Consider the following 144,179-nt stretch of genomic DNA (forward strand, 5'->3'; position numbering starts at 1 on the left):
GGCGCCGGAGAATTCGGCAGCCGGCAGGGGCGGGATTCACACCGCCCCCCGGCAATTCTCCGACCCAGCGGGGGGTCGGGGAATCCCGCCTGATGTACTCCACGACTCTCTGCTCGGCAGTTTGAATTGGTGATTTATCCCATTGACTTTCCATGTGGGCAAGTCCCTGCTTTGCCCTGATCAAGGGCAATGGGCAACACATCACAAAGATAGCTTAGTTTGAATTTGCTGAAGTTTCAGCTTGAATCAGGTGAATTGAAAATGAGCTGTTTACATCATTTCTACCCCATCTCACCACTTCAGGGAAGCAGTGGGATGTCCGTGCAGATGGGACAACTGCGGAAACATTCCAAACAGCACATGACAGTGAATATGAAAGAGTTGGGCCTTATTCGTGAATTCTCAGGAAGAAATGTCCATCCAGCTGCATTACAGTGATCTTCAATTTTTAAATAAACGCGTCCTTTCACTTGGAGACCCTCAAACATTGAACTCTTCTGTACAAATTGTTGTAGATGGACCCTCTGGCAAAAGCTGCTGTCAGAAGAAAACACTACTGAATTTAGGATCGCAGTGGGACTAGTTGTATTTGCTATTTTGGGAGCTGCTGTACACCAGTATCTCTGGTGTAATGACCTTGTATGCAGAGCACATGATGTTCCGCGCATGTTACGTTATAAGTATGCAGATATCAGACACCAGCTAAACAATCTGGTGTGGTTGAGGTAAGCTGTTACAAAGGCAGAAAGGAAGTGAAACCAGTGCTTAGGCAGCATCAGGGCGGGTGGGGGGTGCGGGGCGGGGGAGAAGACTGGCTGATAGAAAAGTCCATGAGATTCTGAAATGGGCCGAATGTGGGTTTTACAGTGTTGTACGGTCCCTTGGCGAAGCAGCTAACACTGAAATCTGAAAGGGAAATTTTGCTCAGGGATTTCCAGAAAATGAATAATCCATTTGTGAAACACTTGAAAGTATCTCAGATTTTGTGTCATGTAGAGTGACTGTGGGTGACGATCCAATCAGCTTGCTGAGCTCGACACGGGGAAATTTGAAGGGGAATCTGTGGAGTGTGTGTTCTCCTTGGTTTGCAATCAGAAGACATGTGATTTATTAACAAGAAAAGCATAAAGTGCTGGAAATATTCAGCAGGTCTGGCAGCATCTATGGAGGGAGTAACAGGGGCCAGAATTTTATGTTTTCCCTGTGGACAGATTAGCAGGGTAGGGCTGGGATAGCGGAGTGGTCATGAAACTGGGATAAGACCATAAGTCACAGGAGCAGAATTCGGCCACTCGGCCCATCGAGTCTGCTCCGCCATTCAATCACGGCTGATATTTTCTCATCCCCATTCTCCTGCCTTCCCCCCATAACCCATCACCCCTAATTAATCAAGAACCTATCCATCTCTGTCTTAAAGACACTCAATGATTTGGCCTCCACAGCCTTCTGCGGCAAAGAGTTCCACAGGTTCACCACCCTCTGGCTGAAGAAATTCCTCCTCATCTCTGTTTTAAAGGATCGTCCCTTCAGTCTGAGATTGTGTCTCTGGTTCTAGTTTTTCCAACAAGTGAAAACATCCTCTCCACGTCCAATCTATCCAGGCCTCGCAGTATCCTGTAAGTTTCAATAAGATTCCCCACTCATCCTTCTAAACTCCAACGAGTACAGACCCAGAGTCCTCAACCGTTCCTCATATGACAAGCTCTTCATTCCAGGGACCATTCTTGTGAGCCTCCTCAGGACCCTTTCCAAGGCCAGCCCCTCCTTAGATACGGGGCCCTAAACTGCTCACAATACTCCAAATGGGGTCTGACCAGAGCTGTATACAGCCTGACCAGAACCACATACAGTCAAAGGCAGTGTCATCTACCTGTCATCCATCTGGTCTCCACCTACCGCATCGATGTTTTATCCACTGCGGGGTTGGCCCACATTCTAACTGAGGACCTTATGTGGTCAATTAATGGCCACTTTAAGGTCTCCTCTCACTGCCGCTGGGAATTTTCCTGCAGATGGGGGAAGGCCAGCAGCAACTGTGGACAGGCAAAGGGGGAATGCCTCTGGCTTGGGTACTATTTTCCCATTGGAGGTAACTGTCCACTGGCCCCCACCCAAGGTATTCTTTTTTTTTTAACAAACAATTTTAGTGAGGTATTTTAGGCATATAGAAAAAGTGACATTGTACAGTACAGAAAAAAAAGAAGTTAAGACACAAATTACAAATTTAAAATAGTGCAAACCACGGCTCTGTTCACGCACGGACCTGCCTCAATATCCCCCTATTCTACTCTACTCTACCCTTGCCCCGAACCCGAACCGTCCTAGTACCTCCCACAGATAATCCCACTCGACCCGGTCAAAAGCCTTTTCAGCATCCATGGCTACCACTATCTCTACCTCCCTACTCTCCGGGGGCATCATAATCACGTTGATCAGCCTTCTTAGGTTGGCCACCAGCTGCCTCCTCTTTACAAACCCGGTTTGGTCCTCCACAATTACATCCGGTACACAGTCCTCAATTCTGGTTGCCAAAATCTGGCCAGTAACTTGCGTTGATCAAAGAGATCGGCCTGTATGACCCACAGGCCTCTGGGTCCTTATCCCATTTCAGAATGAGCGAGATGGTGGCCTGCGACATCGTCGGGGGTAAACTCCCTCTGTCACTTGCCTCGTTAAAGACCCTGACCAGCTCCGGCCCCACTATCCCGGCAAATTTTTTGTAAAACTCCACCGGGTACCCGTCCGGCCCCAGGGCTTTACCCGACTGCACGACCTTCAGGCCCCCCAAAACCTCTTCGATCCTGACCAGGGCCCCCAGTCCGTCCACCAATCCCCTCCCCACTCTTGGGAAGGTCAGTCCGTCCAGGAATCGCCTCATTCCCCCCGGTCCCCCGGGTGGTTCCGAAGTGTACAGCTTCTTATAAAAGTCCCTAAAGACCTTGTTCAGCCCTGCTGGATCACCCACTAGATTACCTTCCCCATCCACTACCCTCCCTATTTCCCTGGCCGCTTCCCTCTTCCTCAGTTCATGCGCAAGCATTCTACTGGCCTTCTCCCCATGCTCATAAATCGTGCCTTTTACCTTTCTAAGCTTCTCTACAGCCTTGCATGTAGTCAGAACCCCAAAGTCGGCCTGCAGCCTCTGTCATTTCCTAAGTAACCCAGGCCTTAGGGATTCCGTGTAACTCCTGTCCGTCCGTAGAATTTCCTTAATCAGTCGGTCCGTCTCTGCCCTGTCTGTCCTGTCCCTGCCCTGATTGAAATCAGCTCCCCTCTCACCACTGCCTTCAGTGCCTCCCAGAGCACCGCTGCCGAGACTTCTCCGGTATCGTTCACCTGCAGGTAATTCTGCATGCACTTCCTCAGCCTCTTGCACACCGCCTCGTCCGCGAGTAGTCCAACTTCCAGCCTCCATTGTGGGCGCTGAAAGCTGTCCTTACAAAGCTGCAGGTCTACCCAATGTGGAGCATGGTCCGATATGGCAATTTCCGAACATTCTGCCCCCACCACTCCGGCCAGCAGGTCCCTACTCACACCAAAGTAGTCAATTCGGGAATACACCTTGTGGATGTGGGAGTAGTACGAGAACTCCCTCGCCATCGGCCGGTTAAATCTCCACGGATCTGCTTCCCCCATTTGCTCCATGAACCCTCTCAGTTCCTTTGCCATCGCTGGCACCCTGCCCGTTCTTGAGCATGACCGGTCCAGTCTCGGGTCCAGGATCGTATTAAAGTCCCCGCCCATGATCAGCTTACGTGAGTCCAAGTCGGGGATCTTCCCTAGTATCCTCCTAATAAAATCCACGTTGTCCCAATTAGGGGCATACACACTGACCAGGACTACTCTCACCCCTTTGAGCTTACCCCTCACCATAACGAACCTGCCACCCCCCCATCCACGACTGTGCCCTCTGCCTCAAATTGTACCCTTTTATTAATCAGGATCGCAACTCCCCTCGTCTTAGAATCCAGCTCCCAATGAAAGACCTGGCTGACCCAGCTGTTCCTTAACCTAACCTGGTCTGCCACTTTCAGGTGCGTCTCCTGCAACGAGACTATGTCCGCCTTCAGAACCCGCAGATGCGCAAGCACACGCGCCCTCTTCACTGGCCCGTTTAACCCTCTAACATTCCAGGTGATCAGCCTGGTTGGGGGGCACTTCGCCCTCCCCCCCTTGCCGATCAGCCATCCCCTTTCCTTGGCCAGCCCACCAGCCATGTGTCATGCTTCCTCTGGCCCACCTCCTGGCCGGCTCCACCCATGACCTCCTCACTGTTACCATGCCCAGTTCCCCTCCCCGTCAGCAGCACAACTCCCCCCCCCCCCAAGTAACACCCTCCTATCACCTAACCCCTGCCCTAATCTAACTATATGGACACCCCCCCCACCTCGGCTCCCGTTGACTAGCTGCACTCAGCTAGCCTGGGGCTCCCAGCCTCGGCTCCAGCCCGTCCCCCACCCATTGTTCCCAGTCACCCCTCCCCCCCGACCCCTCCACACCACTTCCCCAGGTCAGCCCTACTTAAGCAAACACTCTGTACAAATCATAAACAACCCCCACAATAGCACAACGCAAGTTAAACAAGAAAAAAAGAGATAAGAAATAACAGGCACTCATCAGTCCTTCCCATACAGACACAGAAAAAAATTGCACAAAGTTACCCTGAAGCATCCATTTTAACCCAACCCTTTTAACTGTTTATTAATTCCCCCCCAGCCAAACCCCAACTAAACAAAGAGCCCAAACAGGAAACATTCAGGTAAACCACACAAAAAGCACGCAAAAACAATTTTAAAAGAAGATACATCCCAAAACAGGAGAGACACCACATTTACGTAAAAGCTCTAACATGAGTCCAAACGTCCTCAGCTCAGGGCCAGCCCTTGCTTCTTAACGAAGTCTATCGCCTCTTCGGGTTCCTCGAAATAGTGGTGCTGACCCTGACACGTAACCCACAGTCGCGCCGGAAAAAGCAGCCCGAATTTCACCTTGTTTTTATACAGTATCTCCTTCACCTGCCTGTAGCCTCCCCTCCTCCTGGCCACCTCCGCACTCAAATCTTGGTAAATCCGCAGAGTGGTATTGTCCCAAATACAGCTTTGTGTACTCTCTGCCCATTGCAGCACCCGTTCCTTGTCTGGGTACCTCTGAAAGCGTACCACCATCGCTCGTGGGGGACCTCCTTGTCGCGACTGCCTCATCTGCACTCTGCGTGCCCTGTCTACCACCGGCGGGCGCGGGAACACCTCTTTCCCCAGCAACTTCTGAAACATACCCTCCACATATGTGGCAGCGTCTAGCCCCTCTGTCCCCTCCGGGAGGCCCACGATTCTCACGTTCTGCCGGCGAGATCTGTTGTCCAGGTCCTCCAGCCTTTCCAGAAGCACCTTTTGCTGGTCTCTCAGCCTCCGAATCTCCACATCCGCCACCGTTTGAAAGTCAGCCTGCTCCTCCACTGACTTCTCCAACTGCTGGAGCTTCTCAGCCTGATCATCCAGCCTTTTTCCCATCTGATCAATCGACTTCTGAAGCGGCTCCAAGTTGTCACGCTTCAGAGCTAAAAAGCCCTCCTGCATAGCCTGCAGCAGCTGCTCCATTGTGGGCTGGGCTGTCGGCTCCTTGCTCTGAACACCAGCCATGCTGGTCTCTCTCACAGCCTCCACTGTGCCCTTACTCGACCACTTCTTCTGCTGTTTACGGTCCCTCCAGCTTCTTAGGTCCATACAATTCTGTATGGGTCCTGTGCCTGAGGACTATTGCTTCCCAGTTCCGCGCTCAAAAGCGCAAAAAAGTCAGGGGAAAAGGTCCAAAAGTCCGACCAAAACGGGAGCTACCAAATGTGCGACCTACTCCCTCATAGCCGCCACCGGAAGTCCCCACCCAAGGTATTCTGACACCCCACCACATTTCCCCTCTCCCTGACCTGTTGAGCCTGGCCCTCAACCTCCCCCGTGGCCAGGCCCCAGTGAGATCTCAGATGTAGTTGTCAGCTCCTCTCCTTTGCCTGTAGACCTAGCAGTACCTTCTGTTCTTGATTTTGGGACAAGAGGGCTGCCAGCCAATGGATTGCTCAACAGCTCTCAGGCAATTCATTCCTAACTGGTGGGGAAGGCTTACCCCAAACAAATTAAGGACCCATTGTAAAATGGCTGCAATGTGGAAGCGAACTTGCCCTCAACTTTGATGTCAGGAATTGAGCTGAGGGAATAATTTTCTACATCTCAAGATCCAGCCCAGAGCGTGGCACAGTGGTTAGCACTGCTGCCACACGGCGCCGAGGACCCAGGTTCGATCCTGACCCCGGGTCACTGTCCGTGTGGAGTTTGCACATTCTCCCTGTGTCTGTGTGCGTCTCACCCCAACAACACAAAGATGTGCAGGGTAGGTGGATTGGCCACGCTAAATTGCCCCTTAATTGGAAAAAAAAGAATTGGGTACTCTAAATTTATAAAATATAAAAACAAAATTCAGCCCAGAGTTAACATTTCATGTCAATGACCTTTTAATGGAGTTCTGTAATCTCCTTGAGCAGATGTCAGCTTTGACTCACTGGGTGGCATTGAATTAAAGGATAATAACAGACAGGTGGAAGGGTCTGAATTAGATTTAGCAGCCAAGAAACCTGGAATTTGGGTTAGAAATCAATGCCAAGGCAGATGGCAGGGCATGATGTTAAAAGCAATTCTCTGTTTCCCAATTGCAGCCAATCAGATTGAAGACTACCTGCCTGTCGGTGGATGAGCCACACAGTTGGGAATCTGGCTTTAGGAGAGGAAAATCATCAGGAGGAAGGTAATTCAACAGGAGGGGTAATTCAACAGGAGGGGTAATTCAACAGGAGGGGTAATTCATCCGGAGGGGTAATTCATCGGGAGGGTAATTCAACAGGAGGGGTAATTCAACAGGAGGGGTAATTCATCCGGAGGGGTAATTCAACAGGAGGGGTAATTCATCCGGAGGGGTAATTCAACAGGAGGGGTAATTCAACAGGAGGGGTAATTCAACAGGAGGGGTAATTCAACAGGAGGGGTAATTCATCGGGAGGGGTAATTCATCGGAAGGGGTAATTCAACAGGAGGGGTAATTCAACAGGAGGGGTAATTCAACAGGAGGGGTAATTCAACAGGAGGAGTAATTGAACAGGAGGGGTAATTCATCGGGTGGGGTAATTCATTGGGAGGGTAATTCAACAGGAGGGGTAATTCATCGGGAGGGTAATTCAACAGGAGGGGTAATTCATCGGGAGGGTAATTCAACAGGAGGGGTAATTCATCGGGAGGGGTAATTCATCGGGAGGGTAATTCAACAGGAGGGGTAATTCACCGGGAGGGGTAATTCATCCGGAGGGGTAATTCAACAGGAGGGGTAATTCATCCGGAGGGGTAATTCAACAGGAGGGGTAATTGAACAGGAGGGGTAATTCAACAGGAGGAGTAATTGAACAGGAGGGGTAATTCATCCGGAGGGGTAATTCAACAGGAGGGGTAATTCAACAGGAGGGGTAATTCATCGGGAGGGGTAATTGAACAGGAGGGGTAATTCAACAGGAGGGGTAATTCATCGGGATGGGTAATTCAACAGGAGGAGTAATTGAACAGGAGGGGTAATTCATCGGGTGGGGTAATTCATTGGGAGGGGTAATTCAACAGGAGGGGTAATTCATCGGGAGGGTAATTCAACAGGAGGGGTAATTCATCGGGAGGGGTAATTCAACAGAATGGGTAAGTCACCAGGAGAAGGGTAAGTCATCAGGAGGAGGGTAAGTCATCAGGAGGAGGGTAAGTCATCAGGAGGGTTAGGTCACCTGCAGAGGGGAAGTCGCCAGGATGGGTAAGTCATCAAAAGGAGTAAGTCAACAGGAAAGGTAAGTCATCAGCAGAGGGGTAAGACATCAAGGGGGGTAAGTCACCAGGAGGAGGGTAGGTCATCAGGAGGAGGGTAAGTCACCATGAGGAGGGTAGGTCATCAGGAGGAGGGTAAGTCACCAGGAGGAGGGTAAATCACCAGGAGGAGGGTAGGTCATCAGGAGGAGGGTAGGTCATCAGGAGGAGGGTAAATCACCAGGAGGAGGGTAAGTCACCAGGAGGAGGGTAAGTCACCAGGAGGAGGGTAAATCACCAGGAGGAGGGTAAATCACCAGGAGGAGGGTAAGTCACCAGGAGGAGGGTAAGTCACCAGGAGGAGGGTAAATCACCAGGAGGAGGGTAAATCACCAGGAGGAGGGTAAGTCACCAGGAGGAGGGTAAGTCATAAGCAGAGGCATAAGTCATCAGGAGGGGTAAGTCGGCAGGAGGGTTAATTCATCAGGAGGGGTAATTCGTCAGCAGAGGGGTAAGACATCAAGAGATGTAATTCATCAGCGGAGGTGTAAGTCATCAGGATGGGGAAGTAATCGGGAGGGGAATGTCATCAGGAACGGTAAGTCATCAGGCAGGGTAAGTCAACAGGAGGCATAAATCATCAGAAGGGATAAGTCATCAGAAGGGATAAGTCATCAGAAGGGATAAGTCATCAGCAGGAGGGCAGCACGTTGGCGCAGTGGGTTAGCCCTGCTGCCTCACGGTGCCAAGGTCCCAGGTTCGATCCCGGCTCTGGATCACTGTCCGTGTGGAGTTTGCCCAATCTCCCCGTGTTCGCGTGGGTTTCGCCCCCACAAACCAAAGATGTGCAGGCTAGGTGGATTGGTCACTCTAAATTGCCCTTAATAGGAAATAGTGAATTGAGTACTCTAAATTTATTTTAAAAATTTAAAAAATAAGTCATCAGGAGGGTAAGTCATCAGGAGGAGTAAATCATCTGGAGGGGTGAGTCATCAGCAGAGGAGGACTCTTTCATTGGGAGGTTGTCAGTTATTTTGAGGGTCTCACTCATTGGGAGTGTTTCTGTCATTGGGATTGAACCATTCTTTTGGATGGGATTGTTTTCAGATGACCAAATCATAGTGGGGGGGGGGTCTGAAAATTTGTGGGAGGGAAAAGTCATATCAAGAGAAGCTGGTCAGATTGCGGGTGGGTGCTGTACCGCTCTTGTTGGGATTGGTCAAATTATGGGGAGGGGGTGGCGGTGGGTTGGAAAGATTGGCCAGGGTGGCATTCCCATTCCTCCTGGCCCACAAGCGGTTCTGTAAATTTGTTTACCTCATGGATCCTTCCCTTCTAGTTTCCCTTCAACTATAGCGCTTCCCGAACCCTGGGACCTGCAGGTGTTGAAAAGAAAAGCGGTGCCTCTCCAAAATATTTAAAGGACAGACTCACCTCCTGGGTGCATGCTGGTACTGGTCTGCCTATCTTCTTCATGTTTAACACACAATCCTCAATTACCCCCATTGAATCAGAAGGTTGTTGGTTTAAGTCCCACTCCAGAGGGTTGAAGAACAATCTAAACTGACTAATCTGGATGACTGGGGGAGTGCTCTACTTTCGAGGCAATGTAAAACTGAAGCACCATCTGCAATCTCAGATGGGTGTAAAAGATTTCCTTGGCACTATTCAAAGAAGAATAGGGGAGTTATTCCCAGTGCCTTGACCGAGGTTTATTTCTCAACCATCACCCAGAACTGAGGATCTGATCATTATCTCATTGCTTCTTGTGCACAAATCAGTTGTCTCGTTTTCTACATTACAACAATGACTGCACTTCAAAAGAAATTTGATGGCTGGAAAGCACTTTGAGACATATGATAGCTGCGAAAGGTGTTTGATAAGGACAAGTCTCTTGCTAAAATAATACTCGCTGTTAGTGAATTACTGCCAAAATATGTGGTCACATTAGCTTGCGATAAATACACTGCGTGATCCCCATTGAAAATGATCTGGTCGCTGGTTTAGACGTACCACTCACAAAGCTCAGCATTATATTTCAGAAACCATCAAAAGGCCTAGTTAATGACACTATGTTGTTTGTTCTTATACGTCAGTTATTATCAGGGTGACAGTGTTCGTTGCTGTAGGCATGCACACACCCTACTGATCCTTATCACATAAACAAAGCTGGGAAGAAATCACCAGCTGGATTGATGCCATTTGCAACTGCAATAGAACCAGGTCGGATGTCAAGAACAGTTTCCATGGTGTGAAAGTACGTACAGAATGGGAACTGGGATTCAATCCCTAGGTGAACAAAACCATGGTGGGAGGGTGGATAACAAGCTAGGGGCTGAATTCAGAATAGATAGAGTTGAACTGGGTGAGAAACGTTTGCCTGTGATTATAATGCATGGTCAAGATCCATGGCTTCTCATTTAGTGCTAGTTTATTTCCACATTTGTTTGATCATCTATTGCTGTGCATGCAGTGTAAATACCCTGCCTATACAGTGAATTGTATGCACCACGCTAGTGAGCTAAAAATAGCTAATGCCCGCAAACAAGACATGTTGCACAAAGATGGCCCCAAAATGTGAGGTAACTGCGTTCAAGTGCAGAATGAGATTGTCTAAGAAAAAACAATATTTGACAAAGAATATTTGAAGCTGGAAATAATTATCGCAGAACTATTTAGATGATTACATTAATGTAAACACTGGCGGGATTTTTCCCATCTTCCGATCCTGCTGATGGCGAAACCCCCCCCCCCCCCCCCGAATCCCCACCACCACCACCAGCCCCCGCAGTGGTTTTCCCGGTGGTGGAGGGTGCACACAACAGGAAAGCGCGTTGACAGTGGCAGGACCAGGAGATCCAACCAAATCGCGGGTCGCGTCTGCCTCTGCGAAATACGCCGCAGAAAATCCCGGCCAATGTGCAGGGGTAAGGGGAGAAGGCAGGGGAATGACACTAAGCCATGATACTTGTTTGGAGAGCTGGTGCAGACACAGATGGACCTCATGGCCTCCTTCTGAGCCCGAACAATTCGGTGTTCTGTGAAGTAATGAACACCAGATACTTTGCTCAACATCAACCATGTGCTGGGCATTGTTGTGCATGTGGAATCTGGCAAAGTGTGCTAACCAACTGAATGTCAATGCTTAATGAAGTGGAGACGACAAACATTTGCAAAGTGGCCTCCAGTTAAACTCTGTGGACAAACCAATTCATCGTAAAACATAAGCAACATAATGAGGATGCTGGAAATCTGAAATTAAAACAAAAAGTGCTGGGAATACTGGACAGGCCAGGCAGCGTCTGTGGAGAGAGAAACAGTTAGCAGTCCATAAATTCCATTTATGGAGAGCGCCGCCGCACATGTGCATTGGGACTATGTGGAAGTCTTGGCACAAAGACATGCGCGCTGAAAGTGCACCAAGTTCAAACTTCTGACCCGGCGTGTTTGAAGTTTTTCCCTGCAAGCGTTGCGCTGGAGCAGCTGAATGTGAAATCTGGGGACAGTGCTAACTTTAAAAAAAAATTTTAAAAATATTTTTATTCTCCATTTTCACATTTTCCTTCAAAATTTACACCCCACCCACAAACAGTAAACGGTAACAAATACAAAATCAATCCCCTTAACAATACCAACGATCCCATCCTCCCACCACCCCAAACAACAGCCCACCTGTCAATATATGCATCCAATAAAACAAACCCTCCCACGGTGGCAACAAAAAACAAAGGAGAAAAAGAAAATGGGGTCCGGGACCGCCCATGGTCACCATTAACCTATAGAGTCCACTCCCCCTACCCCCACTACACTCAACGCCATCCAATCTCTGAAAGAATACCGTACATGATACCCAAGAGTTGTACCCCCGCCCCCGGTCTTCAACTCCTCCCGTCCACTGCCTCTTGTAAAACTCCTCCCCCCAACCTCGGTTCCCTCCCCCAACCTCGGTTCCCTCCCCCCAACTTTCCACCGCGGCTAGACCACTTGGACCCTGTTCTGCCAGGCTCCAATGGCCGCAGCCCCTCCCCCCACCTCACTCCCGTTCACTGGCCGGCTTAAACCGGCCAGCGTGGAGGCCCCCGCCCGGGTCCCTTTCCCCCTTGCCCAGCCAGAGGAAAGCCCAGAAATCCCCTTTCAGCACACAAACCCCGCATATCCATCTACACCCCAAAGAGCCCTCATTTTGAGTGAAAGTCCCATCACTTCCCTTGTCCAAATATATACAACATTGGCTCCTTTAGCCCATACACCCGCACGCAGTGAAACAAAAAAAAGAAGAAAATACAGTCAGTCATGAGGTCACATCGGCACATGACCATTCCTCAATTTCTCAGTTCTGCCACAGTCCTTCTGCCTTCGCAAACTCCTCCGCTGCTTCCGCCGTTCCAAAATAAAAGTCCCTGAGCTTGTAAGTCACCCTCAGCTTCGCTGGATATACAATGCCGCACTGCACCTTGCTAATGTACAGTGCCCTCTTCACCCGGTTGAAGGCAGCCCTCCTTCTCGCCAGCTCCACCGTAAAGTCCTGGTATACACGTATACCAACTCCAGCCCACTGCACCACCCACTTCTGCTTGGCCCAGCTCAGGACCTTCTCCTTCACACTGTACCTACGGAAGCACAGAGTCACTACCCTTGGCGGCTCACTCGCCATTGGTACAGGCCTCCACGACCGATGAGCCCGATCCAGTTCATATCGGGAGGGATCCTCCCCCTCCCCCAATAGTTTCGCCAGCATCACAGCAAAATACTCAATCGGCCTCGGTCCTTCAACTCCTTCAGGCAGCCCCACAATCCTCAAATTCTGTCGCCTGGATCTGTTTTCCAGGTCTTCCATTTTTCCTTGCAGATCCTTGTTAATGTCCATCACCTTCAGCACCTCCTTCCCCATCGAGGCAAGTTGATCACCGTGCTGCAATAACGTCTCCTCCACTTCCTTCAGCGCTTCCCCTTGCTCTCGCACCTCCGCTACTGCGCTCACCACCGCCGTCATCACCGGGGAAATCGCCTCCTCCACCAGCGCACTCAAAACCTCTTTCATCTCCTTCCTCATTGTCTCCATGTATCTTGTAAACTGCCTTTCGAATTCCGCAGCCACCACCTTAGTTATTTCTTCAGCCGTAAGTAATGCGGCCTCCACTGGTGCTCCAGCCTCCATTTTCCTTGGTGACCCCGCGGTGACCTTTCCACTCCCCGACGGAGCTTCAGCTGTTTTCTTTATGGTTGATTTTCTGCTTACTCTCGACATTTTTCTTCACTGTGCCTTCACTGTTTCTTCCTGCTTTTGCCGCCTCCGTGGACCCTGGGACCGGGCTTAAAGCCCCGAAAATGCCGTTCCTGAACGGGAGCCCTCCATTGTGCGGCTGCCTCCCGCCCGCCGTCACCGGAAGTCGGACAGTGCTAACTTGGTCTGCTTGCCCCAATGTCAGGTAAGTATTTACGCTTGTTTATTTGCCACACATAAAGTTATATAGTGCAGATTTAAATAGTAGTTTCACAGATTTAAAACAAATATCAAAACCTATGTTCACTTTTAAATATTAAGTAATAATAATCTTCAATCATAAAAAATAAAATTAAAAATTACTTTCAAAGAACCAACAACAATAGCATTGCCTGTTTAAAAGAAGGAACAAAAAAGGTGAAAAAACTTTAACATATGTTTAAAACAGCTGTGAAACCTGTTGCTTGTTTCCCTCAATACATACCTGCAGTTTGGCAATGCCCATGGTGCAGTGGTTAGCACTGCTGCCTCACAGCGCCAAGGACCCAGGTTCGATCCCGGCCCTGGGTCACTGCTCGTGTGGAGTAAACACATTCTCCCCGTGTCTACGTGGGCCTCACCCCCACAACCCACAAAGATGTGCAGGGTAGATGAATTGCTACATTGCCCCTTCATTGGAAAACAAAAAGTACAAACCTGCAGTTTAAATCCCTGATCCCAATGGGTGTTCCCTTAGTTCCCCCCTCACAAGGGGGCGTAGGTGCATTCAAACTGTGCCGTGCTCTGGCCTGCGCGGAATGTCCTGGCACAGGCCCAAGGCTGCTGCTGGAGCCAGAAAAGTCATCACAATCTTTGAGCGCTGGTAAGTAGGCACTTTTCGACATTAGCCCATAACTCCCGTGTATCGGCGGGAACAGAAAAGTTATGGGCCAGCGTTTCAGGTGGAGATGACCTTTCGTGAAAAATGCTGAACTCCAGTTTTGATGATTGGTTGGTCATCTCAACCTGTGATGGCGGGTGAGGCCAGAATATTCCAGCCTCTGTTTCTCCCCTCTGATGCTGCCTGACTTGCTGAGTATTTCCAGCAGGCTTTGTTTTTATTTCTGATTCCTAATAAATATTGGTTGTCATGGAAAAAGAGGTCTACCCCAGCCCTTCACAGGCATTAGAGGGTGGTTTTTATTTATGATTAGATGTTCTGACACTCCACGTAAGTTCTTCAAACGTTGGAGTGAAGCTTTCATAGTTTTGTTAAGCACCCTGTTAGTGCAATTGTTCTTAGGCATAAATTTAAACAAACCTGATTATTCAAGTTAATCAAACCCTGATGAATCCAAATCTCACTGCAGTTTCCCACTTTTGCACCTTTCTGAGCTCCAGGTTCCTTATCAAAATGTATTCAAAGCTACAGAAAGTTGTTCATGTGCATAGCTTTATATCTATAAACAGCAGAGTGGTGACAAATGGATCATTTTACAATTCTTTTATTGATTGCCAATGGGTGAAGATGCATTCAACCTGTTTTCCACTTTCTCTGAAATGCTACTCTGTCTGGTGAGAATCTAACTGGACCTGGGTGGTATAAATTTCTTCAGTTGACGAGCTAATTTCCTTCCTAACAAACCTAATTTTCACTGGGATAATGAGAAAGGACTCCCGTTTTTTGTTATCACTTGCAAATTTCTGTCTTATTACATATAATTGCTATTCCATCAAGTGAAACGTTTAGTTCATTAATTCAGCAGCAGCTTTACCCCCTCTACTTCAGTTGAAAACTTAATTAAAAAGATAGCATTCACACAGATATTTTTCCATCAGCCGAATGATTTATTTTCTATTTGCAATCAATACCATCACCCTGAAACTTTGGCCAATTCCCCCATTAGCAGGTATTTAAATGCTTCTAAGGGGATAGCATTGCAGTGAAACAGACTGGGCATAGTGTCCTGCAGTCAACATTGCCGTGAAGCAGAATGAATGGTGTCCTGCAGTCAGCATTGCAGTGAAGCAGAATGAATGGTGTCCTGCAGTCAGCATTGCAGTGAAGCAGAATGAATGGTGTCCTGCAGTCAGCATTGCAGTGAAGCAGACTGTGAAGAGTGCCTGCAATCAGTTCTTGTTGAAAAAAACAGAATGACAGCTAGATAAACATAAGGAAGAAAGACATTTTGATAGAGTCAAGTGGACAGAGATAGGAGTGGAAGGCCCTTGCTGCATTAATGCGATTGTGGATCTGCCGCACCAATTGCCCTTTTATGCTGTAAGTTCAATATAGCTGTACGATGCTTAAAATGCAAATCTTATGGTGCAATTCGATCAAGGCCCAGCACAAATGTTCATTGGTCATTACTTTAGAATAAAATTATTTTGTCTCCACTAACCAAAACAAAGGCAAAAATTTCTTGTTACAACAAATATGAAAACAAATCAATAGTAGCATTAAATAGAGTACTTCAAATGAGTCTGGTTAGCTACTTGTTCACACCTTTGCTGCACATTTTTGTACAGCTTTAGATGCTGCCTTAGGTACGGTATTTCTGGTTACTCCCAGAAATAGTCCCATCTCGTGTTCAACTAGATACCCTTACTGCCTGTATTTAATTATCTAATAACACAACATAGTGTTTAGAATCAGGTTTCCTTGGTGAACTGAGGCAGGTTAACTGTCTTCTGCATATGTCCTGCTCCAATTTTCCATTGCTTTTGGAAACAAACGAAACCACTCTAGTGAGACCAGTTCATATACAAATTGTTTGGCTGCTTTATTTCATGGACATCAAGAGAATGTACTGAGGACTTCCGGTGGTGGCCGTGGCCTGATCGGTCGCACACGAGGTGGCTCCGGACTGGACGCGTCGGTTTTGGTCCCCTTCACCCGATTATTGGGGGACTTTGATGGATAAAGTGTGAGGAGAGTGGTGGGTGATTGTTTCTCCTCTGAATTGGAATGTCAACGGGGTATCAAACCCGGGCAAAGTCGGTGAGAGGGGTGGCAAAATGGCGCAATGGTTGGCACTGCTGCCTCACCATGCTGAGGACCCAGGTTCGATCCCAGCCTCGGGTCACTGCCTGTGTGGAGTTTCCGTGTCTCCCCGTTTCTCCCTGTGTCTGCGTGGGTCTCACCTCCACAACCCAAAGATGTGCCGGGTAGGTGGATTGACCACGCTAAATTGCCCCTTGACTGGGAAAAAAAAAATTATTGAAAGAAAATTGATGAGAGACCTGGCCCAGGAGTTGGAGTCACTAGTGGCGTAGCACAAGCTGGGAAGATGGCGGAGGGTCGTGGTCGTCGGTTAACCTGCCAATTAAGTAATTGATCAGTTTTATTAAGGAGGAATTTCAGCAGCAACGAAAGGAGATGCAGGGAGACTGATCGAGCACGATTGAGGGGGCAGTGGCACCTCTTCGTGGGACTGTGGATCGGGTGGAGAAACGCTTGGAGGTGCAAGGGCCTGCGATCCAGGAGGTGGATAAGATGGTGTCTGAGCAGAATGACAGGATTGTGTCATTGGAGGCGGAGATGGCGATCCTGCGGGATGTCTGTGAGGCGTTGCATGCGAGGGTGGATGATCAAAAGAATTGTTCTCGGCGGCAAAATCTTTGTATTGTGGGCCTGCCGGAGAGAGTGGAGGGACTGAGTGCCACGGGCTACATAGAACATAGACCATAGAACGTACAGTGCAGAATGAGGCCATTCGGCCCATCGAGTCTGCACCGACCCACTTAAGCCCTTACTTCCACCCTATCCCCATAACCCAATAACCCCTTCTAACCTTTTTTTTTGGTCACCAAGGGAAATTTATTGTGGCCAATCCACCTAACCTGCGTGTCTTTGGACTGTGGAAGGAAACCGGAGCACCCGGAGGAAACCCGCGCAGACACGGTGAGAACGTGCAGACTCCGCACAGACAGTGACCCAGCGGGGAATTGAACCTGGGTCCCTGGCGCTGTGAAGCCACATCTTAAAGATGTTTGTGAAGTTGGTGGAGGACAAGACCCTGGAGGTGGATTGTGCCCACAGGTCCTTGAGGCAGATGTCAAGCCGTTGTGGATATTGTGAGTATGCACAAGTTTCAGGACAAAGAAAAGATCTTGAGGTGGGCCAAGGCAACACGTGACTGCAGCTGGGAAGGCAATTGGATTTGGATCTACCAGGACATTGGGGGTGACCAGGCCAAGAGACGGGCGGGGTTTAATAATGCTAAGGCAGTGCTTTTTCAGTGCAAGGTTTGGTTTGGGGTTCTATACCCGGCTAAACTTTGAGTAACTTTTGAGGGAATATCATTTCTTGATGCCGGAGGAGGCAAATGACTTTGTTAAGGAACATGGGTTGGTTGGGGGGCTGAGTACGGGACTTTTGTGCCATCTGAATTTTTTTGGGAGAGATTTGTACTATTTGTACCTTTCTGTATCTTGTGTACCTTTTGTACCTGTTGTACCCTTTGTATAGTTTATGATTGGTTATGTCTGCGTGTATGCAGGTTCTTGGGGATAATTGATAATTTTGTGTATGGGGGTGTCTTTGCTGTGATTTCTTTCACTGTTATGGGTATGGGACATTGAGGGAGGGGATATGGGGGTGGGTCAAGGAGGGGATGTGGCAGTGCAAGCGGAACTGGGGCGATGGTAGTTTGGAAGTCGTAGGCAGGGGTCTTTGTCTGGGCCTCCAGGTGGGAGTCGCCATTCTAGCAGGAGATGCTAGTGAACTGAAGCAGAGTGGGGGTGGGGACTGCAGTGGTTAGCCTGAGTGGGGGGTAGGGACGAGAGGGGTGAGGGGGGAGGGATTGTGAGGGGAGGAGTAGGAAGGGAGGGGGGTGACGGGTATGGGCTGGCGACGCATTTGGTATGTTGGTTGAGTTTGGGTGGGGATGGAGGGGGTGGCCCGGTTTCATGAGGGAATGGGGGTTTGGGCGGGTTCCGAGCTGTGTGATGATGGAGGGTCTTGTTGAGGGGGAGGGGCAGAAGCCCCCAGTGAGGGTTGCAACATTGAATGTTCGTGGACTAAATGGCCCAATCAAACGATCCCGGGTGTTCGTGCACCTAAAGAGCTTGAAGGTGGAGATGATTTTCCTGCAGGAGACACAGTCACGGGTGAAGGATCAGATGCGGCTAAGGAAAGGTTGGGTGAGGGGATCACGATCTTGCTTAGCAAGAAGATGGTGTTTGCAATGGCCAGGGAGGTGCGGGACCCGGGGCATAGGTTTGTGACAGTGAGTGGGGTATTAGCGGAGGCACCGGTGGTGCTGATGAATGTGTATGCGCCCAATTGGGACTACGCGGACTTTATGAAGAAGTTGTTAGGGTCTATCCCAGATTTGGATTCTCATCAATTGATCATGGGCGGGGACTTTAATTGTGTACTGGAGCCTAGGATGGATAGATCGAGTCCTAAATCAATGGCTAGGTTGGGGATGTGGAGGGAATTGGGGGTGTTCATGGACCAGGTGGGGGCAGTGGACCAGAGGGTGTTTAGCCAGCCAGGGAGAGGGAATTTTTCTTCTTTTCCCATGTATGTCAGGTATACTTTCATATCGATTTTTTCTTGTGGGCAAGGCGATTTTGACAGGGGCGGAATATGCAGGAATAGTGATCTTAGACCACGCGCCACGGACCACCTATTTGGATGTTAGGTTTAGGCTGGGATGGGTGCAGATACCGGAATGGAGGCTGGATTCAGTACTTTTGGCGTATAAGGAGCTCTGAAATAAGGTGGCACTGGTGATTAAGAACTACGTTGAGCTCAATCAAAACGGGGAGGTCTTTGCAGCCACGTTCAGGGAGGCAAAGGCATGGTTCGGGGGGGAAATTATTTTGATAAAGGCCCAACGAGATAGAGTTGTAAGGGGTGAGAGGCAGAGGTTGTTGGAAGGCATTGTAGACGTGGATTGGAGGTACTCGGTGACCCCAACTAGGGAGTTGCTGGCGGAAAGGAAGAAGCTGCAGGGACAGTTTGATCTGCTGACACTGGGGAAGGCGGTGGTTCAGCTATGCCAGCGTTGGTGGGGTGGGGGGGGGGGGGGGGGGGGGGCTCTGTGGCTATGAATCATCTTTCATTCTCACTCCACAGTATAAATATTTCCCACTTTCTCTGTCTGTTAGCTTTCACAAAGAGTCATTGGACTCGAAACGTGAGCTCTTATCTCTCCCTACAGGTGCTGCCAGACCTGCTGAGATTTTCCAGCATTTTCTTTCATTCCTAAGATGATTGTATCTATGGATGCAGAGAAGAATTTTGACCGGGTGGAGTGGCGGTGCTTGTTTGAGGTCCTTGGGAGGTTTAGGTTTGGCTGAAGCTCGTGGCCTGGGTCTGGCTATTGCACACGTCCTCTATGACGAGCGTGAGATCGAATGAGATACATTTGGGGTATTTTGGGCTGTATAGGGGAACAAGGCAGGGATGCCCATTGTCACCATTGTTGTCCGCATTGGTGATTGAGCCTTGCCGATTGTGCTTTGAATGAGTGGCAGGGGATTGTGAGGGATGTAGAGAACACACGGCGTTTCTGTATGCTGATGATTTATTGTTTCTGTGTGAATCCAGTGGAAAGTATTGGGAGATTTATAGACTTTTGGAGAGGTTTGGAGCCTTTTCCGGATATAACTTGAATGTTGGGAATTTCCCGGTGAACACTCTGGGGCAGAATGCGAATTTGGGGGCCCTGCAGTTTAAGTTGGCTAGGGTTAGATTCCGGTATAAGACCATAAGATATAGCAGCAGAATTAGGCCACTTGGCCCATCGAGTCTGCTCCGCCATTCAATCATGGCTGATATTTTCTCATCCCCATTCTCCTGCCTTCTCCCATAACCCCTGATCCACTTATTAATCAAGAACCTATCTATCTCTGTCTTAAAGACACTCACTGAATTGGCCTCCGCAGCCTTCTGCAGCAAAGAGTTCCACAGATTCACCGCCCTCTGACTGAAGAAATTCCTCCTCATCTCTGTTTTAAAGGATCATAATTTTAATCTGAGATGGTGTCCTCTGGTTCTAGTTTTTCCTACAAGTGGAAGCATCCTCTCCACGTCCACTCTATCCAGGCCTTGCAGTATCCTGTACGTTTCAATAAGATCCACTCTCATCCTTCTAAACTCCAATGAGTACAGACCCAGAGTCCTCAAACGTTCCTCATACGGGAAGTTTTTCATTCATGGGATCATTCTTGTGAACCTCCTCTGGACCCTTTCCAAGGCCAGCACATCCTTCCTTAGATATGGAGCCCAAAACTGCTCACAATACTCCAAATGGGGTCTGACCAGAGCCTTATACAGCCTCAGAAGTACATCCCTCGTCTTGTATTCTAGCCCTCTTGACATGAATGCTAACATTGCATTTGCCTTCTTAACTGCCGACTGAACCTGCACATTAACCTTAAGGGTCTCTAGCGATTCAGGTGGTGTATTACTGGACCACCATGCATAAATGGAACTTGATGGGTTTGATAGAAGGGGTTCGGGGGGGATTTCAAAATATGTAACACCCTGCATCCGACATTGGCGGGGAGAGTACAGGTGGTAAAGATGCATGTATTTCCAAGATTCTTGTTTATTTTCCAATCCCTCCAAATTCCAAGTACGCCGAGTATGCCACGCCACGTATCCACAGCCTCAGGCCATTGCCTGAGGCCCGCCCCCAATGCTCCACCCCGACGGGCTGAGATCCCGACAGCGGGTGTTGCGTGTGGTCTCACCCGTCGGGATCGCAGCATGGCAGCTGTGGACTCAGTCCAGTGCCACCACAGTCGGGGGAGGGCCGACCCGTGGGCCGGGGGAACATTATTCGGGGCTGGGGGCACTGTGGTGGGGCGGTCCGCAGCACGCGAGCCGGCCGAAGGGGGGGACTATTCCCGGGCCCGGTCCGCAAGCGGCATCCGCCATGAAGCCTGCTGCAGGCCGCCGCCGTGCACATGTGCGGCCATGGACCCTGCAATTCCTCAGGCCACATCGGCAGCGAGAGCCGGGTGCTCTACGCTACCTCCCTGCTCGCCCCCAGAGAAACAGGGAATCAGTGGTCGTTTTGCGGCAGTTTTCCTGCCACCGTTCCCACACCGGTGTGGGGACATAGTCTCTAAATCAGAGAATCCAGCCCCATATGTCCAGCTCTGGATCCGAGGCCTGCAGCCTCTTGTTTAGATATCTGTCTGACTGTTTCCTTTGCTTTATGGGCATTCATATTCCTCTGTACTTCTTTGAGTCCAAAATAATGGCTAGCTTCAGAATGAATAGGAGGCATCCTTACTTAATGAGACTGGGATAAGGTAGCTCACTCCCATTACGTGACAATCTCATCTGGTTTTAATGCACACCTTTAAACCTTACTGGCTTTGACTGTGCAATTTTGCATTGGTTTTAAACAAAAGACAGAAGCATTAAGAAAGTTTAATGAACAGGGCATTCATGGGGTAATGGATAATCGGTGAAGGGGTTTGAGAGTCTTGACAGGATTGGGAGAATCCAATCAAGATTTTTTTTGATGTAATTAGGTAACACAAAATATATTCAGGCATCCTCCACCATATCATAATGCTTACCTTCTTAAGTCACCTGACAAGAGAAAACTCCCCATTTTGAGATCTGAGAGAAAACAATGCAAACCTTTGAGAACCATGTAACAAAATAGTTTTTCTCTTAATCTCTCATCTCTATTTCACCTTGCAGGATGACTGATTACATTTTTAACAGTTTGTTTTTTAAATTATTGCATATGAGGAGCCTCTACACTTTTAAAAGGATTCTGTTAAAAAATGTTTTTAAACGTAACAATTACATTTATAAGTAGTGTAAGCACTTTTGTTAACTGAGACAAAACATCATTTTTCAGATCAAAATGGCAAAAGCTGTAGAATAAACTTATTTTTCCTCACTGGCACATGCATTTCTTCAGAAAGTGAGCAATCTTGGCACTGTGCAATCTGCTTCATAAACAAGCTTGTGTTAAAAATAAAGTTGCCCACTTTCTGCCTGGTCAAAATATCATTCAGGCCCTGCAGTAAAGTCCTTCCATTGATGGGTACCCACTATCTCTTTCCAGTACAACACATCAGATGAGGGCTTGAAAGCAAGATGACAAATAGTCCTTAAAGAGAGGAATGACCTTTCATAGCCACAGGAACATTCTGTTCCAACCCAGTCAGTGGACTGTCTCCCTAAACATTTCTATCTACTGTTTTTGACAACTGGCAACTGTTGCCCCAGTATGCTGATCTTTTGTGAAGAAAATCACATTTTCACAAAGCGAATTCTGGCTGTAATGCGATTGACTTCTGTGAAACTGAAACAAGGAAATGTGCTTTGAGGATGCTGAATGTGTGCACTATTACTTTCTGTTATTAGTTTGATGTATCAGGTACCATAACAATAGAGTGTAGTCCAGGGCAGTCGTAAATTATGTCTTTGTCCTGTCCTGGGTGAGACGTAAAGCTGTAGCAATGGCTGCGATTTAATGGGAAAAAAACAGAGTCCCGTTTTGTGCGGGGTTTAATGGGGTGTTTCCAGGCATTTACAGCACCGAGAACGACCCCGCTATTAAATGGGACTCTGCTTTTTTTCAGGCCTCGGAGGGGCCACACTCAGGCCCATTTCCTGCACTAATGGGCTCAACTCGCCAGTGCGGGAAGACATTTTTTTTTTTAACATAGAATTTACAGAGCAGAAGGAGGCCATTCAGCCCATCGAGACTGCACCGGCTCTTGGAAAGAGCACCCTTCCCAAGGTCAACACCTCCACCCGATCCCCATAACCCAGTAATCCCACCCAACACTAAGGGCAATTTTGGACACTAAGGGCAATTTAGCATGGCCAATCCACCTAACCTGCACAGCTTTGGACTGTGTGAGGAAACCGGATCACCCGGAGGAAACCCACGCACACACGGGGAGGATGTGCAGACTCCGCACAGACAGTGACCCAAGCCGGAATCGAACCTGGGACCCTGGAGCTGTGAAGCAATTGTGCTATCCACAATGCCACCGTGCTGCCCAAAATTGAGGCGCCATTTCTCGAATCCCTCACTGCGGCCTCCAGATCCCCCCCCCCAATGTGGCAACTTACTAATTAGGGGATCCTTGAGCCCCTCACCCCACCTTATAATGACGGGGCATACCCGGGCCCAATCTCCGGCACGGGCAAGATTCAACCTGAGTACCTTGTCAGCCAGGCACCCTGGCAATGCCACTTGGGCACACTAGAATTTCCAAGGTAGCACCCGGGTGGCACAGCCAGAGCAGATTTGAGGCCTTCTCCTGAGGACTGTATGCTTCCGAAGCCGCCAACGTTGACTCGGGGATGAAACAGTTCCTCGATGGACTGGACATACCAGGGGTTGGGGATGACAGACAGACGGAGCTGGAAACACCAACAGGACTGGGAGAGGTCATGGAGCATTAACTCCATGAAGGCGGGGAAGGTGCTGGGTCCTGACGGGATCCCGGCGGACTTCTATAAAGCTTTTACAACAACACTGGCCCCCAGAAAAGGCCTTCGACAGAGTTGAATAAAAGTACCTCACTGAGGTAGAAGAGCGGTTTGGGCTAGGAGCAAGGTTAATTGCATGGGTGAAACTCCTTTACAACGCCCCCACGGCGAGCATACTGGCCAATGCCACCAGCACTGAATACTTCCAGCTACACAGAGGCACAAGGCAGGGATGCCCACAGTCCCTGCTCTTGTTCACACTGGCAATTGAGCCTCAGGCGATCGCCCTGAGAGCAGCAAGAGGCTGGAAGGAAATCAGAAGAGGTGGCAGTGAGCACAGTCTCACTCCATGCGGATGACCTTGTCCTCTACGTCTTGGAACCGTGAAGTAGCATGAAAGAAATCATGATGCCCTTGGGAGGGTTTGGGGCGTTCTCGGGCTACAAACCTAACCTGGGCAAAAGCGAAGTATCCCCAGTGAACCCGAGAAGTGGAGGGGCAGTGCTGGAAGGTCTACCATTAAACTAGTCCAAAGCAAATTCCGCTACCTGGGGATCCATGACTAGATGCGGATCCACAAGTGGAACCTGACCAGCCTGGTGGAGGAAGTAAAAAAGAACCTACAGAGATGGGTTAAGTCCCACTTTCCCTGGCTGGGGGTGGTGCAGATGATCAAGATGAACATACTGTCCAGGTTCCTCATCCTCTTCAGATCCATACTGATCTACAACCGCAAGGCCTTTTTCCATTCAATAGACAGGATGATAATGCCGTTTCTGAGTGTGTATTTGTGGAGGGGCGGGGGCGGGGGGGGGGGGGGGGGGGGTGGGGGGGGGGGGGGGGGGGGTGGGGGGGGGATCCAAGAATCCCCAAAACAGTATGACAAAGAAAAAGAATCATTGGGGGGGGGGGGGGGGGCCTAGCCCTCCCGAATCTGCAATGCTACCACAGGGCAGCAACGGCGGAAAGAGTGAGGAGATGGGTGAAGGACCCAGACATGGAATGGGTGAGGATGGAGGAGTCTTCCTGTAAAGGAACTGCCCTCTGGTCCCTCACCACTGCGGCGCTCCCATCCCTGCCAACAAAACACTCAACGAGCCCAGTGGTGATAGCTACCCTGAGAAGTTGGAACCAGATGAGGCTGCATTTCAGTCTGACTGAAATCTCCATCATGGCCCCCATCTGCGGCAACCATCGGTTGCACCAGCCATGCTCAACGCCACCTTTAAGAGGTGGAGTCAGGATGGGGGACACTGATGGTTAGGGACTTTTATAGGGAAGACAGTCTAGCGACGGAGAGACTGGAACTACCAAACGGGAACAAACTCCGACATCTGCAGGTCAAAAATGTTCTCCACAAGGAGACGACAGCATACCCACAAACCCTGAGAAGCACAATGGTAGAGGAGTTACTGGACATGGACAGTCTGGGGAAGGGAAATGGTGGGCAACTGTGTGGACGACTCTTAGAAAGGACATGCTCTCCACTGGATGAGACACGGGAAAAATGGGGGGAAGAGCTAGGGACGGAAATAAGGTGGGGAATCTGGAGCGAAACACTGAACAGGACCAACTCCACCAACTAATACAGCTGAAAGTGGTGCACAGAGCACACCCGACAAGAACCAAAATGAGCAGGTTCTTCCTGGAGGTGGAAGACAAATGTGAATGGTGCCAGAGAGGCCCAGCATCCACGCCCACATGTTGTGGGCCTGCACCAGACTTGCCGGGTTCTGTACAGCCTTCTTCAAGGCAATGTCCAAGATTGTGGGGGTGAGGGTGGAGCCATACCCAAGAGTGGCAGTCTTCAGGGTAACGGACCAACCAGAACTATTCATGTGGAAGAGGGCCGACACCCATGCCTTTGATTCTCTAATTGTCCGCCGGAGAATCCTGCTCGGTTGGCGATCAGCAGCACCACCCACAGCTGCAGACTGGCTGGAAGAACTGTCGGAATTTCTCCACCTGGAGAATGTGATGATTTGCCTGCGAACAATATTTCATACGCTCAACAATGCGACTTCCCACCAGCATCAGATATCAGTCATGTGACATCCGGCTATTGTCAGTTAGTAGTAAGGCGTACACGACAGTCGCATACCGGGTAGTTCCAGAGCAACCTAGTTTGTACAGCATTCTGTATGTTATCCTTCCATGTGTTAGCTCATAAATCATCATTCTAAGTAAGTCATCAGCAGTTCTGTATGAATCATTGCAAGGACAAGACAACTGAACACAACAGAGAAGATCAAGTTCACCATCGGAGGGTCAGAGGAGGGCTTCCACAAAGCATGGAGGCCATTCACCAACTTGTTCTAGGACCTATTTGAAGCCAACAGCCAATAGAGCAGGGGAAGGCAAGACAGATGGGAGCCAATGGGACACAGGCAGCAGACAGGAAGGGAGGAAGGGGGGGCGAGGGAAAAAGGAGAGGGAGGCTGGAAAATGACCGTTACAGAGATCAGGAGGTCTAGCATAAGGCCAGAAGAAAACAAAACCCAAGGAAAGTCCGAGAGCAGATAGGGAGAGGGGAGAAGAAAAGGGGAGAGACCAAAAGACAAAAGGGGGGGAGGGAAGGGGAGCAATGCCCTCGGCAGGGGTTGGGGGGTGGGGGGCACCGCCCACAGATTAATAGCAGATAACTTCCCATTGAACAGTGAGAGACCCAGGAAGGGGTGGGGTGGGGTTCAAGGTTGCGGGAGGGGAAGGTGGATTGGCACAGAGGAAAATGACGTGTTCATTGTAACCGGTGCACTTTTCCTTATCGAATGTATAGTGTACAAAATGTAAAATGTTCAATAAAAACATTTAAAAACTATTTTTTTCCAAACTCATAAAAGTTAGACATCTGTGGCGGGATTCTCTGATCCTGAGGCTAAGTGTTGATGCCATCGTAAACACCGTCACGTTTCTCGACGGCGTCAACATGGCCACAGAATCAGCAATTCTGGCCCTGACAGGGGGCCAGCGCGGCACTGGAGCAACACACATCACTCCAGCTGCTGATCCCGGCGACAACTGGGCGCCGCGGTGTCCGCACATGCGCAGTGGCATCGGCGCCAATGCGCGCATGTCCAGTGGCTCCCTTCTCCGCGCCTGCCCTGACGCAACATGGCATAGGGCTACAGGGGCTGGCGCGGAAGAAAGGAGGACCCAGCCCGAGAGGCCCGATTGCGGGCCAGGCCAGAGCGGAGGCCTCCCCCCCGGGGTCGGGCCCCCCCCCCCCCCCCACCCCCCCCCCCCCCACAGGCCTCCCCCTGACCCTTCCACGCCGAGGTCCCGCCGGGTAAGGTCAGGTTAGAGCGGCACCGACGGGACTCGGGTTTTTTGTTACGGCCGCTCGGCCCATCCCGGGCGGAGAATCGGCGAGGTGGGGGGGGCCGGTAGAGCGGCCCCCGGCTCTGCAGAGAATCGCGTCCCGGCATCGGGGCGGTGTGACGCGATTCGCGCCAGTCGAGGCGATTCTCCGGCTCGGCCCCGGGCTGAGAGAATTCCGCCCCTGGTGTGGGTGTTGATCTGGGCCAGCACAACCCCAAGGCTATCTGTTATAACCTGCCTGCTTACCACTGGCTGGGGACTAATGGCAGTCCCAAAATCCTTAGGGAGTATGAGCTTCCCCAATGAGGAGGGCAGAGAAAACATTAGCAGAGTCCCTGCATAAATAAAGCTGGCCAGTATGGAACCAGCTAGAGAGGAGTGAGCAGCAAGGGAGTTACTGCTGCTGTTGTATATATATGTTATTGTAAATAAAGTATTCTTTCTGTTCAACAAACTTGTGCTGGATTCTTCGTGGCCCTCACAAAACTATCCCAAAATTAGGCCTCAATTTGCTTCATCTTCATCTTTTGGCTGAGCCATTGTCACCCATTCCAGCTCCAGAAACAAATTTCCACACCAGCAAAATACAACTCAAGCCCCTGCCAGGAATCATCAGGTATGTCCCAAGATGGGGTTTTGGATTGGACAATGGGGCAGAGTTTGTTGGCCGAATGGAGACAAGCGTGACTACTGTAATGTTCGGGGGAATATCCTGCCACTCTGTACTCTGCAGGTAAAGAGTCGGAAGTTTGGGTGGTGGGAGGGTGGTGAGCTGTTTTGCATCATTCCAATTTGAGGAAAAGACCCATTTTCAGGTGCAAAGCATGAGGAAAATGACATTGTCCACCAACATTGTAACAGAGTTGTAAATTTCATGTAAGACAAACAAATTGTGAGATGTTCCCTGAGGCAATTCGGGCAAAATCAACAAATGTAAATTAATATGGCTGCTCAATTTTGCATAAGAAAATTATGCACCTGTTAAAGGCCATAACTCAGTGGAGAAGTGAAAAAGCAGTGGCCAACACAACAAAGTGTATTATTTTTCATGCGTTGAGATGTAAAGTTTGCCATTCTTCTGTACATTATTCAGTTTGATCTTTGGGTTGTTTTTGAGACAGCTTTTATGTTCCCAATTTGAATATTATTTGTTTAGTAAAATAACTTTTGATCATCAACCAACTTTTTTACTTTCATGACCCATCTGATATGAGGAGTCCTGCTCTTCTGGTTTCTTATTTCATGCACTTCCTCAAGATTAGGTATCAAGCCAAGCCTTCACACAGAGACCCGACTCTTCCCTTGTTGCACTATGAAGGGATAAAGCTGCCCTTCAGTACACAAATGATGATCTGTGGCCATTTTGTTGAATTAATCAAGGAAACGTGACTACAACTAATAATAAAATTCCCATTGGAACAAACCTTTTTTAGGTTCAGTAAAACTGCAAAATAAATGTTTCCTTCATGTCCAGTATAGAATGGGTCAAGGGGGAGTTGATTTAAATTGGACAGGGATCTGCTAATTGCCAGATCTCAAAGTACTTACAGCACATAAACAGGCCATGCCACCCAAAACCACCGTTTGTGCTCACTTGGGCCTACTTCCACCCCTAACATATCCCATGATTCCTTTGCATCCCCTCCCCCAGCCTCCTACTTATATAACTGCACTGTACCTATGCCAATCATCTCAATTGCCCCTTACGGTATTGAGTTGCATATTCTAATTACTCTCATGATAAGGTTTCTCCTGAATTCCTTATTGGGTTTTGTGTGGTCATGGACTCTACTTCTGTTCTTCCCTGCAAGTGGAAACTTCTTCACGTCTATTCCGTCAGACCCCTTCATAACCTGAAGACGTCTATTGGGTTTTCTCTTCCCTACAGAAAAGAGTCGCTGCTCATTCAACCTTGCGTGATAGGTATAACCCCTCAGTTTGGCAGTTTTTGTACTTCTTTGCCTCAGCATTCTTTTTATCATAGTACTTCAAACAGAATGTTGGTCGAACTAAGGTTCTATACAAACTTAACATGACTTCCTGCTTTTCAATTCTCGCTTACTAGAAATGAACCCAGTTGCTTTGCCTGATTTCTCCTGCCTTTATTAACCTGCTTCATAATCTTTAGCTGTATATGTATCTGTACCAGGTCTCTCTGTTCCCCTGCCACATTTACACACTTATTTTCCAAGGTGTTAGTCTTCTTATCCATCCTGCCAATTATATTACCTGCACTTGTCTATATTAACTGCCATCATCTTGATACCTGCAATCACCTCACTGCTTACAATCATCCACCAACAGGGTACCATGACTGCAGAGTGTACTACCTACAGGATGTACTGTAGTAAATTGTCAAGGCTTCTGTAACAGCACCTCACAAACCTGAGACTTTCACAATCTCAATGGACAAAGAAAGTAGATGCACGTGAACACCAACAACACCCCTCCAAGTCATGCAACATCTGACTTGGATAGACATTATCGGTCCTTCACTGTCTCTGGGTCAAAGTCCTACAACTCCCACCAACACACTGTGGGAGAGCCAGCAAAACCGCAGCCATATCCACTGCCACCTTAGCAAGGGCAACGAGGGATGGGTAATAAATGCTGACTGTACAATGTGAAAGAACATGCATTACCTTTCATGGATACATAGAAGGTAGGAGCAGGAGGAGGCCTTTTGGCCCTTCGAGCCTGCTCTGCCCTTCATCACGATCATGGCTGATCATCCAACTCAATAGCCTAATCCTGCTTTCTCCCCATAACCTTTGATCCCATTCTCCCCAAGTGCTATATCTAGCCGCCTCTTGAATATATTCAATGTTTTAGCATCAACAACTTCCTGTGGTAATGAATTCCACAGGCTCACCACTCTTTGGGTGAAGAAATGTCTCCTCATCTCTGTCCGAAATGGTTTACCCTGAATCCTCAGACTGTGACCCCTGGTTCTGGTTTATTACCTCAGAACTGCCAGAGAACTTTACAGCCAATTAATTACTTTTTGAAGTGTGGTCACTGTTACAATGTAAGGAAATGTGGCAATCAATTACACACGGAAACAGCAATCAAGTAAGTGATCACTTCATCTACTTTTAATGCAGTAATGCTGCTTGAGGCCTAAGTGTTGGCCAAGATGCTGACAAGAACTCCCCTACTCTTCATTGAAAAATGCTAATAGGTCTTTTTTCCCCCCCGGACAGTATGGAGAGGGCCTTGATTTAATGTCTCAAATGAGACACAGTGAGTGGGATTCTCTGTCCACCGACACCAAAATCGGGAAAGACAATTGGGCGGAGAATTGGTTGTGAAGCTAAAATCGTGGTGGGGGCCAGAATGCCATGCTCCGGTGCTTTGACAGTAGCGTCAATGCGTTCTACTCCACACGTACCGTAAACACCGTTTACATAACATTAGCGGGCCTGACTCGATATTCTCCGGGGCTTCCGCGATGCTCTACCTCCGCCAGAGGGAATTATTAATGGCAAGTTTGAGTTGCAGTTTCAAAAATCGGGAAACAGGAACCCTGGCCGGTGAGGGAGAGAGAGGAGGAAGAACATGCAAAGGCATGACTGTGGCCTGCTGGTCTTTTCGCTGGCAGGGCTGGCTGCGTAGGGGTGGCAGAACATCTGCCAGGTCTGGTGGTGGGGGGGCAGTGGGGAGTGACTTGGAGTTGGGCTATGGAGTCACCATGACCTACCTAGGTGTCCTGGCACGGACCGCCATTTCTGCGACCTGCAAGGCAGCCATCTTGCTGTGCACCCCACTGACCGCCCACCTTGGCCCATGGTTCCGCAGAGTGACACTGGCAGTATGGGTGCTCCCACCCCACCACCCCTTGCATTCCACCTCCCTCACCCAATTAACTCTCCCGCCCCCCCCTCGTAACTTGAAAATGAAAATCGCTTATTGTCACAAGTAGGCTTCAAATGAAGTTACTGTGAAAAGCCCCTACTCGCCACATTCCGGCGCCTGTTCAGGGAGGCTGTTACGGGAATTGAACCGTGCTGCTGGCCTGCCTTGGTCTGCTTTCAAAGCCAGCGATTTAGCCCTGTGCTAAACCGCCACAACACGCGTTCCAAGGCCAACACCCAGAGTAACCATGACAGAAGGGCTTCGGACGAGGACCGTGGAGCGTACCGCGGGGCATGGCATGGATGCACTGAGGATGTATGAGCTGGAGCTGCTCGAAGATGACCCTACAGCAGCAGAGCCTGTCTTAGTGGAACCAGACGCAGCCAGTGAGGATGGAGAGCCTGCCGCCCAACAGGCCGAGGAGGAGGTGGAAAGGAGGCATCGCATGAGGCTTCGAGTGTACCGGCAGCACCTGTCATTCGAGGACCTACCGCACCGGGCTTGCCGGCGAAGACTCTGCGTGAGCAGGGGAACAGTATGTCACATCTGCCAGATCATGGCTTACTTGGCATCGCGATGATATTGGGGAGGACAACCACTCCTGGTGGCCTGTGGCCCTGAACGTTTACACCATGGGGTCCTTCCAGGCGCCACATGGGGATCTGTCTGGGATCTCACAGACTTCGGTGCATAGGTGCATCCACGCCGGGAGGCCCTATCTGCCCAGCCGGCACAATACATTGATTTCAATGTGGTCTGAGCCCACCAAGATGCCCGGGCAGCGGGTTCGCCGTTATCACTGAGATGTCCCGGGTCCAGAGGGTGATCGGCAGCATGCATATTGAGAGAAAAACAGAGTTGACAGGATGGATTTTTCCTTGGCCATCCGAACGCTAATGATGAGGTCATACGGGTGTCCCAAGCCTGCACGCGGTCTCATGGCCTCTGCCAATTAAATTGTCACCTAATTAAAGATGGTGGGCAGACCAGGGAAGTGGGAGGCCCAATAGAAGGGTCCGCAGCATTGCTGGGATGACAGTTCCGCTGGGAGATGTGGGTAGCTCCGGCGAAGAAGGAGAGTTAGGGGTTGCCTCAAAATGGAGGTGCTCACGAAGGCCTCCTTCTTTAGTGATGTACAAAAATCACCGCGTATTTTGAGGGTCCTTGCGGCAAAGTGGTGACCCATCAAGTTGAGTGCCTGCTGTCGCTCAAGGGCCCCTGTGAGGATTACAGCTCTCTGATGCTGCCAATTAATTCAGCCACCCACGTCCCACAAAAACAATCCTTTGAAGAGGCCGCTGCTGTGGCATTGCAGGGCTTCTGACAGAGAGGGGATTCTGGCTTCAATTGTCTGCCAACATCCATGTAATGAACAGCTGGGTCCCTTGGCAGCCCTACCCTGGGATAGTTGCCCAGAGATGGGACAGCGTCTGAGAGCTGCTGGATTCCTGGCCGCCCCACCTTCAAACCCATCTCCCATGACCAGACAAATTCAGCCCATCACTGACCTTGCATCAGAACCAAAATATGTACTTTCTTCATCTGAATTTGAACAGTTTAAGGATCAAATTTAATTATTCTGTCAGTAAATTATCATTGCTGTACAGGCCACTTTAATAGTAAGTGTACCCTCCAGCTGAACAAAGTACGCAATTAAAAAAAGACTGCTTTTCTTTCCATCTGCTTTGCTCAAGCCCTAGTCTAACAGGCGACACATCCAGCAGTACCTGTGCGTTTGTGGAAAAAATTCATGCAACTCCCTATGTTACGCAAGCTATTCTATTTGAAGTGACCCTTTCCACTGCCACAAAGGTGGTTTAGAAGTCATGTGCTGAGCGTTTTTAAATGATCAAGGGTTTTGATAGAGTGAGTAGGGAAAATGCATTTGCCTCAATTGGAAAGACAAGCCTTCAGTTTAAAATTACCACTAAAGGAAAGAGGAGAGCTTTTCTTATGCCGAGGAGCATTATGTTTTGTCTCTGGGTGTAATTTGGTGTCACTTCGTTTGAGAGAAAATTGGTAAATATTCAAAAGAAAAAAGGGATAACTTGCATCTTTCATAATCTCAGGACATCCAGGAGGACTTTTCACCCAATGAAGTATTTTTTAGAAGTGTCGTCACTTTTGTAATGTAGGAATAGCACCAACCGATGAGGTAAAGAACCAGATCATCTGTTCTTAGACGGTGGCAGAGAGAAATATAGACCAGGACACCAAGCAAATTCCTGCTCTTTCTTCAACAGTGCCACAGTATCTTTTATGTCCACCTGAGAGAGCAGGCAAGGCCTCGGCTGAAGGCCTCATCTGAGAAACAACAATTCTGACAGTGCAACCCTCCTCCAGTGCGGCATTGGAATCTCAGCATTGATTTTGTGCTCAAGTCTCAGGATTGGGGCTTAAGCCCACAACTTAGTGACAAGAATGCTGCCAATTACGTCAAGGCTGGCTTAGGAAGTGACAAGGCCGTAGGGAATAAGCAAGGCAATGAAACTTGTTTTGGATTACCAATGAGCTGGCACAAATATTGAGAAGTATTCAGTAACTTCTATCGTTCTAAGGTTCTCTTTGTTTCTTATTTACTATTTTTAGTCATATTTCCGTTGACTTATTATCTGCACATTAGTATTTAACTTCATCTTTAAATATTGGGTTTACCTGTTCATCTCTCCTGTAATCAATCTATGACCCATTTTGGACCTGGACTCAGTTAAGTACAATTTTGACCTTTTGGGTAAAAACTGTTTACAAAAGGCAATCAGGCTGATGTTTGGAAACCCAAGGCAAATAGGCATAACAAACACCCTTAGCGCTTGGCCGAGTTATACCAGTGTTGCTAATTTTGCCTTAGTTTAATTGCTCTGTTTTATCACCTTTGCTCTTGAGTCACCAGGTATCTTTATGATACCGCCACGTGGTTCAAGTCCGGGTAATGATCAATAATCCAATACACCGATTAGTAAGATTTAAATCAAAGCACATTTATTTTTCACAGTAATCGCTACTCATGCATAAATTCTACGTCTAAGCTACTTCTACAACTAACAGGCCTATAGTTAACTTGGAACTGGCCCACCAGGTCAGGGAAACAAATGGCCTTTCGTTCAGGTTCTGACCCTGCGGGATTCGAAGTTGGTACAGATTGATAGCGAGGAGTGCCTATCTCGTAGCGAGCATTGAAGTAAGACTTACAGGTTTGATCGGCTGCTGAAGAGTGCCTGTTTTAAAGAGTCCACAGCATCCGTATACAGTGGAAGCCATTCCCAGGGGGCTCCCTTCTTTAGGAGGTCTGAGAGGGGTGCTGCCTTGCTGGTGAAACCGTCAATGTGGTTTCGACAGTAGCCAACCAGTCCTAAAAACGACCGGAGGGCTGAAACGTTCTGGGGAAGGGGCAATTTAGCAATCGAGTCAATCCTTTTATGCTCGATCTCGTGTTTACCATGTGTGATAATTGTTCCCAAATATATCACTTTATCTTCCAAAATCTGGGCATTTTGGGGGCTGACTTTACAACCGATTGAGTGTAAGAGTTCCAGGAGTTTGGACAGAAGCTCAATGTGCTCTGCCTTGGTGTCTGTCTGCAGTAGTAGGTCGTCTACGTACTGTACCAGACATTCGGGGCGAGAGAATTTGGCTAAACCATTTGCCAGCTGTCGGTGGAAAATAGAGGGGGAGTTGTGGAATCCTTGTGGCAGGCATGTCCACGTGTACTGCTGTGCTTTAAAGGTGAAGGCAAATTTGCACTGGCACGCCTTTGCCAATGGAATGGACCAGAATCCATTACTGACGTCCCAAACCGTAAAGAATCAGGAATTGAGTCCCTGCTTGAGCATTGTCTCGGGACTTGTTGCTACTGTGGGGGCTGCTGAAGGGGGTGGTTTTGTTGAGCTCCCGGTAATCGATGGTCAGTTGCCATGATCCATCGGGCTTTCTCACTGGCCAAATCGGGGCATTATTAGTGGAGGCTCCTGATCTAAGTATGCCCTGCTCTAATAAGCTTTCTATTACCTTGGAGATTTCTCCCTCTGCCTCTTGGGGAAATCCATACTGTTTTTGGGGTCTAGGGTCAGGTCCTGTTATTTGTACTGAGCCAGTCATCCGTCCACAGTCGTGCTTGTGGGTCGCGAATGCTGCCCTGTTCTTTTGCAGAACTGCCCTAACCTGCTTGCCTGTACTTAGCATGGTCGGGTTGAACCAAAACTTGCCTACTGCGCTAATTTTGTTCACGTACTCTCCTATGTTGAGCGTTGCGGGGGCTCTTGCGGATTTTGCCATCTTCCAGACACACTGGTTGACTGGATCGAATGAAAGATCATGGGAATTCATGAAATCGATTCCCAGAATATGTTCTGCTGTGTGGGACAGGTCAACTAAAACTACGGGGTGCTTGGTGGTGATGTTACCGATTTGAATGGGTACAGGGGCTGTGATGTGTCCCTGCTGTGAGTGGCCTGTAAAGCCACTGAGGGTGATGGTAGCTGTAGTGGGCCACGTGTCTTTTTGAAACATGGTGGAGGAATTTATTGTGGTGCGGGACCCTCCTGTGTCCCAGAGGAATTTGATGGGCTGTCCCCGAATTTTAGCTGCAACTACCGGTCGTCCGGACCTATCCCAAAGGGTGTCGCAGACCCAACTGGGGGAACCCGTACACCGTCAGTCCGTTCTGGCCAAGTCCGCCTGATCTGAACGGGCGCTAACGCTATGAATGGGCTCTGTCTTCTTACTGAGAGTGCCCGTCTGCTGGACTCTCTGTGGCTTTTTAGGGGCATTGCACTCTCTTGCGATGTGTCCCAACTGTCCGCAGTTGTAACACTCCTGTGACTTGGGTGGGGGGCTGTTCTTTCCCTCATTCACCCATGTGAGGTTCTGGTGTGTTGTTTTTACTGCCTGCATATCTGCGTCCGCCTACTTTTCCTCGATATTCTTAACAGCGGGTTTTCTCTGTATAGATTGCTCCCAAGCGCGGGACAATCTTTTCACTACCCACTTCTCGTTATGGGCCTCCTCTGAGGGATCATAACTCGTGCAGGCTTTCTGTCCTGTTTCTGTGGCATGGGAGATAAGGGTGCGGGTCCATTTGGCCATGTTGTCTGGGGACAAATGGGCGCGGTCTAAGTCTCCAAAGACTGCTGCAAAGTGGGTCCACAGGCGTCCAGCAAACGCTGTGGGGTGCTCCGATTTCTTTTGCCTACATTTGTTGAGGCCACCTACGGGGTCACCCCGAAACAGCGTTATACCCGATCGCATCCAGGATCGCGGTATGCATTTCTGCAAGGGTGCCTCCTCCTACATTCTGTGGGTCGGGAAGGGCTACTGCTACTGAAGGATCTAAACTTAAAACTGTGAGCTTTACATGCTCTCGCTCATCCAGGCCGTACATGGTCGCCTGATGCTTAATTGTGGCAAATAAATGGTGGGGGTCTGAGGTAGGGAGGAACGGTGTGATCTTATCGCACGTGTCCCGTAACTGGGTCACTGTTAAGGGGGTGGAATGTAGAAATTCCTCATCGTCCGATGTGGCTGTGCGGTGGGTGGTTACAGGGTTCATTGGAGCTTGAACGATCTGCTGTGTGGGGGGTTGGTGCGCTTTTCTCTTTTGTGGCTTTCCCTGCGCACATGTTCCCTGAACATATCTCTGCGCTGTTTCATTCAATTCTTCCCAATCAGGGCCGTCTTCCTGATCTAATCTTTCTCCAAAGGTTTCCTGAAAACCTTCTGAACAGAAAGCAGCGATTGCAGCTCTGCAATCTGCTTCCGGCACTTTGCGTGATCTAGCGTGCTTTGTCTTTGTTCTCTGGTGGCAGCATGGAGTGCTCTTAATGCTGCCTTGAGGTCACTACACTGTTTCTGTAATGCCTCTACCTGTTTTTCTGTTTCTTCACGTACCAGGACTGCCCGTTGCATGTCCTGACAGGCCTTTTCGTATTGAGACTGGAAGCTGCTTAAGTGCGCCAGACAAGACTGGTGTGCCCTTTTGGCATCCTCCACCTCTCCATCTTTTACTGCCAACTTCCTTCTCAATTCCAAATTCTCCTTTTCTACCTCGCTTACATCTACCTTACTCATTCGATGTTTGCCCTCAACTTCTTTCCAGAGCATCCTAACGACCTCCTCTATGCCTCGCAATTGTGCCAAGCAGGACACGATTGCCATCGGCTCGCGAGCTTTCCCTAAGCTCTTTTTGTGGATCTCGCTCAGGTTCTCCCACCAAGTATGTCCTATACTCCCGGGACCTGATTCCTCGTTGTCACAGAATTCATTCCAAAGGGGGCCATCCTTTCCCTTTGAGATATTTCCTGATCTCTTCCTCCCAAATGGGACATTGTCCCACCCTACTGCTGCTGGTCGCTGCGACCGCAAATTCCTCTGGGTTCATTAGGCGCTGCATTGCCTGCATTGCCATCTTTCCTATCCGAATGCTGCTCTTCAAATTTGGGACAGGGGTATTAAGGCGGTGCTGTAAATACGGGTACGGCTTTCGCTACTTTCCAATATACAAACTTCCGACAGTTTTGTCGCAACAAAAAATCTATCAGTTTTACCTTATCGCCCTGTTAGTTACGCATGCATACACACACTTCCGAATTATGAGTATTGATCAGAGCTGCTTGAACATTTGTGGTTTTCTGTTTCCAATTGGATCTGTAATTCAAATTCTGGGTTCTCCCAGAGTGGTTTTCCACTTCTAGATCAGGTTCCACCAGAGTCGCCAAATAATGTTGCTAATTTTGCTTTAGTTTAATTACTGTTTTATCACCTTTGCTCTTGAGTCGCTAGGTATCTTTATGATACTGCCACGTGGTTCAAGTCCGAGTAATGATCAATAATCCAATACACCGATTAGTAAGATTTAAATCAAAGCACATTTATTTTTCACAGTAATCGCTACTCATGCAGAAATTCTACGTCTAAGCTACTTCTACAACTAACAGGCCTATACTTAACTTGGAACTGGCCCACCAGGTCAGGGAAACAAATGGCCTTTCGTTCGGGTTCTGAGCCTGCGGGATTCGAAGTTGGTACAGATTGATAGCTAGGAGTGCCTATCTCGTAGCGAGCGTTGAAGTAAGACTTACAGGTTCGATCGGCTGCTGAAGAGTGACGAGAGCTGGAAGAGAGCTGGAAGAGAGAGCGCCTTGAACTTGGGGCTCAATTCTTATAGTCCCCAGGGGCTTCCCGCCTTTCGGGGCAGACCCTGTACCTGGTCCCAAGTGATTGGACTTTGTCCCAATCACTTGGTTTGATTTTCTCCAATGCTGGAGCGGTTCCCGTATCGATGGATGGTCTTGAGGTGGTCGTTCACCTCCTTTTGTGTAGGCTTCTGCTGGCGCCGAAGAGTCTGGCCTTGCCCCTTTTGTCTAAATGTTGCTCATTGTTCCCGGGGATTGCTCATTAGTATGCCGATGGCTGGTGTTTTGTTATGCTGATGGTTGCTGGTATCGATCTTGTCTGGCCTTTCCAGAGGTAAATACACAGTCAACCTGCAGCTGCTCGTTTTTGTCCTGTTGGCTGACTTTCCCATCAGCCTTTGCGTTCGCCATTTTAAATCGGGAGTTAGCCATTTTAAGTGTCTACACCAGGTCTTCAGCGACCTGACCTTGGGGCCTTAAAGGGACTGCAGGGGGGTCATCGAATAATACCAGACCCAAGAGATGTTCAATTTTTTATTATGGGCTGAGGAAAAGCAGGAATGCTTCATTGGGTCCAAGAACAAACTCCAGGCGTTTCTGTCCCCCCCCCATTTGTTTAATAGCTCACCTCCCCCGCCAACCCCCCCTCCCCCCGCGCCCCCCCCCCCCCCCCCATGCCAACTCCAGACCCAATTTATCAGTCAGTCAGGTCTTCATGAGAACTCATGAGATCCTGCCAGCAGACTGCAGTGAGAAAGCTGTTTTTGTGCTGGGGCTAGTTAAAAGAGACCTGAAGCTGAACTTGGCTCCATTCTCAGGCCCAGCCATATACCAACACATGGAATATTAGCTCTGTCAGCTGTGTGTCCATTTTTGGCACAAGTTGAATTTTTTTACCCATATTGTGACTCGTGGGGAACATGAAAATACAAAAGAAATCCCATTTTTGTAACAAAGCCGTGATGGGTCTGGAAAGCAGAATAAAGATTCCTGTCCATAGAATTGCTACAGTGCAGAAGGAGGCCATTCGATCCATCAGGTCTGGAATGACTCTCTGAAAGAGCACCCTACCTAGTCCCACTTCCCGCCTTATCCCCCGTAGCCCCATCTAACCTGCACATCTTTAGACACTAAGGGGTAATTTAGCAGGGTCAATCCACATAACCTGCACGTCTTTGGACAGTGGGAGGAAACCAGCGCACTGGGAGGAAACGCATGCAGCACCAATCAAAGACATATTGCGAAACATTTTTCTGTCAAAGCCAATTGACTGAGAAAGCAACACTTTGCAAATGAAGCACTTGGTTAAGCAATAGTTGCTAATATTCTTAGAATAGATACAATGTGGTCATTGTAGGAAATTGCCGATGAGACGTATACATGCTTCGAGCATTGACAATCTAAATTTAGGGAGTAATTATTTAGACATGCCTATAATGTCATCAACAAGGTTATGCAGCACAATTACATTTTTGTTGCAAAGGCTCAAGGCATTCTTACTATCCGACAGTAGGCTTAGATGTGACGTATGCTTTTCTCTTTGCATTGATGCAATGTATCTGGAGTCTAAGCCACACCTAACAACAAAACAATATGGGGCGAAATTCTCCGAGCCCCCGCCGGGTCGGAGAATCGCCGGGGGCTGGCGTGAATCCCACCCCCGCCGGTTGCCGAAGTCTCCGGCACCGGATATTCGGCGGGGGTGGGAATCGCAGCGCGCCGGTTGGCGGGCCCCCCCGCTCAATTCTCCGGCCCGGATGGGCCGAAGTCCCGCCGCTAAAATGCCTGTCCCGCCGGCGTAAATTAAACCACCTACCTTACCGGCGGGACAAGGCGGCGCGGGCGGGCTCCTGGGTCCTGGAGAGGGCGCGGGGCGATGTGGCCCTGGGGGGTGCCCCCACGGTGGCCTGGCCCGCGATCGGGGCCCACCGATCTGCGGGCGGGCCTGTGCCGTGGGGGCACTCTTATCCTTCCGCCTCTGCCACGGTCTCCACCATGGCGGAGGCAGAATTGACTCCCTCCACTGCACATGCGTGGGAAGCTGTCAGCGGCCGCTGACGCTCCCGCGCATGCGCCGCCCGGAGATGTCATTTCCGCGGCAGCTGGCGGGGCACCAAAGGCCTTTTCCGCCAGCTGGTGGGGCGGAAATTTGTCCGCCGCCGACCTAGCCCCTCAACGTTGGAGCTTGGCCCCCAAAGATGCGGAGCATTCCGCACCTTTGGGGCGGCGCGATGCCCGTCTGATTTGCGCCGTTTTGGGCGCCAGTCGGCGGACATCGCGCTGTTTCCGGAGATTTTCGCCCATGGTGTTTAATTCATGGAGGAGTGAGCTTCATTCTGCATTCCGGGTGGACATTTACACCAGATTTACAGCACACATCTTTAGTGCCAGTATGAAGGAGAAATATCATTAAACCAAATTTTAAGAAAAAACCTTCATAGTGTGAGTGCCCCTTTAATGCTTACTCTCTGCCTCCCAGTAGGAGAAATTGTTATTCAAAAGGCAACAGGAGATCTGGGATAGGGCGTGGATCCCCGCAAACTATTGCCCTTGGCATTTCCATGGAGACCCTAGTGGACATTATTGGCAGGTAGCCCTTAGAAAGTGTCTGATAGATGGAGACAGGGCTGAGTTTCTGAATTGGCCCATGAGGGCCGCACATGGCATAACAAACCAACAGAAAATTCCATTATATTACAAAAAGTTACATTACAGAGTGTTTGGTCATCATTGTTGAACACAGTGTGTGTTGCAGAAATTTTGGAAAAACACAGTTGATATGTTCAAAATAGTAACAGCCTCCCAATGGATTTAGCAAAAATGAGTGTTACAGCCCCATTAACGCCATTAATTACTGTCACCATTTTGAACTGGCATGTCCAAAATACCAAACTGATTCAGTAATAACCCTCATGAGACTCACGGGGGCACCCCAATTGGAACCCGTGGAATATGAGCACCCACTAGTGGGTGGAGGCCCAGTAGATGGGGCTCATAGAAATCGCCCGATAAAATCAGTTCTGGACTGGGACCAGCATAGTCCTGATTGGGGCCTTGGAACTGTAAGCCTCGTTGCGGCCTTTACTTCCCCTCCCTTCTTCCCTTTCTTCCCTGAGGTAGCGTCTACACAGGCATCAGCCCAAATTATTTAAATTATCTTGACTTCATGAGGCTGGCTCGAAATCCCAATCTGCCAGAAGTGTAGGTGCCAAGGGGGATAATTGGTACATTACATAGAACATAGAACAGTACAGCACATAACAGGCCCTTCGGTGCTCGATGTTGTGCCGAGCATTGTCCGAAACCAAGATCAAGCTATCCCACTCCCTGTCATTCTGGTGTGCTCTATGTGATATCCAATAACCGCTTGAAAGTTCCTAAAGTGTCCGACTTCACTATCACAGCATGCAGTCCATTCCACACCCTAACCACTCTCTGAGTAAAGAACCTACCTCGGACATCCCTCCTATATCTCCCACCCTGAACCTTATAGTTATGCCCCCTTGTAACAGCTACAACCACCCGAGGAAATAGTCTCTGAACGTCCACTCTATCTATCCCCCTCATCATCTTATAAACCTCTATTAAGTCGCTTCTCATCCTCCTCCGCTCCAAAGGGAAAAGCCCTAGCTCCCTCAACCTTTCCTCAGAAGACCTATCCTGCAAGCCAGGCAGCATCCTGGTAAATCTCCTTTGCACCCTTTCCAATGCTTCCACATTCTTCCTATAGTGAAGTGACCAGAACTGCACACAATACTCCAAATGTGGTCTCACCAGGGTCATGTACAGTTGCAGCATAACCCTGCGGCTTTTAAACTCAAGGCCCCTGTTAATAAACGCTAACACACTATAGGCCTTCTTCACGGCTCTATCCACTTGAGTGGCAACCTTCAGAGATCTGTGGACAAGAACCCCAAGATCTCTCTGTTCCTCCACATTCCTCAGAACCCTGCCGTTGACCCTGTAATCCGCATTCAAATTTTTTCTCCCAAAATGAATCACCTCGCACTTATCAGGTTTAAACTCCATCTGCCATTTTTCAGCCCAGCTCTGCATCCTATCAATGTCTCTTTGCAACCTACAACAGCCCTCCAGCTCATCCACTACTCCACCAATCTTGGTGTCATCAGCAAATTTACTGACCCACCTTTCAGCCCCCTCCTCCAAATTATTGATAAAAATCACAAATAACAGAGGACCCAGCATTGATCCCTGTGGTACACCGCTGGTAACTGGTCTCCAGTCTGAATATTTTCCATCCACCACCACCCTCTGTCTTCTATGTAAAGTTACTTATCCAATCAGCTAAATTTCCCTCTATCCCACACCTCCTTACTTTCTTCATAAGCCGACCATGGGGAACCTTCTCAAACGCCTTACTAAAATCCATGCATACGGCATCAACTGCTTTCCATTAACCTTTTCCATTAACTTACCGACCACCGAAGTAAGACTAACTGGCCTATAATTACCAGGGTCATTCCTATTCCCTTTCTTGAACAGAGGAACAACATTTGCCACATTCCAGTCCTCTGGCACTATCCCTGTGGACAGTGAGGACCCAAAGATCAAAGCCAAAGGCTTTGCATTCTCATCCCTTGCCTCCCAAAGAATCCTTGGATATATCCCATCTGGCCCAGGGGACTTGTCGGCCCTAAGGTTTTCAAAATTGCTGATACATCGTTCCTCAGAACATCTACCTCCTCCAGCCTACCTGCCTGTATCACACTCTCATCCTCAAAACATGGCCCCTCTCCTTGGTGAACACTGAAGAAAAGTATTCATTCAACGCCTCTCCTATTTGTTCTGACTCCATACACAAGTTCCCACTGCTGTCCTTGACCGGCCCTAACCTCACCCTGGTCATTCTTTTATTTCTCACATTAGAGTAAAAAGCCTTGGGGTTTTCCTTGATCCGACCCGCCAAGGACTTCTCATGCCCCCTCTTCTAGCTTTCCTCAGCCCTTTTTTTTATCTCATTCCTTGCTACCTTGTAACCCTCAAGCGACCCAACTGAATCTTGTTTTCTCATCCTTACATACGCCTCCTTTTTCCTCTTGACAAGACATTCAACCTCTTTTGTGAACCATTGTTCCCTCACATGGCCATTTCCTCCCTGCCTGACAGGGACATACCTATCCAGGACACGCAGTATTTGTTCCTTGAACAAGCTCCACTTTTCATTTGTGCCTTTCCCTGACAGTTTCTGTTCCCATCTTATGCTCCCTAAATCTTGCCTAATCGCATCATAATTACCCCTCCCCTAATTATAAACCTTGCCCTGCCGTATGGCCCTATCCCTCTCCATTGCAATAGTGAAAGACACCGAATGGTGGTCACTAACTCCAAAGTGCTCTCCCACAAACAAATCTAACATTTGGCCCGGTTCATTACCCAATGTGGCCTCACCTCTTGTCGGCCTATCCACATATTGTGTCAGGAAACCCTCCTGCACACACTGTACAAAAACTGCCCCATCCAAACTGTTTGACCTATAGAGGTTCCAATCAATATTTGGAAAGTTAAAGTCACCCATGACAACTACCCTGAGACCTCAACACCTATCCATAATCTGCTTTGCAATTTCTTCCTCCACATCTCTATTACTAGTTGGGGGCCTATAGAAAACTCCTATCAACGTGACCGCTCCTTTCCTATTTCTAACTTCGGCCCATATTACCTCAGTAGGCAGATCCCCTTCGAACTGCCTTCATGCAGCCGTAAAACTATCCTTGATTAACAATGCTACTCCTCCACCTCTTTTACCACCTTCCCTACTCTTACTGAAACATCTATACACCGGAACTTCCAACAACCATTCATGTCCCTGTTCTAACCAGGTCTCCGTAATGGCAACAACATCGTAGGCCAAAGTACCAATTCACGCTCCAAGTTCACCTACCTTATTCCGGATGCTCCTTGCATTGAAGTAGACACACTTCAACCCACCTTTCTGTCTGCCAGTACACTCCTGTGACCTTGATACCCTCCTCAGTACCTAACTACTCTCAACACTGGCTTCTGGGCTACAGCTCGTTTTCCCATCCCGCTGACAAATTAGTTTAATTTGAGCCGTAGCAAATTTCCCTCCCAGGATATTGGTGCCCCTCTGGTTCAGGTGCAAGCCGTCCTGTCTGTACAGGTCCCACCTTCCCCAGAATGTGCTCCAATTATCTACGTAACTGAAACCCTCCCTCCGACACCATACCTGCAGCCACGTGTTTATCTGCACTCCTCTCTGTTCATCACCTCGCTAGCACGTGGCACCGGCAACAAACCAGAGATGACAACATGGTTTGTCCTGACTCTCAGCTTCCACCGTGGCTCCCGAAATTCCTGTTTTAAATCCCCGTCCCTTCTCTTACCTATGTCGTTGGTACCGATGTGAACCACGACTTGTGACTGTTCTCCCTCCCCCTTAAGGATTCTGAAAATACGGTACGAGACTTCATGGACCCTGGCACCCGGGAGGCAACATACCATCCGTGAGTCTCTTTCGTTGCCACAGAACCATCTATCTGTCCCTCTAACTATCGAGTCCCCAATAACTATTGCTCTCCTGCTCTCCCTCTTTCCCTTCTGAGCCACAGGGACGGACTCAGTGCTGGAGATTCGTTCATTGTGGCTTACCCCTGGTAGGTCGTCCCCCTCAACAGTATCCAAAGCGGTATACTTGTTACTGAGGGGAACGACCACAGAGTATCCCTGCACTGACTGCTTCCTCCCAGCCCCTCTCACCATCACCCATTTATCTTGATTCTTCGGAGTAACTACATCCCTGAAGCTACTATCTATGACCACCTCTGCCTCCCAAATGATCCGAAGTTCATCCAGCTCCAGCTCCAGTTCCTTAACGCGGTTTCTGAGGAGCTGGAGATGGGTGAAATCAGCAAGGTCACTGACGGCATCCCTCACCTCAAACATTCTGCTGGAGGAACATTGCACTGCCTTCCCTCTAGATGAAACAAGACAAAGAAAGAAAGAGCTTACCTGTTATTCACTCAACCCCTTAGGTTAGAGGAGGTGGAAGGGTGGGGGACACTACAAGTGCAGTGTCTAGGGTTTAGGAACCGCCCAACTTAAATACAGGTAAAAATAAAACACTTAACCAGCAACCACTGCGCCCCGCACAAAAACAGCAATCAGCTGTAATGTGCACGCGCAAACAATTTAAATCTTTACTACTTACCCAGCAGTCACTCTGTCCTCACTCCGATCGGATTCAGCTGGAAACTCCCAACAGTAAGTTTTTAAAATATTTACTGCCCTTCTCAGCAAGCACTCACTCAGCAACCACTGTGCCCCGCACGAGAACAGCAATCAGCTGTTATGGGCCCGCACAAACAAATTAAATCTTTACTACTTACCCAGCACTCACTCTGTCCTCACTCCGACCGGATTCAGCTGGAAACTCCCAACAGTAAGTTTCTTAAAAATTTACTCCCCTTCTCAGCAAGCACTCACTCAGCAACTACTGCGCTCCACACGAGAACACCTCAGGGAAAAGAAAAACAACTTACCAGTCACCAGCCAATCACTTACCTGCAGGCTGTGACTTCACGGTTCAACTTCTTTCTAATTCTACCTGCTCTCGAGTCTCCCTCTTGATCTTTACTCGGCTGGGATCCTTACAGTGATTGTTTTTTTTTGGTTAGAGGAGGAGGTAGGGAGGGAAACACTGAAGAAGTGTTTGGGGTTTAACTGTCACTTGATAACAGCTCCTCCACAAACCACCTTCTAGATACAGTGACCGCAATGCACTGATGCAAATTTTCCCCGCTACAGCCAATCAGCAGCTCCGCTCTGCTGCCCTCTGCTGGACATTAAATATTTAATCTTTCACAAACAGTTTTCTGCAGGTTGCAACTTGCAGGTTGAGTCCGTAATTAAGAAAGCAAATGCAATGTTGTCATTTATCTCAAGAGGCTTGGAATATAAAAGCAGGGATGTACTTCTGAAGCTTTATAAAGCATTAGTTAGGCCCCATTTAGAATACTGTGAGCAATTTTGGGCCCCACACCTCAGGAAGGACATACTGGCACTGGAGCGGGTCCAGCGGAGATTCACACGGATGTTCCCAGGAATGGTAGGCCTCACATACGATGAACGTCTGAGGATCCTGGGATTATATTCATTAGAGATACAGTGACCGCAATGCACTGATGCTAATTTTCCCCGCTACAGCCAATCAGCAGCTCCGCTCTGCTGCCCTCTGCTGGACATTAAATATTTAATCTTTCACAAACAGTTTTCATTCCTCTTCTAAAGCACAGTATCTCAACAATGCAACATTCCTTCAATAAAACACTGAAGTGCCCGTCTGAACTATTATGCAATGTGACATTATGTTGATGCTACTGTCAAAGGTGCCAGCAATTACTAGCTAGAAAATTAGGGCGTGGGGATGGGGGAGGGATCGCGGGAATTGTGTCCTTTAAGTAACCCCCCCACTCTAAGTGACAGGTAGTATGGAGGAGGTGGGGAGGCTGCAGAAAGATTTAGACAGTTTAGGAGAGTGGTCCAAGAAATGGCTGATGAAATTCAACGTGGGCAAGTGCGAGGTCTTGCACGTTGGAAAAAAGAATAGAGGCATGGAGTATTTTCTAAACGGTGACAAAATTCATAATGCTGAAGTGCAAAGGGACTTGGGAGTCCTAGTCCAGGATTCTCTAAAGGTAAACTTGCAGGTTGAGTCCGTAATTAAGAAAGCAAATGCAATGTTGTCATTTATCTCAAGAGGCTTGGAATATAAAAACAGGGATGTACTTCTGAAGCTTTATAAAGCATTAGTTAGGCCCCATTTAGAATACTGTGAGCAATTTTGGGCCCCACACCTCAGGAAGGACATACTGGCACTGGAGCGGGTCCAGCGGAGATTCACACGGATGTTCCCAGGAATGGTAGGCCTCACATACGATGAATGTCTGAGGATCCTGGGATTATATTCATTAGAGTTTAGGAGGTTGAGGGGAGATCTAATAGAAACTTACAAGATAATGAATGGCTTAGATAGGGTGGACGTAGGGAAGTTGTTTCCATTAGCAGGGGAGACTAGGACCCGGGGGCACAGCCTTAGAATAAAAGGGAGTCACTTTAGAACAGAGATGAGGAGACATTTCTTCAGCCAGAGAGTGGTGGGTCTGTGGAATTCATTGCCACAGAGGGCGGTGGAGGCCGGGACTTTGAGTGTCTTTAAGACAGAAGTTGATAAATTTTTGATTTCTCGAGGAATTAAGGGCTATGGAGAGAGAGCGGGTAAATGGAGTTGAAATCAGCCATGATTGAATGGTGGAGTCGACTCAATGGACCGAATGGCCTTACTTCCACTCCTATGTCTTATGGTCTTATGGTCTTCCATATTGAGCTGGCATATCGAGGACAACTAATCTGCTGCTTGGGGGCTTCAGCAGACATTAGGCTCATTATTTGCATATGCAAAAGATGTAAAACCAGATTCAAGTGTGGGCACGGCAGCCTGATATTTTGGCCTTTACCAATTAGGCTTAGGCAGGCATTGCACTTTGAGCTCACAATGAGCAAGCACTTTGCTTGCTGCCATACAGAAGGCTGGTTAACACATGGAAAATAGATGCTGCACAGCCAAACTTCTGGACTTCTGTATTTGCACTGGGAATAGTTGGCACTTAAAAATAAAATCAATGAACTGTTACTTTTTACATGTTACACTAAGAATTTAAATTATTCAGTGGGTCAGTTAACCCTCGGGAGCTGCTCTCTGCTATTTAATAATTTTGGGGAGTTGCCATGTGCATCTGGATATCTGTTGGTGGCCGTAAGGAGTGGAATTATCGCCAATATTTATTGCTGTCAGGAGCACCAATTCTGGTTGGGGCATGAGATATTGTCAAATTTATCCTGGTTCTGGAGTGATTGATTTTATGCAGGCCCAGTGATTTTCCACAATTTTTTAACATGAAGACTGAAGTTAAAGTCTGCTGAATGATACGTTTAGCAGGTGTAGGGGTGAGAAACTCCATGTTATCCAATGGCACTTTGCCTTTTTTTTGCCTCAGGGAGTCCCCCCCCCCCCCCCCCCCCCCCCAAGGCCACATGTAGAGGAATTTCCTTCTTGCAGATCAGGGCGCCATTTTGTCCGGCAGCCCCGATCGTTCCCCCCCCCCCCCATTCAGGTACCTCCAGCATTTTTGACCCCCCAACCTTAGGAAGGGCCTGGGAAACCCCCTTACCCTCTCTACTTGGCACCGCCCAACCTAACACCCAGACACCATGGCATCCTAGCACTGCCATCCTGGCAGTGCCAAGATGCCTGGATACCAGGGGAAGTGCCAAGGTACCACCCTGCCCTGTCCCCAACCCACAGGGGTCTCCCATGGTTTGAGAAACCCTCCCAAGTGCCATTAAAACTGGACCACGTTTGTATGGATCAGTACTAAATGACATCCAGGCGAGGTCTCCCTGGCACGGCCAGTGAGTCCCGGTTGCCAGGTGAATCCGGTGTCCAGGTATTTAAATGAGCAATTAGCTTCATTTAGATATTCAGATGTGGATCTCGCCTGGCAAGATTGTGCTGGGTAGAACAAGTAGAGTGACTTGCGATCGGCTTGGCGCATGGTGCAGAGACCAATTTGCATGTAATTCATCCGTTGCGCCTGGCTATTTGCAATCCTACTCTTTGCATCAAATGCTCAAACCTTCCTTCTATTACATAACCAAACAATGCACTGTTATTGATTTGTGAGGTCTGTTGTTCATGTTTTCGAACTTCATTGATGTCCCAGAGAGGGAAATGTGCTAAGATGAGTGCAAAGTATTGGAGCCTTAATTCAACACATTTCAACAGATGAGCACACTCAGAAAAAGCAACCTCCTCCAAGTTCATTCCTGTTGAATATGTCAGCCAAGCCATAATTAGTTAGATGTAACATTCATGTCAGGTTTCTGGAAACTTGGCCAGCACTTTACTGATCTAACATTTAGCATTGCACTCCATTTGCGGCATCAATGAGTGAAAACCTTTCCTGTTATGGTCAATATCTTGTTACTTTGAAGGTGCTAGTTGGACACATGCTTGCAATCAATCGCACCCAGAACACTGCAAATCCCAGAGACAGCACACAGATCCCATTTAACTTAGTGTTGCTACAGCAGTATCGGGGGCTGGAAGGGCAGATACAACAGCTTGTGTGATCGAGGCAATAGATACCCAAGTAAACATTTAAATAGTGACTAATCCGCCATTTAGGTGCCACTGGGGTAGGGAGGAGACAGCTTTCTTAGTTTGACCTCCGGCGTCATAACGCCTAATGGTAGGACTGCCTCTCATTTCACACGCCAGCATTCAGCAACGGTAAAGTCCCCAATTAATGTAAACCTCAGCCTTGCACAGGAATGTTACTGTAGGGCGATTACCTTGTGGCAAGGGAACACCTCTCACAAAATTGTCCTGCAAATACCAGGCTCCAAAGCTGTCTGTCTTTTACCATCTCCTGTGAACGACGAAGAGTGATTCCAGAGAGGGGTTCCAGTAAGAGACTGGCAGAAACACCAGTAAATGATGGGGACTCACTTGTGATGTCTGCCCTTGCCAGGAGTTTCTAATATACCTTTTTTTAAAAAATGTATTTTATTACAAACATGTATCAAAACAGGTTACAAAACTTGTTTACCCAGAGAGTGGTGAGAATGTGGATCTCTCCACTGCAAGGAGTAATTGAGGCAAATGGCGTTGATAACTTTATGGAATAAGTATCGGAAAGAGAAAGAACAGAAGGGTAGGCGATAGGTTGAGTTGAACTAAGGTGGAGGGATGTTCATATGGAGCATAAAGGTCAACATAGACCTGTTGAGCCAAATGGCTTGCACCTGAGATGTAAGTTCCTTGTGTTTCTGCACAAAAATGAGTTCCTGCTTGCTTGGTTCAGTTTGGACACACTTTGGAGTCTGACATATGAGAGTTGAGGGGTACCAACCTCCAGGCGGGTCAAGGCAGGTCCCACTAGTGGGTTGTAGGTTAGCGAACTAGCCTGGGACCCTGAAAGGAGGGTGTGTTTTTTTTCAAAGACAAGTCAAAAACAATGCCCTTTAACTCAGGGCATTCACGGAGAAGTCGGCTGGATAAATTTCTCTCCCTCCAATGGATGGGTGGACACAAGGGGAAGGTATGTGATGGTGTGCACATCTACCTGTCCAATGCAACCTCCCTGCCAGTGATACCTTCTCCCACCCCATAATCCCAGCAAGGCTAGTGCCATGGACACTGCGGAGCTTGGTGGTCGGGCTAAGTCAGGGGGGGGGTTGGCTGTCACTGTTGGGGGGGCCGCCCCTGATCTGGGGGACGAGAGGGTGCAGTACCCGTGGGTCCGCCATACCACCTGCGGATCGTGTATAACCATAATGGGGGCAGGTCCAGCTGCTGCTTGTCCACCCACCTGACAGGGCCCTGTCCGTGGTAATATGGTGATGGTCACTTTAACTCCCACTGACCGTGACGGTTGCTGGCTGCACAGCTGAAGGCTATCGCTACTGGGGATTTGGTCATTCTGGTAATGCGAGCACTTCATCGCTCCCGTGGATTCCTGTGGGTGAACGTACCATGAAGCAGCCAGTTGTTATTGCCGAGCATCCAAATCAGGCCATGAGGCATCTCACTTGCCCTGAACTCGAGAGGCAGCAACACCACAGAGGCAGCAGCCAATATTAGAACATCCAAGAATGGGCTACAGCTCTGGGGACATCCCTGTGACCAGGGAGTGGGTGTGTGGACTGGGGAGCGAACCAGCGCCCCTCCCAGGTCACATTCCTAGCAGGTGTCTGGGATACAGGATGTGTGGTCCAGTGCCCAGGCCCCCCCCCCTGGAGGGACGCCCATTTTGTGGTGATCTGCTGTGCCCTCCACAACCTGACACAGCAGTGGGGCAGCGTGCAAGAGCTGGATGAGGAAGAACATGTGGCCACTTCCGATGAGGAGCTGGTCCAGGAGGGGCTGGAGGATGATCCCGGGGGAGGACCCACGGTTCCAGCTGGAGGGTGGAAGACAGGCAGCAGCGGTGAGGCTCCGGCATTCCTGGAGAACCAGGGAGGCCCTCATCCTATTCCGCTTCTCATAGGATGTGGTTTCGTCCATTAACTCCCCCCCTCTCCATTTCCCACCCATCATTCCCCCCCATCTGTGCCCTCCCCCCATGCGTCACAGTATGCCCTCTCTCCCCCCTGACCACCACTCCACCCACCAATCGACCCAGTCTGGTAACTTGGAGCCCAGGGGGTTGGAGTCGGGGGAGGGCGAATGGTACATGGGAGGGGATTGCAGGCTGTCCCGTGGTGATGCTTCACATGTTTTGGGTGTGACATTCTTTAATGGTGTACAATCATGACCCCAACCATCCCTAGCCCCTGATGGTGCTGTCCACAATCCCCTGCCCCCCATCTCCCCCCAGTACCCTCTCAGTGACCCTATATCGGTTTAGCCTTCAGTCTCTACCGCTACGTCTATGTGTATCCTCAGGATGCACATCAGAGGTGAAGGCAGGCTGCTGCATACTATGTGCCATGGCCTTTGGTGCCCCTGGCGTGAGTCCCCTGTTCCGAGCGCTGACCCCAACATGCTGCGTTGTCAAGGAGATGTACTCCGGAGAGCTGATAACCGCTGTCGTCATCCTGTGGGAGACTCCGGGTCAGCGCCAGTGGTCCCTTCTACCAATCGGTGCCTGTGGGGCCCTGGGTGTCACCATGATTGAGCAGCTGGATTCAGCTCCGGATAATCAGAGAATTTCTACAGTGCAGAAAAAGACCATTTGGCCCATCGAGTCTGCACCGACCCTCTGAAAGTGTTCCCTACCGAAGCCACCACCCCCTCCCCGCCACCGCTCCAGCCCCATAACCCCATGAAAGCCACACATCTTTGGACACTAAGGGGTCTGTCCACGACTTTTATCCACCGAGGTGTGTATGCCTGTGCTGGTGGAGAGTGGGGATGACAGCTGTGGTGCCTCAATGCTGGCATCCTCGGAGCTCTTCTCCGAGGTGTTCTCTTGGACGGCGGGGGAGGGGGGATACCCCGGATGGGCCGCCGTTATCAGATTGAGACCCTGTGGGGGAATGTGTATATGGTTAGTCGGAGGGAAGAATCATCATCCTGGCATGCGACAGGTCATCTGGGTGGGGGCCGGTGGATACTGACCTCTGCGGCTCATGCCAAGCTCGCGTTGGTGACCGCTCTGTCCTCGGTTATCCCCGTGACCTCCAGGCCCCATTTCTCGTGGGGGGTGAGGACCCAAAGGTCTAGTACCCAGGTGCCCATCTGGGCCCTTTCCTGAGTATTGTGGGCCAACATCTCCTGTGGGGACACAGCCGGGGCAACGTGAGCAGCATGTTTCAGGCATCTGGGGTGGGGAGGGGGGGCATGGTGGGACAGGCGGGTGCAGCACTGCTGGGCATGGGTGATGTGTGTTGGTGGGTGTAAGGGTCTCCTGGCGCACGTTGTGTTATTGTGCTGGGGGGGGCATGCCAGGTGCAGGTGCATTATGGAGATGGGGTAGCAGGCGAGACCAGTGCCAGGGGCCTGGTGCCAACCCACCTGTGTAGCCCAGTGGATGTCTTTGAGCTTCTTGCTGCACTAGGTGGCGGTCCTCATGGTGATATTCCCCGAGCTGAAGGCCGCTGCCACTGCCTCCCAGGCGGCACTGGCTAACCTGTGGTTTACCCTCTGACCCTCTCAGGGGAACAGGGTATCCTATCTGGACTTGACCGCGCCCATCAGTCTGGCCAGGTTGACATCTCCGAATCGTGGAGCTGGTCTGCACGGTGGCATGGGTGTGTGCTGCCTGGGGTTTGCTCCGTGGGACCGGTTTAATTGATGCTCTCCTGCTTTCGCGGTTGCTGCCAGGCATGGACCCAGCGAATCTGCCGGTGGGACGTTCATTTGTAGCGTGAAGCCCGTTGGGTATCATTAAGTGCCCTAATTAACATTAGATACAAGTGACGGCCTCGCTGGGTCGGCCATTGGAAACATCTGCCGATTCCTGCTTGCTACCACACTTCGAATGAATTTGGTTAGATCCCACCCAATGTCTTATGTACCCCAGCTAAAAACGACCATTTTATTGGTTGGCAGCTGTGTTGAAATTCAAGATCAATAAACGTTAAACCGATTGCCTCCCGTCTCAGTGTACCTGTTACTGAAGCTTTTGTCACCTCCAGGTTTGACCATTCTAATGCCTTTCTGGCTAGTTCCCCAACTTACAAACTACATAAACATGAACTCTGCTGACCGCATCTTACTCTCACTAATTCTGTCAACTTCCAAGGTGAAATAGATACGCCAAAAATTCAGATACTATTTGGGCGGGATTTCCAGTCCTGCCTGTGGCCAGGATTTTCCAGTCCCACTGAAAGTCAATGGACTTTTGGCTGCCTCTCCAAATTTTCTGTTCTGTCCGCGTTGGTCCCTGCCGTTGGCCGGGCCATAAAATTCCAGCATTTGTGTATGAATGGACCAAAAGGTAGAAAATTCCATCGAAGTTCATAAATGTAGCTGAACCTGGCCTATTTTAGATGCTGTGATATCGTTCTCGTGCTTTTATTACTGGCAACACCACCCCAGTACCTTCTCCCCTACATTGACTCCTGGTTCAGCAATACTTTGAATTTAAATTCTCATCCCTTTATCGATAGCCTCCTTGCCTCTGCAATTCCTCCAACCCTGCAACACATTCCTCCAATTTTGGCCTCTTGTAAATTCCTGATTTATTTTGCTGCACAATTGGACGGGCATGCCTTCAGTTGCCTCGGCCCTTACCTCTGGAATTCCCTCTCAATATTTCTCCTCTTCTTCACCTCCCTCCCCTTTGTTAAAGAAACTTATTGAAATCTACCTCTTTCCCAAGCTTTTAGTCCCCACTCCTAATTTAGCCTAATGTGGTTCAGTGTTATGTCTGATAATGCTCCTTGACATGTTTTATTATGTTCAAGGTGCTAGGTAAATGCAAGTTCTTGTTGTAACTCATCGCCAAAGTTGAATGCCCACAGGTAATGTCACACTCCATGAGAGTGGATCTCGATAATGAATGCTCGCCACCTGAATCAATGGTTGCACTACCTGCCCATAACAAGTGTCTTATGCAATGTGCACGAGTAATAACGTTTGCACCTTGTCCCAGGCGGCAGGGTACACCCTGTCACTCACTTGTGCTGACGTCTGTCCTCACCACTTACTGCATCTGGCAGATAAAGCAAGTTTTCTAAACAGATGAAAGAGTAAAGACGCTGACAACAAAGTGTGAAAGCAAGCAGTCTTGACCACATAACTTGTAGAATGACATCAATGAATGTGAATTACAAGCTTTGCAACAGAAGCAAGTGCGTATTAGCTACAATAGAAAGAGAAAATGCTGGATAAGCGCAGCAGGCCTGGCAGCATCTGTGGAGAGAAACAGACTTATGTTTCAGATTGAATGATCCTTCTACAGAACTACATGTATTGACTACATATTTTCCTAGTGCTATTAGAGCATTCCTGTTTGCGTGATGGAATGCTGGATGTAATAGTGGGTTCTTAACTCAGCTGATATCCACGATGAGTCTGGGTTCAAAACGTCACACTATCCATTCACTGCCTTTAAGTTAGCAATGCTCACTCTGGTTCTGAGCGGCCTTCATGAAAGGCTAGTGATTGATCTGAGTGACAGACTGCTCTAGGGTCACGATTTAGTCACTTATAATGGATCAGTGTAAAGAAAGCATCTTCCCAGGTTTTCACTGACAATTTCCAATATTGAAAAAGTCTTCCATTCCCCGACTCCTCTGCGTGGCCAGATTCATATTAAAACCTCAAACTCAGCAGTAATATTCGAGGATGCCTCCTGCACAGTTCCCATACCTTCCACAACAGATGAAGCAACATAATAAATGGTGATAGAATAGGCCCACGTCATCTCTGGGTGCCCACCAATGGAGTGCAAAGCCCTTAAATGCACATGATTATTCCAGCAACTGGCAGCATGACATGGTGTCATTATAAACATATTTACAGTTGTGATTGATATTTACTGTGATTTAACACCCTTGCCACCTCTGTGCCCTTAACATTTCTGGACCTTTCTTTTCTAATTACGGCATCTTGGTACAGCCCCGGCATCCACAGCTGAGGTGGAGGCAGCCTGCTGACTGGTATGCCCTGTTGCTAATGGTCTCCTGCACAGGTACACGTTAACCCTCCTTGGCTTGACCTGCAAGAGGCGATGGCGTCACTGGCACAGAGGCGGTGGAGTGGCAGGGCACCTTTAGAGTGTCCTGGGATGAAGTCCCTGGGGTGCCTGGCTGGTGCCCCTCCTCCCAGCGGGGACCTGATGGCTGCTCCCTGACTCCCTCAGGAACAGGGGAACCTGGAGGGAGGTTGCAATGCATCCTTGCCTAGAGTGGTGGAGTGGTTGCTGGCAACTAGGAAGCAGCTGCAAATGCAGTTTGACCTGGTATCCACGGGGAAGGCAGTGGGTCAGCTGTGGCCCTTGAGGGGTATAGTATCTGAGCATGGGGAGAGGGCAGGCCATCTGCTGGCGCACCAGCTGAGGTGTCGGGCAGCATCACGGGCGATTGTGCAGATCAGGGACTCGGGTGGTAGATTGGTGACCACACCAAGGGAAGTGAATGCAGCCTTTGAAGCTTTCTACAGGGATCTTTATAATCAGAGCCCTGGAGAGGGCGTCAGACATGGTGGAGCGGAGTTCTTGGACAGGTTGCCTTTCCCGATGATAGAGGGGGAGAGTATGGAGGAGTTGGAGGCCCCGTTAGGCTCAGAGGAGGTACTGAGGGCGATTGGGTTGATGCAAACGGGTAAGGGTCCAGGCCCAGATGGGTATCCCGTTGAGTTTTATCAGAGGTTCATAGACCAGCTGGTGCTGTTAATGGTAGATATGTTTAACGATGCTTTAGCTCCGGGGTCCCTGTCCGACACTCATTCAGAGGCCTCCATCTCCTTCATTTTGGAAAGAGATGAATATCCCACAGAATGTGGTTCATACAGGTCCATCTCATTGCTGAAAGTGGATGCCAAGTTATTGGCTAAGGTGTTAGCTCTGTGATTAGAGTCACATGTGCAGTATAGTTGAAGAGGACCAGACAGGCTTAGTGAAGGGGCGGCAACTGTTGGCTAGTTTGTAGAGGGTTCTTTCCCCTTCTACGGCCCTGAGCCAGAGGTAATTACATCCATGGATATGGATTCAACTGGGTGGAGTGGAGTATCTTTTTGAGGTGCTTGGAAGATTTGGACTCATGCAGAAGTTTATCTCATGGATGTGGCTTTTGTGTAAGGCCTCCACAGCTAATGTATGTACTAATGCGTTGAGCTTGGGGTATTTTCCATTGAGCAGGGTACAAGACAGGGGTGCCCACTGTCGCGCTTCTGTTCGCCCTGGCGATAGAATCTCTGGCTATAGCACTGAGGTCTTCAGGGAGATGGAGGGAAATAAGTCAGGGGAGTGGGGGAAGGGAACATAGGATGCCACTATATGTTGATAACCTGTTCTCATATGTTATGGACCCAGTCTCCTCTGAGGATGAGATTATGAAGCTACGCAGGGGTTTTGGCTCCTTTTCCATCTGCTAGTGAATGCTGCAACCCAAACTTCTGTGTGACATCTCTGTGCACTCGCACACTTAGGCTGCCCGATAAGACCGTAAGACATAGGCGCAGAAGTAGGTCATTCAGCCCATCAAGTCTGCTTATATGAGTGCCCGCTTGCAGTGAGAGGAGACGGTGCTGCTAACCCTGGCGGAGTCTTCCGACACTGCTGGGCATTTCTGGTGGGCCCCATGGATGCTAACCTCCACTGCGACCTCTGTCCAAGCTGCCGTGGTCAGACACTGCCATTCGGGAATACAGCACCTCATACCTTTTCTGGACAGCCTGGAGGATAGTCTCCAAGGAAGCTTCACTGAATTTTGAATATCTCTGGGATATTAAGTACACCCAGTCCTGGCCTGCGGTGAGTGAATGGCTTTCTCGGTGCTCAATAAATCTGACAGGGAGACTTTCAAGTCCATAAGGTAATTGCAGGGATGGTGACTTCCTGCCTGTCCCCCCTCGTGAGATTCATGATGCTCCATAATGAATAGCACAAGATTACGCACTGTCAGCCGTCCCGCCCCACCTGAGCAGGAATCAGTCTGACTTCTGCCCCACCTCCAAACTTAGATTTCAGAACGGAAAATTCTGTCCTTCGAGAATAATGTCATGTCTGCGTAGCTCTGTGATATATAAAACATATAAGTCTCTTATTGAATCTTCACTTAACCTTTACTGCTCTAAGGAAAGAAATCCCAACTTCTCCAGCATTTCCACATAATTGAAGTGTCTCATCCTGAAATTCAAGGACACCTCTGCTAAAACCTCTCTTTACGAATGAGGTGGGAGAAATAATCTGTGCTCAAAATGAATTTGAAGAAAAATAGCGGCTTCCTTCTCTGAGAAGATTTTGTTACAGTGGGTAAATTCCAACATTAAGTCTGGCTCACCCCATAATCCTGGATGACTTCAGCCAGAATAGCATTAGCAGTGATAGCATTCTTTTTTGTACTACAGGGTTTGATTCCTTTCCAGTTAGTCCTGTTTGAAGGCTGCGAAGTGACGGTGATCTGCTTGACAAAAGGATTCACCTGGGTTCACATGGAATATGACCACATGGTTAAACTTGCAGCTGCCTATGAAAAGGCACCCCAGGATGAAACAACAATCTCGGGAAGAGGTACTGACCGCTAGAGAAGAGGCTGTGCCCGATGTCACAAACTAGGCCCCAAAAAATTAGGTATTTTGAGGAAACTGCTGGTAACAACAAATCGTAACATTCGAATCAAAAACTGGAAACACAAAGTAGGTCATTTTTCCTCTGTGGTGATAATAGACAAGCAAGCATTATGGACTGTGTTGTTCTTCAGTGCGAATACTTCCTTTCTATTTCCACCTCTGTTCTTCTTCGTGGATTATATTAATGATCTTGTTTCTCTCTTATTTTACAGTTCTGTTGGCTGGACCAGACTGGCGTACCTCTTGAGTGTTTCCTGGCGCTTTTCTGTTATTCTTTCCCCGTTCCGTCATTTGCAGGATTTACTTTTTAATGATTCGAAGCATACGCTGCCTCTTGACATGGTGAGGGATTACAGAAAGCAAAATATGTTTGATTGGTTCACAGAAAGGACTCATTTTGCAACAACGTCAAAGCTATGTGAAGAGAATGTTAAACAGAGGTTAAAATCAGAGCCAACACAGGGCAGGAGAGAACATCTTTCCACATAGTTTACTTCAGTGTTAAAATGAGGTTGAGAAAGAGTACTTTAACTTTCAGGTTGTGACAAGAATATTTTGACAGTTTTAGCTGACTGGAGGAGCAATGTTGAAAGAGCACTTCAGTTCACTCATTGAATTGTGCTAAGACTATTTTAATTTGTGATAAGGTTGTGCTGTATTGATGCTTTGATAGAGAGTGAGTGTGAACCTAAATCCATTACGAAGGTGATGCTCTGACAGGAATATGGTCCCTTCTGACTATTATCTGAAAACTGTTTAGGATCTGAGCACTGAAGGTTGAAACATAGATTGCAACGAGTTCATATTTGCATACATGAGTTAGCAAATAATAGCACCTCATGTAGCACAACAAAGTGTTTGGCGACATTTTTGTTTCTGTTGCCTCTATGAGAGCTGAGTACAGTTAAATGCCCAAAGACAGAATGCATCTATAACGTGTATCTGGGAACAACAACTTCAAAGAGAACCTTTAATGTGGGAAAATTTCCCAAGGCACATATTAATACATCAATTGACACAGAGCCCAAGATGAAGATATTAAAAGGGGCAACTGAAAGATTGGCCAAAAAGATAGATTTTAAGGATTGTCTTAAAGGAGCACAGAGAGGTGTAAAGGCGAAGAATTCCTGAGTTTATTGCCTAAATGGCTGAAGGCATGACTGCCAAAGATGGGGAAAGGGACAGTGCTGAAACACTCTGAGTTGGAGTTCTTAGAGTGTTATAGAAATGGAGGTAGTTTCAGAAAGAAAGAGAGAAAGAAATAGGGGCAAATGTAAGGATAAAAGATTTAACATGGAAGGGTTGAAAAGTTGGAATCCATTGTAGGTGATAATTGAGCCTTCCTTCATTCTATCACCCATCTCCAATTTATATCATCCGTATTCAGGCTGCAGACTGAAACAACGATGGAACAAATTTTATGGACGATCCAGAGCACTCCTAAATAAATTGAAAGACAATAATCCACCAAAGGGATAACATCACAAGACAAATGAACAGAGTATCAGTGCTTTACATCTTTATTTACATTCCAATGTTGAGCTTTGTGTTTTAAATTACTAATGAAATTTCTGTTTCATATTGAAGTTAAGTTTTGGATTAGACTGTTTTCCATTGCGTTCAGTCAATTCCCTTCACTGTAATAAGAAGTGGTGCCATTTGATATAGTGTCGGGAATGAGAAAGATGGAAGGTTTGAATGGGAAGGGTGGAAGGTATGAAGGAGGGGGAGTGAACAGGGAAGGGGTGAGGACAGAATGTTTAATAGGGTGGTGCCAAATGAGTCTATGATGGAGAACTGAGGGTGTTGATGGTAGGAAGTGACCAACACAGTGTGAAGAGGGAATCGGGTGGGAGGATCAGGGTGTTTGTAGGGTGAGTGTAGTTCTCATCGGAAGGGCCATTGACAAGGATAAGAAAGGTGGCACAGATAATGGGAGTGGGCAGGATCAAGGTGGGCATGGGGCATAGTAACTGGTTTGGGCTTAGTAGGAAGTGAAGGCATAGTGAGGTTGATAGTTATAGTGTCCAGGGTGAGGAGAGGAGGTTCAAGGGTTGCAGAGGGGAAAGTGAACGTCACATGGAGAGTCAATGATGATAGGGGAAAGGTGAATGGTGACGTGGGGAGGGTAAAAGGTGGTGGAGACAGTTTGAAACGTGACACCAGGCATCATGAGACAGCAGCATTGAGGTGGGAGGAGGGTCTTCTCAGGTGGGTGGAGCTCAAGGTCAGTAAAACTGGACAAGTAAAAGGACACCTTAATAATCATGTATAAGAGCTATGACCTTTTAAAAGCCTCACTGTTTGGTGAAGCCCACACAGTAGCAGGTCTGGCCCAGATGGTTCTCATCACAATGAGATTGCATCAAGGTGTAGAACTGTCATATATTCAGAGCCATTTACCATCATCTGACCCTGACTTTCCAGGGCCTGTCCTCCAGCAGTGCTCTGAGTGTTGGAGATCGAGACTCTCACTGCCTCTGCTTGCTGTTGTTAAGACGTTTCAGTGAAGTGATCACCAGTGAGTGATCCTGAGCTTACCGTTGAACTATGATCCACTGATGTGTGTGTCTGTGGTGGAGGAGTCAGGTGAATGCTAGGATGGCACTGAATGTTTGGAAGAGTCTTCTTCCTCCTCTGCAGTTGCCTGAGGACTGGGGCATTCTTCAGTGGAGGAAGCTGGTTTCCCCCTCTTCCTATTGACAGCACGGTAGCATTGTGGATAGCACAATTGCTTCACAGCTCCAGGGTCCCAGGTTCGATTCCGGCTTGGGTCATTGTCTGTGCGGAGTCTGCACATGCTCCCCGTGTGCGCGTGGGTTTCCTCCGGGTGCTCAGGTTTCCTCCCACAGTCCAAAGATATGCAGGTTAGGTGGATTGGCCATGATAAATTGCCCTTAGTGTCCAAAATTGCCCTTAGTGTTGGGTGGGGTTAATGGGTTATGGGGATAGGGTGGAGGGGCACCTTGGGTAGAGTGCTCTTTCCAAGAGCCGGTGCAGACTCGATGGGCCGAATGGCCTCCTTCTGCACTGTAAATTCTATGATAATCTATGATGATGACACCTGGAATGGAGAAAAGAGAGGATGAGTGACTGTGTAGGTTGGCACAGACATTATACACATCACACAAACTCTTGTCCAATGTTGCTTCCTCACTGGAACGTTGTTGATAGCTGACCTCTCTATTAGTGCAGGCACTGTCTCTGTCCTCCCCTGCCAACTCTGCAATCTGCTGCTTTGCTATATTGAATGCACTACCAGTGCCTGAGTTGAAGTAGATACAGCATAACTTAAAAATTTTGGGAGGCTAAGTGTTGGATTGTGTGTCGTTTGCTTTCCTGTTTGGGGCGCTATTTGTGGAGCAATTCAGGATATGCTAATGGGCTAGCCTTCTGCTGGCACGAATTCTGAGCAATTCCCGGTCCAGCAAGCTGGGGCAGGAGTTAGCATCAAAGAACCTGGCAGCTGGAGCTGTTTATAAACACTCCACTTACCACGCACTCACTGCAGCCACCAAGGTGACCTGCCCACCGAGTTTGGGAGTACGAGGTGAACCCACAGCTCCATGACAGTCAGCGGCGGAGGACAACCTCTTCCCCAGCGTGGGCTTCAGACTCAGGCCTGCCCTCCTGAACAGTGCCTTGGTGGCAGAGGCAGTCAGCGCTGCCAGTCTCACCAGGGGAGACAGATGGTGATCCAGAGGGGTGGAGGTCACTGGTGAGGCCTCTGCCCTGAGAGGGGCAGAGAACCTGGGAGGGGTCCAAAGGCTGTGGTGTCCAATGGTTGGGGTGAGCTCTGATTCCCCGCTTCCTCTACAATAGGACAGCACTTCAGAGGAGTGCTAATGCCTGGTGGGCTCCTGATTGATCTTGGCCCTTGATGATACAGCTGGGATATGAGGGTGTCCAGAGGGGCTTGGGTGGGCTCTCAGATGGCCAGAGATCTTCTGAGTATTCAAAGGACACAGACAGCACTCAGCAGTCTGAGCAGCCAGGAGACTGTAAGTAGCACCAAAGGGTTGCATTTAAAAGACAGACTGCAGCAATGCGCCAGGCCTTCCCGATCCCGAGAGGGGCACTCCAAATCCACGAAGCTGGCACCAAGTCACTACCTTCTACAGCTCCCAGCCCTGGCAGCCATCCCCCAGCAAGCCCGACAGTTTTTAAACGTTATTTCAGTGTTTTCTTTAGCTTCCCTCACCCCCACCGCAACCATGGCACACAGTCCACGTTTGTAAATACCTGTAGTAATTCACGCCCGCGAGACTTCTGCCTGGGAGAAGCGGAGGAGCGGAGTATCATGCAAGGACGGAGCATACTGTGTCTAACCCCCATTCACATTTAAATACAAGTAAATGCCGGTTTTGCATGCTGTCATTGGCTGTAAACCTCGTTCTTGCCATCAGTGAGGGACCGCATCATGACACCTGAATTGGCGGCAGGCGTGGACCTCAATTTTGGCCGGATGCCTGAATCTCCGCCTGATCGCAGTTCCCGTTTGTGGCGTCGTGAGGCGGAGAAATTTTCCCAGTGGATAAAGGTTTGAATGGGAAACAATGACAAAACTATAGGGAAAGAGCATGTGAGTAGTCCTAATTGAATAACTCTTTCAAAGAGCTGGCACAGGCGTGATGGGCGGAGTAGTCGCCTTCTGCACTGCATCATTCCATGATTCTAATGACAGGATTTATAAAGGCACAATAGCCCATCTATCTAGATTAAAATATGAGTCATGCACTACACTGTGGAACGATGCTAGGCTATGATTGGAATAATACGATTTCAGATCATATCTTTCAGTTGACTGGAATACTCACTGTACCTGGCTCTGGTGGATGTGTAGTATTCACAGTGATATTGTTATGCGTATATAAATGATGATGCTTTCACTGGCACATTCACATTGCTGATTTTGTTTTGCCTAATGTGGGTAAAATGTGGCTCAGGAAAACAGTGAGGCTCAGGCCCAAACACCTCACAAATGTGTGCAGCTGAAATGAAAATTCACGAGAATTCAGAATCTCGAGTTAACCATAGAATGCCTACAGTGCAGAAAGAGGCCATTTGGCCCATCGAGCCTGTACCCACCCTCTGAAAGAGCACTCTACCTAGGTCCACTCCTCCGTCCTATCCCCCATAACACCATAACCCTACCTAACCTGCACATCTTTGGATACTAAAGGGCAATTTATCATGGCCAATCCACTTAACCTGCACTTCTTTGGACACTAAGGGGAATTTTAGCATGGCTAATTCACCGAACCTGTACATCTTTGGACACTGAGGGGAAATTTAGCATGGCCAATCCACCTAACCTGCACATCCTTGGACACTAAGGGAAAATTTATCATGGCCAATCCACCTAACCTGCACATCCTTGGACACTAAGGGGAAATTTAGCATGGCCAATCTACATAATCTGCACATCCTTGGACACTAAGGGGAAATTTAGCATGGCCAATCCACCTTACCTGTACATCTTTGGATACTAAGGAGAAATTTATCATGGCCAAGCCACCTAACCTGCACATCTTTGGACACTACGGGGAAATTTAGCATGGCTAATTCACCGAACCTGAACATCTTTGGACACTAAGGGCAAATTCACCTAACCTGCACATCTTTGGACACTAAGGGGAAATTTAGCATGGCCAGTCCACCTAACCTGCACATTTTTGACACTAAGGGGAAATTTAGCATGGCCAATTCACCTAACCTGCACATCTTTGGACTTATCTTTGGACATCGTTTGGTTATAGTTTATTTGTTGAAGTAGTTGTTTTGCTCAAATCAGTGGTGAAGTACAGCATATTGTCTATAGACATTACTGTCTGGACATTTTTATGATGTATGCAATAATACATATATCTGACAGGCATTAAGTTCTATATTATGTTTCCAATAATGTAGCAGCAGTTGATAGATAAATCTTTGATGGCAATGTAGACGCATCAATTCATTAATTGTTGTCAACCCTGAAGACATTATGACCCATGTACCGCATCTTACGTATGTCAGCAGTACTGATAATGTACAACATTAATCCACTTTACCTCAGTACATGGGGCAGAGGAAAGGGCAGCGGTTGCAACACTGACGTATAAAAATTGTCAGTTAATTTTTTTAGTTTTCCTCGTTCTTCCAAATATTAGTTTATCTAAATATCCTTTATCATAAACTTGATTTATTGGACAGCAGCAATGTAACACGTTGTTAGTCTTCAGACTTCAGTGAGGATGCCCTGTCAGTGTTCATAATGCCTAGTCAATGGTATGCATTGGCAGTGCTTCATCAAAACACTACACAGCAATAAAACTTCAAAGGTTGGATTCGCTCTAGGAATTTCCAAAGATAATTCACATGATTTACAGCATTAAGGAGGTCTTGAAAAACCTAATTTACCAATGAATTTAGGAGATAGCTAACAAAAATGTTATATACAACAATATACAACACTGACAAACCCACATTGCACAAAAAATAATTTTGTTAATTAATATTGCTTAGCAGAATTGGATTAATTCCCATTGCGTTGCTGGTGTCTAATAAACCAGTTTCTGGTTAAAAAAAAAGACCTATAAAACCAAAGAAATTAAGTTGCAAGTTTTATTTGTCAGTGCAACATTGCAGACAATGCCACAGGTCACTCATTACCTGTGCTGCCCATGCAGCGTTACTCATTAATATCATAGAAGAGAGCCACGTGGATTGTGCAGATAGTGGCCCACAGTGCTGCCTCCCCTGGAAAATCGCGATAATGGGAAATCTGCAAAGTGTCACTGGGATTGAAGACAGTCCCCGATATCTCTGTTAGTGTTCACTGTGCATATCTGTTCTGTTTTTCATTTTGTTTTCATTTTGTCTATCTTTCACACTATCATGTAGCAAGGACGCGATTGGGTTTATTTTGCCTGTGCCAGCTCTTTCGAAGGAGCTGTCCAATGAGTCCTCCCTTCCCTGCTCTTGCAGACCTCATAGCTCTGCAAAATTTAAGTACCTCCCTTTTGAAAGTTCCCATTCAATCTGCTTTCAGATTTTAAAGAGGCACTTTCACGGACTTCATTATTGAACACAAAAAAGATATATTCATAAGAATTTTACAGTCGCCTCATGGCTATAGCTCACTCCCAAAATGTTTCTTTGTCTCGGAGCATCTCTCACCATGGGGTGATTCCCCATTCTGAGTCCCGGTCGGTTACACAGGCAATGTGACCCTTGCCCTAAAAGGGGCAATCACCACGCTGGTATTGCAGTCGAGATCACATTGTCTTTAAGATGCACTGCAGCAACTCTTTAAGGCCACTTCAACAGCATTTTCCAAATGTGTGGACCCTAAATGGGAACGCCTTGAGCTACAAGTCCCCTCAAAGTCACACACCATCCAGACTTGGAAGTATATCACTTTTCTTTCATTGTTGCGGGGTTAACATCCAGGAACTCCCTACTTCGTAGCACTGTAGGTGTACCTGCACCAATGGACTGCAGCAGTTCAAGAAGGTGGCTCACCTCATGGACAATCAGGGATGTGCAATGAATGTTGACAGAAATGCCCATGTCCGATGTATAAACAAATTTTAAAAAACAGTTTAACAAAAATCCTTTCACCTCCTTGTGTTGGGTGTTCCGATGCACAAATGATCCAACACGGCTGTAGATGGCACAACTCTGTTTTATTGTCTTAAACAATGACAACTACTAACTGCTGGCTTAGGTTCGTGCTTCACCAGCTAACCTGTGGACCCAGCCCTATCACTATCTTGGTGAGGCACTCAGCACATGGTGTATGTCTGAGTGGCACGCTGTGAGCTCTGTGCTCTGAGCTATCTCCTGGTAGAATGGGCGGGAACTGTGGTGTTCCCTGTTTTATAGTGCGTGTGCTCTCACTGGTGATTGGCTGCGATGTTGTGTGTGTGTTGGTTGGTCCAACTACCTGTCCATCAGTGTGTGTGTGATTGCACCATGATATGCTGATGTGGATATCATGACACTCCTCTCTGGATCTTCATTCTTCAGCTGTATAAGTAGTTTCACCTTAACTAAATTTCCTTCTGAAGCTTTAACACAGCAGTAAGATAGAAGTTTTTAAAGACCTTGCACATGACACATGATGCACAGATTCAGCATAACCTCTGTTCCACTCCACTTGTGCAAGGGAAGGGACATGCTGACATTCCACTTCAATAAGTTGAGTTATAATGCGGTATTTATGTTAATGCCTTGTAATTTCCATAATTGCAACAACCCAGAAACTGAGGTATAGCTAGGAAGTGGTATAGCTGATATCCTAAGGTGAGATACCCCCTACAATCAGTCTTTAGTTGAATTTTTGATGTCCAGATCAACTTCTCCAAATTTCTGTCTGGCCAACTGAAAATTTGTTCAGCCTGGATTGTGATGGGAGCAGAATTTCTTCATACCTCACGTAACATCTGGGGCGTCATTCTCCGACCCCCCAGCGGGTCGGAGAATGGCCGTTGGCTGCCGTGAATCCCGCCCTCGCCGGTTGTCGAAGTCTCCGAAGGGAGAAAAGTCGGCGGGGCATTAATGGCGCCGCAGACGTCAGAGAATGGCACGGGTGTGCGCAAGGCAGCCGATTTTGGGCCTGCCGATATTCTCCCGTCCGGATGGGCCGAAGTCCCGTCGACGTGATGACGGGTCACGTCGCCGTAAATCAAACCTCCTTTTCATCGGCGTGAACCTGTGCTCCAGGCTCACGCCGACCAGCGTGGAGGTGGGTGACTGCCTGGAGGGTTGGCCGCTGGGCAGGCGATGGCGTGGCCGCAGTCTGAATGTGTGGGGAGAGGTGTGTCTAGGGTTGTGTGTGTGTGTGTGTGGCGGGGGTGTGTGGTTAGAGTGGGCTGGGCTCCAGGGGAGTGCCGGAAGGGGGGGGGGTCAGTGCCGGGGAGGGCCGGGGAGGAGGATGGGGGGTCCGTGCCGGGGAGGGGGATGGGGGGTCCGTGCCGGGGAGGGGGATGGGGGGTCCGTGCCGGGGAGGGGGATGGGGGGCCCGTGCCGGGGAGGAGGATGGGGGGGTCCGTGCTGGGGAGGAGGATGGGGTGTCCGTGCCGGGGGCAAGTGAGTTGGTCCACCTGGCCGGTGCCAGCCTCCAACAGTTGGACCCATTCGGTCCATGCCACCTGGCTGGGGGGAGGAGGGGGTATGGGCAATGATGACATGTCGTCGTTCCCCCCCCCCCTCCCCCCCCACCAGGCCGTCATGTTTTCCGATCATCCAGCGATGTTGGCCGCCATGGCGGCAGCCGCTAATGTCTATGTTGCCCTGGATGAGGAGGAGGAGGAGGAGGAGCGTGCCAGAGAGGCGGCGCAGGCTGCCGCAGAGGGGCATGCGTCAACCGCCCAGCCTGGAGGGACACCTGACCGACAGGACGAGGAGGGGGAGGAGGACGTCGCGGCCCCACGGCAACAGAGGCACCCGAGGGCGCCCCGTGTGTACCGGCCCCGGCAGTCATACCAGGACCTCACGGACCGGGAATGCAGGAGGAGACTCCGGATGAGGCGGGAAACCGTGGCACACATCTGCCACCTGCTGGCACACCTGTCACCGCGTAGCACTGGCGGGGGACACCCTCTCCCCGTGTCCGTCAAGGTTACGGTGGCCCTGAACTTTTATGCAACGGGGTCATTCCAGGCACCGAGTGGGGACCTGTCCGGCATACCGCAGACATCGGTGCACCGGTGCATCCGGGCAGTGACAGACGCCCTATATGCCATGGCGCACCGCTACATCCGCTTCCCTGTGGACCGGGCCAGCCATGATGCCCGAGCAGTGGGCTTCTCTGCCGTGGCCGGGTTCCCCATGGTCCAGGGCGCGATTGATGGGATGCACGTCGCCGTGCGACCACCTGCAGATAACAGGGCCATGTTCACCAATAGGAAGGGGACCTATTCGATGAACATACAGGTGGTCTGCGACCACCGCATGATGATCCTGCACACCTGCGCCCGTTACCCGGGCAGTGTACACGACTCATACGTGTTGTCGCGGTCATCCATCCCCGGCATGTACGAGGGACGCCATCCCCGGCTGAGGGGCTGGTTGCTGGGCGACAGGGGCTACCCATTGCGATCGTGGCTGATGACGCCTATACGGAGGCCACGCAATGAGGCGGAGAACCACTACAATGATGCCCATGTAGCGACAAGGGGAGTGATAGAGAGGTGCTTTGGCGTGCTGAAGATGCGTTTCAGGTGCCTGGACCTCTCTGGGGGCGCCCTCCAGTATCGGTCAGATAGGGTCGGCCGCATCATTGTGGTGTGCTGCGTCCTGCACAATATAGCCCAGCAGAGGGGTGATGTGCCGCAGGCAGAGGAGGGCGGAGTGGAGGAGCAGCAGGGAGAGGCGCAGTCCTCCCAGATGAGGGGGATGGGGGCAATGGTCAGGGCAGACGGGCTAGACACAGGCGGGTGGCTGTCCACCGTTACCGGCTGGCCCAGCGGGCACGGGACAGGCTGATAGCCGCCCGCTTCACTGACTAGATGGATGTGGGAATCGGGTAGTATGGCCACAGACCGCACACCATGGCAACAGCCGACCACCCACACCCCCTACCCACCCAGCACCCTCACCCCCTTCCCCAACCCCAACCACCCCACCCGCATGCACACCACCCCCCCCATTGCCGATCCACCTGCGGCACAATGGGCCGGGCTCACACAGTTGCTGGTGGACGCGTGTCTATTGCAGGCCATGGAGGATGATGACAACCCGCCCTGCGATGAGCTCCTGGCTCCACATCGTTGGACTATGTCTGACCCATGGCCACAGTACCACCATCCACCTGGACCATCCCTGCATGCGGCTGCGACACTGCAGCACACGGTCCCGTCCTCTGCCCGGGGGGGATGTTGATGGCGGCCCAGGGGGAAGGGGCAGACTCACCTGGGGCTGAGGTAAGACCACCCCTCACACACACACACACTTGCGCTCAACGTACATGACACCCCCGCACGCTTTGGACAGAGCACAAAGGCAGCTTCTGTAGGTGTAACATTGACTTTAATAACCAAAGGAGTTCATGCACGTGCCCTAGCCCCTAAAACTCATCTATGCCCTGCACCCGTGCCAACTTACTCAGTGTCTAATTGTTTGGCCTTACGGGCCCTTTGACTACGTCTACGTGGTTCCCCAGACGGTACAGCAGAACTGGAGGTGGACTCCTGTGATTCCTGCCCTCTGACACGGGATCCCTTCGGTGGCCGTTTCCTGGGGCGTCCTGGCCTAGATGGGCCAGGCTGCGGCCCGGGCAACTGGGATGGCGAGCTGCCAGCCTGTCCTGCCCGTTGCCCACTTGATGCACCTGGGACGGAAGGGGGGAGTCCGAGGTGCCGCGGTGTTCCGGGACCTCCCCTACAGGGGGACCCGTGACGGACCACAGCACCTCCTGCTCCCTTGGGGTGCCCGATGGCCCCCAGGCCTCTACATGGGTGGGGGATGCGAACGGACTGGCCATCCGACGCCCCCCCGACATCTGGCGCTGCCAGTCCTGGAGGCCCGTGCTGGTATCGACAGGGGTCTGCAGGTTTGCAGCCATGGAGCCCAGGGGATTGGCAAACCCTGTCTGTGACTGTGCGATGCCGGCTCGCACATGGCCAATGGCGCTGATGCCCTCAGCGATGGCCTGCAGAGACTGGGCTATGGCCTGCTGAGACTGGGCTATGGCGTTGAGCACCTCTGCCATCTGGCGCTGGCACTGGCTCCTGGCCTCCTGTGAGAGGGCAGCCATATCCTGGGCCACAGACGCCGCCTGCACGGAAAGCCCCAGGCCTCGCAAACCGTTCCCCATGTCTGACACCGTCGCACCCATTGCCTCCACCGCGGACGCCACCCGTGCGGTATCGGCCTGGGTGGCACGTATGACCGGCACCACTCCCAGCTCCTGGACGCGGGTGGACTTCTCCACCTGCGACTGCAGCCGCCGCAAGCCGCCCGTCACCCTCTTCCCTCGTCTCCGGTTCGGTGGTTGCATCGGATCTATGTGTGGGTGTGGTAACTCCAGGAACCCGGGATCCATCTGGGCGGCAGATGTTCGCTTGGGCTGGGCTGCCCTCCGACCGCCCGGCCCTCTGCTGCTCCTACCTCCACCTGCTGTACCGGGACGACTGTGTTGTGCGCACCAGTGAGTGTACCAGACGCCTCATCACTAAAGTGCCCAACCGAGGTGAGTGTTTCTGCGATGGTGGAGGGTGTTGGTGACAGCAGTGGCGTTGTGTCGTGCTCTTCGTCCCACTCTGAGTCCATGACATTTTGGGGTGGGGATTCGTCTCCACCCATCCACTCTGAGTCACTGTCCGGTATTTCGTCTTCCTGGGTAGTGCTGTCCCGGGTAGGGGTGTCCTGGGTAGTGGTGTCCTGGGTAGTGGTGTCCTGGGTAGTGGTGCCCTGGCTCGGCTGGGACGGGGGCCTGTGGCTGCCCCTCTCGTCGCTGGGTGGCACACGCCTGCGTCGTCGCACCCGCACGAGACGGGGGCATCGTCTCCCTGTTGCTCCAGGTCTCTCCGTCTCCCGTGGTCTCCAAGGGACATCCTGCGGGCGTCGCATGCCGGAGGGTCCGGGTCTCTCCGTCTCCCGTGGCCTCCGAGGGGCATCCTGCGGGCGTCGAATGCCGGAGGGTCCGGGTCTCTCCGTCTCCTGTGGCCTCCGAGGGGCATCCTGCGGGCGGTCTGCATCTGCGGGGATGGGTGCCTCGACGTTTGCTCCTGCGATACATAATGAAGCATGCATGGTTAGACACGCAGACAGTGATCAGGTGATATGGGGGAGGGGGATATAGGGGAGGGGGGATATGGGGACGGGCTGTCGGTGGCTCACTTGCTAGTACGCCCCCGACCTCTGCATCAGCAACCTCCCGGTCCTCAGGTCCACCAGCCAGTTCCAGGGCCCTTTCCTCGTGTTCGGTCAGTGGCCTCTCATCAGCGGGGCCTCCTCCAGTCCTCACATGCTCCCTATTGTTGAGTGCGCGCTTCTCCTGTGGGGGGTGGTGGCAGGGATAAAAGGCAACAGTGTTAGACAGGTATATGAATGCACGCCATCAGTTGCGCGTGTATTGCAGAGGTTAAGGTTAGGGCTGGATTCACTTGGGGATATGGGGGATATGGGGGAGGGGGGATATGGGGGAGGGGGATATGGGGGATATGGGGAGGGGGGATATGGGGGAGGGGGGATATGGGGGATATGGATATCGGGCAGGGGGGGGAGGCTCACTCTGGCTGCTCTGACGAGGTCGTTCACCTTCTTGTGGCACTGGGTGCCTGTCTGTGGTGTCAGGGCCACAGCGGTGACGACCTCTGCCACCTCCCTCCACAGACGCCGGCTGTGGCGTGGGGCTACTCTGCGGCCGTGCCCGGAATACAGGGCCTCCCTCCTCTGCTCCACTGCGTCCAGGAGCGCCTCCACATCCTGTGACTGGAACCTCAGGGCTGAGCGGCGACCGGCCATCCGGTCGGGTGTTCCGGTTGGGTGGGGGGGAGCAGCGCGTCCTTGTGAGCCGTCACGCCGTGCGGCGTGTATGATGCTGCACGGCGTGAACCACGTGAGCAAGCGCGGATCCCGTCACGTCGCTGCTAGCCCATTTCGGGCCGGAGGCTTCGCAACGTTTTTGGCGGCGTGATGCAGGTCGGATTTGCGCCGTTTTTTGCGCCGATCGGCGGACTTTGCGCCGATAACGGAGAATTTCGCCCCGTATCTGTATTATATCCATGATTTAGTTTGTTCTATTTTTAATGTCAGTAAGGAGGAATGACGATAGTTAAATCCGTCGATAAACATTGGTATTAACGGAGGTAGCCAGCTGGTTTCCCGTAATGCTGCTGATGTTTTACACTTATAAATTAACTAAATAAACAATTGCTTCAGGTCTTTGAATTATTTTTAAACACTGAACAAAGAGGCATTATCTTCACATTTATAGTCATGCTATTCAGGAATTCAGTCAGGGAGCACTTATTCCTGCAAAGACTAGTGGAAATCGTGAACTCACTTCCGCTATAAGGCTGTAGATGCCGGGCCATTGATTCTTTGAAGATTGGGATTGCTAAATTTATATTGGAATATGGATCAATGGCAAGTAAATGGAGTTGAGCTGTGAATAGAATTGAGTGGTCACTTCCGGGTGCGGCTATGCTGAGCTAAGTCGCACGTTCGGCAGCTCCCGCCAGAAACGGACTTTTGGGCTCTTTTGAGGGGCCCCAACGGCAATTGTTCGACGGTTCCCAGCATGGGAAAGGGACAGTACGGTTCCCCCGGCACTGTATGGATTGGACCAGGAGTGGAGCGGTCAAGAAAGTGATTTTAGTGCAGCGAAAAGTGCGAGGGAGGAGAAGCAAGATGGCGGCGGGTGGAGACCAAGCAGCGTGGGCGCTATGGTCGCAGGAGCAGCAGGAGTTCCTCAAACGCTGCTTTGCGGAGCTGAAGGCAGAACTGCTAGAGCCAATGAAGCTGATCGACAAGCTGGTGGAGACCCAGAAGGCCCAAGGGGCGGTGATCCGGGAGGTGCAGCAAAAAGCCTCGGAGAACGAGGATGAGATCTTGGGCCTGGTGGTGAAGGTGGAGGCGCATGAGGCGCTGCACAAGAAGTGGCAAGAAAAATTTGAGGACATGGAGAATCGGTCGAGGAGGAGGCCCGGGGATGGGGAGTTGAGACAAGGTCGCAAAAAGGGAGCTGCGCCAGAGTGGGCGGGGCCGGCTTGGATGGAAAGCGCGGGCTTTTTCCCGTGCTAGGGAAGGAAGGGGTCGGGGCTGGGGGGGGGAGGGCGGTGCTGGAGGGGAGCACACACTGATTGCCAGGGGGAGGTGGAGGGATTCTCACACTGGGGGGTCAATGGAGTGGCGGGCGTGGCCGGGGTCAGCAGGAGTCAGCTGACTTACGGGAGTGTCATGGGGGGAGCAAAACGGCTAGAGGAGGATCTAGCTGGGGGGAGAGGGGAGGGGGGGGTGTTGGAGGGAGGGGGGGGGAACTGGGTTGCTGCTGCATTGGCCAAAGTGGAGCTGGAGCTAGGAGAGGGAGTCGGGGCGGGGGTTCACCGCCTGGGGGAATGGAGGGTGCGGGAGGTGCGGGCACGTGGCTGGCCTAAAGGGACTGAAGGCAGATGTGGTTATGCTCCAGGAGACTCATTTGAAGGTGGCAGATCAGGTTAGGCTGAGAAAGGGATGGGTAGGGCAGGTCTTTCACTCGGGGTTGGACGCGAAGAATAGAGGGGTGGTGATTCTGGTAGGGAAGCGGGTGTCGTTTGAGGCGCTGAACATTGTGGCAGGTAATGGAGGTTGGTATGTGATGGTGAGTGGTAGGTTGCAGGGGGTGCAGGTGGTATTGGTGAACGTATATGCCCTGAATTGGGATGATGCCGGATTTATGAAGCGCATGTTGGGTCGGATTCCGGATTTGGAGTCAGGGAGCCTGATAATGGGGGGGGGTACTTCAACACGGTGCTGGACCCAGCACTGGACCGTTCAATGTCCAGGACAGGTAAGAGGCCGGCTGCGGCCAAGGTGCTTAGGGGGTTTATGGACCAGATAGGGGGAGTGGATCCATGGAGGTTTGCCAGGCTGGTGGCCAGGGAATTTTCCTTTTTTCTCCCAAGTCCATAAAGCCTACTCCCGGATAGACATTTTCATCGTGAGTAGGGCGCTAATCCCAAGAGTGGAGGGCACGGAATATTCGGCTATCGCCATTTCAGATCATGCCCCGCATTGGGTGGAGCTGGAGCTGGGGGAGGAGAGGGACCAGTGCCCGCTGTGGCGCCTCAATGTGGGACTGTTGGCGGATGAGGGGGTGTGTGGGCAGATTCGGGAGTGTATCGGAAGATACTTAGAGGCCAATGACAATGGGGAGGTGCAGATGGGGGTAGTCTGGGAGGTGTTGAAGGCGGTGGTCAGGGGAGAGCTAATCTCCATTAGGGCCCATAGGGAGAAGAGAGAGAGGAGAGAGAGGGAGAGACTGGTTGGGGATATATTAAGGGTGGACAGGAGTTATGCAGAGGCCCCCGAGGAGGGACTACTTAGGGAGCGACGGAACCTCCACTCGGAATTCGATTTGCTGACTACTGGGAAAGCAGAGGCGCAGTGGAGGAAAGCGCAGGGGGCGGAGTATGAGTATGGGGAGAAGGTGAGTCAGATGCTGGCACATCAGCTTCGGAAGAGGGAGGCAGCGAGGGAGATTGGTGGAGTTAGAGATAAAGGGGGGAACACGGTGCGGAATGCGGTGGGAATAAACGAGGCATTCAGGGACTTCTTTGAGGAGTTGTATAGGTCGGAGCCCCCGACGGGGAAGGGGGGATGCGCCAATTTCTAGATCGGCTGAGGTTCCCGAGGGTGGAGGAGGAGCAGGTGGTTGGGCTGGGGGCACCGATTGGGCTGGAGGAGCTGGTTAAGGGGCTAGGGAGCATGCAGGCAGGGAAAACCTCGGGGCCGAATGGGTTCCCGGTAGAATTTTATAGGACGTACGTGGACCTGCTAGTGAGGACTTTCAATGAGGCGAGGGAGGGGGAGACCTTGCCCCCGACAATGTCCAGGGCGCTGATCTCTTTGATCTTGAAGCGGGACAAGGACCCATTACAGTGTGGATCGTACAAGCCGATCTCGTTCGTCAATGTCGACGCGAAGTTGCTGGCGAAGGTTTTGACCACGAGACTTGAGGACTGTGTCCTGGGGGTGATTCATGAGGACCAGACGGGATTTGTGAAGGGTAGGCAGCTGAACACCAATGTACGGAGGCTCCGTAATGTAATTATGATGTCTTCGGTGGAGGGGGAAGCGGAGGTAGTGGCGGCTATGGACGCAGAGAAGGCCTTCGATAGGGTGGAGTGGGATTATCTTTGGGAGGTGCTGCGGAGGTTTGGGTTGGGGGAAGGGTTCATCAGTTGGGTTAGGCTACTATATAAAGCCCCGGTGGCGAGTGTGGCTATGAACCAGCGGTGGTTGGAGTACTTTCGCTTGTACCGGGGGACGAGACAGATGTGTCCCCTGTCCCCCTTGTTGTTTGCACTGGCAATTGAGCCGCTGGACATGGCATTGAGGGAGTCCAGGAACTGGAGGGGATTGGTTCGGGGGGGGAGAGGAACACCAGGTGTCGCTGTATGCCGATGACCTGTTGTTGTATGTTGCGGATCCAGTGGAGGGGATGGCGGAGGTCATGCAGATCCTCAGGGAGTTTGGGGACTTTTCGGGGTATAAACTTAACATGGGGAAGAGTGAACTCTTTGTGGTGCATCCTGGAGACCAGGGAAGGGGGATAGACGAGCTTCCGCTGAAGAGGGCGGAAAGGAGCTTTCGGTACCTGGGGATCCAAGTAGCTAGGAGTTGGGGGGCCCTGCACAAGCTCAATTTGATGCGGTTGGTGGAGCAGATGGAGGAGGATACTTAAAGATGGGATATGTTGCCACTCTCACTGGCGGGTAGGGTGCAGTCGGTGAAAATGACAGTCCATCCGAGGTTTCTCTTTGTGTTCCAGTGCCTTCCCATTCTGATCACTAAGGCGTTTTTTAAATGGGTAAGCAGGAGCATCATGGGATTCGTGCGGGCGAATAAGACTCCGAGGTAAAAAGGATTTTCCTGGAGCGTAGCAGGGACAGAGGAGGGCTGGCGTTACCGAATCTATGTGGCTACTACCGGGCAGCCAATGTGGCGATGATCCGTAAGTGGGTAATGGAAGGGGAGGGGCGGCGTGGAAGAGGCTAGAGATGGTGTCCTGTGTGGGCACGAGTCTGAGGGCGCTGGTGACAGCACCGTTGCCGCTCCCGCCGACAAGGTACACCATGAGTCCGGTGGTGGCGGCGACTCTGAAGATTTGGAGGCAGTAGAGGCATCAGAGGGGTGAGGTGTGGGCCTCGGTTTGGTCCCCGATTCGAGAGAACCATCGGTTCGTCCCGGGAAGGATGGATGGGGGGTTTCTGAGCTGGCAACAGGCAGGGGTAGCATTATTTGGGGTATCGGACGAGCCGGGAGTGCAGGAGGCGAAAGAGGCCGGTATTCTGGCCTTTTCATCCCTGATAGCCCGGCGGAGGATTTTGTTACTATGGAAGGATGTGAAGCCCCCTAGCGTGGAAGCCTGGATTAATGAAATGACAGGGTTCATCAAGCTGGAGAAGATAAAGTTTGCCTTGCGAGGGTCAGTGCAAGGGTTCTTCAGGCAGTGGCAACTGTTCCTAGACTTTCTCACGGAGCGTTAGGAGGAGGTCAGCAGCAGCAACCGAGGGCGGGGGGGGGGGAGGGGGTTCTTTTGGGGTGGCGTTTGGGTTAGGGTGGGATGTTTCCCTATTTGTGTTTTTTATTGTTATATGGGGGTTTATGGTAGTTTGGGGAAATTCTATGTAAAATTCTTGAGGGTTGTGTTCTTATGTTCTTGTTTCTTTTTTCTGTAGGGGGGTCTGTAGTTGAAAATCTGTTGAAAATTTTAATAAAGATATTAAAAAAAAAAAGAATTGAGTGGTAAGTGGAGTTGAGCTGCAAGTGGAGTTGAACGGTAAATGGAGTTGAACTGTAAGTGGACTGGAAATGCAAGTGGAGTTGAGCTGTAACTTGAGTTGAACTGTAACTGGAGTTGAGCTGTAAGTGGGGTTCAACTGTAAATGGGGTTCAACTGTAAATGGTGTGAAATGTAAGTGGAGTTGAACTGTATATGGGGTTGAACTATAATTGGAGTTGAGCTGTATCTGGAATTGGGCTGTAAATGGAGATGAACTGTAAGTGGAGTTGAACTGTAAGTGGAGTTAAGCTGTACATGGAGTTGAGTTGTAAGTGGAATTGAGCTCTAAGTGGAGTTGAGCTGTAAATGGAGTTGAACTCTAAGTGGATTTGAGCTGTAAGTGGAGTTGAGCTGTAAGTGGAGTTGAGCTGGAAATGGAGTTGAGCTGTAAGTGGAGTTAAGCTGGACATGGAGTTGAGTTGTAAGTGGAATTGAACTCTAAGTGGATTTGAGCTGTAAATGGAGTTGAACTCTAAGTGGAGTTGAGCTGTAAGTGGAGTTGAGCTGTAAGTGAAGTCGAGCTGTAAGTGGAGTTGAGCTGTAAGTGGAGTTAAGCTGTACATGGAGTTGAGTTGTAAGTGGAATTGAGCTCTAAGTGGAGTTGAGCTGGAAATGGAGTTGAATTTGAAGAGTGGAGTTGGGATGTAACTGGAGTTGAACTGTAAGTGGAGATGAACTGTAACTGGAGTTGAGCTGGAACTGGTGTTGAGCTGTAAGTGGACTTGAATTCTACGTGGAGTTGAGCTGTAAGTGGAGTTGAACTGTAAATCACCTCTAATCTTTTGGTTAGCAGTAATAGTCTGACGTGCATATCTATCTGCTGGAGACCCAGAGGAATAATCTAATAGTTGCTGGTTGTTTGCTTTTTAAAAACATTTTAATTTAGGGTACCCAATTCATTTTTTCAATTAAGGGGCAATTTAACATGGCCAATCCACCTACCCTGCACATCTTTGGGTTGTGGGGGTGAAACCCACACAAACAGGGGGAGGATACGCAAACTCCACATGGACAGTGACCCAGGGCCAGAATCGAACCTGGGACCTCGGCGCCGTGAGGCAACAGTGCTAAACACCGCGCTACCGCGCCTTCCGGGTTTTTTGCTTTTAACAATCCAGCTTTCCATATCGTCCAAGCTGTTGACTCCACTGCTGGAGCAGGAATCTGACATCGCCCACTGCCCGCGCCACATCTGGAAGATCACAAAAGTCTTCTCTGGAAAATTCTTCTGAATATTTGAGGATTGATTCAATCTTTCTGTTTTTTGTGAGTATTTGTACCATTGGTTTGTTCTTGAATTCTTTCCTTTTGCACAACTGAATAAATCAGACAAGAACATCAATCTGCATTTATAAAGTGCCCAAGGTGCTTCACAGAGGGCTTTCAGAGAAAATCTGACCAAATTGGACAGGTGACCAAACACTTGGTTAAAGATGTAGGTTGTAAGAAGTGTCTGAAAAGGACAACAAGACAGGGAGAATGAGAGGTCCAGGGAAAGAGCTCCAGAACTTGGGCCTAGTCAGCTGAAGGCACAGCTGCTAATGGTGGAGTGATTAAACTCAGGGATGAACAAGAGACCAGATTTGGAGGAGTGCAGAGACCTTGGAGGGCTGTAGGAGCTTTTGTCCAAGGTGAATAGTCATGTTGAACTGCAGCACATAGCACATCCAGTGTGAAATATTGCAGGCAACAGTTGATATCTAGTTCCGTGACATATATCATGGTGTACGTTTCAGGTCATCAGAGCTGAGCGCATACTAATGAAAATGATCGATTAGTGTTGGTATGACTAAAAAGAACATGCGATTGAATAGTCAGTTTAAAATGATTGAACAAAATGGTAATAGTAAAGCTCTTGTCCACCCCATTGAAAGCCTTTAATGTCAAAGTATGGTTCAATACTGGTGAGCTAAACAATTACAGTTTATAAATGACTTCACTTGCAGCAATGTGGGAGAGGAGAGAACTGGCATTTTAGTGACATGTTACAGAGCCTAAAATTATATCAACACCGATAGCAGGCCCTGAGGCATTGTTTTAAATTAAATCCAAGTGCACAGCTGTAGTTATGGTCTGCTTTCTCTCATCATTCTTCCCCACCTTGTTATTTATGAAAAGCAAATATACCGTACCTATTGGAAACTGACTCCTTTAGGCATTTTTCGCAGAGCTGTGATGAACTTTGAAAGGTGTCGGTATTGTTCGCAGAATCACCGAAGGCTTTGTACAACTCCCAAAGTACAAGTGTTCTTAGAAGGAAAAATGCAGACTCATGTCAGCCACTGATCCCCAGAGGCTCAAGGCAGAAAGGATGAAGCGCTATCCCTTGTTGAGTACTTCTAAGCAAATATAAATATCAGATAGTCAGAAATTCAAAAAGGATCCAGCAGAAATGTATTTCTCCAGAGAGTGACGAGAATTTGGATCTCACGACCAATTGGAATAGTTAAGGTAAATAGCATGAACCCATTTAAGGGAAAGTCAGGTAAATGTGTGAGGCAAGAAAGTAATAGAGGATGGGCTGTTAGGGTAACTAGGGATTGACAATAAGCACTGGTCGAGCCAGTGAGGCCTACATCTTGGAAATTAATAACAAAATTGTCATAATATACACCAATATGTCATGGTGCAGACACACACACACACACTGATGGACATGCAGTGGGACCAATCAGCATACACAACACCGCAGCCAACCACCAGTGAGAGCACACGCACTATAAAGACAGGGGACAGGAGAGTTCCCGCTCATTCTAGTAGCAGCCAGCTCAGAGCCTAGAGCAAATGATGGAGGGCATTGAGGGTGTGCGCGTCTATGTTGACGACATCACCATTTGGTCCACCACCCCGCAGGAGCATATCAGTCGCCTCCAGCGCGTTTTCAAACGAATACGGGACCAAGGCCTTCGCCTCAACAGAGCCAAATGTTCCTTCGGCCAGACGGAATTCAAGTTCCTAGGGGACCACATCTCCCGGTTGGGTGTGCAGCCGGATGCGGACAAGGTGGCAGCCATCACGGTCATGCAGAAGCCAGGGGATAAGAAGGCAGTCCTCCGATTTTTGGGCATGGTCAACTTGCTGGGGAAGTTCATCCCCAACCTCGCCTCCCATACCACAGCTCTCCGGAACCTGGTCAGGAAGACGACAGACTTCCAATGGCTTCCCGCCCACGAGCGCGAATGGGAGGAGCTTAAGACCAAGCTTACCACGGCCCCGGTATTGGCATTTTTTGATCCCACGAAGGGAACAAAAATTTCAACGGATGCCAGCCAATCCGGCATTGGGGTGGTGCTCCTGCAACGCGATGAGGCCTCATCATGGGCCACCGTTGCATATGCGTCACGTGCCATGACCCCCACGGAACAGCGCTACGCACAGATCGAAAAGGAGTGCCTGGGCCTGTTGACGGGGGTTGACAAATTTCATGATTACGTGTACGGCCTCCCCCAATTCACTGTCGAGACCGACTATTGCCCGCTGGTCAACATTATACAAAAAGACCTAAATGATATGACCCCCTCGCCTCCAGCGCATTCTGCTTAAACTCCGGCGGTACGATTTCCAGCTCCTATACACCCCGGGCAAGGACCTGATCATAGCCGATGCTCTGTCCAGGGCAGTCAACACCCCGTGTGACCCAGAGGGGTTCGTCTACCAGGTTGACGCCCATGTGGCCTTCACGCCCTCCAATCTGCCGGCCAGGGATGAACGCCTTATCCACATTCGCCGCGAGACTGCGGTTGACCCCCTACCACAGTGTGTCATGCGCCACGTGACGGACGGGTGGCTCAAGGGCCAATGCCCGCAGTTCTACAATATCAGAGACAATCTGGCAGGAGTCGATGGTGTCCTCCCGCACAGCATGCGCCAGCTTGTTTTGGAACAGCTACACGAGGGCCATCTTGGCGTGGAGAAGTGCCGCCGATGGGCCCGAGAGGCTGTGTACTGGCCCGGCATCAATGAGGACATCGCCAACACAGTGCTCAACTGCCCCACCTGTCAGCGGTTCCAGCCGGCCCAACCACGTGAGACCCAACAGCCCCATGAGTTGGTCACGTCACCTTGGTCTAAGGTAGGCGTTGACCTGTTCCATGCGCTCGGCAGGGACTATGTTCTGATTGTAGACTATTTTTCGAACTACCCGGAGGTCGTACGCCTGCACGACATCACATCATCGGCGGTCATCCGTGCCTGCAAGGAGACTTTTGCTCGTCACGGCATCCCACTCACTGTGATGTCGGACAATGGCCTCTGCTTCGCGAGTCAGGAATTGTCCAACTATGCCAGCAGGTACAACTTTGTGCATGTGACATCCAGTCCCCTGCACCCCCAATCCAATGGCAAAGCAGAAAAGGGCATCCACATCGTCAAACGGCTCCACTGCAAGGCTGCCGATGCAGGATCCAACTTCTACCTCGCCTTGCTGGCCTATCATTCGGCCCCACTCTTCACGGGCCTGTCGCCAACCCCAGCTGCTCATGGGTCGCACCCTCAGGACCATGGTGCCGTCCATTCACGTCCCAGACCTCGACCACGTTCCGGTCCTTCAGCGGATGCAACAGTCTCGTGCACAACACAAGGCGGCGCATGACGCTTGGGCGACTGATCTCCCTGCTCTGGCGCCGGATGACAACGTCCGCATCCATCTTCCGGAGGGTGGCTGGTCTGCAACTGCTGTGGTTCTTCGGCAGGTGTCTGCCCGCTCGTTCCTGGTTCGTCTGCCAGATGGTTCCATTTGCTGCCGCAATCGGCGTGCCCTTCGTCTCGTTCCACGCTCGCTACGTGATCCTCCACCGGTGCCACGCCGTCCTGTTGTCCCCAACCTGGACAATGTGGAGATTCCGAATACTCTGCATCCTCCTCACTCTGCCGTGGCCCAGCCCGTTCCTCAGCCGGTGGCTCCTGACCCACACTTGAGGCGGTCAACCAGAATTTGTCGCCCACCTCAGAGACTTGACTTATGAGTTTTACGATGTTGGACTCTTTGATCTGTTCTGTTATCCTGTTTCATCGTTCCAGTAGTTTGTATATAATGTTCATTTCGTTGTTGGTGTGACACCCTATTTCTCTGCACCAGGCACCTTCCCGTGTAAATAGATTAGCCTCATGTACATCGTCATGTAAATAACACACACACACATAGTCAGGTACATTCACTACACGATATTTATTGTCACGCAGGCACATGTTCTTTATATAAAAGGAGGGATGTCATAATATACACCAGTATATCATGATTCAGACACACACACACACACTGATGGACATGCAGTGGGACCAATCAGCATACACAACACCGCAGCCAATCGCCAGTGAGAGCACACGTACTATAAAGACAGGGGACAGGAGAGTTCCCGCTCATTCTAGTAGCAGCCAGCTCGGAGCACAGAGCTCACAGCCTGCAACACAGACATTCACCATGTGCTGAGTGCATCACCTGGTTAGGACTAGACAAGGGTCAACAGTTAAAGCTGGTATTGATTTACCCACAGTTCAAGTATGTTAATATAGTTAACGTTATAATAAAGTAGAGTTGCACCACTTCCAGTGTTGGTGATCTGTTTGTGATCCAGAACACCCAACACATCAAAAATGAAGTCAGATGGAAGGAGGCTCGTATAGAGCACCAATGCCAGACTGGCCGTGGTGGGCTGCATGGTATGTTTCTCTGTAATATGAATCGTTACAGGGTTAATTTTCAGTGTATGGGATGATGATGGGGAACCTTTGCCCACAAGCAAGACATACTGGAAAATTAGAGAGACACCACACAATTTTGGATCCAGCTCCTGGCAGACTAGGATCCCGACCCACCCCTTCCCTTTTCCAGTGTGTGCTTGGAAAACCCCATAGTGCCTCGCACATCTCTTAGAAACCTTTCAAAGTTCTCCCAGCCCCATTGAAGGTTGCTATTCAGCCAGTGACAAAGCAATTATTTTTAATGCTTGCTTTAACCTTTTGCACCCAAGATTTGCATTAGAAACTTTGTCCTAAAATTATTTTTAAACTGCTGTGGCTTTGTTGTTACTCATTCACGGATTGTGAGCGTCATCGGCAAGTTCAGTTTTTCTTGCTTGTCCCTAGTTGGCCTTGAGAAGATGGTCATTGATTTGCCTTCTTGAACAGCAGCATTCTGTGTGATTGAGACACTTCCACAGGTAAGGTGTACAAGGATGCTGACCCACCATTGAGTTCTCTGTCTAATTTAGAATATTGGGTGACTTGAAGGGAAGCTTGGAGGTGTTTCCATGCCATTGCTGTCCTTAGTCTTCTAGATGGACAGTGCATGTTTGGGTGATGCTCCTAAAGAGGCCATAGCCCGTTGCTGCAGTACGTCCTGTCGAAAGTACACCCTGAGCTATGAAGTGTCGATGCTTAAGGGTGCCAATCAAAAGGACTGGGACTGTTTTGTTGCGGATGGTGTTAAAGATTTTGAGTGTTGCTGGAGATGCACCCATCCAGACAAGTGGAGAGTATTCCATCACTCTCTAGAGACTGGTGAGCTTCTGTCTTATAGCAGATGGTCGTCATTTGGCGCTTGTGTGGCACAAAGTAGAAAGGTGCTTCCTGATGTGTTGGGTGTTCTGGATCACAAACAGGTCACCAACACTGGAAGTGGTGCAACTCTATTTTATTGTAAGGTTAACTATATTAACATACTTGAACTGTGGGTAAATACAATACCAGCTTTAACTGTTGACCCTTGCCTAGTCCTAACCAGGTGATGCACTCAGCACATGGTGAATGTCTGTGTTGCAGGCTGTGAGCTCTGTGCTCCGAGCTGGCTGCTACTAGAATGAGCGGGAACTCTCCTGCCCCTGTCTTTATAGTGCGTGTGCTCTCACTGGTGATTGGCTGCGGTGTTGTGTATGCTGATTGGTCCCACTGCATGTCCATCAGTGTGTGTGTGTGTGTCTGCACCATAATATACTGGTGTATATTATGACACTTTCAATGGGTTGGTTCATGTGTAAGCTAACTTTTCCTCTCTGTAGGGAAAACAATTGATGTTGTTGATCACGCTTTGCAAATATGTGTCAAACTCAATGGGCTGAAATCTTCTATTGTTCCATGTATGTGTTGGTCAAATATTCAATCTGTTTTTCCCAATTTTTCCAAACTATGACTTTTTGAGTAAAGTTTCCACAATGAACCTACCTTGTGTCAAGGCTCAAAATAGCTAATGGTAAAAAGATAGGCCAGTAAAGGAGTTAAGTACCAATGCAGAAGCCAGCACGTTATCTATATTTAACTCTCCGATTCCTAATTAAGCCACAAGAACAGAATTAGAGGCATTCCTGATGTGTTGGTGTGGCAGGAATGTTAACAAACCATAGGTGTAACTACCACTGAACTCTGAAAGAGTCTTTTCGAACAGCGCAGCAGTGATCGTCAGCACATGTTAGCAGATAATAGCTGCCATGTTACCTGGATAGAGCAGAACTGACACAATCCCACCTGCCGTGTTGAATGCAAGCAAACCCCATCCCACAGAAGGAGGGTGGAAATCAGTGAATCACTACAATGAATCGCTGAAATTAGTACATAATCAGTTAATGGAACAATTCAACCTTCCCGCTATTAAAACAACATTAATGGTGGCTGTTAAATCCTGAGCATGATCATTTGTTTTACTATTTTATCAAGGTAGGTGATGCGCTGTGTTCTAGGCCTTGTACCTTCACTTTCTCTCTTTTGTAAAACCCTTTCTAACCTGCCATGTTGAACTTGACCTAATTTACTTTTTCTTCCTCTGATCTCCAAAGTGCGAGGCAGTACTTGAACTGAGTCAAGTACTTCTCTCACATGTATAAAGCGCATTTAATGTAGTAAAATGTCCTGAGAGGCATTTGTAGTAATCCAGGAGACACAAAGATAAGGATTAATCATAGAATCATAGAATGTACAGAGCAGAAATAGGCCATTCAGCTCATCGAGTCTGCACCAGCTCTTGGAAAGAGCACCCTACTTAAGCCCACACATCCACTCTATCCCCGTAACCCAGCAACCCCATCTAACCTAAGGGCAATTCAGCGTGGCCAATCCACCTAACCTGCACACCTTTGGACTGTGGGAGGAAACAGGAGCACCCGGAGGAAACCCACGCACACACGGGGAGGATGTGCAGATTCTGCACAGACAGTGACCCAAGCAGGAATCGAACCTGGGACCCTGGTGCTGTGAAGCCATAGTGCTAACCACTATGCTTCTGTACTGCAAACGTTAACAAATGTAAAGCCGCACCCATGGCATGCAACGCCAGTGTCCCAGTCGGAACTAACAGCAACTTCCGGTCCAGATCTAGGATGGTATTTAAAGGGCTCAATAATGAGTCCCAGCTGGACGGGCCTCTGCCCGTTACCGTGGGAACTCATACTCCATGCGTCCATGGTCCTCATGAGGGTTATCACATCCAGCGCCCCCCCAAGTCCTGATCCTCCCCCCTCCCTCCCACAACTATGATGTCTCCTTTGCTGCTTTGCAAAAACAGCTTTGAGCCCATCGTCAGTGTAGTCGCACCTGGGGGTGTAAAACGAACGGGTAAACGCCGCTTCCTCGCTGCGCGTTGAAGCGCCACTGATGGGGGCTCTGCCCCAATGTAGATCTCCGGCTGTGGATCCATCATCTCGGTCTCCATTTTGGAGACTGAGTCTTCATTCTCTCGGGGGACGACTCATGGGCATACCATAGAGTCCCCTGCCCGGTGGCAGGTTCCAAGTTACTTGAGGGTGCCATCCTGGCGGATAGTCTTCGCAGTCGAGGGTTCCCTGCTCCAAAGATAGTCCACATGCTTTTTAACGGTCCTCTTCCTGGTCTTGACCTTGTCTGACACAGGACCAGTCTTCTCTACTACCCCTATTGGGGTCCAAGGGGACCTGTCTCCAAAATTGTAAATATAGGCAGTATCTCCTGGTCTGAAAGTCCTGGCGGGTCACCAGCTGTCATAATCTTTTTTCTGAGCCTCCTGCTTTGACTCCACTTTCCCATTTAAGTTAGGAAACAGTAGACTGAGTTTGGTCTGGAGGTGTCGGCCCATCAGCAATTCACACGTGGCGTGGTCCTGTAGTTGAAAAGGAATCGAGCCAGTTGGGTATCGAGTGAGCCGGTGATCTGTTTCTTCTTTGGATCGCCCAGTCAGCCAAGCCATTCGAAGACCAGTGAGAGGGCACCATCCGAATGTGCTTCATCGCATTGGACTCTGCGAATGCCTCGAATTCTCCACTGGTGAAGGGGGTCTGTTGTCAGACATGAGGACCTCCGGCATCCCATCATGTGCAAAATGATTACCCGAGATTTTCTATAGTGACGCTGGAAGTTGTGGAGGACACCTGATGTACGTCCATTCATTTAGAATGGGTGTCGGTCTAGATCAAAAACATTGACCCCATAAATCGCCCACCCTCACCCAAGGCCTCCTTAACCATTTTCATGGGTGCAGCGAGGCCGATGGCGCGAGTTTCTGATTCTCCTGACATAATGGGCATTGTTTCACCAAATGTTCAATGCCGGAATCAAGCCTGGGCCACCAGACATAGCTCCTGCGAGCATTTTCATCTTGGAGATTCCAGGATGACCACTGTGGTGCTCCTTCAAGATTGGGCGCTGGCTAGAGTGAGGGATAACCACTAAGGTTCCCCACAGAATGATGCCATCTTCGACGCTGGGTTCTTGCTGTTTGGTAAGGAAAGGCTTCAGGTCCTCTGTTGGGTGCCTTGAATTCTGCTGCTTAGGATCACGTGGCATAGTTTTGCCAACATGGTGTCTTTCTGGGTCCATGCCTGTATCTGCTGGGCGGACACAGGCAGGGTGTCCATAAAATTCAAAGCCATGATGACCTAATCCATTCCTAGTTACGGGGGGAAGGAATGGGGACGTGGGTGTGAGCCTTTGAGTAACAGTAGGCGGCTCAGGGTGTCACCGTTGGCTATGTGCGTTCCTAGGCGGCGGTGGAAAGAGTATTTATGCGTCGCCAACAGGAGTGCCAGCACCGAATCCGAGCCGAGGCGATTGGTGGGGTTGCCTTTTCCTCATTATTAAGGCCCAATAGGGGTTCATGGTCCATGATTATCGTATTGTGTTAGCCGTAGACCTATGGATGGAATACCGAAAAATGAGGTATCAACCTGGTGAAGCTACACCACAGGACTACTTGTGTGCCAAACAGCATAAGCAACAAGTAATTTGCAGAGCTAAGCGATTCCACAAGAAAGGCATCAGATCTAAGCTCTGTAGTCCTGCCACATCCAGCTGGACAATTAAACAACTCACCGGAGGAGTAGGCGCCACAAATATCCCCATCCTCAATGATGGAGGAGCCCAACACATATGTGCAAAAGACAAGGCTGAGGCATTCGCAACAATCTTCAGTCAGAAGTGGCGAGTAGATGATCTATCTCGGTCTCCTCCGGAGGTCCCAGCATCACAGATTTCAGTCTTTAGCCAATACAACTTACTCCACGTGATATCAAGAAATGGCTGAAGGCACTGGATACGGCAAAGGCTTTGGGTCCTGACATTATCCTGGCAACAGTGCTGAAGACGTGTGCTCCAGAACTTACCACACCCCAGCCAAGCTGTCCCTATACAGCTACAACACTGGCACCTACCCGGCAATCTGGAAAATTGCCCAGGTGTGTCCTGTACACAAGAAACAGGACAAATCCAACCCAGCTAATTACCGCCCTATCAGTCTACTCTCCATCATCAGCAAAGTGATGGAAGGAATCATCAACAGTGCTATCAAGCGGCACTTACTCACCAATAACCTGCTCATGGACACTCAGTTTGGGTTCCGTCAGGGTCACTCAGCTCCTGACCTCATTACAGCCTTGGTTCAAACATGGACAAAAGAGCTGAATGCCAGAGGTGAGGCGAGGGTGACTGCCTTTGACATCAAGGCAGCATTTGACCGAGTATGGCTTCAAGGAGCCCTAGCTAAACTGGAGTCGAGGGCAATCAGGGGGAAAACTCTCCGCTGGTTGGAGTCATCCCTGGCACAAAGGAAGATGGTTGTGGTGGTTTGAGGTCAATCATCTCAGCTCCAGGACATCACTGCAGGAGTTGCTCGGGGTAGTGTCCTCGGCCCAACCATCTTCAGCTGCTTCATCAATGACCTGCCTCCCATCATAAAGTCAGAAGTGGGGATGTTTGGGATGACTGCACAATGTTCAGCATAATTCGCGAATCCTCAGATAATAAAGCAGTCCGTGTCCAAATGCAGCGAGACCTGGACATGATCCAGACTTGGCTGACAAGTGGCAAGTTACATTTGCGACACACAAGTGTCAGGCAGTGACCATCTCCTACAAGAGAGGATCTAACCATCGCTCCTTGACATTCAATGGCATTGCCATCACTAAATACCCCACAATCAATATCCTGGGGGTTACCATTGATCAGAAACTGAACTAGACTAGCCATATTAATACTGTGGCTACCAGGGCAGGTCAAAGACTAGGAATCCTACGGCGAGTAACTCACTTCCTGGCCCCCCACTACTTGCCCACCATCTACAAGGCACAAGTCAGGAGTGTAATGGAATACTCTCCACTTGCCTGGATGAGTGCAGCTCCAACAACACTCAAGAAGCTCAACACCATCCAGGACAAAGCAGTCCGTTTGATTGCTCCTCCTTCCACAAACATTCAAACACTCCACCACAGACGAACAGTGGCAGCCATGTATACCATCTACAAGATACACTGCGGTAACTCACCAAGGTTCCATCGACAGCACGTTCCAAACCCATATCCACTACCATCTAGAAGGACAAGAGCAGCAGATACCTGGGAACCCCACCACCTGGAGGTTGCCCAGCAAGTCACTCACCATCCTGGCTTGGAAATATAACGCTGCTCCTTCACTGTCGCTGGGGCAAAATCCTGGAACTCCGTCCGTAAGAGCACAGTGGATGTACCTACACTTGAAGGACTGCAGCGGTTCAAGAAGTCAACTCACAACCATCCTCTGAAGGGCAACTAGGGACGGGCAATAAATGCTGGGCTAACCAGCGGCGGCCATATCCCGTAACTGAATTTAAAAAAAATGTTTTTAAAGTTTTTTACTGCGAATATCATGGCCAGACACTCTTTTTGATTTGTGCATAGCATCTCTGTCCCTGCCAGGATTCGCAACCCATTTGCAATTGTTTACTCGGTGACGTCGTCCCATCGATTGGCCTTATACCATAGGGAGAGACATCGCACGTTAGTACCACTGGCCTTGTGTGGTCGTAGTGCTCCAAGATGTTGGATGTCGGCAGCTATTGCTCCAATTTAATGAATGCTTCGTCCTGTGGCACCTGCCATGACCACATCTGGTTTTTCTTGAGAAATGCATGCAAGGGTGCCAGTAAGGTGGCCAGGTTGGGGATAAATGTCCCATAATAATTGATGAGGCCGAGGAATGACTTAAATTCCGTCATGTTCCACAGGTTCAGTGCCGCTTTTATGGCCTTCACTTTGTCTTCTACAGAGTGCAGGACGTCTTTGTCGACACGGTAACAGAGGTATGTTACCTCGCCAGCCTGAAACGCTTGATAAACATATGGCCTCCATCCGGCTTTGCATAGAGATCTTCGATATGCAGCATGTGGTACCGGTCAAGGCAGGAGGCTCTGTTGACAGTCAGTTTATAGTCTCCTCAAAGGCAGATAGTTTTGTCAGATTTTAGTACCGGAACCACCGGCTCAGCCCATTCTGTAGACGTTATTGGGCATGTTATACCAAGACGCTCAAGGCACCCAATTTCGGCCTCTAACTTGGTGAGCAAGGCATAGGGGACTGATTATACCCTGAAATATTTAGGCAGGGCCTCCAGGTCCATGTAAATCTTTGTCTTTGCTCCTTTGAACTTGCCAAGGCCCTCCTGAAACATCTCGGGATATTTCTTGATGATTTCATGTAGGTGCCTGGTTTGCATCCTGGAGATCTGCTGCCAGTCCAATTATATTTTCTGCAGCCAGTCTCTGCCCAGAAGACTGGGTCGTGGTCCTTGCATGACTATTAGGGGAAGCCGGACCATCTGGTGTCCATTGGCGACCCAGGCCATGGTGGTTCCTATGGTTCAAAAAGGCACCTTGATGTACCTGCAGGCACAGGGCTGTGATGCTGTCCCAGAGGCATCTGAAGTCCTGTTTCCCCACAGCGGCTCCTGTGTCCGCTTCCATTTCCAATGGGTGATCGTTGACCTGGAGTTTAATTTTGATCGGGGCAACTTTGGGTATGGTGATGTAGTTCAACTGCATTAGTTCATCCTGTTCAGGCTGGTGGATTTGCAGGGCTTGGGCCTGAGGTATAATTTGCTTCCAGCTGGGGTGGTATGCATACTGACGATTCTGGCAGCCTTGCCATATGTTTCCTTCGGCCTAGGTACAACAATCTCATGACTGTTCCCGAAGTCTTTCGGGGAAGCTTCTCTAACAATCCTGAAGTTTTGTGGCCATCGGCCCATTTCCTTGCGTGCTACGTCTGAGTGGTGAACGTGTGGTGAGCGGGGCGCGGAGGTGCTGTCTACAGGGAGCCCGGTTTTCTGATATGGGGGACGTCCGACAGTGAGCACGCTGCAGGCATTGAACCTTGGAGTTGCTCGGCCCCTTTTCCGGCATTTTCCAGGGAAAACACCAGTTCTAGGGCTCTTTTTAGATCAAGGGTGGCTTCTGCAAGCAGTTTTCTCTGTGTTACAACACTATTTACCCCTCATACCAGGCGCTCCCGCAGCATCTCCTGCTGGATAGCCCATACTCACAGTGCTCAGACAGTTTCCTGAGCCTGGTCAGGAACTCCATTACAGGCTCTCCAGGGATTCCTCTGGCTGTATTAAACCTGTTGCACTGAGAATAACCAATGGTCTCGGGTCGTAGTGGTTCACCACTAAGTCTACCAGCTCAGCAAAAGCTTTTGAGCCCGGGGCCACCCGTAAGTAAGGCTCTTAATAATGCCGAACATCTGGGCTCCACAGGCAGTCAAAAGGATTACCTTCTGTCGGTCGTCACCTTCTATGCCATTTGCATAAAAGAAATAGTGCATTATTTAAGGGTACTGGGGCAGTCCTCCATGCCTATATCTGTGTCGCTCCAATTTCCCCAATGAAGGCATTTCCGGGTTCCCTTCATACACTTTTTAATAAACAATTTTATTGAGGTATTTTTGGCATATAAAACAATGACATTGTAGTACAAAAAAAAAAGAAAAGCAAATAACGCATAGTACAAACCACAACTCCATTCTCGCAAGGACCTGCCTAAACCACCCCCTACTCTACTCTACCCTAGCTCCCCCCCCCTTGCTGCCAGTTAATTCTCCATAAAGAAGTCAATGAATGGCTGCCACCTCTGGACGAACCCCGATAGTGAACCTCTCAAGGCGAACTTAACTTTCTCTAGACCGAGAAAGCTCGCCATGTCCGATAGCCATACTTCGGCCTTCAGGGGCCTTGAGTCCCTCCATGCCAACTGTATTCGTCGCCGTGCTACCAGGGAAGCAAAGGCCAATACGTCGGCCTCCTTCTCCTCCTGGACTCCTGGGTCCTCCGACACCCCAAAGATTGCCACCTCAGGACTCATTACCACCCAAGTTTTCAAAACCCGGGACATGATGTCCGCGAATCCCTGCCAGTACCCCCGAGTTTAGGGCATGACCAGAACATGTGCACGTGATTAGTCGGCCCACCGGCGCATCTGGCACACTTGTCCTCCAGCCCGAAGAATTTACTCATCCAGGCCACCGTCATGTGGGCCCGGTGCACAACCTTAAACTGGATCAGACTGAGCCTGGCGCATGTTGCGGACGTGTTTACTCTGCTCAGAGCTTCTGCCCAAATACCGTCCACCATCTCCCCCCCGAGCTTCTCTTCCCACTTAAGCTTCAGGTCCTCAGTCTGTGTATCCTCTGCTCCCATTAGTTCTTTATAAATATCTGAGACTCTACCCTCACCTACCTCTCCCCTAGAAACTACCCTGCCCTGCTTCCCCTTTGGCAGGAGGCGTGGGAAGGATGGCACCAGCCTGCGCCCAAAATCCCGCACCTGCAAGTATCTAAAGTCATTCCCTCCCGCCAGCCCAGACTTCTCCTCTGACGCCCTCATGCTCGGGAAGCTCCCTTCCAAGAACAGATAACCCACCCTCGCAATCCCCGCCCTCCGCCACAGTTGATACCCACCGTCCATGTTCCCCGGGGCAAATCGGTGATTGCCGCAAATTGGGGTCCACACCGATGCTCTCACTTCCCCTATATGCCTCCTCCACTGGCCCCAGATCCGAAGAGCCACTACCACTATAGGTGGCGTACCGCGCCGGCGGGAGCGGCAGAGGCGCTGTAACCAGGGCTGCCAAACTGGTGCCCCTGCACGAAGCAGCCTCCATCCGCTCCCAAACCGACCCCGTGCCCACCATCCAATTCGTTATCATCGCTATGTTGGCCAACCAGTAATAATTGCTGAAGTTCGGCAACGCCAGCCCCCCTTCTCCTCTGTTCCTTTCGAGCATCACCTTCTTCACCCGCGGGGACTTCCCCGCTCAGACAAATTCCAGGATAATTTTATTCAGCCTCTTAAAGAAGGACTTCGGGATGAAAACGGGGAGACACTGAAATATGAACAAGAATCTCGTGAGAATCGTCATCTTAACAGTCTGCACCCTCCCCACTAGTGACAGCGGGAGTGCATCCCAATTCCGAACCTCCTCCGTCACTCGTACCATCAGTCGGGACAGGTTGAGCTTATGCAACTTGCCCCAGTCCCGTGCCACCTGTATCCCCAAATATCGGAAACTCTCCCCCACCAGCCTGAACGGCAACCCCTTCAGCCTACTCTCCTGCCCCCTCGCCTGAATTACGAACAATTCGCTCTTAGCCACGTTCAGTTTATATCCTGAAAACCGGCCAAATTCCCTCAGGGTTGCCATGATACCGTCCATCCCCGCCATTGGGTCCGATATGTATAACAGCAGGTCATCCGCGTATAACGAGACTTTGTGTTCCACTCCCCCCCCGGACCAGCCCTTTCCAGTCCCTTGAAGCTCACAGAGCAATTGCCAGGGGCTCGATGGCCAGCGCGAACAGCAGTGGGGAGAGAGGGCAACCCTGCCTTGTCCCGCGGTGCAGTCTGAAATAATCTGATGTCATCCTGTTCGTCCTTACACTCGCATCTGGGGCCTGATATAACAACCTAACCCAGTCAATGAACCCCTCCTCGAACCCAAACCTACCCAGCACCTCCCACAAATAGTCCCACTCGACCCGGTCAAAAGCCTTTTCCGCAACCATAGCTACCACTATCTCTGCCTCCCTACTCTCCGGGGACATTATAATCACATTAAGCAGCCTTCTTAGATTGGCCACCAGTTGCCTACCCTTTATGAACCCGGTTTGGTCCTCCGCAATTACGTCCGGTACACAGTCCTCAATTCTAGTCGCCAAGATGTTGGCCAGTAATTTAGTAATTTAGCATCTACGTTGATCAAAGAGATTGGCCTGTAAGACCCACACACCTCCGGGTCTTTATTCCGTTTCAGAATGAGCGAGATGGTGGCCTGCGACATTATCGGGGGTAGAGCCGCTCTGTCTCTTGCCTCGTTAAAAACCCTGACCAGCACCGGCCCCACTATCTCGGCACACTTTTTATTAAACTTCACCGGATACCCATCCGGCCATGGGTCTTTACCCGACTGCATGACCTTCAGGACCCCCAATACCTCTTCAATCCTGACCAGGGCCCCCAGTCCATCTACTACCCCACTACCCACTCTTGGGAAGGTCAGTCCGTCCAGGAATCGTCTCATCCCGTCAGGTCCCCTGGGGGGGGGGTTTTGATGTGTACCGCTTACTATAAAAGTCCCTAAACACCTTGTTCAGCACTGCCAGGTCCCCCACCAGATTTCCCTTCCCATTTGCTATCCTTCCTATCTCCCTAGCCGCTTCTCTCTTCCTTAGTTGTTGCGCGAGCATTCTGCTGGCCTTCCCTCCATGCTCATAGATCGCGCCGTTTGCCTTTCTAAGCTGCTCTACAGCCTTGCCTGTAGTCAGCACCCCGAACTCGGCCTGCAGCCTCTGTCGTTTCCCTGAGTAACTCTGGCGTCGGGGACACCGTGTAGCTCCTGTCCGTCCATAAAAGTTTCTTAACCAGTCGGTCCATTTCTGCCCTGTCTGTCCTGTCCCTATGAGCCCGGATTGAAATCAGCTCCCCTCTCACCACTGCCTTCAGCACCTCCCAGAGCACCGTTGCTGAGACTTCTCCGGTATCATTTACCTGCAGGTAATTCTGCATGCATCTCCTCAGCCTCTCGCACACCGCCTCGTCCGCTAGCAATCCAACTTCCAGCCTCCATTGTGGGCGCTGAAAGCTATCCTTACATATCTGTAGACCTACCCAGTGCGGAGCATGGTCCAATATGGCAATTTCCGAACATTCTGCCCTCACCATTCCAGCCAGCACGTCCCTACTCACACCAAAGTAGTCAATTCAGGAATACACCTTGTGGACGTGGGAGTAGTACGAGAACTCCCTCGCCGACGGCCATCTAAATCTCCACGGATCAGCTCCCCCATTTGCTCCATGAACCCTCTCAGTTCCTTTGCCATCGCTGGCAACCTGCCCGTTTTTGAACACGACCGATCCAAGCTCGGGTCCAGAACTGTGTTAAAGTCCCCACCCATGATCAGTTTGCGTGAGTCCAAGTCGGGGATCTTCCCTAGCAACCTCCTGATAAAATCCACATCGTCCCAATTAGGGGCATACACATTAACCAAGACTACTCTCACCCCTTCGAGCTTACCCCTAAACCATAACAAATCTGCCGCCCCCATCCGCAACTGTACCCTCCGCCTCAAATTGAACCCTTTTATTAATCAGGATCGCAACCCCCCTAGTCTTCGTGTCGAGCCCCGAATGAAAGACCTGACTAACCCAGCCCTTCCTTAGCCTAACCTGGTCTGCCACTTTCATGTGCGTCTCCTGCAGCATGACTATGTCCACCTTCAGAACCCGCAAATGAGCGAACACACGTGCCTTCTTCACTGGCCCGTTTAGCCCTCCAGGTGATCAGCCTGGTTGGGGGGCACTTCGCCCCCCCCCCCCCCCCTTTGCCGATCAGCCCTTCATACATTTCTTACCGGAGGCAATTCTTTTTTTAAAACGGGGCTGTCCGTCCAGCATCTCATCCTCGTTGCCAGTGAAGTGATCCAGGAAACACAAAGATAAAGGTTAAACCAAATTTATTTTAAATCAAACATAAATCCACACCCCGCGGTCTGCATCATGAGGGTCCCTGCCCGGGACTAACAGGCACTCCCGGTCTGGGTCTGGGCGCGTACGTATTTATTATTGTTTGAAAATATTTTAATTTGATTTTTAACATTTTAACATTTAAAGCCGACAACCCAACAAAGCAAAACAAAACGACAAAAACCTCAATCCCCTCTCTCCACCTCCAACACCTCAGTACCACCCAACAAAAGACGCACTTCCCCCTCCCCGCCACCCCAGCAGCTGACGGTAACCAACTCTTTAAAATGTAATATAAATGTGGTGAACCACTGTATTAGGAGATGTAAGGTAGGACCTGCACTACAGGTTCGCCAGTAGCTCCTGCCGGCTGGCTCCGCCCACGGAGAACTGTATAAATATGCATGACCTCCAGTGCCCCCCGTTTCGCCAGCTGCAGCAGGAGGCCACACATCTGACTGTAATAAAGCCACAGTTGTACCCAACTTTAGTCTTTGTGCAATTGATCGCGCATCAATTTATTACAGTCAGATTTTCCACAGAATGGATATCCGGATTGCAAGCCCGTTGCCACTAGGATCAGACGGTACTGCACCCAGGACAAGACCTTCATCAGGTCCGAAGTCCAGCAGCTGCTTAAGGAGGGTAGTATCGAGGCCAGCAACAGCCCCTGGAGAGCCCAAGTGGTAGTGGTAAAAACTGGGGAGAAACACAGGATGGTCGTGGACTACAGCCAGACAATCAATCGGTACACGCAGCTCGACGCGTACCCCCTCCCACGCATATCTGATATGGTAAATCAGATTTCGCAGTACCAGTTCTTCTCAACAATTAACCTGAAATCCGCCAACCACCAGCACCCCATCCGGAAGTCGGACCTGCCATACACTGTCTTCAAGGTGGACGGTCGCCTCTACCACTTCCTTAGGGTCCTTTTCGGTGTCACAAATGGGGTCTCGGTCTTCCAAAGAGAGATGGACCAAATAGTCGACCAGTACGGTTTGCGGGCCACCTTTCCATACTTAGATAATGTCGCCATCTGCGGCCATGACCAGCAGGACCACGATGCCAACCTCGATAAATTCCTCTGCACTGTCACTCTTCTCAACCTGACCTACAACAAAGAGAAGTGTGTGTTCAGCACGACCCGGTTAGCCATTCTCGGCTATGTGGTCCAAAACGGACTTCTCGGGTCCGTCCCCGAGCGCATGCGCCCCCTCATGGAATTTCCCCTCCCCCACTGCCCCAAGGCCCTCAAAAGCTGGCTGGGGTTCTTTTCCTACTAACCTTAGTGGGTCCCAAACTATGTGGACAAGACCCGCCCACTCATTCAGTCCACCCAATTCCCCCTTGCGGCTGAGGCACAACATGCTTTCGCCCGCATCAGAGCAGACATCGCCAAGGCCGGGATGCGCGCAGTGGATGAGTCACTGCCTTTCCAAGCAGAAAGCGACGCTTCAGACGTCGCCCTTGCCACCACTCTAAACCAGGCAGGCAGACCCGTGGCATTCTTTTCCCGCACCCTTCATGCCTCTGAAATTCGCCACTCATCCGTCGAGAAGGAGGCCCAAGCTATCGTTGAAGCTGTGCGGCATTGGAGGCATTACCTGGCCGGTAAGAGATTCACTCTCCTTACGGACCAACGGTCGGTAGCCTTCATGTTCAATAACACACAGCGAGGCAAGATCAAAAATGATAAAAGCTTGCGGTGGAGAATCCAGCTCTCCACCTATAATTACGAGATCTTGTATCGCCCTGGTAAACTCAACGATCCCCCAGACGCCCTCTCCCGAGGTACATGTGCTAGCGCACAAGTGGACCAACTCCGGGCCCTACACGACAGCCTTTGTCACCCGGGGGTCACTTGATTGTACCATCTGGTCAAAGCTCGCAATCTGCCCTACTCCGTCGAGGAAGTAAGGACAGTCACCAGGGACTGCCAGGTCTGTGCGGAGTGCAAGCCGCACTTCTACCGGCCGGACCGTGCGCGCCTGGTGAAGGCTTCCCGCCCCTTTGAACGCCTCAGCGTGGATTTCAAAGGGCCCCTCCCCTCCACCGCCCATAACACGTACATTTTCAGTGTGGCCGATGAGTACTCCAGATTCCCCTTCGCCATCCCATGCCCCAATATGACGTCTGCCACCGTCATCAAGGCGCTCAGCATCATCTTCGCTCTGTTCAGTTTTCTCGCCTACATCCACAGTGACAGGGGATCCTCATTCATGAGCGATGAGCTGCGTCAATTCCTGCTCAGCAGGGGTATAGCCTCCAGCAGGACGACCAGGTACAACCCCCGGGGAAACGGGCTAGTAGAACGGGAGAATGGGACGGTTTGGAGGGCCGTCCAGCTGGCCCTATGGTCCAGGAACCTCCCAACCTCTCGCTGGCAGGAGGTCCTCCCTGACGCTCTGCACTCCATCTGGTCACTATTGTGCACCGCCACTAATAACACACCCCATGAACGTGTTTTTACCTTCCCCAGGAATTCCACATCCGGGGTGTCGCTCCCGACTTGGCTCGCTGCTCCAGGACCGGTCCTTCTCCGTAGGCACGTCCGACTCCACAAGGCGGACTCCTTGGTGGACAGGGTTCACCTGCTCCACGCCAACCCTCAATATGCCTACGTTGAGTTCACCGACGGCCGCCAAGATACTGTCTCACTCAGGGACCTGGCACCGTCAGGTTCCACCCCAGCATACACCCCCACCAATGCACCCCCCCCCCCCACCTCCCACCGTGCGCTAATGTTGACCCCACCAGACCACCCCCCCTCCCCTTTTCCGCACAAGAGGACGAAGAGGACTTTGGCACGCTCCCGGAGTTCCCCGATGACTGGCCAGCATCAGCACTGCCACCACCGCCATCGGTGCCACCTCCACCACCGCCAGCACCGACTTTGCCGCCACCGTTACGCCGCTCCCAATGAAGCACCAAAGCACCGGACCGGCTGAACCTTTGACAGACTCCGGACCGTCAACATGGACTTTTCTTTTTTTTTCCTACCACTGTACATAATTGCACTAATTGTATATAGTTTCATGTCACCCCAGCCGGACTCATTTTTAACAGGGGGTGAATGTGGTGAACCACTGTAATAGGAGATGTAAGCTAGGACCTGCACTATAGGTTCGGCGGTAACACCTGCCAGCTGGCTCCACCCACGGAGAACTGTATGAATATGTATGACCTCCAGTCCCCTGCCATTTCGCCAGCTGCAGCAGGAGGCCACACATCTGACTGTAATAAAGCCACAGTTGTACCCAACTTTAGTCTTTGTGCAATTGATCGTGCATCAATAAACAAACCCCATCTCTTGTGGAGCCTCTCCCTCAGATACCTCAAAATATACTTGACCCTCTCCAAATACAGGAACGCCTTCAAGTCCCCCAGCCATGCCAAGACACAGGGCAGAGAAGCTGATGTCCACTCCAACAGGAGCCACCTGCGACCAATCAGCGAGGCAAAGGCTAAAGCCCCTACTTCCGTCTGCAGCTCCGGCAAGTCCGACACCCCAAATATGGCTCCCAGGGGACTGGGCTCCAAATCCACGTGCAAGATCATTGGCATGGTGCTAAAAACCTACCTCCAAAACCTCTCCAACTTCGGGCAGGACCAGAACATATGTACTTTATTTACCGCACCCCTCCCACACCGCTCACAAATATCTTCCACCTGCTCAAACAATCGACTCATCCTTGACTTTCTCAGGTGTGCCGTATGCACCACCTTTAGCTGTATGTGCCCCAGCCTTGAGCAGGAGGTTGAGGCGTTCATTCTCCGCAGCGTGTCACATCAAATGCCCTCCTCCAGCACCATCCCCAGCTCTGGGATGGTATTGAAAGGGATGGATAACGAGTCTCAGCTGGAAGGGCCTCCACACGTTACCATGAGAACATGTACTCCATGAGCCCCATGGTTTCCACTCCCTTCCTAAGTTCTTTTTTGTGCGGCATTTATAGGTTTTGAAATGCAATCATTATTACATGCCCTATCTGGCTTTCCATAGTCGTGCAACGTCTCCCATGAGGGGCTTCCTGCAGACAGCCATCTTAGATTCAATTGAGTAAAAACACTACAATCGAAATTGAGTGCATTTACACTAATTCTGGCAAACCTTTAAAATATGTTTTCTATCAGTCTAAAGGCTTATTCTATTGTTCATCGATATGTAACTTTTTCATTTGATTCTTTTTGACACCACAGACACTGAGGGTGTGATTCTCCGGAAAGATTTCAAAGTGTGGTAGCGAGTGGGAACTGCCGCGACCTCACAGTGCTCGGCTATTCAACATTAATTGGTCCACTTAAGGAAGCCCCACTGGCTTCACGCCGTAAATGAACGCTCCCCAACTGATTCGCTGGGGCCGTGTCCCCAGCCCTGTAACAAGGTCAAGCAGCACTTGCACAGCAACCCCACTCAGCTCACAGCCATGCGCCAAGAAGACTGGCCCCAAGATTTGGAGACATGGACCCGGGGAGGCTACTAGATACAGTGGATGCCAGGAGGAATGTCCTCCCCCCCCCAAGGGTCCCGGAGGGTGAGCCTGGGACAAAGCGTCAGCAACTGTTAGCTCAGGAAGCGTGACTGGGAGGACTCACCTCAAGTGCTGCAAGAAGGTCAATGACCTACACCGGGCAGCACAAGTGAGTTGAAATCAATGCCCCCCTCCCCTGAGACCTCGAGCGTCCACCCCCACAACCCTCCATGCGGCCCTCAAACCTCCCTTCAGTCCCCCCAAACCTTCCTTCACCCCATCTCCCTTCAACCCCGCTCAAACCCTTCCTTCACCACCCCCGCCCCACCACCAATGTGAACCTACGATGCCTTCTCTGTGTCTCCACAAGAAAAACTCTCCCACAATCTCTGGGAGAGGGCCCAGACTGGTGGAAGGGTGCTGGATATAAGAATCCTCACGACCTTTGAGGAATGGGCCCTGGAGGTGACGGTGGTGGCTGAAGACAGAGCAGTCACCAATGCGGAAGTCGCTGCAGACGTGAGGATCCACCGGGCCCCACCTGGAGGACCTATCCACCGTGAGTTGTTATTGGCATATACACTGACCCATCCCTCCCATTGACCACGTGTTCATTTTCCTGCAGCTCTTCTTGCCGACGGCAGCCGCCCACCTGGGGTGGCTCCCTCCCCTGCCTCCCATGAGACCACCTCAGAGGAGAGCTCTGAGGATGCCACTATTGATACATCACAGCTATTGTCCCCACTCTCCACCAGCTCAGATACAAACACCTGGGTGTGCAACGTTAGTGGTCAGGCTTCTGGGGCACAATCTGGTGAGCACCACACAGTTGCTGATGTACATCAGGTGGAGGCAGTAACGCCCAGGTGAGAGAGCAGTCGGAGGTCTGCTGGATCCCAGGACCCAGCTGGGTCCCAGCCTGATGCTGAACCTGTGGAAGAGGTCACCCTGGAGCTGATGGAGACATTAGGGAGCGGCCGGTGTTGTGTTGGGTGTTCTGATGCACAAATGGTCCAACACGGCTGTAGATGGTACAACTCTGTTTTATTGTCTAATCAACGGTAACAACTAACTACTGGCTTGGGTATGTGCTTCGCCAGCTAAGCTGTGGACCCAGCCCTATCACTATCTTAGTGAGGCACTCAGCACATGGTCTATGTTTGAGTGGTGCGCTGTGAGCTCTGTGCTCTGAGCTATCTCCTGGTAGAATGGGCGGGAACTGTGGTGTTCCCTGTTTTATAGTGCGTGTGCTCTCACTGGTGATTGGCTGCGATGTTATGTGTGTGCTGGTTGATCTAACTGCCTGTCCATCTGTGTGTGTGTGATTGCACCATGATATGCTGATCTGGATATCATGACAGCCGGGACATTCAAAGGGAGATGCCAATGACATTCCAGCAGGTCCGTAGCTGATTGGAGGAGTCCCTGAGGCTACGGGCACAGGAGATGTCGCCGGCAATGCATGGCACCGAGGCCAACACTGATATGATGGCGACCGCAGTGGAGAGCCTGGTGCATGACCTCGGCAGCATGAGTGAAGGTGTCCAAGGCCTGGCGCAGTTGGTGATGGCCATGGCTGAGGGGCTTGGTAGACTGTCTGACTCTCTGGGGGATGTGTCCCAGTATCAGGCCGACCTTGATGAGGGTCTGCGGGACATGTCCTGCTCTCAGATGGGAATGGCCGAGGCATGTCCCAGTCACTGAGGAGCACTGCCAAGGGCGTCAACACCATGGTGAGCACCATGGAGAATCACTCGGGCTGGCAGAGTCAGATCATTTCTCATCAGAGAGCAAAATAAAAACTACTAACTTCTAACTAGAGATGGGGGAATTAGAAAGTTTTAGAAATGTGAAATTGGTTACCAAAACTGGATGCTGATTATTTGCATATTCTGTTGCCACTAAACCTTCCTGCTGAATTACTGAAGTAGATAGGGATTGCAGACTGCGTTAATGGCAGCAGCTGCTTGTTTATGATAACCGTGAGTGTGTTGCACAGCTGAGCACATAGCTTCATGTCGCGGGCTCTTGTTGACTTTTCTCTCACTCAGAAAACTCTTCACAAGATCAATGAATGCTGTAAACACTGTCTGAAGTATTTTGAAATTCAGGCAAGAGTTGGCACAGGACGCTCACTACGTTCGAACACTTGCTCCTAAATTACAGGGCAAACATATCTTCCGTCTTGCTGTAGACTATGAGAACCTTGTGGTACTCTCACCTGAGTCAGAAGGTCATGGGTTCAAGCGCCAGGGACCGGAGCTCTTAATTTAGTGTGGAACCCAAGTGCAGCATTGAGTCTGCACAATAGGAGATGCCATCTTTTGGACGAGATGTTAAACCTTATCTGGGTTCTTGAGTGCACCTAAAGGATCCCATAGCTTTATTAAAAGAAGAGTGCTCTACTTGGTATTCTGGCTAATATTTATCCTTCAATGTATCTAGGGGAGATGGTGGTGTAGTGATAACATCACTGGAATAGTAATCCAGAAGCCCAGGCTCATACTCTATGATTCAAATCCCACCATAGCAGCTGGTTGAATTTGAATTCAGTCCTCAACAAATCTGGAATGAAAAGCTAGTCCCAGTAACGGGAACCATGAATCGATCATCGATTGTCGTAAAAACCCATCTGGTACACTACTGTCCTTTAGGAAAAGAAATCTGCCACCCTTACCTGGTCTGGCCTAAAAGTGACTCCCGACCCATAGCAAATTAATTGCCTCTGAAATGGTCCAATAAACCACTCAGTTTAAGAGCAATTAGGGGCGGGCAACAAATGCTGGCCTGTCAACACCCACATCCCATGAAGGAATGAAAATACAAAATAGATGATTTGGCCACCGGGGCGGCAGGGTAGCACAGTGGTTAGCATTGTTGCTTCACAGCGCCAGGGTCCCGGGTTTGATTCCCGCTTGACACTGTCTGCGCGTTCTCCCTGTGTCTGCATGGGTTTCCTCGTGGCGTTCCATTTCCTATAACAAGTTCAGAAAGACGTGCTGTTAGGTGAATTGAACATTCTGAATTCTCCCTCAGTGTACCCGAACAGGCGCCGGAGTGTGGCGACTAGATGATTTTCACAGTAACTTCATTGCAGTGTTAATGTAAGCCTACTTGTGACAATAAAGATTATTATCATTATTATTATTTACCTCACTGCTGTTCTGTGGCATCTTACTTGTGTTGCTGTGACTCCTTATAGTACCCTAAATGTGAACAAACATTTTAAAAATGAAGTAATCGATTGTTTGTGAAGCATGTTTGGATATCCAAAAATTATTGCGAGTTAAGCAAAGTATGCCTGAGCTGACTCAATCAACCAAGTTGGTGGAAGACCCAAATGCAACATTGTTCATCATTCACAATTAGTTATCACTAATCTGGTCCTCTCATTCTGAGAGATCCGAAGGATGGATGGGTGATGGGAATACGTCACTAAAATACACTGGCAAAAAAAGACATGACCAATTCCATGTGGAAGATTAGCCAATTATTTGTGTCACTCCTGTGTCACATACATAGATGGCAATTATAGAATAATAGAATTCCTTCTGGGCAGGGCGACACGGTGGCGCAGTGGTTAGCAATGCTGCCTCCCGCCGCCAAGGTCCCAGGTTCGATCCCGGGTCTGGGTCACTGTCCGTGTGGAGTTTGCACATTCTCCCCGTGTTTGCGTGGCTTTCACCCCCACAACCCAAAGATGCGCAGGCTAGGTGGATTGGCCACACTAAATTGCCCCTTAATTGGAAAAAATTAATTGGGTACTCTAAATTTAAAAAAAAAAAAATTCCTTCTGGGCAGAAGGAGGCCATCGAGTCTGCACTGATCCTCTGAAAGAGCATCGTACCTAGGCCCACTCCCTGCCCTATCCCCATAACCCCACCTCACCTGCACATCTTTGGCCACTAAGAGGCAATTTAGTATGGCCAATCCACCTAACCTGTACATATTTGGAATGGGGGTGGAAACCGGAGTACCTGGAGGAAACGCACACAGAGACAGAGAGAATGTCCTGTGAGGTTGACCCCCATTCAGGGCTATCCAGTTTTTAGGAAGGACAGACAGGAGGGAAAAGGTGGTGGATTGCATTGTTGATTAAAGAAGATATTGATACAATATTGAGGAAAGATATTAGTACAGATAATGTGGAATCTGTCTAGTTAAGAAACATCAAGGGGCAAGAAACATTTGTAGGAGCGATATACAGACCAAGCTGCAGTGTAATGTTGGGAATAGCATTAGATAGGAAATCAGAGATGCATATGATAAAGGAACATCTGTGATTATGAATGACTTAATCAGGGCAGCACGGTGGCGCAGTGGTTAGCATTGCTGTCTCATGGTGCCGAGGTCCCAGGTTCGATCTCGGCTCTCGGTCACTGTCCGTGTGGAGTTTGCACATTCTCCCCGTGTTTACATGGGTTTCACCACTACAACCCAAAGATGTGCAGGTTAGGTGGATTGGTCACCCTAAATTGCCCCTTAATTGGAAAAAATGAATTGGGCACGCTAAATTTATATATTAAAAAAATGAATGACTTTAATCTGCATATAGATTGGGTGACTCAAATTAGTCACAGTACAATAGAGGAGGAATTTTTGGAGTGTTTACGGGATGGTTTTCTGGACCAGTATGTTGAAGAACCAACAAGGGAACAGGCTATTTTGGACTGGGCTGGGTGTTGTGCAATCAGAAAGGATTAGTTGGCAATCTAATTGTGAGAGAACCCTTGGGTATGAGTGACCATAATATGGTAGAATTCTTTATTAAGGTGAATAGTGAGGTCGTTGATTCTGAAGCCAAGTCCTGAACCTCAATAAAGATAACTATGATGGTATGAGGCATGAGCTGGCTATGGACGGGGAAACATTACTGAAAGGAAGGACAGCCGACAGGCAATGGCAGGCATTCAAGGAATGAATAGGTGAACTCCAAAAGTTGTTTATTCCTATTTGGCACAAGAGTAAAACCGTGGCTTACAAGGGAAACTAGAGATAGTATTAGATTCAGAGAAGAGGCATACAAATTAGCAAGAAAAAGCAATAGACCTGAGGATTGGGAACAGTTTAAAATTCAGCAAAGGCAGGCCAAGGGATTGATTAAGAAAGGGAAAATACAATTTGAAAGTAAAATAGCGGGGATCATAAAAATTGGCAGCAAATGTTTCGACAGGTTTTTTGAGAAAAAGATTTATTAAAAACTAATCTAGGCTCCTTACAGTCAGACACGGGGTAATTCATAACAGGGAACAAAGAAATGGCTGAGGAACTAAATGCACACTTTGCTTCTGTCTTCACAAAGGAAGACATGAATAGTGAACTGGAAGTTCTGAGAAGCACAAGTTTTAGTGAAGAGCTGAAGGAAATTAATATTAGTAAAGGAGTAGTTTTGGGAAAATTAATGGGATTGAAGGCGGACAAATCTCCAGGGCCTGACAATCTTCATCCCAGAGTACTTAAGGAAGTCGCCCTAGAAATAGTAGATCCACTTGTGATCATTTTCCAAACTTCTTTGGACTTTGGAATGGTTCCTACAGATTGGAGGGTAGCAAATGTAACACAGCTATTCAAAAAGGGAGGTAGAGAGAAAACAGGGAACCAATGAGCCTAACATCAGAGAAGGGAAGTTGCTGGAGTCCATTATCATGGATTTCATAGCACATCATTTAGAAAGCAATGGTGTAATCAGACAAAGTCAGCATGGATTTACAAAAGGAAAATCATTCATGACAAACCTCCTAGAATTCTTTGAAGACGTAACTAGTAGAGTTGACCAGGGAGAGCCGATGGATGCAGTTTATTTAGACTTTCAGAAGGCTTTCGACAAGGTCTCACATTGCAGATTAGTATGGGATTATGGGTAGTGTCTTGAGATGGATAAAAGGTTGGTTAGCAGACAGGAAGCAAAATGTTAGAGTAAGTGGGTCTTTTTCTGATTGGCAGGCAGTGACTAGTTTGATATCGCAGGGATCTGTGCTCGGACCCCAACTGTTCACTTTATATATTAATGATTTGGATGAGGAAACTAAATGTATAATCTCCAAATTTGCAGATGATACAAAGTTGGGTGGGGGGGTGAGCTTTGAGGAGGATGCCGAGATGCTTCAGCAGGATTTGGACAGGCTGAGTGAGTGGGCACACGCATGGCAGATGCAGTATAATGTGGATAAATGTGAGGTTATCCGCTTCGGTAGCAAAAATAGGAAGGCAGATTATTATTTGAATGGGTGCAAATTGAGAGAGGTGGATACTCAATGAGATCTTGGTGTCCTCGTGCATCAGTTGCTGAAAGTAAGGGGGCAGGTACAGCAGGCAGTAAAGAGGGTAAATGGTATGTTGGCCTTCATAGCAAGAGGATCTGAATGTAGGAATAGAGCTGTTTTGCTGCAATTGTATAGGGCATTGGTGAGGCCACCTCTGGAGTATTGTGTGCAGTTTTGGTGTCCTTGTCTGAGTAAGGATGTCGTTTTAGTGTGGCCAATCCACCTAACCTGCACATCTTTGGGTTGCGGGGGTAAAACCCATGGGAGAATGTGCAAACTCCACACGGACAGTGACTCGGGGCGGGATCAAACCGGGTCCTCAGCGGCGTAGGCAGCAGTGCTAACCACTGCACCACCGTGCTGCCCTCTTGGGTATTGTTTCCGAGGGCCGGTGCAGACTCAATGGGCCGAATGGCCTCCTTCTGAACTGTAAATTCTATGATCTATGATCTATATTCATTGGAGTTTAGAAGAGTGAGAGGGGAGCTCATATAAACTTACAAAATTCTAACAGGAGTACACAGGGTAGATTCAGAAAGAATGTTTCTGGTGGTGGGGGAGTCCAGAACTAGGGGTCATAATTTGAGGATAAAGGGTAAACTTTTTATGATTGAGGTGAGGAGAAATTTCTTCACCCAGAGAGTGGTGAATCTGTGGAATTCGCTACCACAGGAAGTAGTTGAGGCCAAAACGTTGTGGAATTTCAAGAAGGAATTAGATTTAGCTCTTGGGGCTAAAGGGATCAAGGGATATGGGGGAAGGTGGGATCAGAGTATTGAACTTGATGATCAGCCATGATCATAATGAAAGGCGGGGCAGGCTTGAAGAGCCAATGGCTTCCTCCTGCTTCTATATTCTATGTTTGTATGTTTCTATGACAACGGTGGGACCAGAAGATCCTGCCACTGGCCACTGGCGAGCCTCTCTCTGCCGCTGCAGATCACAGAGTAGAGGTGGAAGGAAATCCCACCCGTTGTTTGAATTGGCTCTGTTTTCCGAATTCATGACTTCTCATGATTGTTTGTCAGTTGAGTGAGAGGCAATTGTATAATTATAAAAGGGTTGGAATAGGCCTGATAAATGTAGCGATGCAGCTTTTCCAAGGTGCAGGATTTAATCTGAGGAGGATGTACCATCAATGAATTCCTTGTGCATTTCTCTGACAACTGGCACCAGATCAAAACACATTATTTATGGAATTTGTGTTCTATGTTCCTTATCCATCAGAACATCCAGAACCCAGACCACTGAGAATTCTATTTCTGGTCCTTTGTGAAAAGCAAATTTGTGAAGGTCGAGAATTGAGCTTGGGAGCATAATGGAGCACTCCTTCAGATTTAGCATGGCATTGAATCCTTCCTTTCAGAATCCCAATAGTTCTCTCAACTTCCACACTGGTTGATGAAAATGTACGACTGTAGTGATGCCGAACTGGTGAGGTTGGCATGTGGGATTGTGACCCAAGATAGGAAGTACTGTCAGAGCAAAATATTGCTGGAAATCTGAATAAAGTCTGAAAATGCCTCAAATACTCAGCAGGTCTGGCAGCATTTGTTTCAAGAGAAACAAAATTAGCATTTTCAGGTCGATGGCTAGTTCCAGTATTTTCCGTTTTTATTCAATCAAGTACTGTGCTTTTCTTGCAGAAGCCATCTTGACACTTGACTGCCTTTTCTGAATACAGCTGAGAGGCTGAACTGTGTTAGGGCATGAATTGTATTGAGATAATTCCTCATAGTTGTGCTGCTGACATGGGCAATCCATTGCTGCTGCAATGAGACGATTTTAGAATCTGTTCTTGTTGAGAAATGTAGAGAGTTTGTAGTAAAGGCCCAAAATGTAAATGTCCAAACAGTTTGCTCGACATCACCATCTGGCAAGTGGTTTCAGTGGGTCACCTGTTGCAATCCTTTATGCAAATTGCCTAAAGGTTGGGATTACCACTTGGAATAGGACATCTGTCAACTTCAGTTAGTATAAGATTAACAAAAAATGGAGAGAGAAAGAATGAATAAATGTTTCTGTCAAATTGGAAGTAAAACCATAGTTTTCACATAGACTACTGGTTAATTATGCCAGAGGCGTGGCTTCAGTCTCTGTACTGGCTGAGGTAGTTCTATGGGCCTGGTTCTTCTTCTTGCGCGATTGTAATATCAAGGAAAGGCAGTTAGAGGAAGAGATGTGCGGCGGGCCATGGTCAGCAACCTTTGGACAATTGAAGACGCTACATCAAGTGAGTATGTAGCTGATCCATTAAACTGAGTTCCTACCTTGAAATTTAGCCCACAAAAGTTCTGTCTGAAGTGATCAAAGGTTGACGTCAGACAGCAAGATGTTTGAAAATTAATCGCGTTATCTTTATGGGAAATGCACTGTCACCTGTGATCCGGTTGGCCCTGCAATGTTTTTCTCAAGTTAAGAAGAATATGGTATAATTGAGAAACTGAAGGCTTCTCTTCATTCGCACTCAGTGGTTTCCTGCAAGGCCCTCAGAGCAGGTGCAGGTGGTGAAGCGGGAAGTCTGGTGAATACCACAGAGATGTTGTTGAGTAAAAGGTGTCAACGTGTTGGTCTGCTGAGAAGCTATCAATGAACAGGGGAATAACGGTCACATGATGATTTAACAGGGGATTTTGTGACATGTACTGACCCGTTTTACTCAACTCTGCTTTGCAGCTGTTGATGGTTAACTGCCATTTCTCTTCAGCAAGGATTGCTCTTTTCTTTGTCTCTTCGATTTTTATGCCGCTCCCTTTTCCTCTTTGCAGCTCCCCTCGTGGAGGCAGCACCCCATGTTCTACAATTATCCTCAGAATCTCAGAGCAACATCCAAGACACTTCTCCTGCACCAAAACAGTTCCTTTCATTGGATCGTCCACTCGAAGATGTTGCCCCTTTGCCCTATTGCTAGTGCCAGTACCAGTGCCAGGGCCCCAGGTTCTATATAATTAAATAACCATGGCCCGATGATCAGGGCTGCAATTAATGAACCCCACCCCTGCCTGAGATGTGGTGATCCTCAGATAAATCTCCACCAGTTAGCTCTCCCCCTCAATGAGGAAAGCAGCCTATGGCCACCTGGGACCATGGCGACTTTACTAGTCCACAATATGTATCACTTATAACACAGTATCTGTCATTGCTCATTTGATGGAATAGTCCCAGTCTTTCTACATATTTTGCCCCTATTTTGCTGTCAAATTGAAAATATCAGTGCGTTCCCCATTGCTTAAAGACCAATTTTATTGTTATGCTTTCATTTTCAACTAGTTTTAAATATGAACACTGTTCTCTTTGATGTTATTGTCTGACCAGCAAGTAAATTGTCAGGAGTGCTTGAGGTTACCCACACTTGTTACCTTTGCCCTTGACATAGTTTCAATTATCATTCAAGTGTGTCAACCATCAAACGACTTCCGCGGAGGTGATAGGGGAGAGAGATTCACTACTGAGTCATTGCCCTGATGATTCAGGCCAGCTAAGCATTCAGCTTGTGTGCGGGAGTCAAGATTAGTTGTGGCAGGTGTCGTAGTGGTGTGGCGATAGGAAATGAAATAGTCCTTAGCGAGGTGAATTTGGATTGTTGGTGGTGGCAGTAGCGGGCGAGTGAGTGGAGTTGTTGGAGTTGAAGTCTGATGTGGGTCTGTGGTTGGCAAGTCTGTCATTGGAAAAGCAACCTTTTAAAATATTTTCAGCATCACTTACTGGGACCTCCTGAGCAGGATCCTTGTTACTGCCATCTCTCATAGAATCATAGAGATTTACATCAGGGAAGCAGGCCATTCGAACGATCGAGGCCACACAGGAAAACTTTTAACCATCCAGTATAATCCCACTTTCTAGTTTTTGTCCGTAGCCTTTATGTTACAGCACTTCAAACATACATCCAAGAGCTTTTGAAAAGTTATGCAATTCTGCCTCCACCACCATTTCAGGGAATGAGATCCATTACCCCACTGTCCTCTGGGTGAAATGATTTCCCCCTGAACTTCCTCCAAACCTCATCCGTCTTTCTCGAAATTGATGCCCACTGGTAATGGACTGCTCAACCAAGGCAAATTGGGCCATCCTATCCATTCCATCCAGACCCCTCATAATTCCATAAACTTTAATTTGGTCTCCCCTCAACTTCCTCTGTTCCAAAGTAAACATTCCTCACTTGTCCAATCCTTCCTCAGAACTCAAATTCTCCAAACAAGTGAACATTCTCGTTAATCTCCTCCAGACCCTCTCTGGTGAAACCAGATTATTCCTACAGTGCGGTGGCCAGAATTGCATGTGGAATTCCAGTTGTGTCACCACTGGTGTTTTGTACAGTTCCTGAATAACCGCCCTGCTCTTGCATTCTGTACCTCGGCTAATAAAGGTGAATATCCCATTACCTCCTTACCTACCCATCCAGCTACATTAAGGGACGTGTGGATGTGAACTCCCAATGTTTCCCTCCATTGGCTGGTTAGGAACTTTCATTGGCCATGGTTGGGCCTGTGGTTTGTAATGGTGCCCTCTTCCTGACAACCCTGAAGTGGGAAGCCATCCCATATCTGAACTCAGGCGTGTGAAAATGCTGGGGTGGGAAGTGCACAGGAATGTAGTGTTAATTTGCCCCCCACCACCTCCTCCTCCTCCCACCACCATCACACACTGTTCTCATTGGGTTGAAAGGAGGCACGGAAGTAAAAACAGAGTTGTATGTTAGTTTAATGGAAAAGGTGAAGCCACACACAAGTTCCTCTTTCCAATGGTGAACACATTGTCCCCTTGTACTTACAAGGCCCACGGGTAGATGCGCGTGTCTTTTATAGAATGAGATCACTTGAAAATGGTTTATCTCCACCCAAGTTTGTTATGTACATTGAGAGGTATTTCTGACTCAGAGCAGTCTCTTGGATCAAAATCTCACTTCCTTCCTCTTTATATCTTATGAGCCACCACTATCATATTGTTTACTGTTTGCTGTGGTGCTTCCTTGTGACTGGGCCTCATTTCAGTCAAGTGATCTAAGAAAGGAACTAAACGAGACAGTGTCCCAAGGATATGATTTGTGAACAATTAAAAGCTAGTCTGGAATGAAAAGTATCCATTTAATTAATCGGTCCTGTCCCATCCAATAAACTTGCATATTGGTATGGCTTTTTAAAAAATAGAACTGAGAAGTCAGGGTCAAAGATATGAAGATTCATAGTGGAGGACCCTGCTAAAGCTTTAAAATAAAGTAGGATAGGAGGTGAAGCTGCTGTTATTAGGCGACACAAGCTTGACTTTAGTAAATCAATTCTCGGGAGGAGGAAGGGATAACAGGGGGGATTGCAATCCCAGAGATTGGGAAGGCAATGATTTGAAGTTGAAGGATAGAGTGTTGTAACTATAAAGGGGCTGGTTTAGCACAGTGGGCTAAATAGCTGACTTGTAATTCACAGCAAGGCAACAGCGCGGGTTCAATTCCCGTACCGGTCTCCCTGAACAGGCACTGGAATTTGGCGACTAGGGGCTTTTCACAGTAACTTCATTGAAGTCTACTTGTGACAGTAAGCGATTATTACTTTCCATTCGAGACTTATGGTGTTGGGGATCTCGTATTCCCAGAATCCTTGGGGGAATACTTGCTTCCCAGCTTAAGGGGGGGGGGGAGGAATCGAGCACTTCTGGTATAAAGCCAGCCGGTCAGAAACCAGCCAACAGTCATTCAGTTGGGTATCGCCAAGTGCCGTGTATCTCGAGCTCCTGAAATAAACCTTAATTCAACTCGGTGTGGACGTCCCTTCCAGTCAATACAAAATAGAGGACATAAGAAAATAACTAATTGTGTATTTGAAGCTTAGGGGGGAACAAGGAAACTTTAGTATTCACAGAGGAGTCCGGAAAGGAGAGTTAAAATGAATTGTTTATTACCAGAGTAAAGTATTTACAAGTAACAGTCCCAGTCCCCCCAGTCGGGACTACTCTGCAGCTCGGCTCATACCTGGCCTGGCTTTTAAGGCCCTGAATGAACTATCTCGCAGTTGGGCCTCCGCCCCTCAGCGGGGGAGCTTGTACTCCACAAGGCTCACGGGGAGATTAATTGGGTCGTCCCAGTGGGTTCTGTGGGGCTTATAACAGAAAGAATGTTAAATTATTCCGAGCACCTCCTTCATGTAAGACTGGCAACACCTAGGAGATCAATGAATGAATCGTTTATTGAGGTAAGTAACTATTCACAGACTGAAATAAAGGTTACCATACTCCAAAGACTCTAGCCTCCAAACTGGCAAGGAAAACCCGCGCTCAAAAACAGGATTTGTGCGGTCTGGTCCCATTTGCCAAACGGCCATGTGACCATCTGAGAACTCGCCCCTTAAAGGGACACACTACCACATACCTCCCACTTTAAGTTCCTGATCCACATATGTCAATAAACAATGGAACCATTTACAATATTATACAACAAATAGATATCAACACAGGCCCTTATAAGGTAAGTAGGTCTGGGGACATCCTGATCCTTTGGGAGCATCATAATTCACCAGCGCTGCTCCAGTAGTAGTGGTAACTTCAGTTTGAATCTCAATAGGTTGACTCTTGACTTGCGAAGGTGCATCATTACAGGTAACTTCTCCAGTTCCCACTGGAGCATTACTGGGTTCTACCTCGGGGTAGCTTGCTACAGCAATACTTTCATCTGTGGCTGTATCACTGACAGGCATACTAGGAGTGGACTGCCCCACTGGCTCTGTGTGCGATTCCCTTCTGAAATGGTCCAGGTGTTTCTTCACCCTTTATCCTTGGAAATCTATTTCATTTGACATTGGACCTTTTCTGGCCATGCCTATTCCAGGGATCCAATTTTGACCAGCACTAAAGTTTTTTACATATGCCCAGTTGTCCACCTCAAATGTTCTCTCAATTTTTGTCAAGTCGTGATGTCTTTTCTGCGGGTTTGGATTGCTTCTGCCCACCCCGCTAAATTTTGAAATACCAGATCCAACCTTGTTCTAATACAGCTTCCCATTCGTAACTCAGCAAAGCCTATGGTGACATGAGATGTTGTTCAATAGGTGATCAGAAAATAAGCAGTCTGGTTTGTTGAGGAGCTGATGACTGTTTCTTCATGGCAGTTTGAATGTTTGGACAGCTCTCAGCCAATCCAGTTGAAGCAGGGTGGTAGGGCGTAGTTTGAAGATATTGAACGCCATTGGTTCTCAGGAAATGCTGGAACCCTTCACTAGTGAATGCAGGCCCATTATCCAAGATAGCACCTCGGGCAACCTGTGGATGGCGAATATCTGTCGCAGCTTTTCTGCCATTGTTGTTGAGGTCGTGGACTTCATTTTGTGTATGTCCAACCACTTGGAGTGCACATCTATTATGGTCAGGAACATGGTGCCCATGAATGGACTCACAAATTGACATATAGTCGACCCAAGGTTGACCTCGTCACTCCCATCGGTGCATTATTTCCTCAGAGAGCAAGTTTTGCTGCATTTGACATTGGTCACTTTCCTTGACCAGATTCACTATGTCAGTATCCATCCCGGGCCACCCCACATTGCTGTGTGGGAACATCTTCCTCGTTGTCATCCCAGCATGGGCACTGTGTAACGTTTGTAACAATAACTTTTCAGTGAGAAGGGGAACGGCCATCCTTGCTCTCCATAGTAATAGACCGTATTCACAACTTAACTTATCTTTTCTTATCTGAGAGTGTCTTAATTTCTCACATCTGTTATCGTAATGCCAGCAGCGGATGACTATATGCTGAACTGCAGATAATATGGGGTCATTTTGGTTCCAAAATGTGATCTGTCACGTGAACACGGGTAATGTATTGAGAAGGTTTAGAGCAAGAACCCTGTGGTACTGATGGAGGTGGTATATTTTCTGGTAGGGGAAGGCAGATTAAAGGGTCCGCGTTTGATATGTGTGTGTCCGGTCTATGCTGAAAAGTATACTTGTAGACTGCTGATAAGAGAACCAAGCATTGTACCCTAGTTGAAGTAATGGTCTTATGCTCCCTAAATAAGCCTAACGGGTTTAAGGTCAGCAACTGCTACGAAGTGCTGTCTATAAATGTATTGATGGCACTTCTTCACTCCAAAGATTACGGCTAGTCCCTCTTTTTCGATTTGGAAGTAAGCTTTTTCAACATCGGTCAGAGTCCTCGACGCATGGGCCTTTCTGCACCATTTTCTATCTTATGCGATAAAACCACTCTGATTCTGTAAGGAGATACTTTGCAAGTCGTATCTCCTTACAGCACGGCAGCACAGTGGTTAGCACTGTGACTTCACAGCTCCAGCGTCCCAGGTTCGATTCCCTGCTGGGTCACTGCCTGTGCAGAGTCTGCACGTTCTTCCCGTGTCTGCGTGGGTTTCCTCCGGGTGCTCCGGTTTCCTCCCATAGTCCGAAGACGTGCAGGTTAGGTTGATTGGACATGCTAAATTGCCCTTGGTGGCCAAAAAGGTTAGGAGTTATTGGGTTGCGGGGATAGGGTGGAAGTGAGGGCTTAAAGTGGGTTGGTGCAGACTCGATGGGCCGAATGGCCTCCTTCTGCACTGTATGTTCTATATATAAGCAAGAATAATCTTTATTGAAGGGTCAAAATGAACAAAGAGACTGGTGACTGCAAATCTAGTTTAACTTGTTCAAGGGCTTCTTTCTGATGCTCTCTCCAATACCATCTGTGGTGATTCTTCAGCAGTGTGTGTAGAGGTGCCAACATTTTAGAAATATCAGGGATAAATCTTCTGTTGATCATTTTAAATTTAAATTCTGACACCTTTTTGGGGATCGGTGTTTCCTTAATTGCTTTTATATTCTCCTCCGTAAGGTGCACCCCTGGGTGTCTACTGTAAACCCCAAGTACGTCACTTCATGAGGTGCCCTGCCCTTAAGAGATGGGCGACGGGTGGCTTGAGCACCCCCTAAGAGATAAGTTGGGGCAGTGGCGGCATCCAGTGATAATGGTGGTGTGTCCGATGTGGGTTGAGAGACCAGGGCATTTAAAAATGGCGACCAGATCTCTTCCTGCACTGACGGGCTGAGTTTGTTAGTGCAGGAAATGAGGTAAGTGCTGTCTTGGCAGGGCGTTCCTTGCCAAGGCCAGAAAAGAAATGACAGAGTCCTATTTGATAGTGGGTCATTCTCGGTGCTCTGCTAAATACACCCAAAACGGGTCTCTGGTTTTTACACATTAATTTGCACTCTTAATAATTCAAATTAAAAAGCATTGCTCCTATATATATATATAAATGTGTCTTTTGTAGCACCTGCGATGCTTCTCTATTTAGAATCACAAATGAATCCCTTGTTAATGTCCACTGCCTGAGTTCAATTAAATACCCAATTAATGTAGACATAGAACAGAGAGGTGTGAAAAATACAAATAAAAGTGCAAGAGGTCAATGTAATTTAACCTCAGTTGGTGCAAATCAGGCTCATTGGGGATAATTTTTCCCAGATACTTTTGACATTAAAGAACCTCCGATATGCCAAGATGGAATCTGATTTGTTTTCATTCACATTTTGCACAAGACACTATTCTTGGTAAAAGAGCTGAAGCTTGCTCTGTGCACAGCTGCTCAAAGGATTATTAAGCAGTTGATTGCTGCTTACACTCCCTGCTCGCACTCTGTAAGGAGGCTGCGCCACATTTTGGTGACCTAGGGCGTCATTCTCCGACCCCCCAGCGGGTCGGAGAATGGCCGTTGGCCGCAGTGAATCCCGCCCCCGCCCCCGCCGAAGTCTCCGGTACCGGAGATTGGGCGGGGGCGGGAATCGGGCCGCGCCGGTTGGCGGGCCCCCCCGCTCAATTCTCCGGCCCGGATGGGCCGAAGTCCTGCCGAGAAATTGCCTGTCCCGCCGGCGTAAATTAAAGTAGGTATTTACCGGTGGGACAAGGCGGCGTGGGCGGGCTCCGGGGTCCTGGGGGGGGCGCGGGGCGATCTGACCCCGGGGGGTGCCCCCACGGTGGCCTGGCCCGCGATCGGGGCCCACCGATCCGTGGGCGGGCCTGTGCCGTGGGGAACTCTTTCCCTTCCGCCTCCTCAACGGCCTCCACCATGGCGGAGGTGGAAGAGACTCCCTCCACTGCGCATGCGTGGGAAACGTTCAGCGGCCGCTGACGCTCCCGCGCATGCGCCGCCCAGAGATGTCATTTCCGCGCCAGTTGGCGGACATCGCGCCGTTGGGGGAGAATTTCGCCCCAGTGTTCCATCTCTCACTCTCTCCTAAAGGGGACTCGTTTGCTGGGGATTTTGAGCACTTTCTAAAAGTATATCACCTTTTTCTCCTCACTTGCGGCTGAGGCTTGAAGGGGACTTTTTCAAAGAAAGAGGGGGTTTTCTGGAGCAGTTTGTTGAGGTATCACCACCACACGACCAACGTTCTTTTCAGAAATTCTCTGAGGACTTCACCTAAAATGAATGAGTGCTGTGCTCCTCAACCTTACTGGACACCTTCGTAGAGTCATGAGGAGACAAAGGGCTGGATTCTCCAAAAATGGGGCTTTGTCCCCACGTCGGCGTAAAAACGCTGGCGTTTCACTCCAGACTTTACTGAAAAAAATAAAGAGCAATTCACTTACCTGCAGGGGGCTAGCAGGGACCTGGGGAGCTTCACACAGCTGTGGCTGCGGATACGGGCCCCCGCACTTCTGGTTCCAAGTCCGCGCATGTGATGGCGGACTCAGCCGGTGGACCTGGAGCAATAAACAAAGTCCCACCCATCTGCCCTGCGCCACTCCAGATGATCCGCCCAATGCCGCCCCAGCCACCCATAAGGCCCTCCCCAGTGCTTGATCCTCCCGCCCCCCCCCCCCACCAGGGCGGCCGCGGACTGAGTCCGCATCCGCTGCGCGAGAGTACTGACCGGCCATACGTTGTTTGGACCAAGCCGTCGGGAATTCGGCTGGTCGGGACCGAAGTATCGCTGGGAGGACCTCTAGCAAGGTCCCTCCAACGCCGCGTAATCCGTGCGTGAGCGATTCTCGGGGGACCGGAGCAGCGCTGGGCCCGATTCTCGCGTGAAGGTCGATTCTCCGCCCCTGCGCCAAACGTGATTTCGGAGTGGAGCTGTGGAGAATCCAGTCCAAAGTGTTTCCTCATTGGCATCTTGCAATTTTGGTCTGGGGTAGAAATGGGAGGAAAACATGAGTTTGGGTGAGGCAGCAGCAGGAAAGAGAGAGACAGGTAGGCAAGGGGAATACCTCCCCTGCTTTGGGTACAGGACATTTCGCCTCCTCTCGGCCTCCAGTGCCATGTCTGACAACCTGTGCTCCCTCTCCCTTAGCCCCTGAGCCACCCTGAGACCTGTCTCTGTGTACGCAGTGCAAGAAACCCCCACACATTACTCCACGTGAATTCCATCTGAACTCGAATGCAAAACCTCCAGGCAAATTCAACATTATGTAAATTAACAATTCGGCCCAAACACCTGTGCTGATTTCATTTTACAGTATTTTACAGAATTTACAGTAGGAGGCCACTCGGCCCGTCGAGTCTGCACTGGCCCCCGGAAAGAGCATTCCACCCAAGCCCACACCTCCACCCTATTATCGCAACCCAGTACCCCCACCTAACCTTTTTGGACACTAAGGCAATTTAGCATGGTCAATCCATCGAACCTGCACATCATCGGACTGTGGGAGGAAACGGAGCACCCGCAGGAAACCCCCGCAGACACGGGGAGAACGTGCAGATTCTGCACAGACAGTGACCCAAGCCGGGAATCAAACCTGTGATCCTGGAGCTGTGAAGCAACTGTGCTAACCAGTGTGCTATTGTGCCCTCCAACTGATGTTGGACCTGCAAACATGGATATCTTATTAGTACTGCACCCATGTAATGCCTGTTTTCACCCCTTCACCAAAATAATCTTATTGATATATGTGGAGTTATACATCATTTCCAATCAGGAAGGGAAGTGTTCAGGATGCCCCTGATCAAATCTGGCTTCCCTATGTAAATTATGTAAAGTATATGTTGATAATATATTTCTCATCCACTTGCTGCCCCTCCGTGACAAGATCCAAAAATGCAGCACCAGTTTCCACATGTATACTGTCGATACCCAACTCTGCCTCACCATCAGCTCTCTTGAACCCTCTACTGGATCAAGTTGTCAGACATCTCTTCCTACCACATTCCCTTTATTTTCTGGATTTTTCTTTGACATTGGCCTTGAACTGTAGGAATGCAGTGTTCTTGACTTGCGATCTTGGGTTGTTCCAGCCAGGCAATGAAAGGCTGCTCATTCTTCTTCTAGGAGAACACATATTATAGCCTGGTTTTCATCGAATCAGTCCTGGTGACGATAATTCTCGAACCCAATGTTCTGGACACAGGACTCTAATGCAGCTGACTTTATCTGATCCCACTGCTCTGGAATTGAGTTTGAGGAGTGAAGATTTTCCTGACTGGTTGTGAGCTGAACTGGGAATTCTTCCCTTCGGCTGGGCTATTTTTGTCATGTTCTGTAGACTGGCCAAAGTGAATGATGAACTACAGAACATCTAGTTTAAATAATTTATTATGGAACAACTGTGAGATAAGATAACTAGGATCAATAAAATAATAAACTACTAACACTAATTAACAATTGTAGATCTGGCATCATTTGTGATCAGAGAAACAAAGTGAATGTTTTGAGATGAATATGACTCTCCTTCGAAGAATGTTAACTCTGTTTCTCTCGTCACAAATGATGCCAGATCTACAATAGTTAATTAGTGTTACTAGTTTATTACTTTATTGATCCTAACCCTAACCTAACCTCTCCAAAGGAATACAGTGTGTGTGTACCACTCTCACATCTCAGAAATTTGGTTTGACTATGAGTCCAATTATGGAACATATGTCTACTGTCATTTGATGGATGTCAAGGACCTGCAAGTGACATGTGTATGACAAGACTTCAACTTAGTGCGAGCTTGAGTTTGTAACAGAAATCCTAGTCAGAGGATCCCACAATGGGCAGGAGCGAGACTTGCAGAGTCAAATGAGATTAAAAGCTCACTCAACTCTGCCGATGCCAGATCAAACCAGCGCCCGGGATCTACCATCTTGGTCGAGGAGACCCCAGATGGGTGCCGTTTAGCACTGGTCCCCATCAACAGCAACCAGGCGGAACAGCATTTGGGGGCAGGGACCTCCCAGGTTATCGGAGGCCAATGGGTGATTGGTATCTAGGCAGTGTGGCACGCTGGCAATGCTGATGTCACCCAGGCACCTTGGCACTGCCAGGCTGGCCAGAGTGCCCAGGTGGCAGTGACAGGCTGGCAGTGTCAAGGTTCCTGGGTGGCATTTTGCCCACGTTGGGAATCGGGCCCAGGGGTGTCATGCCAGTATGATGGGAGTCCGTGGGTCACGTTGGGTGCCGGGGAGAGGGGCTGGTTTGAGAGATCGGGGCGCCACCGATCTCCTGCTGCACTGACGAGTGGAGCTCCTCAGTGCAGGAAATGTGACTGAGAGCAGTCTCAGCGGGGTGTTTCCTGTAGAGGCTCCCCCCAAAATAGTGCTGTTAGATAATGGGGCTGTTCCCGGCTCCACAAGCACTGGAAACCACCTCTCTAATTCCGGCCAGAACACGCTCTTTCTTTTTTGTTAGATTGTGCCCTAAATCTCTAAAGGGCGAACATTGCTTACGATGCAGTCAAAATAAGTGGAAGTATCTCATCTTTATTTTGCAAACAAAATACTTTCACGTTCCACAAACAAATTTACACTGTCATGATAAATGAAGTTTGCTTCCCACAGAAATTGTTAACAAGCGCTCATTAATTCTACATTCATGTACATGTGAGGAATTTGTCATCAGCATCTGTTTTCCTCGATATGAAAATGTAGAATTACTCTCAAGACAACAGTGGCCATTCTTTGATGTTACAATCGCCCTTCGGGATCCAAAAATGGTGTCCGCAGCTCATGCACATAGTCCTGGAATGAATTGTGCCAGGTGGCATATTGCTGAGGGAGTTAGAATTTGTTCCACTGAATCTTTGTGAGGAGCATTGTGTGCACCACCTGCACTTCATCAGGGATGCCCTCCCTGAAATCGGGAACCTTCTGCAGCCACATTGTAACCTGAGAGCAATGCAAAACAAAACACATTGCCAGTGACTGCGATGGTGATAACATTTTCCGTGCCTGACCCCTTCCTGTCTGGACCTGGAGATATTTGCAGCATCTCACAGTTTGCCACCTGCTGTTCTTCAAAGGAGGTCACTGACTTTCTGCAGTCCAAGAAAGTTGAATATATTTCATTCTCTTGTCAGTGTGCACCATGAGCCTCTGAAGGAGGCGTGCAGAATAGGCAGACGATGATGTCAATCAGTGTGCAACATGATTTGATTTGAGTTCTGTCCATTCGGAGATCTACACTCGGATTAACGTTTTCTTAATTACACATGGATGAACACACTTTCAATAACAAGAAGGTGTGTCCCCCCCCCCGCCCCACCAGCAATTTCTTTTAAACAGATCGACAACTACATTTAGATTCCTTTTTGATTTCTTCTGACTTTTGTTCTCATTGTCCAAGTGTTGGTGCTTTCCAGGCTTGATGAAAGTTGCGAAAGTCTGCAGGAAGTTGTGTGATAAATACTTTTTTTTAAAAAATAATTTTTATTAAAGGTTTTCATAAAATATCAATAACAAAATGAGAAAGAAAAAAGAACCCAACAGGGTTAAGTACAAAACACAATCTAAAAAAGCAACCCCCAAAACCCCTCCCCCCCGTACCTAAATAATAAATTAACATTAATACCCCGACTTAAGACAACAGGTGTATACACCCCCTCAGACCCTTCCAGTGTAAATAACATAAACAAAAATAAAGTAAACCCCCCACCCCCCGAGCTGCTGCTGCCATTGACCAATGTCTAGCGTTCTGCCAGAAAGTCTAAGAACGGTTGCCACCGCCTAAAGAACCCTTGTACCGACCCTCTCAAGGCGAATGTCACCCTCTCCAATTTAATGAACCCTGCCATATCGCTGATCCAGGATTCCACGCTTGGGGGGCCTCGTATCTTTCCACTGAAGGAGAATCCTTCGCCGGGCTACCAGGGACGCAAAGGCCAGAATTCCGGCCTCTTTCGCCTCCTGCACTCCCGGCTCCTCTGCCACCCCAAATATTGCGAGCCCCCAGCCCGGTTTGACCCTGGATCCTACCACCCTCGACACCGTCCTCGCTACACCCTTCCAAAATTCCTCCAGCGCTGGGCATGCCCAGAACATATGGGTGTGATTTGCTGGGCTCCCTGAGCACCTAACACACCTGTCCTCACCCCCAAAGTGTATGAGGCTGAGCCTCGCGCATGAAGAGGAAGATTTCATCCTCCCTAGGGCATCTGCCCACGTCCCCTCTTCGATCTCCTCTCCCAACTCCTCCTCCCACTTACCTTTCAACTCCACCACCGAGGCCTCCTCCTCCTCCTGCATCACCTGGTAAGTTTCCGAGATCTTCCCCACTCCCACCCACCCCCCCCGAGAGCACCCTGTCCTGTACTGTGTGTGGCAGTAGCCGTGGGAATTCCACCACCTGCCGTCTGGCAAATGCCCTTACCTGTAAGTACCTGAAGGTGTTCCCCGGGGGGAGCCCGTACTTCTCCTCCAGCTCACCTAAGCTCGCGAACTTCCCGTCCACAAACAGGTCCCCCAACTTTCGTATCCCTGCCCTGTGCCACCCCGAAAACTCTCCACCTGTTCTTCCTGGGACGAACCGGTGGTTCCCCCGTAATGGGGTCCACGCCGAGCCCCTAACATCCCCCCTATGCCGCCTCCACTGCCCCCAAATTTTGAGGGCCGCCACCACCACCGGGCTCGTGGTATACCTCCTTGGAGGGAGTGGCAGCGGTGCCGTTGCCAGCGCCCCCAGACTCGTACCCACACAGGACGCCGTCTCCAGCCTCTTCCATGCAGCCCCCTCCCCCTCCATCACCCACTTGCGCACCATTGTCGCATTGGCGGCCCAGTAGTACCCACAGAGGTTGGGCAGCGCCAGCCCCCCCCTATCTCTACTCCGCTCCAGGAACACCCTTCTCACCCTCGGAGTCCCTCGCGCCCACACAAACCCCATTATACTCCTGTTAACCCGCCTGAAAAAAGCCTTAGGGATAAACACGGGGAGGCACTGGAACAGGAACAAAAACCTTGGGAGCACTGTCATTTTGATTGACTGCACCCTACCCGCCAGGGACAGCGGCAATGCGTCCCACCTCTTGAACTCCTCCTCCATTTGCTCCACCAGCCTTGTAAAGTTAAGCCTATGCAGGGCCCCCCAGCTCCTGGCCACCTGGACCCCCAAATATCTGAAACTCCTCTCCGCCCTTTTTAGTGGGAGCTCACCAATCCCCCTCTCCTGGTCCCCTAGCTGAACTACGAACAGCTCGCTCTTCCCCATATTGAGCTTGTACCCCGAAAAGTCCCCGAATTCCCTAAGCATCCTCATTACCTCTGGCATTCCTCCCACCGGGTCCGCCACATAGAGCAGCAGATCGTCCGCATAAAGCGACACCCTATGCTCCTCCCCACCCCGCACCAACCCCTTCCAGTTCCTCGACTCTCTCAGTGCCATAGCCAGGGGTTCAATCGCCAGTGCGAAGAGCAGGGGGGACAGGGGAAACCCCTGTCTCGTCCCTCGGTGCAACCGAAAGTACTCGGACCTCCTCCTATTTGTGGCCACACTCGCCATCGGGACCTCGTACAACAGCCTAACCCACCTGACAAACCCCTCCCCAAACCCGAACCTCTTCAGCATCTCCCACAGGCACCCCCACTCTACCCTATCGAAGGCTTTCTCAGCGTCCATCGCCACCAGTATCTCCACCTCCCCCTCCCTCGCCGGCATCATGATAACGTTCAAAAGCCTCCGCACATTCGCGTTCAACTGTCTCCCCTTCACAAACCCCGTCTGGTCTTCATGGATGATCTGCGGCACACAATCCTCAATCCTCGTGGCTAAGACCTTCGCCAGCACCTTGGCATCTACATTTAGCAAGGAAATCGGTCTGTAAGACCCACATTGCAGGGGATCCTTGTCCCGCTTCAGGATCAAGGAGATCAGTGCCCGGGACATCGTCGGGGGTAAAGCCCCCCCCCTCCCTTGCCTCATTAAAGGTCCTAACTAACAGTGGGCCCAACAGGTCCATATATTTTTTATAGAACTCGACCGGGAAACCGTCCGGCCCCGGTGCCTTCCCCGCCTGCATGCTTCCTATCCCTTTGATCAGCTCCTCCAGACCAATCGGGGCCCCCAGTCCCGCTACCAGCCCCTCTTCCACCTTTGGAAACCTCAATTGGTCCAGGAAACGGGCCATCCCTCCCTCCTCCCGTGGGGGCTCGAATCGGTACAATTCCTCGTAGAAGTCGCTGAAGACCCATTTGATGCCAACCCCACTCCGCACCACGCTCCCTCCCCTGTCCTTAACTCCCCCGATCTCCCGAGCTGTGTCCCGCTTCCGAAGCTGATACGCCAGCATCCGGCTTGCCTTTTCCCCATACTCGTAGACCGCCCCCTGGGCCTTCCTCCACTGCACCTCCGCCTTCCTGGTGGTCACCAGGTCGAATTCGGCCTGGAGGCTGCGCCTCTTCCTCAACAATCCTTCCTCAGGTTCTTCCGCATACCTCCTGTCTACCCTCACCATCTCCCCCACCAGCCTCTCCCTTTCCCCCCCCGCTCCCTACGCTCCTTGTGGGCCCTGATGGAGATCAGCTCTCCCCTCACCACCGCCTTCAGTGCCTCCCATACCATCCCCACTCGGACCTCCCCGTTGTCGTTGGTCTCCAAGTACCTCTCTATACTTCCTCGGACCCGCTCGCTCACCTCCTCGTCCGCCAACAGCCCCACCTCCAAGCGCCACAGCGGGTGCTGGTCCCTCTCCTCCCCCATCTCCAAGTCCACCCAATGCGGGGCGTGGTCCGAAATGGCTATTGCCGAATACTCGGTATCCTCTACTCTCGCTATCAGCGCCCTACTCAAAATGAAAAAGTCGATTCGAAAATAAGCCTTATGGACATGTGAGAAGAATGAAAATTCCCTCGCCCCCGGCCTTGCAAATCTCCAAGGGTCCACCCCTCCCATTTGGTCCATAAATCCCCTCAACACTCTAGCCGCCGCCGGCTTCCTACCCATCCTAGACCTGGAGCGATCCAGTGCAGGATCCAACACCGTGTTAAAGTCTCCCCCCATTATCAGGCCCCCCACTTCCAAGTCTGGGATCCGACCCAACATACGCCGCATTAAACCCGCATCGTCCCAGTTCGGAGCATACACATTGACCAGTACCACCCTCTCTCCCTGCAACTTACCACTTACCATTATGTACCTACCGCCATTATCTGCTACAATGCTCGACGCCTCGAATGACACCTTCTTTCCCACCAAGATCGCCACCCCTCGATTTTTGGCATCTAGCCCCGAGTGAAACACCTGACCTACCCACCCTTTCCTCAGTCTTACCGGGTCTGCCACCTTCAGGTGTGTCTCCTGGAGCATAACCACCTCCGCCTTGAGCCCCTTCAGGTGCGCGAACACGCGGGCCCGCTTAACCGGCCCATTCAGTCCCCTTACGTTCCAGGTTATCAGCCGGATTAGGGGCTACACGCCCCCTCCCCCTCCGACTAGCCATGACCCCTCCTCGGCCAGCCATGCGCCCGCACCCCACACCCGGCCCGTTCCCCACAGCGGCATACCCCCGCCTCGACCCACCCCACTCGCTCCAGCTCCTCCTTGATCTTAGCAGCAGCAACTCGATCCCCCCCCCCCCCCCCGGCTAGGACCCATCCTAGCTGGTTTACTCCCCCCATTGCACTTCCGCAAGTCAGCTGACTCCTGCTGACCCCGGCCACTCCCGCCTCTCCTTCGCCTCCTCCCATTGTGTGGCACATCCTCCTCTCCCGCTCCCCATTCACAGGCTCTCCCCCTCCGTTCTAAGCGCGGGAAACAATCCTCGCTTCCCCGCCCCGGTCCCGCCCCCCCCCAGTCTTCGGCGCGGGAAAAAAATCCCGCGCTCTCCACCTACCAGGCCCCGCCACCAACCATCCACCCTCCCCAACCCGAAAGAGAAAAACACAGAGAAAAAGAAACCCAAAACAATGCAAAGGCCCCCACCTGAACCAAAAATAGGCATAACATATCCACCGCAGTCCCCAATCGCCCATCCCGACCCTCAGTCTGTGTCCAGCTTCTCGGCCTGAACAAAGGCCCACGCCTCCTCCGGAGACTCAAAATAATGGTGCCGGTCCTTGTAGGTAACCCACAATCGCGCCGGCTGCAACATGCCAAACCTCACCCCCTCCCTGTGCAGCACCGCCTTCGCTCGATTGTACCCGGCCCTCCTCTTCGCCACCTCCGCACTCCAGTCCTGATATATCCGAACCTCCGCGTTCTCCCACCTGCTGCTCCTCTCCTTCTTGGCCCACCTGAGCACACACTCCCGATCGACGAACCGATGGAACCGCACCAGCACCGCCTGCGGAGGCTCGTTAGCCTTGGGCCTCCTCGCCAACACTCTCTGGGCCCCTTCCAGCTCCAGGGGCCCCTGGAAGGACCCCACTCCCATCAGCGAGTTTAACATGGTGACCACATAGGCCCCCACGTCCGGCCCCTCCAGCCCCTCCGGGAGGACCAGAATCCGCAGATTCTTCCGCCTCGACCGATTCTCCATCTCCTCGAACCGCTCCTGCCATTTCTTGTGGAGCGCCTCGTGCGCCTCCACCTTTACCACCAGGGCTAAGATCTCGTCCTCATTGTCAGAGATCTTTTGTTGAGCCTCTCGGATCGCCACCCCCTGGGCCGTCTGTGTCTCCAGCAGCTTATCAATAGAAGCCTTCATCGGCTCTAGCAGGTCCTTTTTAATCTCTCTGAGGCAGCGCTGGATACCCTCCTGTTGCTCCTCCGCCCACTGCCTCCACGCTGCCTGGTCTCCGCCCGGTGCCATTTTGTCCTTCTTCCCTCCCTTCTTCTGGTCCACCACCACCTTTTTTGTCACCCCGCTCCTAGTTAAAGCCATATACTGACGGGGAACTATTATTAACTCCTTCCCACACCGGGTAACGTCGAAAAAGTGCCCTTGGGGGCCCTGAAAAGAGCCCAAAAGTCTCGAGAGGGAATCCTTTTGGCAGTGTTCGCTTCACCAATCTGCCCCAAAATGTCCGTGGTATCACCTGAAAAAGGTCTAAGTGTCCGTTCCAGACGGGAGCTGCCGAATGCGTGATCTACTCCTCCATGGCCGCCACCGGAAGCCTCGACCCTGCTTCTTCAGTGGTCCTGGTGAGATCTTTTCACAGTTCCCTCTGCTGTTAGAGTTCACTTTTGATAAAGGTCCTCAGGTCAGTTTGCAGCTTTAAGCTTGCCCTTCCCCCGCTTGCATGCTGGAAGGGGCCCTGTTTATCCTGTTGCAGCCAAATCTTCCACTGCTTCTGCCGGACTGGCAGCCAAAAGATACAACACTCCTGGGGGACACCGTCAGGGGAGTGTTGCAGTCCTCTTGCCACACCGGGAAATGTCAAACAAATGCCGTGGGGGCCCTGCAAAAGAGCCCAAAAGTCCGTTCCAAGCGGGGGCTACCGAATATGCGACCTAGCTCTGCATAGCCGCACCCGGAAGTTGTGTGGTAAATACTGAAGGACTTTATTCTTACTTCAAGATTTCCCCACAAATGTGCTGATGTGGGTGCATTGGTCGGCATTTCCCTGGGAATACAGGATGCGCCAGAGAACGAACAGACGGCATGCACAGCAGGTCAAGAGGGAGGAGGGAAAAGGCTCTCAGTGGAAGACCATATCCACTCATGGTTTTTAGGGAGCATTTATCCCACTGAATCTTTGTGAGGAGCATTGTGTGTGCCAGCTGCACCTCACAGTGGATATCCTGACTGAAATCTGGAACCTTCTGCAGCCAAACTGCAACCTCAGAGCAGCGCAAAATAAAAACACATTGCTAGTGACTGAGAAGGTGACCATGGTGATGAAATACTTTGTGTCCGACTCCTTCCTGGCTAGATCTGGAGATATTTGCAGCATCTCCCAGTTTACTGTTCTCTAAAGGAGGTTCCTGACTCTGAAGTCTCAGAAAATTGAAAATGTTTCATTCTTCGTAAGAGCGGAGGGTGAATTGAGTGCATGCAAAAGATGCCCACAACTGAGTGTTGCAAACAGACGTACACCTCCTCCAATAAGAGGTGGTGGCGTAATGGTATTGTCACTGGATTCGTGTGAACCAGTGCAATGTTTTGGGGACCTGGGTTCGAATCCCACCACGGAGTTCAATAAAAATCTGGAATTAAAAGTCTAATGATAATCACAAAACCGTTGTCAATTGTCATAAAAAACCTTTCTGGTTCACTTGTGTCCTTTCGAGAACATGTGATTATAGATCCACAGGAATGTGATTAACTTTAACTGCCCTCTGTCCAAGGAATGGGCAATAAATGTTGGTCCAGCCTCCCATGAATGAAAAAAGAACCATCCAGGACTGCCTGCTGAAGGACGCATTAAAACTACGACAAGATGGTCTTCCTGCGCTGGTGTGGGGCTGGAACCCATGTAAAACTCCTTGGACTGTATGCACCAGAGGATATTTGAGATGAAATGCATATTGTAAATATAACCTGTAATTGTTGTAAGACATCTAAGGGTTCCACATACTGGCACTGAAAGAAATTAAATTATATTGCACTTTGAGGAAAGTAAAACAAAGAACAAAGAACAAAGAAAAGTACAGCACAGGAACAGGCCCTTCGGCCCTCCAAGCCCGTACCCACCATGCTGCTCGACTAAACTACAACCTTCTACACTTCCTGGGTCCATATCCCTCTATTCCCATCCTATTCATGTATTTGTCAAGATGCCCCTTAAATGTCACTATCGTCCCTGCTTCCACCACCTCCTCCGGCAGCGGGTTCCAGGCACCCACTACCCTGTGTGTAAAAAACTTGCCTCGTACATCTCCTCTGAACATTGCCCCTCGCACCTTAAACCTATGCCCCCTAGTAATTGACCCCTCTACCCTGGGGAAAAGCCTCTGACAATCCACTCTCTCTATGCCCCTCATAATTTGGTAGACCTCTAGCAGGTCACCCCTTAACCTCCGTCGTTCCAGTCAGAACAAACCGAGTTCATTCAACCTATCCTCATAGGTAATGCCCTCCATACCAGGCAACATCCTGGTAAATCTCTTCTGCGCCCTCTCTAAAGCCTCCACATCCTTCTGGTAGTGTGGTGACCAGAATTGAACACTATACTCCAAATGTGGCCTAACTAAGGTTCTATACAGCCGCAACATGACTTGCCAATTTTAATACTCAATGCCCCGACCAATAAAGGCAAGCATGCCGTATGCCTTTTTGATTACCTTCTCCACCTGTGTTGCCCCTTTCAGTGACCTGTGGACCTGTACACCTAGATTTCTCTGTCAATACTCTTGAGGGTTCTACCATTCACTGTATATTCCCTACCTGCATTAGACCTTCCAAAATTCATTACCTAACATTTGTCCGGATGTGATGAATGGGTAATGTGCCTTTAAGATCATGCATGTAATATCCCTTTAAGTCTGGGTTTGGAATCCTGGGGGACTCCGCCTCCGGCTCCACCTCCCAGGGGCCGGATATAAGGTGACGTCCTGTGGGTGGCGCTCAGTGAGCACTCATCTCCCCGGCTGGCGAAGTTCTCTGTTTATTAAAGCCTTTGTTTTACGAGTACACTCTCTCGTGTCTTAATTGAGGGTACATCATTTTAATAAACAGATTACGATAGGATGAATAGCGGTCTCAAGCCAATAAAACGTGAACTGGACGCACGTACGCTGGAAGTCAAAGACAGTTTTGAACACTAGCTTTGGTGTTTTGAGGCCTACCTGGACTCCTCGGCAGACCCGTCGCGAGCCTTGCAAGCTGTGCCTACTCCACACCCGGGTGAGCCACAGAATCTCCGGCTGAACGGGAAGGCAGCCAACTACAGTGCGGCGATCGAGATTCTGAGGAAGCGTGATGCACAATCAATTACACAAAGGCGAGAGTTGGATGCAATCGAGGCTTTATTACACTAAGATGTGTGTCCTCCCACAGCAGCTGGCAAAATGGCTGCTGTACGAGGAGCACACATATTTATACTCCGCCTACTGGGCGGAGCCAGCAGGCAGGGAACTACCCCCGTACCTGTAGTACAGGTCCTTACCACAAAGCACCTAATATATACATCAGTGGTGACTACCACATTCACCCCCTGTTAAAATTGAGTCCGGCGGGGGTGGTGGAGGGCTACACAGAAGGATGATTTTTTTTTTAAGAGTCCCGATCAAGTTACAGGTTCAGTCGGTCCGGAGCCTTGATCTGCTGTTGGGAGCGCCGCAGTGATGGCGGCATTTCAGTGTCGGTCTGGCTTTCGGTGACTCCGGGGGCGTGCTGAAATCCTCTTCATACTCGGGCGTGGGCAGGGGGAGGACGGATTGTCCTGGGGCGGGGGTTGCGGCAGGGTGCGCCGGGGGAGGGGAGGGTGGCGCCGGGCCGGAGGGGTGTGTGTGTGTGGAACCAGCTGGTGCAAGGTCCCTGAGGGAGACAGTATCTTTGTGGCCGTCGGGGTACGTTACGTAGGCGTACTGTAGGTTGGCGTGGAGTAGCTGTACCCTCTCAACTAACGGGTCCGCCTTATGGATTCGTACGTGCTTACGGAGGAGTACGGGTCCTGGAGCTGCGAGCCAAGTCGGGAGCGCCACCCCGGAGGTGGACTTCTTGGGGAAGACATAGAGATGTTCATGGGGTGTGTCATTAGTCGCAGTGCATAGGAGCGACTGAATGGGGTGCAGTGCGTCGGGGAGGACCTCCTGCCAGCGGGAGGTTGGGAGATTTCTGGACCGTAGGGCCAGCTGGACGGCCCTCCAGACCGTTCCATTCTCCCTCTCCACCTGCCCGTTTCCCCGGGGGTTATAGCTGGTTGGCGTCATGGTCCTGCTGATCGTGGGCGCAGATGGTGACATTGTCTAGGTACGGGAAAGTGGCCCGCAGCCCGTACCTGTCAACTATTCGGTCCATTTCCCGTTGGAAAACCGAGACCCCGTTGGTGACGCCAAAGGGAACCCTAAGAAAGTGGTGAAGGCGGCCAGCTGCCTCGAAGGCAGTGTATGGGCGGTCCGCCTTACAGATGGGGTGGTGGTGGTAGGCGGATTTTAGGTCGACAGTTGAGAAGACCCGGTACTGTGCAATCTGATTGACCATATCAGATATGCGTGGGAGGGGGTACGCGTCGAGCTGCGTGTACCGATTGATGGTCTGACTGTAGTCCACGACCATTCTGTGTTTGCCCCCAGTTTTCACAACTACCACTTGGGCTCTCCAGGGGCTGTTGCTGGCCTTGGTGATGCCTTCCCGAAGCAGTCGCTGGACTTCGGACCTGATGAAGGTTCTGTCCTGGGCTCTGCACCGTCTGCTCCTGGTGGCGACGAGTTTGCAATCTGGGGTTAAGTTTGCAAATAGGGAAGGTGGGTCGACCTTTAGAGTCGCGAGGCCGCACACAGTAAGGGGTGGTAGGGGCCCGCCGAATTTCAATTTAGGTTCTGGAGGTTGCACTGGAAGTCCAGGCCGAGTAGCAAGGCAGTGCAGAGGTTGGGGAGGGCATAGAGGCGGAAGCCGCTGAACTCCATGCCCTGGACAGTGAGAGTGGCTATGCAGTACCCCCGGATCGCCACGGAGTGGGACCCGGAGGCCAGGGAGATTCTCTGGTTGGCGGGGTGTACCGCAAGGGAGCAGTGCCTTACTGTATCAGGATGGATGAAGCTCTCGGTGCTCCTGGAGTCCAGCAGGCAGGAGTTCTCATGCCCATCGATTTTCACGTTGGTAGAGGCCGTTACTAGGTTGTGTGGGCGAGACTGGTCAATCGTGATCGAGGCGAGACGCGGCTGGTCGTCGATGGTGGCAGACGATGGGGTGCTCGGGGGGCATGGGTCCTGGTACGATGGCGGCGCCCACGGGCCGCACGTGTTGTGGGGGAAAGAAGATGGCGGCGCCTGATGATCCTGGGAAGGACAAGATGGCGGCCCCCACGGGCCGCATGTGGGGGGGGGGGTGTCGAAGAAGATGGCGGCGCCCACAGGCCGCACATGGTCCGGGGAGGGGAAGATGGCGGCACCCACTTTCGGGGGGGGGTCAGAACAATAGCGGCGACTGCGCGGGCCTGGCACACTGTAACAAAGTGTCCCTTTTTGCCGCAGGCGTTGCAAAGGGTGCTCTGGGCCGGGCAGCGTCGTCTGGGTGTTTTGGTTACAGAAGTAACATTTGGGGCCCTCGGGGTTGGTTGGCTGCCGCGCGGCACAGGCGTGGGGTTGGCTGAGTGGGGTCCCCGATGGGGTGGCCGTTTGCAGAGTCCACGATGCGTGGGAGGGGTGGGCCGCGCGGTCAGGGGCGTAGGTCTGGATGTTGCGCGAAGCGACCGTCAGCGAGAGCGCTAGCGTTTGGGTTGCCGCAAGGTCAAGAGTGGCCCCTTCTAAGAGGCGCTGGCGGATGTAATCCGACCCTATACCCGTAACAAAAGCGTCTCTCATGAGCAAGTTCGAGTGTTCCGTGGCCGTGACGGCCTAACAGTCACAGTCTCTGACTCGGGGAATTAGAGCACGCCAGAAATCTTCCACTGACTCACCGGGAAGTTGACTACGAGTAGAGAGGATGTGTCTGGCGTAGAGCGTGTTAGTCCGCTGAGCGTAGTTATCCTTCAGTAGCGCCATGGCATCTTTGTAGATCGGCGCGTCCTGGATAAGTGGAAAGATGTTGGAGCTCAGCCGCGTGTGGAGGATCTGAATCTTCTGAGCTTCCGGAATTGGGTGTGGTGCAGACCTGATGTAAGCTTCGAAACAGGCGAGCCAATGTTCAAAGTCCTTTTTGGCGTTGCCTGATTGCGGATCCAGCTGCAGGCAATCCGACTTGATGCGGAGGTCCATCTTCTAAAAACTCTTAGTGTAATAAATTGATGCACGATCAATTACACAAAGATAAGAGTTGGATGCAATCGAGGCTTTTTACACTAAGATGTGTGGCCTCCTACAGCAGCTGGCGAAATGGCTGCTGTACGAGGAGCACACATGTTTATACACCGGGCGGAGCCAGCAGGCAGGGAACTACCCCCATACCTGCAGTACAGGGCCATACCACAAAGCACCTAATATATACATCAGTGGTGACTACCACAAAGCGTTTTGTAAAACCCATCAATGAGGTACATGCACGGCATCTGCTCTCTACTCGCCGGCAGCGCTCAGGGGAATCGCTGGACGAGTACTTGGAAAAGCTCACCATGCTCGCTAGAAACTGTCACCATCAAGATGTGACCGCGGAGGTCCACATGAACCTACACATCCGCGACGCCTATGTGTCTGGAATCCGATCAAACTACATTCGGCAGTGACTCCTGGAAAACGGGGCGAAAGATCTGCAGGAAACGGTAACGCCCGTCACCTCTCTGGAGGTGGCCTACCAGAATTTCGGCACGTATCCCACGGATCCTGCGAGCCCCTCTCGGCCTTCCCCAGACTCGGCCATGCCACGGGCCTGCGCCGCGCGGCAACCCGCCCAGACCGGGGGCACACCGTGCTTTTTCTGTGGGCAGGGCCAGCATCCATGACAGCGCTGCCCAGCCCATACCGCGACCTGTAGCGACTGCGGAAAGAAGGGGCATTTCGCGAGGGTCTGCCTGACCAAGCCCAATGCCCAGAAACAAAAAGCCCAATAAGCCCAAAAATCGAGCTCACAGGCCCACAGGCCCCGCAATGCCGCTGCGCGCCGGCCGGACACGCCCCTTTCTGACGGGTCATCGGCATCGTGCGAGTCATGGGGGCGGCCTTCTTGGCGGCGGCCATCTTCTAAACCTGACACGTGCGACCGACGGGGGCAGCCATTTTGTGACTCCGACTCGGAAGAAGACTCAGACTACCCACAGCTGAGAGCAATCATCCTCGACCAGTCGCGGCCATAGCACCTGCGGAACTCCATGATGCTCGTCCAGATCAACGGGCGCGACACTCCCTGCCTTTACGACTCCGGGAGCAGGGAGAGTTTCGTGCACCCAGAAACAGTAAGGCGCTGCTCCCTGCGCACCTATCCCGCATCCCAAACCATCGCCCTTGCCTCTGGGTCCCATTCGATCCAAATCAAGGGGTACTGTATTGCGAATCTCACGATCCAGGGCGCCGAATACGCTTGTTTTAAGCTGAACATCCTCCCTCACCTCTGTGCCCCCCTGCTGCTCGGCCTGGATTGCCAATGTAGCCACTGAAGCCTGACCCTGAAGTTCGGCGGACCCCTGCCCCCCCTCATGGTATGCAGCCTCGCAACACTGAAAGTTGCACCCCCCTCACTATTTGCGAACTTCACCCCCGACTGTAAGCCCGTCGCCACCAGGAGCCGGCGGTACAGTGCCCAAGTCAGAGGTCCAGCGTTTATTGAAAGAGAGGGTCATCGAGGCTAGCAACAGCCCCAGATGGGCACAAGTGGTGGTAGTCCGGTCCGGGAAAAAGAAACGGATGGTCGTGGATTACAGCCAGACCATAAACCGCTTCACCCAGCTCGATGTGTACCCCCTCCCCCACATAACAGAGATGGTCAACCGGATTGCGCAATACCGGGTATTCTCCACGGTCGACCTGAAACCTGCCTGCCACCAGCTCCCTATCCGCCTGGAAGACCACCTCTATACTGCTTTTGAAGCAGCCGGCCGGCTTTTCCACTTCCTTAGGGTCCCCTTCGGCGTCACAAATGGGGTCTCCGTCTTCCAGAGGACGATGGACCAAATGGTGGACCAGTACGGGCTGCGGACTACTTACCCGTACTTGGACAATGTCACCATCTGCGGCCATGATCAGTAGGACCATGACGCAAACCTTGAAAAGTTTCTCCAGACCGCCCGGGCCCTCAACCTGACCTACAACAAAGAAAAATGTGTTTTCCACACAACCCGACTAGCCATCCTCGGCTACGTCGTGGAAAACGGGGACCCCGACCGCATGCACCCCCTCAAGGAACACCCCCTACCCAATAGTCTCAAGGCCTTTAAACTGTGCTTGGGGCTTTTCTCCTATTATGCCCAGTGGGTCCCCAAATACGCGGACAAAGCCCGCCCACTCATAAAGACCACGATTTTTTCCCTCATGGCTGAGGGCCAGTCGGCCTTCAGCCGTATCAAGGCCGACATTATCAAAGCCGCTATGCACGCGGTGGACGAAACCATCCTTTTTCAGGTCGAGAGCGATGCGTCAGACGTCGCCCTGGCTGCTACCCTCAACCAGGCAGGCAGGCCAGTAGCATTCTTTTCCCGAACCCTCAACACCTCCGAGATCCAGCACTCTGCAGTCGAGATGGAGGCGCAAGCTATTGTGGAGGCCATGCGGCTCTGGAGGCACTACCTAGCCGGTAGGAGGTTCACTCTCGTCACTGACCAACGCGTCAGTCACCTTCATGTTTGACAACGCGCAGTGGGGCAAGATCAAAAATGACAAGATCTTGAGGTGGAGAATCGAGCTCTCCACCTACACGTACGATATTAAGTATCGCCCAGGGGAGCTCAACGAGCCCCCAGATGCCCTGTCCCGCCGCACATGCGCCAACGCGCAGGAGGAACGCCTGTGGGCTATCCACAATGACCTCTGTCACCCGGAGGTCACCCGCCACACCCATTTTCTTAAGTCCCGCAACCTACCCTATTCCACCGAGGAGGTCAGGGCCATTACCAAGGCTTGCCAAATCTGCGCGGAGTGCAAACCGCACTTCTATCAACCAGGCAAGGCTCGCCTGGTAAAGGCCTCTGGGCCCTTTGAGCGACTAAGCATGGACTTCAAAGGGCCCCTCCCGTCCACCAACCGCAATACCTATTTTTTAACCGTCATCGACGAGTTCTCCCGCTTCCCATTCGCCATCCCCTGCCCCGACATGACCTCGGCCACCGTTATAAAGACACTGCACAGCATCTTCACCTTGTTCGGTTTCCCCTCTTATATCCACAGCGATCGGGGTACATCGTTCATGAGCGATGAGCTGCGTCAGTACCTGCTCAGCAAGGGCATTGCCTCGAGCAGAACGACCAACTACAACCCGCGGGGAAACGGGCAGGTGGAGAGGAAAAACGCAACAGTTTGGAAGGCTGTCCTTTTGGCCCTACGGTCGAGACGTCTCCCAACCACCCGCTGGCAGGAGAACCTACCCGACGCGCTCCACTCCATCAGGTCGCACCTCTGCACGGCCACGAACGTGACCCCCCACAATCGCTTGTTTGTCTTCCCCAGGAAGTCCACCTCCGGGAACTCACTTCCACCTTGGCTGACGACTCCGGGACCTGTCTGAGGCATGATCAATTTGACTGGAGACGAAGTTGAATCCAAACTGAGGCTTTATTAGTATCAGATGTGTGGCCTCCCACAGCAGCAGGCGAAATGGCTGCGAGCTGGAGGCCTCGCATATTTATAACCAACCTCCTGGGCGGAGCTAGCATGAAGGAGCCACAGGTGAACCTGTAGTGCAGGTTCTACCGTACAACCTCTAATATCAGAACACAGTGGTTTACCACACTGTCCTTCTCTGGAGACACATGGTCGAGAGGGTCCAGCTGCTACATGCAAATCCCCAGTATGCCTACGTCGCGCACTCGGACGGACGGCAAGATACAGTTTCCCTGTGGGATCTGGCACCCGCTGGTTCCCCTACTGACGCTCCCACCCTCGCCAATGTTCCCCCTTGCACCCCCACACCGCCTGTTGCAACCAACCGCACCTCCCCCCTCGCGCCTCCTCCGCTTTCCTCCACGATGTCTATGACTGGCGATGTCACCGCCACCCCCAGCTACCCTCCCTACTCTCCAACCCCCTACCCCGGCGATGTCACCGCCACCCCCAGCTACCCTCCCTACTCCCCAACCCCCTACCCTGCACGGCATAAAAGCTCCGACCACCGTGCTCCCGGATGTACCCTCATCGAAGACGTCTGTGTCCGCCGCACCACCGCCCGAGCTGAGAAGGTCGACAAGGACGATCAGGCCTCCAAAGAGAATGCACGTGTAATCCCACTTCACCCCCGATGGACTCTGTGTTTTTCTTAAACAGGGGGTAAATGTGATGAATGGTAATGTGCCTTTAAGATCATGCATGTAATGTCCCTTTAAGACCGGGTTTGGAACCCCGGGGGACTCCGCCTCTGGCTCCACCTCCCAGGGGCCGTACCTAAGATGACGTCCTGTGGGCGGCGCTCAGTGAGCACTCATCTCCCCGGCTGGCGAAGTTCTCTGTTTATTAAAGCCTTTGTTTTACGAGTACACTCTCTCATGTCATAATTGAGGGTATATCACTGGATTAAACTCCATCTGCCATCTCTCCGCCCAAGTCTCCAAATGATCTAAATCCTGCTTTATCCTCTGACAGTCCTCATCGCTATCCACAATTCCACCAACCTTTGTGTCGTCCGCAAACTTACAAATCAGACCAGTTACATTTTCCTCCAAATCATTTATATATACTACGAACAGCAAAGGTCCCAGCACTGATCCCTGCGGAACACCAGTAGTCACAGCCCTCCAATCAGAAAAGCATCCTTCCATTGCTACTCTCTGCCATCTATGACCTAGCCAGTTCTGTATCCAACTTGCCAGCTCACCCCTGATCCCGTTTGACTTCACCTTTTGTACCAGTCTGCCATGAGCGACCTTGTCAAAGGCCTTATTGAAGTCCACATAGACAACATCCACTGCCCTACCTGCATCAATCATCTTTGTGACCTCCTCGAAAAACTCTATCAAGTTAGTGAGACACGACCTCCCCGTCACAAAACCGTGCTCCTTTCGCTAATACGTCCATTTGCTTCCAAATGGGAGTCGATCCTGTCTCGAAGAATTCTCTCCAGTAATTTCCCTACCACTGACGTATGGCTCATCGGCCTGTAGTTCCCTGGATTATCCTTGCTACCCTTCTTAAACAAAGGAATAACATTGGTTATTCTCCAGTCCTCCGGGACATCACCTGAAGACAGTGAGCATCCAAAGATTTCTGTCAAGGCCTCAGAAATTTTCTCTCTAGCCTCATTCAGATGGGGTAGATCCCATCAGGCCCTGGGAACTTATCCACCTTAATATTTTTCAAGACGCCCAACACCTCGTCTTTTTGGATCTCAATGTGACCCAGGTTATCTACACAGCCTTCTCCAGACTCAACATCCACCAATTCCTTCTCTTTGGTGAATACTGATGCAAAGTATTCATTTAGTACCTCGCCCATTTCCTCTGGCTCCACACATAGATTCCCTCGCCTGTCCTGCAGTGGGCCAACCCTTTCCCTGGCTACCCTCTTGTTTTTCATGTATGGGTAAAAAGCCTTGGGATTTTCTTTAACCCTATTTGCCAATGACTTTTCGGGACCCATTTTAGCCCTCCTGGCTCCTTGCTTAAGTTTGCTCCTACTTTCCTTATATTCCACACAGGTTTTGTCTGTTCCCAGCCTTCTCGCCCTGACAAATGCCTCGTTTTTCTTTTTGACGAGGCCTATTCTCTCGTTATCCAAGGTTCCCAAAATTTGCCGTATTTATCCTTTTTCCGCACAGGAACATGCTGGTCCTGAATTCCTTTCAACTGACATTTGAAAGCCTCCCACATGTCAGATGTTGATTTACCCCCAAACATCCGCCCCCAATCTAGGTTCTTCAGTTCCTGCTGTAGCCACCTGGGTTGGCCAACTCCCGATGTAAAATGGAGAACAGCAAAGGCTGCAGGGAAATTCAGCCAACACAGGCAGAAACCAGCAGGTGCAAGTTACTGTGTATTAAACTCTGCAAAAGCCCAGACAGCATTGATACAAGCAGCCATCTGCATAATAATGTAGCAGCCATCTACATACTAATAAGCGATCCCCGGGAACAATCGCAACATTTGGGACAAACAAAGCTAAGCCAGACTCCCAGGAGCCAACACAAAAGAGGTTAGCGGACACCTCAAGACCGCCCATCGATTGGATCAAAGTCCAATCACTTGGAACCAGGTACAGGGTCCGCCCCGAAATGCGGGAAGCCCCTGGGGGCTATAAAGTTAAGCCCCCAAGTTCAAATCGTTCTTCTTGACCGGGTCACTCAGCAACGCGAACCAACCTTGACCGTGACCGGTTCAACTGCCGCCGATATCCAGTAAGTCTTAAGTCAACGCTCACTACGAGATAGGCGCTCCTAGCTACCAATCCGTACCAACTTCGAATCCCGCAGACTCAGAACCCGAACAAAAGGCCATTTGTTTCCCTGACCTGGTGGGCCAGTCCGCAGCTAAGTATAGGCCTGTTAGTCGTAGAAGTAGCTTAGACGTAGAATTTGTGCAAGAGTAGCGATTACTGTGTATAATAAATGTGCTTTGATTTGAATCTTACTAATCGGTGTATTGAGTTATTGATCATTACTTGAGGGTTTAAACTAATTTGGCAGGGGAATGGGAACCGGATTTGTAGTCCAGGAACTAAGGTAGCCGATATTCAGGACGCCAAAGCGTGTAATGAGGCAGTGGGGAAGGGAACACTGACAAAGGAGAGTACTTGCAGGCACGGAGATGGGTTGAAGTGTGTATACTTCAACGCAAGAAGCATCAGGAATAAGGTGGGTGAACTTAAGGCATGGATCGGTACTTGGGACTACGATGTGGTGGCCATCACGGAAACTTGGATAGAAGATGGGCAGAAATGGTTGTTGGAGGTCCCTGGTTATAGATGTTTCAATAAGATTAGGGAGGGTGGTAAAAGAGGTGGGGGGGGGGTGGCATTATTAATTAGAGATAGTATAACAGCTGCAGAAAGGCAGTTCGAGGAGTATCACCCTATTGAGGTAGTATGGGTTGAAGTCAGAAATAGGAAAGGAGCAGTCACCTTGTTAGGAGTTTTCTATAGGCCCCCCAATAGTAACAGAGATGTGGAGGAACAGATTGGGAAACAGATTTTGGAAAGGTGCAGAAGTCATAGGGTAGTAGTCATGGGCGACTTTAACTTCCCAGATATTGAGTGGAAACTCTTTAGATCAAATAGTTTGGATGGGGTGGTGTTTGTGCAGTGTGTCCAGGAAGCTTTTCTAACACAGTATGTAGATTGTCCGACCAGAGGAGGGGCAATATTGGATTTAGTACTGGGTAATGAACCAGGGCAAGTGATAGATTTGTTAGTGGGGGAGCATTTTGGAGATAGTGACCACAATTCTGTGACTTTCACTTTAGTAATGGAGAGGGATAGGTACGTGCAACAGGGCAAGGTTTACAATTGGGGGAAGGGTAAATACGATGTTGTCAGACAAGAATTGAAGTGCATAAGTTGGGAACATAGGCTGGCAGGGAAGGACACAAGTGAAATGTGGAACTTGTTCAAGGAACAGGTACTACGTGTCCTTGATATGTATGTCCCTGTCAGGCAGGGAAGAGATGGTCGAGTGAGGGAACCATGGTTGACAAGAGAGGTTGAATGTCTTGTTAAGAGGAAAAAGGTGACTTATGTAAGGCTGAGGAAACAAGGTTCAGACAGGGCATTGGAGGGATACAAGATAACCAGGAAGGAACTGAAGAAAGGGATTAGGAGAGCTAAGAGAGGGCATGAACAATCTTTGGCGGGTAGGATCAAGGAAAACCCCAAGGGCTTTTACACATATGTGAGAAATATGAGAATGACTAGAGCGAGGGTAGGTCCGATCAAGGACAGTAGCGGGAGATTGTGTATTGAGTCTGAAGAGATAGGAGAGGTCTCGAACGAGTACTTTTCTTCTGTATTTACAAATGAGAGGGGCGATATTGTTGGAGAGGACAGTGTGAAACAGATTGGTAAGCTTGAGGAAATACTTGTTAAGAAGGAAGATGTGTTGGGCATTTTGAAAAACTTGAGGATAGACAAGTCCCCCGGGCCTGACGGGATATATCCAAGGATTCTATGGGAAGCAAGAGATGAAATTGCAGAGCCGTTGGCAATGATCTTTTCGTCCTCACTGTCAACAGGGGCGGTACCAGGGGATTGGAGAGTGGTGAATGTCGTGCCCCTGTTCAAAAAAGGAACTAGGGATAACCCTGGGAATTACAGGCCAGTTAGTCTTTCTTTGGTGGTAGGCAAAGTAATGGAAAGGGTACTGAAGGATAGGATTTCTGAGCATCTGGAAAGACACTGCTTGATTAGGGATAGTCAGCACGGATTTGTGAGGGGTAGGTCTTGCCTTACAAATCTTATTGAATTCTTTGAGGAGGTGACCAAGCATGTGGATGAAGGTAAAGCAGTGGATGTAGTGTACATGGGTTTTAGTAAGGCATTTGATAAAGTTCCCCATGGTAGGCTTATGCAGAAAGTAAGGAGGCATGGGATAATGGAAAATTTGGCCAGTTGGATAACGAACTGGCTAACCGATAGAAGTCAGAGAGTGGTGGTGGATAGCAAATATTCAGCCTGGATCCCAGTTACCAGTGGCGTACCGCAGGGATCAGTTCTGGGTCCTCTGCTGTTTGTGATTTTCATTAATGACTTGGATGAGGGAGTTGAAGGGTGGGTCAGTAAATTTGCAGACGATACGAAGATTGGTGGAGTTGTGGATAGTAAGGAGGGCTGTTGTCGGCTGCAAAGAAACATAGATAGGATGCAGAGCTGGGCTGAGAAGTGGCAGATGGAGTTTAACCCTGAAAAGTGTGAGGTTGTCCATTTTGGAAGGACAAATATGAATGCGGAATACAGGGTTAACGGTAGAGTTCTTGGCAATGTGGAGGAGCAGAGAGATCTTGGGGTCTATGTTCATACATCTTTGAAAGTTGCCACTCAAGTGGATAGAGCTGTGAAGAAGGCCTATGGTGTGCTCGTGTTCATTAACAGAGGAATTGAATTTAAGAGCCGTGAGGTGATGATGCAGCTGTACAAAACTTTGGTAAGGCCACATTTGGAGTACTGTGTACAGTTCTGGTCGCCTCATTTTAGGAAGGATGTGGAAGCTCTGGAAAAGGTGCAAAGAAGATTTACCAGGATGTTGCCTGGAATGGAGAGTAGGCCTTACGAGGAAAGGTTGAGGGTGCTAGGCCTTTTCTCATTAGAAAGGAGAAGGATGAGGGGCGACTTGATTGAGGTTTATAAGATGATCAGGGGAATAGAGTAGACAGTCAGAGACTTTTTCCCCGGGTGGAACAAACCATTACAAGGGGACATAAATTTAAGGTGAAAGGTGGAAGATATAGGAGGGATATCAGAGGTAGGTTCTTTACCCAGAGAGTAGTGGGGGCATGGAATGCACTGCCTGTGGAAGTAGTTGAGTCGGAAACATTAGGGACCTTCAAGCAGCTATTGGATAGGTACATGGATTACGGTAAAATGATATAGTGTAGATTTATTTGTTCTTAAGGGCAGCACGGTAGCATTGTGGATAGCACAATTGCTTCACAGCTCCATGGTCCCAGGTTCGATTCCGGCTTGGGTCATTGTCTGTGCGGAGTCTGCACGTCCTCCCCGTGTCTGCGTGGGTTTCCTCCGGGTGCTCCGGTTTCCTCCCACAGTCCAAAGATGTGCGGGTTAGGTGAATTGGCCAATGATAAATTGCCCTTAATGTCCAAATTGCCCTTGGTGTTGGGTGGAGGTGTTGAGTTTGGGTAGGGTGCTCTTTCCAAGAGCTGGTGCAGACTCAAAGGGCCGAATGGCCTCCTTCTGCACTGTAAATTCAATGATAATCTATGATTAATCTAGGACAAAGGTTCGGCACAACATCGTGGGCCGAAGGGCCTGTTCTGTGCTGTATTTTCTATGTTCTATGTTCTATGTACTTGAACCTCGTGGCGGTATCATAAAGATACCTAGCGACTCGAGAGCAAAGGTTATAAAACAGAGCCAACTGAACCAACCAAAATTTAGCAACATATTACTGGCGACATCTGAGGGACCCGAACTAGAAGTGGCTTCACCACTCCGGGAGAACCCAAAAATTTGAATTAGAGATCCAATTGGGAACAGAAAACCACAAGTGTTCAAGCAGTTTTGATCAATCCTCATAATTCGGAAGTGTGTTAAATGCATGCGTAACTTACAGGGCTAACTCACCTGCGCAATACGTTTGGATTTGATTGCAGAATTCTCCATTATGGGATGTAATTAAATGGACGCACTTTGCTTTGCTGCTGCAACATGCCAACTCTGTCTTATACCACTTTCTCAGTGTCCAGTTGCTTTGTGATCATTTGCAGAGAATCAATGTCCAGCGTCCTGGCAGCATGCCTTCTTTATCCTGTGACAGCCAGTGTGCAATCTGAATTTGAGGCCTCCTGGGTGTCTATTGCATGACGAGTGCCATCTGCTCATTACATGGCTGATGACTCTGGTGCACAACCCATGCACACGTGTGCAGCTTATGCACAATGAGAGCACCTCTGTTGCATAACTGTGATATAGAATAGGCCATTGGTGTTGGAAGGTGCCGTGCAGAGATCCCGCCCTCTTCCCGCCTCCCTCTGATTTGGACAATCCTTCAGCTGCCTGGACTGCTTTGGAGGAGCCCTGCTGTATTCATCAGAGCCATTGTCAAGACTCATGGTCATCAGCTGCATGCTGCACACCCTGACCATCTTGCGAGGGCAACCTTGCCACCAGCTAGACAGTGACCAGCTGAGAACAAGGAACATGGATAGGTGGAGCATGAGCAGGAAGGAAGGAGAGGGCAACCCAGACTGCCCCATTCTGTTTGGGCTGCCTGTAAACAATTCCTCCCAATGCAATACAAGTGAAAATAACACCAATACCCTATTCACCAATATTTCCACACATTGGCGGTGGACTTGGACAGTGGAAGGACCGCATGCTCAAGCAGGAAGGTGCAGGTGAAGATCCCACTAATTTCCCGCCTCTCTTTGATTTGGTCAAGGGCGGGAAGGCTGAAAGACAGCCTTCCTACTATTACTGGCCAGGGTTTAGAGAACTCCAAAGTATACCAAGGAGTTCACCTGACCCCAAACTTTAAATAGATTTTGGTTATGGGAAGCATAAGGGCCCACTTTACAGGTGTGATGCATCAGGGGCTGGTTTAGCACACTGGGCTAAATCGCTGACTTTTAAAGCAGACCAAGGCAGGCCAGCAGCATGGTTCAATTCCCGTACCAGCCTCCCCGAACAGGCGCCGGAATGTGGCGACTTGGGGCTTTTCACAGTAACTTCATTTGAAATCTACTTGGGACAATAAGCGATTTTCATTTCAGAGAGCTAAAGAATGTTTAAAACAAAACAATGTGTATTCTATGAACCCAGTTAACAGTTTATAAACACACAGTAAACATCTTATCAAATACCAACACATGTAACCCCACAGATGCAATACTCTATAGGTAACCCTTGATACCTTTCCTAGCAACATCCATAAGTTAAACCCTTTTTTTTTACAAAGACAGCAGGTTTAAATTATCTACAGAATTACTTTGAAATCATCAATGAGCTGAAGACATTCTTTAGCTTGTAGAGAGAGATCATTACACAGCTGCTTGCTTTGAATGCAGCTCTCCAACTCTGAAAACGAAACCAAACACGAACTGCAGCTCCCAGCTCAAAACGAAAGTGAAAGACAGACAGCCCAGCTCCACCCACACACTGACATCACTGCAGCTATATGATAATCCATTTCTTAAAGGTACATCAACCTGACATTACCCACAGGCTAATTTAAGACTTACAGCATATCCTGGTGGGTAGGTCTGTTCCTCCTTGGAGGTGGGATATCTGCCCTGTGACTGACAGAGGCACTTGCTGGTCGAAATGGAAGGGTCTGGAGTAAGACCCTGCTCTGTCCTTTAGATCAACCCTCTCCACAACCTTCCCATCCCTGGGGCCTTGCCTGGCCCTAATGAACCCGTTCCCCACACTTGTTCCAGAGGCCCCTGCAGCAAGGCTTGGTGTACATCAAACTGCAGTACCAGCAGTAGCCACTGTACCTAGTGGTGCTGCCAGCATTGGAGGGCTCTGATTGCATGGCAGCTCTTGGAGGTGAGGTATCTCTCCTGCACTAGCATTTCTGGGATGAACTTCACTTCACAGGAGTTGGGAAGTCTGATAGCAGACAGGGAGATGTCTGACTGGTATCAGGCCTCCCACAAATGGCCACTGTGGGCTTGTCAGTCATTTTCCAGGCTGTGGACGAGCCCCAACTTCACTCCTCCAAGCCCCCCACCATGGAATCCAAAAGGTCCCACCCTTACATTCGCTCTGGCAATGGACACACCACAAAAATAAAAGCCAACACAAAATAAACATTTCAAACCAAATTTACAAATGAAACCATTTTCCACCCTTGTGCATTTCATGTACCATTCTCTTCAGTGGTACTCATACACAGTACTACCCCAGTGGCTTAAGCATGTCTGGAGGAAGGCTGCTGATGTTTGGTGAGAGAGCTTGCAGATGGCCTTGGAGGATGACCTCACACAGCACGGGGCGTTGAAGGCCTATCTTGGGGCTGAACCACCTAAGTATGGTGAAATAAGTCTGAGCTGGTCGGTTGAGTTTTATCAGTAGGGCCACTCATAGGGTGTCTGTAGTGGGAGCACATATATCCTCATCCTGAGAGGGGACAGTGGGTCTCTTGTATCATGGAGCCACTGCCTTCCTCTGGGTTGGCACCTCGGCAATCCGAGTATTCTGTTGGAGGGAAGATTGCTGAACTGTTGTAAGACCCTGCAAGCTTCTTTCAACACTGGTATCTTCAACCATAATGGCAATAGCCTGAGCTTGCATGGTAGCAATCTTACCTTTCGTAACTTCAGTCCACTGAGCTTCCACTGAAGAATCCAAATATTGGCCGGCTTCTGTTTGTGAGGCACTGGAAGCTAGGATTTAAGCTATCAGACACTGCGTCATATTTACGTTCACAAGTGTACCAATGGAATTGGCCTGCACCTTCATGTTGGAAAGGGTGGACTCCACGTTCTCTGGAGAGTTCGTTCCAGACTCCACCATGCTCCTTGATATTGGGCGTGATCAAATGGCCTCATCGTGTCCTATTCAGTGACGTGATGAGGCTGTTAAATCTTGAGGGAGGCCTCTCGCGAGATTTACCAATCTCGTCACGCCTCGTGAGATCTAACGAGACCTCGCAAGGTGTCGTGATTTTGTTCCCGTCCATTGAGGGTGGAATCCAGATTTTCATATTCAAGTGAGCAGTTAGTCTCACATGAATATGTCTGCGCTGGATCTACCCAGTGCCCGGGATCGAACAGCCTCACCTCGGAGACCCTAAGCAGGTGACCGAGCACTGGTTTCCACAAATG

The 144,179-nt window shown here is 50.0% G+C and overlaps 1 long non-coding RNA gene across 1 annotated transcript; it reads left to right on the forward strand.

Moving 5' to 3' along the window:
- Positions 1 to 6,700: 6,700 nt before the first annotated feature.
- Positions 6,701 to 59,235, forward strand: LOC140426563 (uncharacterized). Its single transcript, XR_011948230.1, has 3 exons — positions 6,701 to 6,792; positions 57,748 to 57,877; positions 58,923 to 59,235. It is a non-coding gene; the product is annotated as an uncharacterized lncRNA (long non-coding RNA).
- Positions 59,236 to 144,179: the final 84,944 nt, after the last annotated feature.

Source organism: Scyliorhinus torazame, chromosome 7 (genome assembly GCF_047496885.1).
Source record: "Scyliorhinus torazame isolate Kashiwa2021f chromosome 7, sScyTor2.1, whole genome shotgun sequence".
NCBI lineage: Eukaryota > Metazoa > Chordata > Chondrichthyes > Carcharhiniformes > Scyliorhinidae > Scyliorhinus > Scyliorhinus torazame.